The sequence below is a fragment of the Macrotis lagotis genome, chromosome 8 (assembly GCF_037893015.1).
Source record: "Macrotis lagotis isolate mMagLag1 chromosome 8, bilby.v1.9.chrom.fasta, whole genome shotgun sequence".
NCBI classification, from domain to species: Eukaryota; Metazoa; Chordata; class Mammalia; order Peramelemorphia; family Peramelidae; genus Macrotis; species Macrotis lagotis.
The window spans coordinates 111,742,504-111,850,931 of NC_133665.1; the positions used below are offsets into that span (position 1 = coordinate 111,742,504).

Genomic DNA, 108,428 nt, shown 5'->3' on the forward strand with positions numbered 1-108,428 from the left:
TGGATGCTGGAGAAGAGATGTTCAGACTCGGTTTCTGTAAAGCCAGACCAGAAGCCGGGGGGTGGGGGGGGTGGATAAAAAAGCTAGATTTCCATTTTTTTTTTTTTGGAGTAGGGGATCAGGGTACAATGAACATACCAAGAGTTGACCTAGGATCAAGGGAGAACAATTTGGGGTTGCTGGGAGAAAATGAGTTTCTCCCCCCCACCTTCTTCTGGATTATCAGTTGTTAGATTAGAGCTGGGGAGACTGGCTATTATCTACCCTGGCTCCCTCTTTTTATGGAAGAGGAAATTCAGGGAGTAGGGGGTAAAAGTCATCAAATCTCAGGTCACATTTTCATATCCCACCCCTCACTTCAATAAATCCTTGGATGAGATAATGTCCAGTTGCTAAAAGTTGATGCAGAAGATGGTTAGAATCTTTATCCCAGTTCAATCCCTGGATCAGAAGGCAGAATCAAAGAGATCCATAACTACGGACTTCAACCCCATCTTGGGGAGCAGGAAACCAAGACCTAGTGAAGACATGGCCAGGCATACCTCGTGAGGGCAGCAGCAGTTGCAGAGCTCATCTACCAGAAGTCCCCCAGAGAGGACATTTGGAGGATGGTGATGGGTGGCCTAGGTGCATGAATGTGGGGACCCTTTCAAGTCAGAGGTGGTTGACTATCATAACAGATCTGTTCAGAGCTAGGGAAGATCATTTCCTTTTGGTGACCGGTCAGAAGACCCAAGTTTTGCTTATGACTCCTTTAACAAGTCATAGCTTCTCAGGACCCCTGTTCCTTCTCTATAAAATAAGGGGGAGGAACAAGGCAGTCTCTTAGATGGAAGTTCTTGGGCACAGCTTGCTAGGATGCTTGCTAGGTTCTAGTCTCTTCCCTACCTACCTTCCTCCATGGGGAGTAGGGAAGTAAAAGCCATTCGACAACAAGGGGGAGTGAATGAATACAGTTTATTGAGCAGCATTAGTTGAGGGATGCAAGGGTGAAGGGGAGTGGGGGAGAGCTGGCCGGGCAGGGCAGAGGCTACATGGTCAGCTCCTACAAGAAAGGGACAGAAAAGAGACATGAGGGCTGGGAGCTGGAAGGATAGGGAAGCCATAACCCCTCCTTCCCCCACCCCAGAACTAGCCTAGCAGGAACCACAACTAACCAAGGGAGGCTCACTGTCTTCAGTTCTGCTGAGCAGAGAGGGGACCAAGGAGAAAGAGCCAGATCCCCAGATTAAGAGGAAAAATAATCCTCCAAAAAGGACATAATAGGACCCTCAACTTGGCTTCTGGAATCTGCTAGTCAGAGGGGATGGAGGGGCATCATGGGGTCTAATGGGAAGCCTGATGTAAGAGGGAAGAAGCTACCCCGTGGCATGAGCTCTGGTCCTAGCCTCTACTAGACCCATGCTCACCATAATGGCATTGACGATGTCGTTATTGTTATGTCTCAGGGCCCGGACAGCCTTCGCTCGGGACACATTGGCCTGAGCCATCACCAGCTCAATGTCACGCACCTCCAGCCCCGCCTCGTCCACCTGGCAAGAAGCAAAGATCCAGAGATGGTCTGTGACTAGGAGAGGCCGGGGCCCCCCAGCTGGAGGAGGGGGCTACCTCATTCCCCCCACTGAACCCCATGGGCTTTCCTCCCCTGGGTTCAGGAGGGAGCCCTACCATCCAGTACTTGGGTCTCTCACCTCCTCCTCATCACTCTCCTCCTTGACATTGAGGCCCGGGGCTGTCTCTGTGATGATGGGCGAGGGTTCAGCTGGAACCTTAAACTTCTCTGCTGCAGCTTTGTGCACTTGCTGGGATAGGTCCTCAATCTGCAGGGAATGATGGGGTGGGAAGGTGTGCAAGGCAAGAGGTGAGGCAGACACCCCCCTCTCCCCAGTTTAAAAAAAACCCTTCTGCCACCTCCCTGCCTTTTTCAGCTCAGGAACTGAGTTCCAGGGTCTCCACGCTGGGCCCCCTCCCCCAGTTCTGCATGAGGAAGATTCTCCAACAGATGCCCCCCGATCCCCACCCCCAAGTGAATGAGGGACCTGAGCAGGCTGACCTTCGCCTCTCCAAAGACTATGTAGATGTCTGAAGCCGGACTCTTGAAGACATCAGGCTTGGAGATGACAAAGAGAATGTTCTTAGACTTCCGAATGGTGATTCTTGTGACTCCATGGATCTGCCGCAGGCCTAGCTTCGACATGGCCTGGGAAGGGGGAAGGCAGGAAGGGTGAGGATAAGACCTCAGACCTGGCCATCTTAAGGGTGAGTGGACCCCAACCCTCTCTGCCCCTGAGAGAGGGAGGGGACAAGAAGAGTGTTTGACTTGGTCATTAACCAGAAAAGAGAAGCAATTTTCATTCCATTTTGGGGTTCCTGATTTCTATATAACATCAGGTATATGTTGATCATAAAGGAGACACCTGCTTGGTGTAGTAGGATGAGAGCCCTAGACCAGGATGTGGCCAATCTAGCTCTGACCTCTCACAGAGTATCAGTTTCCCCATTTGGCAGAAGAAGTTTCCAAGTTCTCTGGTCTTAGGGCTTAAGGGAATGGCAAACCTGGTGCCACCCTGGGGCCTTCAGAACCTGGAGGCTGCTCACCTTTCTGGCCTTCTTCTCGCTTCGGCTCTGCTTGGCTTTATTGACCATCTCTTCGCCACTTCCTACAGAGTGGGCCAGCTGGGCCTGTGGGTGATACAGAATGCCACAGTGTCAAGGGCTGGCTGGAAGCGAGGCCGTTGTGGGGGGCAGGGAGTCCAAGGCCAGTTCCTTGTCCAGTAATGGCAGCCCCTCCTCCCGAGAATAAAAGGGGGAAGCTTAGGAAAAAGCTTACCTGAATAATGGTTGTTGCCCCCCCCACTTTTTTGTAGGTTTTTGCAAGGCAATGGGGTTAAGTGGCTTGCCCAAGGCCACACAGCTAGGTAATGATTAAGTGTCTGAGACCAGATTTGAACCCAGGTCCTCCTGACTCCAGGGCCAGTGCTTTATCCACTGTGCCACCTAGCCGCCCCTGTTGCCCCATTTTTACCAGACCTCCTGAATTTGTCAACTTAAGCAAGGGCCTCCTATGCTAATTTGGTTGTTTTATTTTTTGTTTTTTTGTGGGATTAGAGTCAGTCCATGTCCAGAAGGAGCTCATAGTCAGAAACTAAGAGTACTTGACTGGAGAGTCAGAAGGCCAGGGTTTGAAGCTTGGTTCTTCTAGTTACAAGGAAGGAAGATCCGAGTTCAAATCCTGCCTCACACATTTCCTCAACCAAGGGTTGTGATGAGATAATAATATATGTTAAGCCCTTTCAAAGCAGCTATTCACTACAATGACTTTAGGCAGATTTCACAACCCCTCCAAACTGAAGTTTTCCTCTTAAGCAAAATGAGGATAATGTCAGAATTATGCATTTCAGGGGCCATTGGAAAGAAAAAGTGCTTTGTAAACTTCAAAGCAATAAAAAGGAATTTAAACTGTTTTAGTTATTCTATTTTACCTAGAGAAGTCCAAGTCATAGACACAGAATGAGGCCATCCTCAAGGTTGGCAACCCCCCCCCCCCCCCCCGAGAATGGTTAGGGTGGAAGAGGGGAGGAGTACCTGAGGTGGTGCAGTCCGTGGTTCAGTACTGTCCGGCTCCTCCAACTCAGGGAGAGACTCCCCATTACTCTCTGAATCATTCCGGGGTGCTAGAGATGGGAAAGAAGTGAGATGAAAGATTAAACAATCAAACAAACAAAAAAGAATCACCATCTAGACCTTGCCTGGAAGAGAAGAACCCTGTCCCCTGCTCTGAGGAAGGATGTTACCTCTTCAACCTCCACGTCTGACCCCACCATCTCTAGTCCCCCAGAGAGGCCTCATAGCTGGTGAGAGGAAGGGTAGGGGTCCCATCTCCAGTCACAGAAAGAACCAGGGCTCCTTTGGAACCCTGAGGCTGGGCACAGGATCACAAGGTAGCCGAAATATGCCCTGGTCTCCCAAGAGATCTCTGTTCTAGTCCTAGCCCTGCCCTGACTCCCTTGGGCAAGCTGGTCTGTGCCTCAGTTTGTTCAACTGTTCAAATAATGGCACTTCCTTACCCTGATGAAGAATGTAAAAGAAAGAGAATCATCACTCAAGTCCATCACCATCCCTTGCCCTGCTTAGGCCCATGGGGCAACTTGAGCCTGAGGTCCAAAGGCACTCACCCCTATGATTGGGGAGCACCCCAGAGGCTGGGCGCAAGGCCATGTTAGCTGCTAGCCGGAGCTCCTCCAGTTCTGCACATCGTGAAAGGGGGTCTGCCTCGCTGGAGGAGCTGGACTGTGACTGTGCCAAGCCCTGAAGAGGTGGTCGCTCGGTACCTGAGCCGTCACGATGCAAGGAAAGGTGGGAGAGGGAATCCAGCATGACATCCTCCATCTGTATACCAGCCCAGCCCCCCATGGCCTCTTCCCATAACCCCTGCCCAACCACCCCCAGTCCCATTACCTTCTCTGCTCAGCCGGGGTCCTGGTGGAGTGGGTACATCTCCAGTGCTGCCCTCCTCCCTCTGAGTGGCAGAAGATCCCGCTCTGGGGAGAGCTGGGGTCCAGAGCCCCGGGCCAGGAGCAGGGCCTGGAGGCACTTGGCTGGGAGTAGGGGGTTTGGGAACCACCTGAGGTACAGGTCCCCCCAGGGGAGCCTGCCCTGCCCAGAGCCCCCTGGAGCATGGGTTTGAGATCACCTCAGGAGACCCTGCTGGGGCCTGGTCTTTGGCATGGGGGACCACTTTAGAGGTTGGTGTTCTAGGGGACACTAGGACTTGACCCCTTGGCGAACGGTGCCGGGGAGAACCTGCTTTCCGTGCTGCTACTGTGCCCAGGTCTGATGGGCACAAGGCCATTGGGGGAATGTTCCCTGAGACAGCCCGGGCTGAGGAAGAGACTGCTCCCTCTACCCTACCCCCCTCTTGTTTCTGGGCCAGAGGAAGTGGGGGGCCCTTATTGCTTGAGGTGTCTGGGCTAGAAGGGGCCTGGGGAGTCACTGGGCTGGACATGAGGATAACAGAGGCAGACGAGCTCTGAGGAGCAGCAGAACAGAGTTGTGATTTCCCTAACTTTGTGTTTGAGCCACCTGCTGAACTTGGTGGCTTCTCCCTGCCCAGGGAGGTCCGAGGCAGGGTCCTCTTCTCTTCAGATGGAACTCTTGGTTCTTCATGGGAACAGTCATTTGAGGACAAAACAGAGGAAGGAACTCTCTCCCCCAGAAGTTTGGGGCCATGAGACTTATCTGTGTCCACAGTGGGCACAGAAGCAACAACCAAAGTTTCTTGGGACTTGGGCGTGAAGGAGGACTCGGGCAGCTCCTCTGGGGAGGAGGTCCTGGGCACCTTTTCTTCTGGCCTGAGGAAGGCCTGTTCAGTGCCCCTCATGCAGTCGGCATTCAACTGGAGATCCTCAGGCAACACTGAAGAACCTTGCCCTGGACTTCCACGGGGCTTCCTCACTCTGAGCACCACCTCAAAGGCTTCACCAGGGTCTGAGATTGCAACATTGGACAAAGGCTTCTGAGCTAGTTCTTTGGGGCAGGGTTCCTCCAGGTTAAATTCAACCTCTCCCCATAATTCCTTTCCCAGGATATCTGTTGGTTCCAGATTAGGTCCAGGGCTGGACCCTAGAGTGTCAAGTTCCTTAGAGGAGGGAACATCTGTTGGTTCCAGATTAGGTCCAGGGCTGGACCCTGGAGTGTCAAGTTTCTTAGAGGATGGATTCGCATCCAGCGACTCTGACCCAAGGTCCATCTTCATGATAGAGGCTGAGCCCTCACTCTCACCAACAGGGCCTTCACTTTCCAGATCCATTCCCTCTTCCAGATGGCATGAGGGCCACTCCAGGAAGACAGGGGGACACTCTTCCCCTCTGACATCCCTTAACAGGGCCTCCTCAAAGCCTTTAGAAATGACTGTATAATTTTCTCCAATCAGAGGGTTCGAGCCTTCACCCTCACCAACTTGCCCCTTCTGCCCCTCCACCTCTTGGTCTTGGTCAGATGCCAGATCCCAAGGCTCTGGCAGAGCTGCTTTCTGAGGAGGCAATGGGCCAACTCCCTCATCTGTATTGAACAGACCCTCCTTTGAGTCCAGCTCTTCAGCTGGAGATGGTTCTGTTTCATCCTGGGGGAACTTTTGCTTCTGTTTCTCTCCCTCTTCCTCCTCCTGCCCCATGGCAGGGTGGGTCTCTGGGGTTAACTGGGTCCTATCAGCTTGAGACATTTCCGTAGCAGTGGGCTCCCAGTCTGATGTAGAGCCCACCTCCTGTGGAATCTGACGGGCCATTACTGTGGCACTGGGTTCTAGACTTCCTTCTTGTAATGTCTGAGATGTCACAGAACAGGGTTCTAGGTCTTCTAAGATCTGAGGAATCACTGCTACAGCAATGGGTTCTAGGTCTATTTCTTTTAGGATAGGAGATGTCCTCATAGCAATGGAATCTAAGCCTGCTGCTTCTTGTAAGATCTGGGGTGTCTTTATGGCAATGGGTTCTAGGTCTATCGTCTCTTGCAGGGTCTGAGATGTCCTCGTGGCAATGGATACAAGGTCTACTGTCTCTTGCAGGGTCTGAGATATCGTCGTGGCAATGGGTTCTAGGTCTACCGTCTCTTGCAGGGTCTGAGATGTCCTCGTGGCAATGGATACAAGGTCTACTGTCTCTTGCAGGGTCTGAGATATCGTCGTGGCAATGGGTTCTAGGTCTACCATCCCTTGCAGGGTCTGAGATGTCATCGTGGCAATGGGTTCTAGGTCTGCCATCTCTTGCAGAGTCTGAGATGTCGTCGTGGCAATGGGTTCTAGGTCTGTTGTTTCTTGTAGGGTCTGAGATGTCTTTGTGGTAATGGGTTCTAGGTCTACTGTTTCTTGTAGGGTCTGGGAAGTTTTCATGGAAATAGATTCTAAGCCTGCTGCTTCTTGGAAGGTCTGACATGTCCTGGCAGTGGGTTCGAGGTCCACTGTCTCTTGCAGGGTCTGAGATGTCAGGACAATGGGTTCAAAGTCCACTGTCTCTGGTAGGGTCTGAGATGTCCTGGCAATGGGTTCAGGGTCCACTGTCTCTGGTAGGGTCTGAGATGTCCTGGCAATGGGTTCAGGGTCCACTGTCTCTGGTAGGGTCTGAGATGTCATGGCAATGGGTTCAAGGTCCACTGTCTCTGGTAGGGTCTGAGATGTCCTCATGACAATAGATTCTAGGTCTAATGTCTCTTGCAGGGTCTGAGATGTTGTCGTGGCAATGGGTTCGAGGTCCACTGTTTCTGGTAGGCTCTGACATGTCATCGTGGCAATGGGTTCAAGGTCCACTGTTTCTGGTAGGGTCTGAGATGTCATCATGGCAATGGGTTCAAGGACCACTGTCTCTGGTAGGCTCTGACATGTCATCGTGGCAATGGGTTCAAGGTCCACTGTTTCTGGTAGGGTCTGAGATGTCATCATGGCAATGGGTTCAAGGACCACTGTCTCTGGTAGGGTCTGACATGTCATCGTGGCAATGGGCTCGAGGTCCACTGTCTCTTTCAGGGTCTGAGATGTCATCGTGGCAATGGGTTCGAGGTCCACTGTTTCTGGTAGGGTCTGAGATGTAGTCCTGGCAATGGGTTCGAGGTCCACTGTCTCTGGTAGGGTCTGAGATATCATCGTGGCAATGGGTTCAAGGTCCACTGTTTCTGGTAGGGTCTGAGATGTAGTCCTGGAAATGGGTTCGAGGTCCACTGTTTCTGGTAGGGTCTGAGATGTCATTGTGGCAATGGGTCTGAGGTCCACTGTCTCTGGTAGGGTCTGAGATATCATCGTGGCAATGGGTTCGAGGTCCACTGTCTCTGGTAGGGTCTGAGATGTAGTCCTGGAAATGGGTTCGAGGTCCACTGTCTCTGGTAGGGTCTGACATGTAGTCATGGCAGTGGATTCGAGGTCCACTGTCTCTTGCAGGGTCTGAGATGTCGTCCTGGCAATGGGTTCGAGGTCCACTGTCTCTTGCAGGGTCTGAGATGTCATCGTGGCAATGGGTTCGAGGTCCTCTGTTCCTGGTAGGGTCTGAGATGACGTTGTGGCAATGGGTTCGAGGTCCTCTGTTCCTGGTAGGGTCTGAGATGACGTTCTGGCAATGGGTTCGAGGTCCTCTGTTCCTGGTAGGGTCTGAGATGACGTCCTGGCAACGGGTTCGAGGACCACTGTCTCTGGTAGGGTCTGAGATGTCCTGGCAATGGGTTTGAGGTCCACTGTTTCTGGTAGGGTCTGACATGTCCTGGCAATGGGTTCGAGAATCACTGTTTCTGATAGGGTCTGAGATGTTGCCATGGCAATGGGTTCTAGATCTACCACTTCTTGTAGGTTTTGCAATGTCATCATGGTAATGGGTTCTAGATTTCCTGCTTCTTGTATGGCCTGAGATGTTTTCATGGAAATGGGTTCTAGCCCTATTGTTTCTTGTAGGTTCTGAGGAGTCACAGACCCAGCAATGGGTTCTAGGTTTGCTTCTTCTTGGATGATCTGAGATGCTGTCACGGCAACAGACCCCAGACCTTCTGTTTCTTGTAGGGACTGAGGGGTCGATGCTGTGGCAGTGGGCTCCACTCCTAAGCTGAACTGCATAGATGCCACCTCATCCTTCTTCTCAGCTGAGCTATCCTCAGATTCTGGGGAGCTGAGCCAGAGAGGGACTGGAGGCTGGGCATGGGGCTCCTCACTGTAGAGACGCTCATCCTCCTCCCCAGCATAGGAAACTGAGTCCGAGTCAGAAGAGGCAGCTGACGTGTCATCACGGAAGGCAAAGGCCTCATCCACACCCTCATTGATGGACGTTTCCGACAGGGACTGCAGAAAGGAGGCCGAGGTGCTGTCATCCTCACCTTCACTATCTCTGCTCTGAGATTCCTCCTGGGGCAACAGAGTGATCTCCACGGCATCGGCTTCAAAGATCAGACTACCTCTGAAAGGTAGCAAGGTGGCTGGGATCATCGGGTCGCTGCCATGGAAGCCAACCTCCAGGAAGGAATCCCCTCTTCTCCCGAGGCTCCAGGAGGAGCCACTGTCCCCAGAGAAGCTTGACTCTGAGGAAAGGACATCCCGCGACTCTGCAGGCAGGAGCTCTGTGTCATCTGAGTCAGAGGTTCCACCAAGGGGACTCTCCTGGTCGCCTTCCTCATTGGGGCAGAGGAGGGAAAAGTCCACCTGCTCAGGAGAATCCAGCCCTTCAGTCTCCATGAGCAGGTTAGGGGAGCAGGAGGGGGATGTGCTAAAGCTGCTGGAAGAGGCCCAGCTGCCCCCCTCTGCAGTGATGTAGGAGCCAGAGGGGGATGTGGGGGGTGAGCCCAGGAGATCAAGCTCAGAGTCACTGAGAGACTGGGTGAACAGGTAGGAACAGGCCACCTTGGTGGGGGTGGAAGGAGCTGTGAAGTAAGGGTCTGGGTCCAGGTGGGGGGAAGGCACAGGGAGGTCACCCTGAGAGAGCAGCTCGGGGGGTGGGCTGGGGCCAGCCCGCCGGCCCTCCAAGTCCCTGAGCTCTGAATCTGTCACTGTCAGGGGTTCAGCTGCCGGGGACTCCTTGGGCAGCTCTGTGGCAGCCTGTTGAGGCCCACTACTGCTTGTTTCTTCACCCATCACGACCCGAGGCTCCAGACTCTCCAGGATGAGGGGTTCCTCAGGGAGTCCTTTTGGGGGTCCCACCACAGGGCCACACTCTCCCAAGGCAGTTCGATTAGAACTGGTGCTGCCCACTCCAACATCCGAGCTGGCCCCCTCTGGCTGTGGCCGGTCGCCGTGTTTGGTGGACAGGAAAGCCGAAGGAATAGCAGCTGGCCCAGGGCTCAGGTCCCCCCTCATGGACAAGTCCTCAGGCGTGGGTGAGTCCCCACTGGGTGTAGAGGCAGCAGCATCACGGGGTTCAACTGCAGGAAAAATAAAAGAGATGTGAGGAATGGAGGGTCCTGTGGAAGGAAGAGCAGGAAAAAGGTCTCATTTAGTGATAGGGGAGACCCGGGGTCCACTGGGTGGACGACCTCAAATAATTCTAGCTCCATCTTCTCCTTGGCAAGATGAGGATGACACAATCAACAATGATTCTTGTTCTGTGGCACATTATCCATGTGTCTTTCTCCAAGGCTATGACAGGTTCCCCACCAAATAACGAACATTTACATATCGTTTTAAGGTTTGCAAAGTGCTTTATATAGGTTTTCCCATTTGATCCTCACCATATCCCTGGCAGAAAGGTGCTATTATCCCCAATTTATAGATGAAGAAACCATAGGAAGCAGAGAGAAGTTATATGACTTACCCAGGGTCTCTCAGATAGTACCTGAGTTTACATTTGAATTCAGCTCTTTCTGACTCTGAGTCTATCATTCTATCCATTTTACGGATGAGGCCGGTGTCAGAGAGTTAACTGACTACTCATAGAAACAGCTGGCCAAGCTGGGGCTCAAACACAGGTTTTGTGGACAGACTGCAAAGTGATTTCCAATAACCCTGTTTTATGTTCCAATAACCTTGCTTTTCCCAGTTATCACTATCACCCTGGGTACAGAAAAAGTGCTGGGAAAGGGATTTTGATTGTGCCGCCCCCCAATGGCAGGTCTTATGGACCTAAACAAGTTCAAGGCCATAGTACCAAGTCAAGGACTCGGACTTAAGATTCTGAAGGTCCTGCTCTCCTTCCCGTTAACTGCCTCTCTTGGCAGTCCATGGGTTGGAGGGTCCAGTCTCGTGGAAAGCCTGCCAGGGGAGCAGTGAAAGAAAAGAGGGAGAGTAGTTCTATTGGCCTAACCATGAGGGACCAGAAAGGACATTGGCTGGTGGAGAGCCTGGGATTCTAATCCTGGTTCTACCACCTGATTGTATGACCTTGGATAAGTCCTTTTCCATCTCTGGGTCTCAGATGCCTCCTTTGTAATCTAAGGCTTTTGGCACTGGATTTTCCAAAGTGTGTCTCTGTCTCTCTCTCTCTCTCTCTCGTTATTTCCTGGGATCCCATTTGAGTGTGAGATCTGAACTGAACAGATGAGCTCTGAGCTCTGACCCCTGAAGACCCAAGGGTTCCCCTGAGGCCAGAAGGGAAGCCTTCATCCTGTCCAGAGCCGCAGCTGTAGCTCCATCCCTTTAAAAAAAAATGCCCAAGCTAGCTAGCATCTCAAATAACAGCCGCAATCTCTCTGCTCTTCCCCTCCCCACCCCCACCCAAGTCAGGCCAGAAAAGGGGTGGGGAAGCATCTTAGTTGGGCTACAGGCCCCCACAACTTTCATCCCATCTTTCTCCCTCCCACTTGCCCAGGCTCCATCTGCCTAGACAAGGACCTGGGGGGAGGGGAGGAAACAGAGACCAGATCTTGGAATGACCCCTACCCTCAGGAAAGGTTATGAACAATAAGAGTCTTCCCCATTGGTCAGACACCAATGGGGAGTGGGGGGAAAAGGTCCAGGGTCTCCTCCTCTTCCTCTTCTACTCCCCTCCCCCATTAAGCATCTGCTTTATTGTAACCTCATTAGTGGACAAAGGACAGAGGCTGGAATCTAAGAGTCTTGTGTTGGAGGCAGGACAGACCTTGGAGACTTAGAGATCATTTGGGCTCACTGGATCCTAAAGGAAGAGCTTTTGGAAAGGGATCTTAGAAGCTATCTAGTTCAGCCCCCTCATTTACAAGATGAGAAAACTGAGGTCTGCCACAACAAGGTGAATTGCCAGTCATAAGAAGCAGGATTTGAACTCGACTCTCCCCTACACCACATGCCTCCCATCTGAAAGGGTGGTGTGTTTGCTATTTTAAAGATGAGGAAACTGAGGCTTAGGGAGAGCAAGGGAGAAGAGGAGAACAAGAAGTTGGCAACTCATCTCTCTTGCTATTGTCCTGGAATCTAGAACATTCCAGTGACTGCACCTGGTCCATCCCTCCCTCAGGAACAGTGGGGGAAAAGAGGGAAATCCCCACCTTAGAGGGAGCATGGGCATTTTAATAAATGTTTATTTAATAGATCAAACTGAGGCCTGAAGGGAATGCTATCTCTGATGGAGACAAGAAGCATCACACCAAGGACCAGTGTGAAGCTGAAGAAGGTGGGAAGGCGGAAGCATCCCAGCATGAGATGGCCAGCCCAGGGCCCTGACTCAGCATTGTGCCTCTGCTGGAAGAAGGCCAGCTCACCCTCTGAGCAGCTCTCCTCTTACCTGCCAAGTCCCCAGGAGACATGCCTCACCTTCCCCAGGGTCAGACTATCTCCCAGAGGGAAGGGAATCCATCAGAGATGAGCTCACCGGAGTGGAGGGGGGGGAGTCAGGGAGACCCTGGCCAGACACCCATGATCAGTTTACTTCCTAGCCCTAGACTCTGGGCCAGGAAGACCTGGGTTAGAAACTCAGGGTATTATTCTTCCCTTTGTTTCCAAGGGCAGCTGTTGAGAGAGAGAATAGAGAAGGACCTCTGATACACAAATAGGTCCAATTCCCCCTTTGGCTAAGTCTGGGTGAGTTAGGCTTTTCTAAATCACTAAAGTACACATAAACACTACAGGATATAGTGGAAAGACCTGGACTGGGAGTTTGGAAAGGTTTCAGTTCGACTATCACCTCAGGTGCTTACTAGCTAGGTAGAACACATCATCCCATTCAACTCTGAACCTCAGTTTCTCCATCTGTAAAAACCAAAAAACATGAAGGAGTTGGACCAGCTCTCATCCTATTATCCTAAGTCATTCAATCTCAGTTTCTCCATCTGTAAAATGGAGATGACACCATTTTTAATACTTAAACCTCATGCTTTTTCCAACTAAATCTAAGGAGCATAAATTTATCTGTTATTCTAGCAACCTTATGGGCATTCCGACCCTACTACAAAGACCCAGGGCATCAATCAGAAGGTTCATAACTTATATTTTTTATAATACTCTCAAATGCAATAGTTTGTTTCATTCTCTCCTTTGGAGCTTGACTATTTATTTTCTAAAATCAATGAAAGAAAAATACAAGTAGAAACAAGCCCTTCCCCTATTCTGAGGAATATGATTTTGGGATGCTAACAGTCCCTGATAAAAACAGAAACCATCAGTTGAAGGAACCATTAAGTTGAAAACAAATTAAAATGCTTTAGCCATGCATTTTAAGGTTTCAGAAGAGAAAATTAGCTCACGTTTCTAGAGCAGGTGATTTACAGGTTCCATTTCCCAACAATCCTAGGGATATAGGTTAAGTAGCATGACCTCCCATTTTAGGAAATGGGTTCAAAGGCCAGAAAGTGGCCAGTCTCCTTTCCCTGTCATCCCCACCCAAGACCATCACTTTTTACCAACCAGGCAAAATTGGGGGCCACCTGCAAAGAAGCGTTGCCCACCTTATCTTGGCTCAGGAGATGGGAACATCAAATCTAGTAGAATTTGGGAGAGCCTGTTTTGAGTGGAAGCTAGGTGATTTTGGGGTGCCTTTTCCCAGGTCATTTGGGGAGGCAGGAATGGGCTAGAGGGGGTCCATAAATGATCAGGACAGCTGCCACAAAGTCCTGATTTGTTCTGTTCTGACTTGAAGACCCCAGAGCTACACCATCACCATAATCCTCACCTTATTTCCACAGACACTTCATTTACCTTCCCCAAGAGGGAAGGGGTAGGGCCCCAAGTCTCCATTCAATGGCTCAGGCCACCACAACAAGGGGTCCTCCCCTTCATCACAACCCCTATCTTTAGGCTACACTGGAGGCAAGAGGGTAGATCCACAGACAGTGCCAGGTAAGAGAGGCGGGAGAAGATGAGAACTCAGGACCAACTTTTGGACCAAGCCAAGGTAAAACTGTTTAGTAGCCTGTTTACTCCTTTATAAAACGAGCAAGTAAGACCAGATGCTCTCTAAGTTTCCTTTAGGTTCTGACAGCTGACAGCCGCAGGAAAAACTCCCACTAAACTTGTCAAAAGACTCTTAAGAGGCAGCTAGGTGGTGCAGCGGCTAGAGCTCCGGCCCTGGAGTCAGGCTGACTGGAGGCCAAATTGGACCTCAGACACTTAATAATTGCCTAGCTGTGTGACCTTGGGCAAGTCACTTAACCCCATCACCTTGCAAAATCTAAGAAAAAAAAGACACTCTGGGTTCAAATCCCAGCAATACGATGACATGACTTGGGATTTACTAGTTGCAGCATAGGGTTAATATTACTTATGGTGATTTCCCAACCAATAATGTGATGATAAAATAAGGCTCAACACATGTCACCTGTGGTATTCTTCCATACCATAGGCTACCCCCAACCTGGGCTGTTCTTGCGGAAGGGAGGGTCAACTCAAAGCAAATCCTCCAATGGGTGGCTAGGAGAGGGAGGGGGAGGTATCCCAGACCCCTACGGATTCCCAAATAAATTAGGTATCCCCTCCAGAGCCCTCTACAGGTTCCCTAGGGGTGAGGGGAAAATCACCCCGGCAGGAAAAGACATCCTTCAGAGAACAAACTCCATTACCTCCAAGGTCCTAAGAACGACAACTCTATAAGGCTGGGGCATAGGTCCACTTCCAGGCCCTTGGGCTGCTACCTGGAAGGCTGTCCCACCCTGAGCCCAGGCTGGGAAACTCACCCATCAGATGCATCTGTTACTGGGGAGTAGCCATCCTGAAAGGAGGTAAAGGGGAGGGGAGAAAGGGTCCTCACCTTGGGGCTAGCCTTAGCTTCCACTTAGAAGAGAAGCTCAGGGGGACCAGAGAAGAATGGAAAGCATTAGATTTCTTATTGTGACTGAGAAAACGGCTGATACTGAGTTTGAGGCAGAGCCTGGAGAGAGAGAGAGAAGGAAAGGGGGGGAGAGAGAGATAGAGAGCTGAAAACTTAGTCCTCGGGGACCTAGGGGTGGGACTAACTCCAAGCACCTGGAAGCCTGCAGCCTTGCTCCAAAGGATCTTGGGAGTGGGTGTGGCTGATGGATGAACTTTATAGAAAGATGGATGGAGGTTCCCAGTCGTAAAGGACCCAGGTCTCCTCTTGCCCAGAGATAGTGTGTTTCTCTCTGTCCCCTGGAGCTGGGCTGGCTGGCCAGGGCTATGAGGCTACAGGGCCAAGATGATGATTTGGGGTATGCCTTGTCCTTTGGGTGAAAGCCTTTCTGCCCAGGACTTTTGTGACTTGAGAAGTGAATAGGGAGAGATCTCATCCCCTGGGAGATGGGAGAGTGATGAATCAGAAGAACTCTAAATTCTGCCGCTTCCTACTTGTGGGACCCCCTCTGAGCCTTCAGCTTCTCATCCTAAAATGAGGATAATATCCACATGACAGCTCTCACAGAGATGTGAATCAAACAAGACAATGGACAGAAAGCATTTTGTAAATGGTGTGAAAGTCAGCTGATATCATTCCGAGGGGTTCTGGGAGGCTGCTGGTGGGAACCAACCTGAAGGCACAAGGGATCTGTGTAATAAGGAGGGGGGAACGGGAAACCAGAGGGGTCTAGAGAAAGGAGGCAGCCTAACTGTGGGGCGGGGGGAGTAAATCTGCTATCACATAGAACTTGAAATTGTTGGTCTCTTGAAGCCCTGGATAGGACTGGCGGTGGGCTCTAGAATCTCCCGACCCAACTACCACCGCCACATTTCAATTTCTCCTTTCTATGGAATTTGGGGAAACAAAGTGGCATATTGACAGAACATAGGGTGTGCACTTAGACCAGAGTTCGGATCCTTCCACACAGCGTATAACTGAGTAAATCGCTTCACCTTTCTCAGACTCAGCTTTCTTGTCAAGTAAGGGTAACAAGAGGGTGGCAGTGAGGACCGAGTGAGATAATTTATATAAAATGCTAACAGAAACGCTAGCTGCCCAGGCCCTCCTGAAAGGCAGCGGATGGAGTAACCAGTGGCCTCCCAAAGCATGCTGACGAGGGTCAGGGTCTGTGGGAATCCCACTTCCCCCAACTAAGAGACAAGGGTTCTAGTAGTCAGGTGCCAGACTGGCCATGCCCACCCAAGAGAGGGCACAGGAGTGGGAGAGAGGAGCATCATCTCCCACTGTACAAGAGGAAGGGGTGTGAGGATGCTGAGGGCAGGTTTTCCCAAGGTGTCCAAAGGCACTTTCCAGTCTCTGTCTTTCTTCTATCAACCAACCAGCAGCACTTTGAGGAAAAACCCGAATTCTGCCAGTTGGCCCGGGGAGCCCAGTGGGGTGGGGCTAGTCCCGGCTGGTCCGGGAGGGCTGACCCCTGGGGAAGCTCCTGTCCCCTGAGGAAGGTCCTGTCCTCGGCTGCCCTCCTCCATCCCTGCCCCACCTCCCCGGGCGTGGAAAACAGTGCAACTTGGCCCCGGGCAGACCTCGGGACCCCCAGACATCTGTTTCGAAGGTTTTTGCAAGGCCACATGGCTGGGTCACTGCTAAGTGTCTGAGGCAGGACTTGAACCCAGGTCGTCCTGACTCCAGGGCCGGCGCTCTCTCCACTGTGCCAAGCCGGCCCCCCACCTGCCCACTCTTCACAAGGATCCTCCAGGGGTTCCCTCCCTTCGGGGGCCCCCAGCCCAGGCCCCCCTCCCGCATCCCGCGGCCTCCGCTCCTCCCTCCCACCCGGGGCCGCGGGACGGCGCCTGTGTACGCGGGCAGAGTCTCCCGTTCTCAGTCCGGGGGCCGAGGGGCCACAACCGGCCCCGCAGGACGGGCATCGGGGCTGGGGTCCTGCTCCCGGGGGGCCCTTAGGCTCAAGGGCAGGCCCAAGGGGACGGGAGGGCGGCGCCCCCGGCCCGGCCCTCCCCCCGCGCCCCCAGGCCCCTCCACCCCCCCACACCTAGCCCGGGGGAGGGGAGGAGGCCGGGCCGGGCCGGGGGTGCGGGGGGCCGCGGGGGCCGGGGGGCGCGGGGGCCGGAACCGGGCCGGGGGGGCCGGGCCGGGGGGGTGCGGGGAGCGCGGGGGCCGGGGGGCGCGAGGGGCCGGAGCCGGGCCGGGGGGCCGGGACGGGGGGGCCGGGACCGGGCAGGCGGTGCGGGGAGCGCGGGGGCCGGGACGGGGGGCCGGAGCCGGGCCGGGCCGGGGGGCCGGAGCCGGGCCGGGGGGCCGGGGGGCTGCGGGGGGGCCGGAGCCGGGCCGGGGGGCCGGGCCGTGCGGGGGGGTGCGGGGGGCCGGGCCGGGGAGCGCGGGGGCCGGAGCCGGGCCGGGCCGGGGGGCCGGGCCGGGGGGCCGGGACCGGGCAGGCGGTGCGGGGGGGTGCGGGGGGCCGGAGCCGGGCCGGGGGGCCGGGACCGGGCAGGCGGTGCTGGGGGCGCGGGGGCCGGAGCCGGGCCGGGGGGCCGGGCCGTGCGGGGGGTGCGGGGGTCCGGGCCGGGGGCCGCGGGGCGCGCTCACCTGTGCGGGGGCCCGGGCCGCCCCCCGCGGGCAGCAGCAGCTCGGCGCCGGCCGCCTCCCCGGGCATGCTGCTGGCTGGGGGCCCGGCGCGCCGGCCTGCGGCCCCTCCCTCCTCCCGCCCTCCGCGCTGCCGGCTGGCTGGGTGAGTGTGAGTGCGAGTGCGAGTGCGTGTGAGTGCGTGTGCGTGTGCGTGTGCGCGCGTGTGTGCGTGTGCGTGTGTGCGCGTGTGCTCGCGGGGGGCCAGGCCGATGATGTCACCGCCTCCTCGGGCCCGCGGCCCCCCCGCCGGGGCGTGCCAGGCACTGCGGAGCCCGGGGCGGGGCCTCACACGTGCGGGCCGGGCCGGCGCGTCGCTCCTGCGGCGCCCCCCCCCCCCCCCCCGGCCAGGGGCTCGGAGCCCGTGGGCCCCGTGGGCCCGGGCACGGCGAGGAGGCTGCGCTGGCCGGGGGGCGCCCAGGGCGGCCACGCTCGGAGCGGCCGCGGGGAGGCTTGGCCGCAGCTCCTCTGGCGGCTGACAACCCGAGGCAAGCCCGGCGGCCCCTCGGACACCGGAGCGCCCCAGACCCCGGCCGTGTGGCCGCGGGCGTGTCCGATGTATGACACCTGCCTCCCGGGGCGATGCCAAGGACAGAACTCTGCGGTGCCTAAGGAAGGTGACGGCTAGGCCTGCCCAGCTGTGGCTTCGCCAGCGCCAGGGCAAAGCTGGGCTTCACCAAATCTCCCAGCCTGGCGGAGCCTAACCCCGAAGGGCCTTTCCTCACCCGCTGCTGAGTTTCTGGGTTCCTGCACCCACTCGGTAGCTCTGCAAAGAAAGCTTGAGACGTGCCGATTGGCGGGGCAGGCCGGCAGGACCTGCCCGCAGGGGTAACAGCAGGCACTCACGGGCTGCGCTCTTGGCACCTTTGGTCCTCCAAGAGGCCTTCGCCTCGCCTCCCCCTGGCCCTAGAAGAGGCTGCCACGAATATGAAGGGACATTAGACACTGCCCATGCCCTCAGTGGGGCCGGAGCAGGGAGACTCTCAAGAGGACAGGAGATGGATGTACAGGGTATACAGAAGGTTTTCTAAAGCATATGGTCCGGATAAGAAACCTGCACCCCCCCCCCCCCCCCCGAAGCCACAATGCCAGGGCCTCACATGGCAAACTAAGGCTTCTCTCCACTCTCCTATATCGGCTCCTCTTTCCATCATGCTATGCCAAAGGGAAAGTGGACCAAAAATAGATTATCGGCATCCCTAGTCCCCTTCCTCCGGTGGAGCTGGGAATAGGGAAGACCTGGGAGTGTGGCGAGGTGGGAAACAATTCTCTGTAACAATTAGTTCCTCTCATCCAACAGCCAAAGCCAAAGGGGTGGAGCTCAGAAAAAACTGGTCCTCCCAGTCATCCAGTAATAGTCGCCATGGAAACCACTTTCCCTGTTGCCTGGTAACTACAGAGGGCTCAGCTGCATCAGCAGCCATTTCCAGAGCAGTGAGAGATCAGGTGAATCTTAGGGCAGAGATCAAAGATCTAAGACTGTAATTAGTCAGATAATTTTCTCTACCCTTTCCCTTCCTATCCAACAAATGAGTAATAGCCCTCTGCTATTGGAAAATGGCCTTTTAATTACTCAGAAGTCAGGTTTGATCTGTCATTTTTGTTTGTAAGGTCTTGGGTAGGTCACTTTACTGTTTTGGGGGAAAGGGGAAAGAGGTAGATTCAGTTTCCCTATCTGTGGAAGTATTTTCCAGTTCTAAATTCTATTATTTTGTAGATAGGTCTAGTTCCACCTGGAAATCCTAAATGCATAAAAAAAAATTATTTAAAAAGCTACTAAAGTACCCTGTAAAAACATTTACAGGCCAATTTGAATATCCCTGCTATTATCCAACCTGATGTCAGCATTAAGAATCTGGTCTGAAACAGTTATGATTCATTCCAATTCTCATGACAAAGTAGATTACAAATGCTGCCCTCCTTCCATTCTAATTCATCAGACCACTTCCAGTTTTTCTCTCTTGGGAGTACACTCCAGACCTAACCCAGTAACCTTCCAAAACCAGTCATCACAAGGCCTTAATTTCTCTGGTATGAAGTCTCCCATTTCTGAATTACCTTAGCCTGCTCTACACATCAAAACACCAAGGGATGAGCAGTTATGCAGGACATCAATATTCTATCTCCGGAGGCCAGAGTTAAGACCAGTGGGTAGTTGTGTAGAAGGGAAGGAGGTGCTCACTGTAGCCAATATAACGATTAGCCAAGTTTCTTTGAGACTTCCCTGGTTTACAAGATGAGACCTAAGTAACTACTTGTCTGGGACATTGTTAGGAAGACTGTTGCTTCCAAGTTTAAGCTGAAATAGCAACCAAGATTCAATAACCAGATTGATGTTCCTGCCATTAGCCTTTCAGAATAAATCATCTCTCCTCCATCCCCCCCAGCTGCAATGCCCCTTTCCTCCACCTCCAAAGCTCAGTCCAAGTCCCACACAAATAACCACCCACAACAAAAACCCAGTCCCCAGTGATGTTTCATTCATTTCAATACCTATATACCCTCACCTAATACAAGCCCATACAAGTCATCTTCAGTGGTCTTTTAAGCAACAAGATGAAGGAGGATAGTTTATTGCATTCAATTTTATAGGGTAACTGGTTTAGGAGAGTTTTAAGGCATCTGATAGATCTAGATTTACATCCCTTGCATATTTTCATGAGTCTCTGAGATTACCAAGGGGATTTTTTTTTAACAGTAACATCACTTCTATCCAGAAGACAATAACCAAACAAGGACAGAGAAGACAAATCAACAATCCCCAGAGAGCCAATTAAAGGCCCAGGTCCTGCACCATGTTCAGTTTTCTCTGACTTCATCCTAGTCAGGTGGACTTTGAAGCCAGGGACTTGAGTACAAGTCTGTTTTTCATTTAAACTGTGAGTTTGTGTTAATCACTTCTTAGTGAGCAGTTTACAAATCCTTACCATGTTATGAGGCAGAGAAACACAGGTAGTTTTATAGAAAAGGGCCATTTAAATACATACTATTTATTACAGGTCAGTTTTTTGCAATCAGTCCCCCAATTTGTTTCCTGGAGGGAAATAGCTCCAATTTTCCTCAATACCTTAAACAGAAAAATTCAAATTTTTTTTTCAAAGCTTTCCTAAGGTGTCTCAGAATATATAAAATCTGTGCAGGAGGTAGACTAAACTAGTAGGCTTCCCTACTAGGTAGGGAAATAAGCTTCTTTGCTGTGGAAAGCATTCATGAAACCTTTTATATCAAAATTGAAAATATTTCATTAACCTAAAATCCTGACAGGTGGGGGGAAAGGGAAGGTTTCCCAGGGGAAAGAGATTAGGCTCTTGCCCCATGAAAATGGTAGCTGCTTCTTTGTCCATCCACCGAGAATGGATTAAAATGTTTTTCTCAAAATAATTTTTATTTACTCCAGGAAACAATGATGAGAGGGATCCAGGAAACTAACATTTTAACACATTTACAACCCTTTTATTATTTGAGATGCCCATATTTCCTATTGTGTTGAGGCAGTCCAAACCAAGGGCATGGAGGGGAGGAGGGTGTAGTCCAATCAAGCCAGAAATGCTTTAATAGGTCAAATTAAATAATCATTTCTGAAATCTGCCTAGTATTTTTTCCTTTTGACAATACTTAGAACCAGGACAAAAATTCAGTCGGGTCTCAGATCTATAAGGGACATCAGGATTTCCAAGTCCAATTTCTCCACTTTTTAGATGGAGGGAAATTATTTTGTGCCTATTAGTTCATCTTAAAATTCTGAATGCTTGTCCTGGATTGAGGTTTCCTCTATCTGGGCCCTAATCTTGCTCCCTCTAGTACCTATTATGGGTCTGAATGGATACAACCAGGGAAGTGCCCACAGAAAGATATGGGTGGAAAACTGCTCCTGCCTTGTGTACTTCATGAAAGGGGTGAGAAGCAACGTTTATTGTAAAGTGCTTACTACATATGAAGGACAATGCACAGCACTTCACAAACTGGGTAGGGCTGGTATTATTATACCTATTTTACAGATGAGTAACTGAGGTCTTATGATTTGTGCCCAAGTTCACAAAGCTATAAAGTATCTGAGACTGCATTTCACTTGAAGTCTTCCTGACTCCAGCACTGCCTAGCTCTTCTAAATGCATCCTTCTGTCAGTGGGAGTAACAACCTTACATCAATGAGTGCACCATGGCAGTCTTCCTTCCTCAATCCCTACAACTCATGGCCCCAGATTCACAGCTCAGAGGGAAACCTTTATTAGGGGAATGCAGGTAAATTACACCCCCCCCCAAGACTGGATTAGCCAATAACCCCAATTCAGTAGCAGCAGGAAGCCAGGACATTAAGGAGAAGGCCTCCAAACCAACCAGCATCTAGGGCCCAGGCATGTCCTTGGCAGGCTTCAGATGCACAAATTCTTTCTTCATTCAACACAAGCTGATCTGCTGCAAAAGGAAGGTCACTTGGCCAAGTCCTCTGCCACAGCCTTTCCCATCTTGTCCTTGAGGTAGGCACCCTTCTGCCATTCAGACTTCAGCTCCAGCCATTCGTAGTATGGGACCTGTGAAGGTCAAACAGAGGTCAGGATGAAGAACAGGTACTCCCTAGCCCCAGCAGCTCTGCCAAGGGAAGAGCTATCTTCTGTAAAGTGACAGCATGAGTATCCATGAGAGCTAGTCAATACTAGTTCTTCAAAGGCCCCTTGTCCAATCTAACTATGACCCTTGTGCTCTAGGTAGAGGAAACATTCAAGCGCAGGTTGGGAATAGAATCAGATTGTCAAAAGGCAAGAGTTCTCCTGTGGAGAGCCTGCTGGTCTCTCAACTCTTCCCTCTGTTCATCTGAACCTCTTTCAGTCCTTCTCTGGCTTCAGAGAATAACCCCATGGTTTTCCTTTTCAAAGTTAACTACTTGATTTGTGCCCTCATGTTGTGGCTCTCACCCTTTCCTGTCCCTAGCAATTATCTTACCAGGCTCCTGTAACATTACAGGAAAGCCTACAAATGCTCAGGCCTCCACTTTGCTAAAAACAAACAAAAAGGCCTTCCGTTGAACAAAGGATCACAAATTTGGACCAAATCTGTCCAGCACTCTAATATGCCAAGACAGCTGTCCACTTACTCCCAAATTTCTAGGGAAAAGTAGCCCCTCCCACCCACACTACAGTAGCTAGATGACACAGGCCTGGAACCAAGAATCTAGCCCTGAAACACTTTCTAACTTTGTGACCCTGTTTGCCTCAGTTTCCTCAATTGTAAAATGAGCTGGAGAAAGAAATGAAAAACCATAATTGTATCTTTGCCAAGGAAACCTCAAATAGGGCCATGGAGTAGGAATTGACAAAATGGCTCTATCAAAATCAGCTACCTCTACACTTCCTCTCTAGTATTCAATTTTCCTCAATGTCACCTATCTAATCTTTACTGCAAATCCTAAAATGGTTCTTTTATGTTGTTGTACTTATCCTTAATGCCCTCTATTTGATTTTGTAGATTACACTTCCTTCTTTGTCTTCCAAATAATCTTGGCACCTAGAAAAGTCACTGACCTAAGGTATTCTGTCCCTGGCATGCTTTTCTTTTTTCTTGTTAACCTCATTACTTAATGGCTTTATCCATGACATCTGTGCTGGTGACTTACAAATCTATTTCCTGGACAAACATACCTCCATATAGATAATTATCACTTCAATCTCAATATACACAATAAACATCCTCTCTTCAAAACTACTTGCTCCTAAATTCTTTATTTTTATGGCACTGTCATTCCAAGTCACCAAGACTTGAAATTCAGAGTTATTTATGATTTTCCAAACCCTCCCTTCTTCACTTCATTCAAGCTTGGTAGCAAATCTCACTGATTTCATTTCTAAAAACACCTCTTAAAAGCTGTGGGTGGTGGTGGTGGTAAAAGGGCACTTTCCCCTCCCCCCCATCAAGGGTCTCAGCAGCAGCACACAGCCTCCCTAAGTAGCCTCCCTGCCTCTAGTTTCTCCTGTTATGCCCAAGTAATCTTCCTAATGTGAAGTTCTGAACCAAGACCTTCCTGTTTAGAGTGCAACAAAAGTTGACCTTAGTCAAATTCTCACGGCAAAACAATTACAACCAGGTGAAGGAAGGTCTGGAAGGAAAACAAGGAGGGGGGAGGGAGAGAGAGAAGAGAAGAGGAGAGAGGGAGGGAGGGGGAGAGAGGGGGAGAGGGAGGGAGAGAGGGAGGGAGAGAGGGAGAGAGAGAGAGAGGGAGAGAGAGAGAGAGAGCGAGCGCGTGCGAGACTGGATTTGAACCCAGGTACTCCTGACTCCAAGGCTGGTGCTTTATCCATTTCGCCACCTAGCTGCCCCCATCTGTTGGTTTTCAAGAGCCAACCTTACTCCTTTATCCATTCCTTTAATTAGAGGCAATCTCTTTCACTTTTTAATTTTTCATAAGGACTTTGTGTGGATCTCATAACATGACAGAACTGGATGAAAAACTGTTTTCCTTTCTGACCACTAGCTGACCTCTAGCTCCACATTTGTTCTTTTTTACTACAGTGGACTAAAAGTAAAGGTCCCTTCAGCTTAGGGTGAAATGAATGACACATCCACCAGGCATACTATAGCTATAGAAACAATACTACTGGAAAAGTAAGAGAGGTATAAAGAAAGCAGAACAGTCAGCTAATTAAAAGAAAATGGCAGGAGAGGGGCCACACCTAGTCCAGCCCAGTGTCTGCAGCAAGGTTTTTATCCCCAAGCCCCAGGAGGAGGGACTTGGGGCCCATGAGCTCCAGTGTTGCTGTGGCAGCTGTTTGGGCCAGCTCTTGCCATAAACAGGGGCAGGTGCTGAATTTGACACAGCTGCAAATCAGAAAGGTAATTTTAGCATGTCTCCCATCCTCTTGTCTCTCCTTCCTCCTCTGGCAGCCCATGGAGGATCCACACGGAGGCTACACCCATATTCAGTACTCACCTCCACCACCAGGAGGCCTGCAGCCCGAAGGTGGCGTCTGGCCATAACAAACCGACCCAGCAGATCCTTGCTCCGGCTGGTGAAATTTGGAAATTCCCAACGCAGAAAAACCAACCTAGAGACAGGTAGGAATAGGAAGATCAAAAGGAAAAAAACAGAAAAGTCCAGAAGGCAGCTGTGTACCAGTATGGGCTCAGCCCTCCCCTTTCCTAGGGTTTGGAAGAACCGTTTACCTCTTGGCCCCAGGGGGCAAAGGCTGAGTTCCAGCCGGCTGAGCCAGGTGAGGTGCCAAGAAGTTCTTCACAGGCAGAGGCTGATTGTCCGCATCAAGAACCAACTCTGCATCTGGATATTAGGAAACAGGGGAGATGAGGATGGGAATAGAAGTGTCAAGAAGCAATATAGTCAGTAAGTTGGGGCTTCATTTGAGATCAAAATCCAGATTCAGGTTATTCTGAATAGTGTTAGGAACACAGAAAATGGCAGCCAGGATGGACTGTGCCTTAGTGATCTGACCAAACTACAGATGAATTAGACAGATTATCTGAAGACAGAGCAAAATGGAAAACAAAAAGAAACTGAGGAAAATGTCTTGACCATTGACTGGACCAGTGTTTGCAGCAAGATTTTATCCCCAAGCCCCAGGAAGAGGGACTTGGGGCCCATGAGCTCCAGTGTTGCTGTGGCAGCTGTTTGGGCCAGCTCTTGCCATGAATGGGCAGGTGCTGAATTTGACGCAACTGCAGAACTAGACAAAGAATCCAGGATTTCAACAGAACCTCTAGGAGTTCTCTGGGGAAGTTCAGATTTGAGTCCAGTACAGGGTGGGGAGGATACTGGGCAGGCTGCTCACCTACTTCCCAGCCATACTGAGTGGTCTCTCCAAAACGGGCCTTGTCCTCGCTCCCCAGCCACCCTTTCAGTATGTCCTGCAGATCTTTCTGCATGGGTGTCATCTTCCTGTTTGCGGACTGTTGGGGGCGGAGGGCCACTGTTGGCAGGAATGGCCCAGTGTACTCGGGATGCTCCAGTAGAGCGCTTGCATTGATGTGGATCAGCTTCTGACAGGTGTTTTGGTTCTGAGGAAACTTGCCACCTGCAAACAGAACAGAGCCACATTCAAAGGAAGGACATTACAGGAAATGTTCACTCAAGAGAGTGCAGCTTATCAGAGGGAAGTCAAGGATGGAGGAAGAGCAAGATGGAAAGCCTGGAGCACAGCTCCTACCCTAGGCCACGTGGGGAGACACATGGCCCAGAAGCAATCCCAGCAAACTCTGAGAACAATGAAGGCAATTTTCCACAGTAAGGATAAGATCATCTGTCAGGATTGAATTTCATCCTGTTCTATGGCAGTTCAAGAGGGAGAATGAAAAGAGAAGAGAGGCCCAAGTTCTATTTCCCTCAACCATTCTTTCTCAGCTCTTCAATCCCTCACCTAGAAACTGGCTGTGAAAGTCCTGGCAAAGAACTTGTTGAAGCTGAGCCTTCTGTACTTGCTGTAGTATACAAAGGGACCACACCACATCAACTTGCACGGAGGGGTTCAATTTGGACAGCTCTGGCTCCAGCTTCCTGTGTACCTGGGGAAGGGAACAGGTGTGAGGTGCTCTCTCTCTCTCTCACTCAGTAGCCAGCTCTCCCAGGGCAGAAAATCCATTACATGACCTAGGAGTCAGCCATTTCTTTCTAAGTCACATACTTTTTTTCATTGTGCACCCTATTTCAAGTTTAGAGAGACCTAAAGCAGTTGAACAGATTACTTGCTCCCTGCTTCTTGGACATTGCCAGTTTCTCAAGAGTATTTCCCCCCAGCACCCACTTTCCCCCTTCTAATGTCCTTTCTACATGTCCACAAGATTTGAGTTTTTAACTGTTTATAAGGGAAATGAAGATAATGGAAGTCTTTCTTCTGTTCAACTCTTCCCCCCTACTCAAAAGTCACCACTGCTCCATTGATCCGTAGTATAAAACTCCATTATGTGCCCACTCCCTGATCCCGTTTTCTAGTGCCCCCTCCAGGAAAGGGAAAAGGGGGGGGGGGGTAGGAAAAAGCCATACCAAACTGAACAACTGATCTTCTTGCTCAGGATGGAAGTTCAGGCGAGCAAATGCCAGGATCATGTTGCTCAGCTGGAGTGGGGTGAAGCTGTCTTCCTTGTTCAGGATGTACTGGGGACCAGAAGAGGGAGGGTAAAGAAGAAAAGATGCTACCCATTTGTTTCCTAGCCCAGTCCAAGCCTCTCATTCCTTACTCCATTATTTTACAACAAGGGTACTTGCCAAGGTAATGGATCTATTCTGTTCTGAGAACACGACTCACTCCCCAAACACCCAAGTCCTATGGCTTTCAGAAGTGACAGCTTCCCAGTGACACAAGAATATATCTATACCACAGTCATTAGATCTTGGGCTCACAATCCCTGCAAGGAGCTGTGTGAATAAGGGGCTGACCTGGGTCTGTTAACAGTTAAGGTTCTAAAGGCCCTGTGACTAATGGCTTTGTATCTGTTTAGAAGAGATATTTCATATAGTTGTACATGAAGAAATCTTTAAAGAACACTTTCTATTCAATCTCTAAACCAGGCTGGCCCACAAACCCTTTCAGGTTTTATATAAATGGCATTATCTGAAATGTACCTACTTAGTCCTGGGGTGGGGGAGCTCTCTAGTCTCTGTGACCCCTGCTTACCTGGGCAAAGGCTTCAAAAAGGGGCAAGTTGAGCCACTTGAGGAAGGCAAAGGACTTAGAGCACTGTGTTATATCACTGGAAGTCATGGCAGACACCTGGGGCAGCAGTTCAGCCGCAAGCTTCTGGAATATCTGAGTTTGGTGGAAGTTTAGTTTTCCTTTAGGACAAAGCAGACTAAAGTGAGCTTAATGCAGGCCCTGAGGGAATAGGGGAAGAAAGGAGCTGGGGATTCCTTAGCATCAGTTAGCCAAGCCACCTCCCAGACCTTGGGAACCTCAGCCTACCCCCCAAACCAGAACTGCCAGTGTCTCTAAGAGTTTCTCCCCATCAAAGGGAGAGGGATATGTGGTGGCCAAGTGCTACAGTGTTTCTGTAGTGCCCTAGGTCAACAGATGTCAGAGAGGTGGGCACAAATACTGACTGGACAAAGAGAAAAGACACAAGGGAATTAGGGATAAATGACAAGGCCCCTAAATTCCTTGCCCTCCTAGTCACTTTCTTTGTCTTACCATAGGCATATGCAAAGTCAATAAGCATTCCTCTTGTCAAGGTAAAAGGTTTCTGAGCCAGATGATAGGAGATGGCCCGAAGTAAGGGCACTGACCGCCGGTTCTGAGAAGCCAGGGTCAGCATCACTTTCCGTAGGTCCTCAGGGCCAAACTGCTCTGCCAGCTCCAGGAACTGTCAACCACAGCCACCCAGGGAGGTCAGCTAGCTGGGCAGCTGCCATTCTCTGCTGCACCAAGATGGGGGGAGGAGCTAGAGAGTTGGTCTCAATCCAGCACCCCAAACACTGATTCCCCCCAACCCCCCACCCCAAAGGAACTGCCCCAAGAGATGGGCTAATCCCTATGGGACAGTTAATGTGCATGAACTGAGTCAGATTCTTACATGCAAGACCCTTCCATCATGAAAAACTAGTGAAGTCTCAGAACACCTAAAGCTGCTGAGGATCTGAAAACCAGATTCTTGAGGGGAAGAATGCTGGTAGAAATTCAGTGTCTGTAGCCAAACTTATCCCCAGGTCCCAGAAAGCAGGACACAGGGCCCATGAACCACAGTGTTTCTGTGGCAGCCTTTTGGGCCAGCTCTTGCCATGGACAGAGGCAGGTGCTGAATTTGACGAGGCTGCAAAGGACAGATCCAAGTACAGGGGACTAGGAATTAAAGAGTCCTAAGTTTAGGAAAGCTTAGCACTGACTCCAACTTTATGGAGGACCTTGGGTATACTATTTCTTCAAACTACTTATTGTCAGCTAAGGGTAGCTTCTTTCCTACTACCTCATTATTAGTGAGATTACCTTAGATACTGGAATGGAAATTGCTTTGAAAAAAAAAATCCTCTAAAAACATAGAAACTTATGAAGGGAAAAAACCCTAACCAGGAGTTGGCTGACCCTCTGCCAGGGATGCAGATTCTTAATCTCCCACTCCCACAGGCAACACAAACCCAAATCTAGCTCAACAGGAAATTATGAATATTAACAGATTCAGAAGTGGAAAGGACTACAGAGGTAATTTAGTCCAAACCCACCATTTCTCAGAATGCTTTGCTGCTTGTATCATAGACTTATGTCATCTGGGAATATGTGCTGAGATGCTAAGGTGAAGAACACTACAGTTTCTGCCACAGAGGGTATGTAACCTGGAGCAAGGAAGGAAGAAAAACACAGCTTGGCAAGCTCTGAACTGCATCTACTTTCCCTAAAGTCCTTATATAAATGAAAGCTGAACAACCTCAGGGAAGGAAAACATGAACTTCAGTACCTTGTCCTCTAGACGGTCCATCAGTGCCTCTGAGAGGTGCCCTGCTTTGGTCATGAGGATCACCACGGTGCGGCAGTCCTCAATCTCTGTCCAGCGTCGCTCCAAGTACATCAATAATTCAGTCAGGAGCTCCTTTGAGGACTGCTCCTGCATGTAGGGGATGCTCCTCTCTGCCAGAAAAACCAGGTTCTTATACTTAACTCGGCGAAGCCGCCACCTAACCTCTTGCTCCACAGATCGAAGGGGCTTGAAATTCTCGGGAAGTTGTAATGTGTACAGGCTCCGGAGCAAGCTCATAAGGGTTCCATGCCATATTGAGGATACCTGGTCCAAGGAAGGAAAAAAATAACTTTCCAGTATGAAATAAAATTAAAAGCAACTGGAAAGCACATTGTAATAGTGAGAAGATCCTATAGCTGTTTGTATTTCTTGAAATCAAATACAACTCCTGTAGGTTTTTAAAATCCTTCACCATCTGATCCTAACTTATCTTCCCAATCTTAGAATAATCACCTCCACCCCACCCTCTAACCCCAGAATGCTATTTACCAGGTCTAACCAAGGTCTTTAAACTGTTAAACACACACACACACACACACACTTTCTCCTTCCCGTTTTCCTAGAAATATACTGGGTCTCTTAATACCTTTAAAAAGACTTCTGCCCAGTTTGTTCTCCCATTGTGTACAATAGTAGTTTCTACCTATCATTTTTTGGTTAAGGTTTTGAATATTACAAGTTTTCCCCTTTCCTCCAAGGCAATTTGATCTATACATTTCCTTGATATGCACTGATCAAAACTGAATGTGTTTAGAGAAAAAACATACCCTTGAGGAAGAAATGAAATATGAGAGACGGCAAAATTATATAATACTAAGACATTTTTTTTTTTAAATTGAAGGTGATCATTTTTGGTCTTTGTTTAAACTCTTAGTTCTTTCTCTGAATACAGATGGTATTCTCCATCACAGACAGCCCAAAATTGTCCCTGATTGTTGCAATGATGAAATAAGTGTGTACATCAAGGTTAATCATTGCCCCCATGTTGCTGTTAAGAGTGTACAATGTTTTTCTGGTTCTGCTCATCTCGCTCAGCATCAGTTCATGCAAATCCCTCCAGGCTTCCCTGAATTCCCATCCCTCCTGATTTCTAATAGAATAATAGCATTCCATCACATACATATAACACAACTTGTTCAGCCATTCCCCAATGGATAGACATCCCCTCAATTTTTAATTCTTTTCTGGTAACTTCTTATCCTCACAATCCATTATCTTTTCTCAACTTCTTGCAATCCAGTTTCCAATCTTCAGTCTATTAAAATTTTTGATCCTAAATTTACTAATGACCTATGAATTGCTCAATTTAATACTTTTTTTCTGGATGCAACTGTATTTAGAATTAGCTTTAGTTAAATTCTTGGATGTTACTTTCCTGTGAAGGTCATTGAACCTCTGCACCTTTTTCTTCTGTTTTAAAGTTAACAGCACTGACTAGAAGATCTATAAAGATCCCTTTTAACCCACATTATTTCATGTCCTCCTTGAATTGCTGCATCTGATACTGTTACCTTACTATGGATACTCTATCCTGTGGCTTCATAAATACCATACTCTCCTGGCTTTACTATCTACCCAAGGATTTATTAATTTGTATTTTTTCTTTTTTCAATATTTTGATTATAGAATTTTAATTGGTTTATTTAATTCTATCTATTGATGCCCCCCAAAATCCCATACTGAGGAGTCCATAAACTTCATCAGATTGCCAAAGGAATCTATGATATGTACTCAATATCCTTTCTCCTAACTCATCCTTTCTTACTATTTACATCTATGTTCTCCTTGAGTCTTCCTTTACTCCTTCCTCTTTTACAGTTAGTTACCAAATCATGTTGCTATGTCCCCATCTTACATCCTTCTACATTCTTACCACCAACACCTTAATAAAGGTCCTCATCACCAATTGCTTGGACTATGCAGTAACTTTTTTTTGGCAAGGCAATGGGGTTAAGTGACTTGCCTAAGGTCATACAGTTGAGTAAGTATGTACCTGAGGTCATATTTGAACTCATGTCCTCCTGACTCTGGGGTCAGTGCTCTATCCACTGCGCCACCTAGCTGCCTCCCTATGCAGTAACGATTAATTGGTCTTCCTATTTCCACTCTTTAAGACCCTACAAATCTTGTGCAAACACTTGGGTTATATCAATGTTCAAAAAATATTTAAGGTAATGTTCAAAAAATATTTATAACTTCTTTTTGAAGTGACAAAGAACTGGAATGTTTATCAATTGTGGAATAGCTGTACAAGTATGGATAATATATGAATATTATGGAGTACTACTGTTCTGTAAAAAAAATCATGAGTAGCCTTGGAAGCACAGAAGGACTTGCATGAACTGATGCTGAATGAAGTGAATAGAACCAAGAGAACACTACACAATAACAACATTGAGAGATGATCAGTAACTATGTTGGATGCAGTTCCTCTCAGCAGTTCAGTGATCAAGGACAATCCTGAGAGACCTGTTAAGGAAAATGCTATCCATATCCAGAGAAAAACTATGGAGGGGTGGCTAGGTGGCGTAGTGGATAAAGCACCGGCTTTGGAGTCAGAAGTACCTAGGTTCAAATCCGGTCTCAGACACTTAATAACTACCTAGCTGTGTGGCCTTGGGCAAGCCACTTAACCCCGTTTGCCTTGCAAAAACCTTAAAAAGAAAACAAAAACCCCCCATGGAGTCTGAATGCATGCCAAGGGGAGAGGTGGTAAAAAAAAAATGTGGAACTCATAATCTTGCAAAAGGATGAATGCTGACAAACTACATTTGCATGTGATTGGGGAAAACAATTAAAAAAATATTTAATCACTTTTCATTGCTGTTGAAATCTTTGCCTAACAGTCCAAACTTGAACCACTCTAAAATTTCCTGCTTTATTTCCTATCACCCTATAGAGGGGGTCAGGTTTCCCAACCCCTGCTCCAATTACATTTTTTTAGGTTGTTTTTTTTTGTTTTTGCAAGGCAATGGGGTTAAGTGGCTGGCCCAAGTCCACAAAGCTAGGTAATTATTAAGTGTCTGAGGCCAAATTTGAACTCAGGTACTCCTGACTCCAGGGCCAGTCTACCCACTGGGCCTCCTACCCAACCCAGCTCTAATTACTCTTAAGTAGTACTATTCTAAAATACTTTGACTTTTCCTACCTCTACTATTCACACTATTTCCTCATGGTGAAAAGTCCTTCTCCCTCTTCTGCTGAATTCTAACAATCCTTTAAAGCTTAATTCAAAGGCTATTTTCATGATGAAGGCTTATCTGATCCCCATATGTCCTCACTCCTGAGGATTTCCTATGCTTTGACCCTCATCTCAGATGACACCTCATGGCCCTCCAGCCTTCACACCTCATATAGCACACTGTATAAGGCTGTACATGCTACTCAAAGAACATTGCATAATATATTTTTTAGATTCTAAGCTCCCCAAGGGCAGATTATTATCCATCTCCCCCCAGTGCTCAGCATATTGCTCTGCACAACATAAGACCCTGATAAACATCTTCTCAAGAATTAATCAATTCAGCATCTAGCAGAATTTTGGCACTGTGGAGAATATAAAGAAGCATGATCAGTTCTTGTCCCACTATTACCCTGACTGACCCTGTTTTTACTTGAACATGCAATCCCAAATACCTAAAGGAGTACTACAGATTAAATATTTTGTCTGATTCACTTTTTTACTAAAGGTCTAAATGCCCTGCCAACCCACCTGGCTGTCAACAGTGCGTAAGAGTTTCTGAACTCGAACATCCTTGGTGAATAAGTCTCTGTCCTGGTGCTTATCAGCCAAGAGGCGAGACAATTTAATCACCATGAGAGCATTATGGTTATGGTGCAGCTTGTGTCGACCATCAAGCAAATCTAGCACTTCCTCGGGAGTGGTGGCCTTCTCAATCTGCCGGTCAACTTCTTGAGGACCTGGGTAGGGGGTGAACACTTGCTCCTTATTTAAGAGGCTATCCAAAGTCGAAGCAGTGGATTCATGCGTGGTGGTCATCAGCTTACAGGGGGCCCTGGCCAGCCTTAGTCTGCCCATTACAGTTAAAGGTGAGGCTGGATGGGCAGCCAAGAGGCAAAGGCAGCGGTGCACCAGGCGAGATGCCATGATGCTCTCTGGGTCTGGGCAGAGACAATGAAGCTGAAGGGGAGTGGAGCACTTTCAATTCAACTCAAGCCACTTCAAGACCTGTTAAAGGAAGAGGGGAGAGGATCTAAATTATGCAAAAAAAGATTAACATTCATTACAGTGCCATTCCTGAAATCTAAGCATTAACAAGGTGAGTTTCAAGGCCATTTTTCATATCTTCTTTCCCCCAAGAAGCCTTTCTTATTACCACCACCAAACAATACCAAGCACACAGAATACTACCTTTATAAACATATTGGAACATGATCATACTCAATCTGGTAATTTAATATTTTGAATATCTATTTCCATAGTTTTATGTCACAAAGTAGACTGTAAATTTGTTGCAGGTAGGAACTGGTTTTTGTTTGTTTTCAATTACTGAAAATGCAGCCATGAACAGGAGCTTCTTGCTTGATCTCAACAGGTTAACTACTTATTTTACCAGGTTTCTCTAAGGATACCCTCTTCTGGACAGTGGCAGAGGCAATGTAGTATAATGGAATTCAATACTGGGCTTAAGAGCAAAGAGACTGTCATATATTTAAGTTTAAGCATGCCCAATGTACAGCTGTTTCCTCATTTCAAATAGGGAAAGTCAAACTAGATTTCTTCTAGCTAGGGTTCCTATTATCCCTATGACATTATGTGTTGGGTCTGATTCAACTTTTATTAAGAGCTATACCTGAGAGAGAGGCCCCTAGGATTTAGACTAAAAAAACCCCAGAACAGCCAAGAGCCTCATGATGCATAGATTATGATCTAGGTCTTTCACTTTAAGCCTCATATAATTTCTGTAAGAGAGCGCCAGATCATCTGATTCCTAATAGCTTTTCCAGCAAAAAAAGATTTTATGAGAACCTTGGGGAGAAAGTGACCACTTCATCTTAGACAAAAGCTAAGATAAAAGATGAAAGGCAAGTCTTTTTTTTTGCATGGGGTTCAGTGGCTTGTCCAAGGCCACACAGCTAGTTATTAAGTGTCTGAGGCCAGATTTGAACTCAGATACTCCTGACTCCAGGGCCAATGCTCTATCCACTGTACCACCTAGCTGCCCCAAGGCAATATCTTAATATATCCACAAAGACAACATGTGGAAGACAGATCAGACTTGTTCTTAGCCACACAGGTCAGAAACTGAGTGTTAAAAGGTTCAAGAGCTGTCAAAATGGGAGTAGTTTAAAAAACTATGGAAAATTTTCCACAAAATACTAGAGGATCACTTGTTACTTATGCTGTAGGAAGGATTCTACTTTCAGGTATGGCTTGAATTATCTGATAGTTTAAGATCCCCTCCAACTCTAAAATTCTAATATTATGATAGTGAGATATGAAAGAAAAGAATAAAAGCTAACCATACTTTTACACAAGGTACTTTCTGAATTGCATGAAATTGCCCTTTCTACAACAAGAGCTGGCTCAAGATTTCTATTAGCTAAGTAATCAACCTGTTGAATCAACAGTCACTTTTTCACCTGTCCTACATATTTCCCTCTTCTCTTCAGCCTTGCTGGAATTTAAACTCATAATAAATAGATACTGTGACCAGTCCTGGCCTAAGAAACCCACAGATGCCCATCACTCAAGATGGATAGCGTCATATCCCAGACTAGAGGAAAAAGCACAGTGTCTAATCTACAACTAAAATGTTTTCCATAAAGCTATTTTAAAATTATGTTAATCCGAATGCAGATCATAATCCTGAAATGAGCTGTTTGAAATAAAAAAAAACCAACAGATGCATATAAGAACAAATAAGTCCCCATTATATACATACAAATAATTGGAATTTGGGTTTTAAAGTTCCCTGATGATAGAGACTGCTCTCAGACTAGTTCTGGGGGAAAAGATAAGGTGGGGGTGCTTACCTTTGTCACTAAAAAGCACGATTATGTGCAAACTAGATTTTCTGAGAAATTTTAGACTCTATTTACATTAACTAACAAGAATGAAAGAGTATTAGATCTGAAACCAATTAAGACTTGAATTCCCGTATAGACCACTTCCTAGGCTTCCCTTTCTGTAAAAGGAGGCTGGGCCAAATGACCTTGGCTTTGTCTCCAGCCTGCACTGAGGCTTCCAGGGCCCCCCCCCGCACCCCCTTCTAGCCTGCTCGCCCTTTCTTCCCTCTGGCACCGGGTCCTCCGGTGGGTGCCCTTGGCACATCCGAGCGGCGCCCATCCCTTTGTAAAACTGAAGCCTCGCCGGGGGCGGGAGAATATTACACACCTTTAAACTTGGCCCTCGGGTACCCTCAGCGGTCACAGGGTCCGGGGAGCCCGAGGGTCCCGCTCAAGGTCACGCGAACACGCGGGGGGGCCGCGGGCGTGGGCTTCGGTCCACGTGGCCCACCATGCAGCTGCCCCACCCCCACCCCGGCACCACGCGGCCGCAGTCCCGGAAGCTGAGGACGCACGCGGGACCGAGAGGCCGGGGCGGGCGGCGGGCCCTCGCTCCGGGGTCGCCCGTGGGCTCGGCCTTTTCCTCCTCGGGCCTCGCCCCCGCGCCCGCAGCCTCCTTGGCCTGGTCCCACCGCTTGCCGGCTCCCTTTCCCCTCACCCCCGGCTCCTTCCTCAGGCCCGCACGCACCCGGCTCTCCAGGGGCAGCGCCCCGAGGCCTTCGCCGCCTCTGACCTCCATACGCGACGTGCGCCGACTAGAGGGAAGAAGGAAATACCGGTCGATCGCGAAGCCGCCGGAAGTGGTGGCGCGCCCGTGACGTCACAGGCCGCGCGACGGCCGGAAGCGACGCTCTTGTACTTCCGGCCTGAACCGTTGCTGGGGCGTCCCGGCCGTTTCTGAGAGGAGTGAGGGGTCCCGATGGGCAAGTGCAGGAGTCATATTACCGATAACTCACACTCCTTCACATGTACGAAACGCTTTAATTTACAGTAACCCCGGGAGGTAGGTCACAATAATTTTTTTTTGGATTTTTGCAAGGCAAATGGGGTTAAGTGGCTTGCCCAAGGCCACACAGCTAGGTAATTATTAAGGTACTCCTGAGTCCAGGGCCGGTGCTTTATGCACGACACCACCTAGCCGCCCCACAATAATTTTTAAAAGGAAATGATAGTGGAGATTTCTTCATCTCCATTTTGCAGGTATGGAAACTGAGGCTCAGGGAACTTAAAATGACTTTGTCAGCCTGAGCTAGACAGACCTCATCACCCTCTTCGAGAAAGAGAAATCCGGACCTCAGAATACCCCTCTGGTTTGTCATCGTATTTTGTGGCCCATTCTCTCTTTTTTAAATTAAAGATTTTATTTATTTTGAGTTTTATAATTTTCCCCCCATTCTCTTCCCCCCCCCGAAGGCAATCTGCCAGTCTTTACATTGTTTCCATGGTATTCATTGATCCAAATTGAGTGTGATGAGACAGATATCATATCCTTAAGGAAGAAACAAAGTAAAAGAGATAACAAGATCAGACAATAAGACACCAGTTTTTTTTTTTTTTCTAAATTAAAGGAAATAGGGGCGGCTAGGTGGCGCAGTGGATAAAGCACCAGCCCTGGAGTCAGGAGTACCTGGCTTCAAATCCAGTCTCAGACACTTAATAACTACCTAGCTGTGTGGCCTTGGGCAAGCCACTTAACCCCATTGCCTTGCAAAATAAACAAACAAATAAATAAATAAAAGGAAATAGTCCATAGACTTTGTTCAAACTCCACAGTTTTTAATCTGGATACAGATGATATTCTTCGTTGCAGACAGCCACAAATTTCCCCTGATGGTTGCACTGATGGAATGAGTGAGTCCATCAAGGTTGATCATCACCCCCATGTTGCTGTTAGGATGTACAGTGTTTTTCTGGTTCTGCTCATCTCCCTCAGCATCAGTTCATGCAGATCCCTCCAGGCTTCCCTGAATTCCTATCCCTCCTGGTTTCTAATAGAGAATAATAGTGTCTCATGACATACATATACCACAGTTTGCTAAGCCATTCCCCAAATGAAGGACATTTACTTGATTTCCAGTTCTTTGAGGCCCATTCTCTTAAGCAGACTTTCTTATGTCTGTAAACAGCATAGACTACCCTGGTTTTAAGTTAGAAACTTGGAAACTCACCTCCCTCCCTCAGGAAGTTAAGCCTTATAAAAATGTTGCCAGATTCTGGCTTTAATAATAATGCTAATTATAATTAATAATAAACTTTTAAAGGTCTCTTATTGCCAGGGTCAGGTTCTGTCTGCTGATATAAGGAGTGGTGAGAGAAAGACTCAGCTGCAGTAGTTAGAACCTGGCTGCTTTTTTTAAAAAAAAAGTTCATTCCTTACAATAATTTATTAATAATTTCCTCTTTTTAAAGTGCAAATACCTTGGGTTAAGCCTGTCAGTGAAACTAAAAGTTTTCCCTTAGTGGAAGGGAGGGAATAGGAGTTTTAACTTGGTTTGAGAGGGAAGTCATCCAGTTGCAGATTAACAATATATAATAAATACAATATATTTAAATATGTAAATATAATAATATATAAATATATATTATATAAACATATATAATACAAATTTAATATGTTTAAATATAAGTACCCCATTATATGCCAAATGCTGGAAATAGGAAGAAAGGCAAGACCCTTTTCTCTAAAAATTCACAATCTGATAGGGAATGAGATAAATACAGGAATAAATTAAGAGCTAATCTCAGCAATAATGCACTAGCAGAACAATGTTAGTTCAAATTTATGTAACATTTTTGTGAGAGAATCGAATACTGATTTTGCAATAAGGGAACAAGGTTGTAGAAGTGACTGAACTGACTCAAGGATACACAGCTTGTAAATGTCAGTGCTAACTTCTTGAACCCATGTTTCTGGAATCTAGTTCCTCAATCCTCATTTATTCTAAATTCCTCTGACATTATTCTACAGTAAGAAGAAGCTGTGCTGAATTTGTAAATAAATAGCTAATGATGGGTATTTTGAAAAGTGCTGGATGTAGATTCAGAGAACTTGTAATAGTAGCTCTTGTCTGTTATTGACTTGGAGCAAATCACTTCACCTATTTAGGTTATTTTATTTTTCTGTAAAATGAGGGGGTTGGGCACAGTGACCTCCTGTATCTTTTAGTTATTGTGTATGTGTATGTGTATGTATATATATATATATATATATATATATATATATATATTTTAACTTTAGTTGAGAGGGAGCAGTCAGGGAGTGAGTTGATATAATTTTGGAATGCAGGTTTTGAAAGCAGATAGGAATGTTAAGCTACTGACTCTAAATAGAATCTGCTCCAGATGTGAGGGCCAAAGTTAGAAATGGACATTCAGAGGTGGATAGGTGGTGCAGTAGATAGAGCACTGGCCTTGAAATCAGGAGCACCTGAGTTCAAATCCAGCCTCAGACACTTAATAATTACCTAGCTGTGTGGCCTTGGGCAAGTCACTTAACCCCATTGCCTTGCAAAAACCTAAAAAAATGGATATTCAATGAGATTGAAGCTACTAAGAATCATCCTCAAAAGGATAAAACCATCCTTCTGTAGAATTCTTTTCTGAAGTAACAACTGTGAACATAGAATTAAAAGATTTCAGTTTTAGTACTGAAGGCATGTTGGAAATCAAGTATTCTTAACCTTTTTTGTGTCTTGAACTTCTTTGGCATTCTGGTGATACCTATGATCACCATTTAGAATTTTTAGAATAACTTTCTTAAATAAATGAAATAGAAAATTTTATTTTTTTTAAAAAAGTCCTCAGTTTAAGAATCCCTGATTTAAATCAACGTATTTTTAACATATTAGGAAAATGAAGTCTGGCTAGGAGAAGCCTTTACCTGAAGTTAACAGTACAATTACACTTATCAGTTACAAAGTTATCAATTACATAATTGGGTCAGAGTGGGGTCTTGAATCCAAATTTAAATCAAGTGCTTTTGCTATGGCTACTAAGGTATAAGAAATGTAGTTTATAAAGCTATAATCCTGGAAATTATTCACAAAAGTTAATGATTATTGAAGAATTTTGAAAAAGAGCTAGAGTATAATAAACATAGCAGTAAATGTAGGAGTGAGGTCTTATCCTGAGTCACTGGAGCATGAGGGGAGTTGAAGTGTGTTTTGCCAGAAGAAATAGTATCTATCCATTGGGAGGTGGAGATAGATCTCCAGCAGAGTGTGGTGTTTCCACCTTACCTACTGTATGCCAGGTCCCATGCCCAAACTGTTTACAAAATATGACTTCATGTGATCTTCACAACAAGCTTCTAATGCTGCTATTATCTCCATTTTAGAGTTGAAACTGAGGCAGAGAGGTTAAAGGACTTGTTTCTAGTGCGCGGCAGAGGCTAGATATGAGCTTTTGTCTTTCTGCTTCCAGGCCTGGCACTCTTAAGTGTAGTACACAGCAAATTCTTAGTACTTATTTAGTTTTTGTATTGAAAAGGAATTTATATACTGATGTACACAGCAGCCTATGTAGGACCTTCTCCCAGGGGTTTCCAAGTGGCAATATATAGGCTTATATAAATTCTGTATTCTGGGCTGAGAGGTAGCATTTATTAAGCTCTTACTCTAGGCTAGGTCCTGTGCTAAGCACTGTGAACACAAAGGACAACTCTCCCTACTTTCAAGGAGCTCAAAGTCAAATGGGAAAGACAACTTGCAAACAACTATACAAATACAAATACAGAAAACAGGACTTTAGCCAAGACTAGTATTATTCCACGACTAGGAAAGAAAGCCAAACAAATTTCATATTTGATCAAATTGGAAGCAAAAGGGAGATACTGGAGTCAATTGAATGGGGAAGTGGGAGGGGGTGACCTGATTAGACTTGGTGTTTTAGGAAAATCAGACATCTGAATGAAGAATGAACTCTAATGGAGAGAGATACAGGGAGAACAAACAGCAGCCTTGATGGATTTGTAATAGGGAAGGGTAGATGAAGATTGTCATAGACTGATGGTAGTCCCTGAAGTTCTTTAATTTTGTAAGAGGGTTCTCTTTGGGGTGGCTAGGTGGTACAATGGATAGAGCATGGTCCTGGAGTCAGGAATACCTGAGTTCAAATCCAGCCTCAGACACTTAATAATTACCTAGCTGCGTGGCCTTGGGCAAGCCACTTAACTCCATTGCCTTGCAAAATAAAAAAAGAGGGTTCTCTTCACTGAAGCAGATTTCAACCTTTCAATAATACTTGCAGGTTGGATCCCCAGTAGGGAAGCTGTTAAGGGTTCTAGGGCATAGCTGTTTGGGCAGTTCTTCCAACATTAGAAAGAGCTCCTTATAAATCTCCTTAGCAATCATCCATTAGATGTAGTTCTTAAGCAAAAATAATTATAAGAATCTATCAAGTAGTAACGATAAAGTATTTCTTCTCCAAACCATAAGTACTATCTCCCTTAAATAGACTCAGAGGCTATGAGGGGAAGCGTGGGCACAAACTAAAAATACAATCACATGTGTAAAGAGTGTACCCAAGGCAATCCAACTACAAATTGTAAGGGCTTGTTATTCTTTCTCCAGAGAATATTCTCTTCTCTTGCTGTAATGGCTAAGTTGCTCTGATGCTTAGTTAGTCTGGATTCTTTCAGGGCAAAATCTCAGCTGGATAAATCTACTACTTGGCTCCTCACTAGGCCTCCAGATCACTGAACCTTTGAGGTCTTCAGGCCTGTGGCTTGTGCTGGACAGGGCATCCTCCAGACTCACTCAGTTCACTGTATGATGGGCTGCTGCAATTTTCCTCTACATTCAACCACTGATTTAGCCAGATGGAACTTCAATCTCTTCAGTTGGAATGTTACGTTGTTCTCTTAGCTAGGACAACAGTCCTTAGCTTGGACCTTGTAGAAGCCTTTCCTCCTGGACACTCTCATGAAGTTCAGCACCTTCAGGGAAGAAGTGGAAGAGATCTGACATCCTGTTCAACAATTCTTTGTAGTTCAAAGCCAATTCCCTCAGTCTAGTATGCCACCTTAGTTTATGATGATCAGTCCCAATTCAATGATTCTAGACTCCTGTTGGGGTCTTAGGCAGATGAGTGGCTAGGGGACAAAGAGAAGATGCAACCAGTGCCGTAGAAAGCAGTTCAATGCCTTTACCAACCCCTTCATATGTAATTGGCTGTTGAAGATTCACTCTGTTTAAAGTGTGAAATGTTATTTAAATTTCTTTTCCTCAGTTTACAACTTACTGCTTTTACTGAAATTTATTGTTGTATATGGAAACACTCTAGAGTTTGTCCTTCACTGGTATTGGCTTTGAGAAGTCAGGATCAGCCATGATGAGGTATTAAAGAAAGGCCTTAAAGGCTTCAACTTCCATTTACTCAAATTCTACATTGATTAAGCAAACTTCTGATATTAATTTGGTTTCCTATGTTGACTTTCCCCCCCTGGGAAGAACTCTGACCAGCTAACCTAGAAATTCCAGTCTGTGTGTGTGTAGGAATGAATGTATATATACATATATACAAATATTCAATGAAAGGATATATATCCATGATACATGTCTACATACATCTACATGCTTTAATATATCCCTTAAGTAGATATACACACATATATGTATACAAACACCTAGCCAACATTATAACCACTTTAATTCATGTCCTTCTCATAAATTTTTTCTTGGACTAGTGTAGTTTCCTGGAATGCACTTCCTCACCCTCATCTCTTGCTTATTAGAAATCTTTTTTTTTTCCCCAAGGCATAGTTCAAGTAACACACACACTCAAGTGTATCCCTCCTCTACCCCAGTAACTGTTTTTATTTGTGTATATTCTCTATTTATCTGTGCACTGTTGTATCCTCCACCACATCCTATTAGAATGTAAGCTCCTTTTGTATTGTCAAAGCATGACCTGGTACATGACCCTGGATAAATATGTGATGATGATTGAGTGATTGGATTGCTCTTCTAACCTTCAGCTGCTCTTTACTGCCCTCTGCTGAGTTTTAGCTGCTATGAGGCTTCTTTCCCTGTAATCTTAAGGGCTATCTTTACTTTATGGTAATATACTACCATATCCACCTACACAGAAACTACTGGATGTTTTTAAGGCTGTACTTTAAATTCCTTTTCTCCTGCTCCTCCTCTTCCATTAAGTCTAAACACTTATTTTAGTTATGGTCCAAAATTTGTCTTAATTTCTGTTATATCTTTGGATCAGAATCCTAGGTTCAAATCATCCAATCATCCCCTATACTCAGCTCCCCAAATTACCAAATATCTGAGTAGAACTGGGGTAAAGATATCCAACCCCTTTAATGCCTCTGATAACCTTAACTGAAAGTAAAAGCAGATATGACTTCTGGAGCTGGCAACTCAGAGTTGGCTTAGGAAACACTAAGTAGGAAAGAGCAAAAGATTTTGTTGAATCACTGTAGGTGTCAAAGTTTTCTATTAGAGTAGCCTGAAAGTTTTTTAGTACAGTAGCAGGTGTTGTGCTTTTTCTTCAGAGACTTATGAGCCATCTATCCTCCAGAGATACTTAAGTTTATCAATATCTCTTCTGGTAGCAGGTGCTAGTCATACTTTGTCCTCCTAGGCCAATGTACCAACATCTTAGTAGCTGTCCTCTAGAGACAGTCAAGCAGTGTCCCTTAAATGCAATAATTAGCCTTTGCATCAAATACACTAATAAAGAATAAGTGAATTAAAAAGCATTTCTTTTTTTTTTTTTTGGCAAGGCAAATGGGGTTAAGTGGCTTGCCTAAGGCCACACAGCTAGGTAATTATTAAGTGTCTAAGACCAGATTTGAACCCAGGTACTCCTGACTCCAAGGCTGGTGCTTTATCCACTGCCCCACCTAGCCACCCAGCATTTCTTTTTCTAAGCACTAGGGATGAAATACTTGGGTACTGCCATTCCAAGGGCTCTTCAGTCCCTGTTAATTGTAGTTACTGGTGGTGGTAGATGGGAGGTCAAACCTCTCTCTCTTGAATAAAGGTTAAGACTTGGTTCACTTTGGGTCATGTGACCAATAAGTTGCTGAATTAGACATTTCCTCTGATCTTCACTGCCTTTTAAACATCAGTGAAGTAAGAATAATGCACAAGAGATAAAAAATAGTTGCAGCCTTCTTCAGAGACTAAGGTACCAAGAATCCCAAGGAAGAACAACAGGACTCAGACTTTTATTCTGGGATCACTCAGCAATTCCATTGCTGCCTTTCTAGTTTCTACTAGCAGGCCTCACCTTGAATCAACATTCTATGGTAGTAAACAATAGAACTCAACTCTGCCCTCTTCCCTAGTGAGAAGGGGAAATAAAATCTTTTTTGGTGGTGACAGCATGTATGCTACTCTGAGAACAAAGGAATGGAGGGAACTCTGAAGCAGAATACCAGCTTTTGTAAAAGGTTCCACAGGGCCTCAAGGAAATGGGCCTGGATGCCATTTTTGACCCTTTAGAAGTCTGGGGCAGAGAATAAGGTGAATGAAATGTGAATTCTATAGTATGGAATGCAACCTAGTTCAGCCCTCTGGTAATCTGATATCAAAGGAATTCAGAAAATAAGGAAAATCAAATATAAGGGAAAAGAAAAAATGACTAACTCTGGAGGAAGAAAATTTAGTTAACAACTTTGAGCACAAGCAGATAAACAACAGGAAGGATAATAGCAGAAGGGAAGATGACCTCCAGGATATTTAAATGAGTCCAAACTTTGAATAAATATTTCAAGACAAAGGAAAAACAAAGCTCTGATGAGGTAGAGTTCACTGAATTCACAAGGAAGCATGAAACTGCAGCAAGGTATTTCCAAATGATTCTAAAGGGAAGTAGGAACAGCAGAATTTATGGCAGAAATAGTTGGCAGAATAGAAAAACATGAATCCATGATGGAAAGTATCTAAAGAATAACTAAATGGGAATACAAAAAGACATAAGTGGACAAATAGACAATCTGAAAGAAGACAGGCTGAAAGAAGAAAAGTAATATTAAAGTATCTCTATAAAGAAAATATTGATCTTGAACATAATATGTAGAAACAACTTTAAAATTATAGATTTCCTTTAAATACACAAGTCAAAAAAAATCTAAATACCATAGTGCTATAATAATAATAAAAAAAAATCGCTCAAAACAAAACACAGTACTGACAAAATAATCCACCTCACAGGGGAAGAGGGCAGAGTTGAGTTCTATTGTTTACTACCATAGAATGTTGATTCAAGGTGAGGCCTGCTAGTGTAGACCAAATATCGAAGTAGCCCAAAATTCAGCCCAAGGTGACCTACCCAGTGAGTCCAGTCATCAATGAAAAAAGACACTTGAAACATCCACTCTCCTCAACCCCCCCAAAAAAAAACCCCATGAGCAGAGTTTTTGCTTTGCAAACGCCTCAGACAAAAAGAAACATAAAGGAAACAAATGATAACCACGGAAAGCAAAAAGTAGCAACCAGGGAAACACAAATAATGAAATAAAGGCAAACTTTTACTATAAATAAAAACTTGATATGCTAAATATATAGAGAATTGACCTAAAAAAATACTAAGAACCATTCTCTGATAAGTGGTCAAAGTATAAGAACAGATTGTGGTTTGAAGGAGAAAAATAGCCAGGAGGCTATTGTAATAGTTTAAACTGATAGTAGTGATGGCCTATATCAAGATTATAAGAGGTCTGATGTGAGAAGACTAAAATCAACAGAAATTTGTAACTGATATTTACATGAAAAGTAATGGAGGGATATGAATAAAAGGCAAACTAAATTTCTAAATGAAGGGTACTAGGTGAATGATGATGCCACAAAAAAGAAATAGCCTTTTAATTTTCTTCCAACTCTTCAGTTCTGTGGTTCTAGTGACATGTGATATAGAGCAGAGGTGTTAAACACATTGTCACAGCTGCAGGCTCCCATGTCATTCTTGTTTCTTGATTTTTTTTGCAAGGCAATGGGGGTTAAGTGACTTGCCCAAGGTCACACAGGTAATTATTAAGCGTTTGATGTCGAATTTGAACTCGGGTCTTCCTGACTCCAGAGCCATTGCTCTATTCACTGTGCCACCTAGCTGCCCCCGTCCCATGTCATTCTTAAGCTAAATTAAAATGTAACTGGAAAATATTTACAGTAAAACTTAACTAATGCTAATATGTAGCTTCCTAAGTCAACATCTGCCTGCAGGGATCCTATGGTCCTTGTTGCAATTTGAGTTTGACATCAATGTAGAGGTTACTAGGTGATACAGTAGATAATGCACTGGACCTGGAGTCAAGAAGACCTGCAGTCAAAAAGACCTGCGTTCAAATTTGACCCGATACTTCCTAGTTGTGTGACCCTAGGCAAGTCACTTAATCTTTCTCTGCCTCAGTAAAACAGGAATAATAACACTTATCTCACAGTGTTGTTGTACACAGGACCAGCCTCATAGGAAGTGCTTAAAAATATGCTTGTTTCCCTCCTAGTGGAAAAAAACTAACCCAACAGGAGCTCTGGTTACTAGATCCAGCTCTGACACTAATTCCCTAGGTAAAAGGGAATTTTCACTTCTTGTTTCCTCAGCTGTCAAATCTGCTTGGCCAGATTCCCAGCAATTAAAGAATAAATGTGCTCAAAAGAAGTCCTGTCATAAAGTGACATTAACAAATGTTTATTGACTGGCTGAAATAACATGGAAAAGTGTTTTGAAAAATTACCTATGGAAATACTAGTTCTTATTTTTTTAATTACTCCTTTCTAAGAATATTATTAGAGATCAATTAATAAACACTTATTAAGTACCTACTATATTCTTTTGCTCTTTGTTAATTGCTATTATAAAAAGAGTGAAAAGACAGTCTGCCCTCATGGAGCTTTAAGTTATTGACATACTAGATCAAGTTAAGATGAGGCTGAAATTTGTTTATCTTTATATATTCTCTGTCTTTTATTACTATAATTACTTTTTAATCCAGTAAATTCAGGGCCCTTTAATCATAAAATTATCTGGGAACCATCTGTTCTTCTTAAGATATACTTCTTTTTTTTGTTTGTTTTTGCAAGGCAAATGGGGTTAAGTGGCTTGCCCAAGGCCACACAGCTAGGTAATTATTAAGTGTTTGAGACCAGATTTGAACCTGGGTACTCTTGACTCCAGGGCTGGTGCTTTATCCACAGTGCCACCTAGCCACCCCTAAGATATACTTCTTAATGAATTAGCCTCAGGAATAAGGTATTGGTTCTTCAGTCTTATCAAGTCCCACCACTGATGAGTCAGCAGTTACTTTGTGTTATCAGAAATTCTGGATATATTAGGTGGGCTGGGACACTGAGTCTTGCCTCAGAGGTGTAGTTCAGAAAAATCCACAGTTAAGAGCAGGGGAGATCTGAGAGGCACTGGCTGTCTGGTCCAACTGTTGGAGTATCATGCTGGAAGGAAATATGGCAACCAGATGGTCCCAGAGAAGTGAGTTTGCTTCTGTCTTTTTTGAAGGTAACTTATTATAGTGAGACCTGGATGAACCATTAAAGGGAGGGAGGGAAGGAGAAACCAGATAGTTGGACTAGCATTGCAGTGGAAGGAGCCCAGTAGGGTAAAGGGATAGGGTGAAAGGCTCTAGAGGAGGAGACCATGTGATCTAGAAAATTTCTTAGACTTCAGTTCCCTCATCTGCTAAATAGGAATAATATCTAAAATACTTATCTGACAGGGTTATTGTGATGATCAAAGAGCTGATACTTTGGAGAGCTCTCTGAAAAGTATAAAATGCTTTAAGTTCAAAGTGTGGTTTTTGGAGGTATCCGAGCTCAGTATGCTAGGGTAGGAGAGGCTGTCTAGGAAACAGTATTTCTCTGTTGATGTGGTAAGGAAACATCCCTGAATTGTGCATCAATCAACAAATACTTACTGAGCAATGACTATATTGTGGAAAAAACAGTAAGGGTGCAAGGCATGGAAACTTATTCTAGTTGGAAAGGGAACACTTTATTTGAAAAATTAAAGAACAAAATTTAAGTAAGAGTTCAAGATAACTATAGCTTATATTTCTGTGGTGTTCTTACCTCATGGGTTCTCTGAGAGCAGAGACTTTGGCTCCTCATTCTTTGTCTCCCCCCATTACCACCTCCCCTTCTCAGAAGGTGGAACTCTTGTCTACACAGCACCCAAGCAGATTGAGGAGTGGTAGCCTTTTTACTTACTGTAGCTGTCTCTCCAGGGAGGTTCATGGAATCCAGAGGCTGAGCCTGGATTCTATGTTCCTGGAATCATAGATGATGAAAAATATTCCTTAATTCTCACTTAAATAACTCACATTTTCATGGTACTTTTACAATTTACAAAAGCTTCCTCATAACAATCTGGTGAGATAGGCAGTGCATCCATTTGACAGATGATAAAAGTTGAAACTATAAGAGGTGAAATATCTCCCTCAAGTTCACTTGAGAGTCAGGATTGAAGACCTGACTCCAAGTCCAATGTTCTTGCTATCATACCTTGCCATTTTTTAAATAGGTTTTTGCAAGGCAATAGGGTTAAGTGGCTTGCCCAAGGCCACACAGCTAGGTAATTATTAAGTGTCTGAGACCAGATTTGAATTCAGGTACTCCTGACTCCAGGACTGGTGCTCTATCCACTGTACCACCTAGCTACCCCTATACTTTGCCATTTATATCTCTCCTTATAAGACTGGGAATTTCCCAAGGACTGGGATGCAGACCTCCTCCTTTTGTGGTGTGATCCCACATGCTCTTGTTAGATAGCTTTGTCAGTGGCATCATAGAAAAGGGAGGCAACCATTTGGGAGGTACTTGATAAGAGCTTCCCCACTTATTAGTTTGCTTGCCCTCTTAGACTACTTTCCTATGCTGCTGTTACCTTGCTCAAATGACTTGGGTTGTTGCTTTCTTATTCCTTCTCCTCATATTTTACCCCTAAACTTAACTCCAATAAAACCACAGAACCATAGGACATTAGAGCTGGAAAGGGCCTTAGAAAACATCTATTGGGGGTGGAGTCTTAGGAGCTCTCTGATAAAACTCATCAGCTAAGGACTCTAACTAAACTTTCGAGAGAAAGAACCCACAAAGGGACCCAGTGAGGCAGTTCTCCTACTCAAGGTAACCTGGAAAAGAGCAGAAAGGCTCTGCTCCCGGGATGGGAGAGGCAGCCTGCCAGAGGGGTGGCCCGCCAGAGCCAAAGAACTTCAGCCTCCCGGAGGCAGCCCCGGGGCGCTGGGGAACCTCAGCTCACAGCAGCGGGGGAGTCTCCAGGGCTGCACCCCGAGGAGCACCGGGCACAAAGTGAGGGAATAGTGGGGGACCTCTGCCAGAGTGAACACATGGAGCCCAGCCCTCGGGGCACACAGGGAGCAGCTTGGTCTTTCTGCAGCCCAGAGCCAGAAACAGAACCAGGTGGAGCCTAAGCAGGAGCCTCCAGGGCATGAGCCCATTGAGCTGAGGGAGGGGAGTGAAGAGAGAGAGACTACCAAGCTCTGTCCTCTGCCTCTGGAACAGGACCCTGGGGCTCTGACCACATTCAGATACTGATCGCAGTCTAGGCCCCCCAATAGAACAGCAGGGACCCCTCCACCTCAGCCCCATGGCAGAGGGGGTCGCTTATGGTCATTCACAGACCAGGAGGGAGGACAGAGCCTCACACACTGAGACCTTTGTTGGAGTGTCCCAAAAGCTCAGGAAGCACCCCCAAACTAGGCCCAGGCTGGGAAAATGAGCAAGCAAAGAAACAAAAAGAAGACTATTGAGAAATATTTTGCAAATGAGCCCAAGAAGGATCAAAGTACTCAGTCTGAAGATGAGGAAGCACAAGCTCCTGCATCTAAAGACTCCAAGAAAAACAGAAATTGGGCTCAGGCTATGACAGAGCTCAAAAAAGACTTTGAAAATCAAATGAGGGAGTTGGAAGAAAAACTGGGAAAAGAAAGGAGAGAGATGCAGGAAAAACATGAAAATGAAGTCAGCAGCTTAGTCAAGGAAATCCAAAAAAATGCTGAAGAAAATAGCATGCTAAAAACCAGCTTAGGTCAAATGGATAAAACAGTTCAAAAAGTTATTGAGGAGAAGAATGCTTTAAAAAGCAAACTTGGCCGAATGGAAAAAGAGATAAGAGAACTCTCTGAGGAGAACAAATCCTTCAGACAAAGAATAGAATTCAGGGAAATTGATGAATTTACCAGAAATCAGGAATCAATACTTCAAAACAAAAGAAATGAAAAATTAGAAGAAAATGTGAAATATCTCATTGAAAAAAACAACTGATATGGAAAACAGACTTAGGAAAGATAATTTAAAAATTATTGGAATACCTGAAAGTCATGATCAGGAAAAGAGCCTTGACATCATTTTCAAAGAATTACTACAGGAAAATTGCCCTGATATTCTAGAAGCAGAGGGCAAACTAGAAATGGAGAGAATACACCAATCCCCCAGATAAAGAGATCCCAAAAAACCAACCCCCAGGAATATTATAGCCAACAGAACTCCCAAGTCAAAGAGAAAATGTTACAAGCAGCCAGAAGGACACAGTTCAAATATCATGGAGCTGCAGTCAGGATCACACAGGACTTGGCAGCAACTATATTGGAAGCTCGTAGGGCTTGGAATACAATATACCGGAAGGCAAAAGAGCTTAGAATGCAGCCAAGAATGAACTACCCAGCAAGGCTGAGTGTCCTCTTCCAGGGAAAAAGATGGACTTTTAATGAACCAGGGGAATTTCAAATGTTCCTTTTGCAATGGCCAGAGCTGAACAGAAGGTTTGATCTTCAGATACAGGACTCAGGTGAAGCATGGAGATTGGAGGAGAGGGGGGAAATAGGGACTTAATGAGGATGAACTGCATGCATTCCTGCATAGAAAAATGACACTGATAATACTCATATGAACCTTCTCAGTTAATAGAGCAGGTAGAGAGAGCTTTTATAATTGAAGCACAGGAAAAAGCTGAATTCGAAGATAAAATATGGTATAAAAATGGAGTCAATAGAAAAAAAGGGAAATGGAATGGTAGAAAGAAAAAGGAGAGGTGGAATAGTCCAAGATATTTCACATAAGATTTTTTTTTATTACAATGACATGGAAGGGGGGAGGCAAGGGGGAATGAGGGAACCTTTGCTCTCATCAGAGATGGCTAGGAGAGGAAACAGCATATATATACTCAATGGGGTATAGACATCTGGAGTAAGAAGGAGGGGGGAGCAGGGGGAAGGGGTGGGGATGTGAATACAGGAGGAGAGGATGGACCATGGGGGGAGAGTGGTCAGATATAACACATTTTCTTTCTTACTTCTTGCAAGGGGCTGGGATTGGAAGGCCTGCCCAGGACCATAGGGCCAAGTGGATTCTGGGCCTAAGGGGTGGTATGGGGGCTCAGGGCTTCTTGGCCCCAGGACCAGGGATCTGTCTGCTGAGCCAGTCAACGACCCTACAGCAGAGTCAGTGAAAGGAGAGAGAAAATAGAGTACATGGTAGTGGAGAAATAAGAAAGGAGGGAGTTGCGATCAGCAATGGCAATGGTGGAAAAATATGGAAGTAACTTGTGATGGACTTATCATAAAGAATGAGATCCACCCATGAAAGAGTTGATGGTGTTGGAACAAAGACTGAAGCACATTTTTTGTTATTATTATTTGGGGGAGGGTGCAGGGCAAGTGGGGCTGGATGGCCTGTCTGGGGCCACAGAGCAGGGTGATCTATGGGTGTCTGGGGACGGATTTGGACCCCCATGCTCCTGGCTCGAGGGCCAATGCTCTGTCTGCCACCCAGCCACCCCTACTATTATTACTATTTTATTTTATTCTGGGTCTTTTTTTTTCTTTTTTTCGGTTTTTGCAGGGCAGTGGGGATTGGGTGGCTTGCATGTCACACGGCTGAGTGATTGTTGGGTTTAGAGGCTGGATATGGGCTCGGGTGCTCGTGGCTCCAGGGGTGGTGCTTCGTCCATTGCGCCACCTGGCCATACCTACAATTAGTACTATTATTTTTTTTAATTTTAACTTTTTTCTCTCCCCTTTACTTTTTTTGCCCAAGCAAGTCTATCTATATTCATGGGGGAGGAGGGGTATTTTGTTTACTTGTAAACAAGAATATTTATTAATGTAAAAAAAATTTGTACAAAATGAGAATAAAAAAAAAAGAAAACATCTATGGAGATATGTATAGCTGTGAGGAACAAAGCCCAAAACAGGGAAATGATTTGTCCAAAGATACAGCTAGTTAACAGTAAACCTGGAACTAGAATTCAGATTATTTGACTCCTAGCACAGTGTTTTTTCCTCTGTGCTGCCTTCCCGATCATATTAAATTCACTAATTCAAAGAACAAGGATAATAAAGAGCTAAGTAACACTCTAAGAATTACTAACAAAAATAATATAAGAAACCAGGGCTTTATTGACAAATGAGTAGCTCAGGCACGAAGTGGTATTAACAGCTTCTTGGAAGACTAGTCTTCGGAAATACCAAACAGATAGGTTTGGATTAGGGTTCATTGGTTGGGGGGGTGGGATCAAGGTAGGCAGAACTGCCTGAAGGGCTTAGAGGAAGGAATGAAGACCTGTTAGAGAGACAACTAATATAAAGTAGAAGTGAACAGTTTTTATGTATTGTAAAACAACCTGAAGGGGAGATTTAGGATAGAGGACTTTGGATGTCAGACCAAAACTTTTGGATCTTAATTTATAAGCCAGTGATTTCCAACCTTTTTTGAATAAACACTTTTTAATTTCTAAAATTTTGAACATGTTAAAAGCTGTATGAACTGATGCAAAATGAAATAAGAAGAGCTGGGAGATTGTTGTACCCCAAAACAGCAAGGTTGTAATGATGATCAACCATGAAAAACTTGGTTCCTCTGATCAGTACAGTGATCTGAGACCAAAGGACCCACCCCCAGAGAGACCTGATGAAATCTGATGCATATTGAAGTATAACTTTCCCTCTTTCCTTATTTTTTATTTTTGCTTTTTTGTGACATGGCTCAAATGGACATATATTTTGTATGACTTCACAGGTATAATAGATATATTGTTTTCCTTCTCAATGGGTGAGGAAGGAGGGGAGGGAATTTGGTATTCAATATCTAAAAATAAAAGTGTTTAAAATAAATTAACAAAACTTTTAAAAAATTTGCAGCATCTATATGATAGTCATTGTTTTATCTTAAAATAATGAAAATGGCCAGCATTTATATAATGCCTTGTGTGCCAGACACTGTGCTATGCACTTAACTATCCTTATTTATATGATCTTCACAACAATCCTAGGAGTTGGGTGCTTTTATTCTCATTTTACAGCTAAGGAAGCTGAGATATAAAGAGATTAAATGACTTGCCTAGAGTAAAGTACCTTAGGCAAGATTCAAACTCAAATCTTCCTGACTTCAAATTATACTATAAATTATACTATAAATGGTATCACTTGACTGCATATATTGATTGAGAAAATTCATGTTAAATATTAATAATACTTTTGAATAAATATCTTATTACCACAGCTTCATATCTAGAATTGGAAAAACAGTCACACCTATATCTATGAGAGTTATTTAATCTGTAGAAGACATGTGTGCTTCTTAATAAATCCTTACTGCAAACTTTTGCTAAAATTATTGCATGTGAATCCCATGTAGTAATTTTACTAATGTCTAGGGTTCCTTAGCCAACAGTTTAAAAACTACCATAAGGGAGATGTTGGAATATTTTTCAATGATAGTAAAAACTTTTTTAAAAATTTGCCTTAAATGGCAAAGGGGTTAAATGACTTGCCCAAGGTCACACAGTGACAGTCTGAGGCCAGATTTGAACTCAGGTCCTCCTGATTCCAGGGTCAGTGCTTCAAGTAAAAACTTTTTATGAAATTATTGGGTAGGATGAATTGGTGTTTTGTGTGTGTGTGTAGACAGGGAATGTTTTTTCAGTCTCCTCATCCATGAAATACTAATTACTATTATTGTACCAGTTAGGAAGCTGTAACAATAGTCCAAATTCATAATCATCTTTTAAAGGAACTTTCCCCCTTGTCCTCCAAGGGAAAAATTATCATTATCTTCACCATCATGATGAATTATTATCATATTTGATGTTCAGACAAATTTTTGAAAACTAGGTGCTCTTAATATCCTCATTTCATAGATGGGAAACTGAGGCACAGAGGTTAGGTGATTCACCCAGTCGCACAAATAGCAAACATCTGAGGTAGATTTGAACTTAGGTCTTCCTAACTCCAGCATTCTATCCAATGTTAAATTGAACATTAAGAGTACTTTTGAAGAAGTTAGATCACTGCACCAGTTAAATTGCACACTAGATAGAGTTCTGTATCTAGATTTCCAATTCCTACTCAAATCTCCACATATCTGATTTTTGAGTTTCCTTCTTGCTGACAAATCTTACAGAGTGTTTGATGAATAAAGAATTTGAATTTCATGAAATGAATGTTAGATGTATGTCTATGCTAATCCCTTTATCCCCAATTAATATAGATCAATTAGCTCTGCATTGATTATAATTCATGTGTGCCACTCCATATTTTTTTTAGTTTTCCCTCTAGATCATTCCTCTTTTTTCCTAAAACCCTAGAGCAGGAGTGAGGAACCTCCAGGCTGGTAGTATTGGTCTGGTGTTACCTAGGCAACCTTAGGTAGGACTTGAAATTCAATAAATCTAGGAGCTTTTTAGGGGTGAATTGATTAAATATTTATGAAATTAATGGTTTTAGTTCAGATTTAGTTTCAGATTTAGTTCAGATTTGCACCTACAGTAAGACACTCCAAAAGGTGGAAAACAAGAAGTAGTTTACAACAAAGCTAAGGTCAAAGGAACTTGCAACAACAATAACTAATGATTCCTAATAGGATTATAAGTATAACAAATGCAGTTAAGATAATGAAAGAGATAGGAAACATTATCAGTGAAAATCAAAGAGATAAAAAGTTTCTTCAAAGATAATCAAATTACCAATCAGACAATTAAACAAGGTGATGAGGGAAGCTTCAACTTAGTGAAAGCCAAACTTCAGGCTGGGGAAACCATGGATTTTCAACAGCCAGTCTTTCACAAGTCCCAATCAGGAGTCCCAGACAAAACGTCCTTTCCATGGGTGAGATTCCAAGGGGTTTGAGCAAGGCTTGTGTATCCTTTCCAAATAAGAGGACTTCTTTTTAATGTTAAAGAAATGTTCAGACTCCTATATAACTAAGTTGTACTATTAATAACTGTTGATTGAGAAATTATGAAGACAATCTACTATGAATGCAGCATAATTTTAAATGAATTTCTGTTCTATTATTTACTTCAACATTTATATACTAAAATTATCAATACATTAGTCAGTTATTATTAAATATTTTAATATTATTCATTTAACATTTAATATTAAAATATAAACCATCCATAATTTCAATTAAGTTTTTTATTATTAATATACAAAAATAAAAATATTTAATATTATTCAATTATATTTAGGAGAAATCAATTTAGGAGACATTCCTCATATACATTTCCTTATTATACTGTCATGCTGACCATTTTGTTCAAACTTAATAAGGATCAAAATGATAATGCTTGGTTTATACATGGTTTAGGGACCTCTTGCAATTACTCTATAGCACATGTATTTCTATGAGTTTTTAGTTCTAACATGAGGAACCATTAAATTAGATGAACTCCAAAGAACTTCCAACTTTAACTCTTGGATCTAAGAATTAGTTATCCCAAAATACAGTAGACTGAATTAGAAGAACCTGTCACATAGGAAATGGTTGATAAAATTCTTGTTGAATAAAAGGTTAGAAGTTCCCTGTTCATGGAGATGTTTAAATGGAGTTGCTTGATGACCTCTTGTTCGGGATATTTTGGAAGTGATTCCTCCTTCAAGGAAAAGTTGGATTAGGTGACTTCTAAGATGTGATTTTATGAAACAAGGGCAAATTAAGTTGATACAAATTAAGTGTGACTTTGACTCCTGGGATTTGTCCTGAATTAGCATTTTTAAAGTAATAGAATGAATTTAGTGGATTTCCCCCTGATTATTCTTGACTTTCTTCTCTATATCAGGAGGACAACATTCTGGCAGATGGTCCTTGTTCTTGCTTTTGGTGTTGCTGACGCTGTTTGGGATTGCTGAAGCTCTTACCCTGATTGAAAAGCCTAGAGGTGAGTTGGTGATGGGATCTCTTAGAAGAAGAAGGATTAGAAGTGACCAGAGGGCAAGCTTTTATATTTTTCAGGGTGACTTGAATGAATATCTGAACTCTGGGAGTAAAAAAGGCAATAGACTTTGGATGGTTCTCCCCAATAACCTGTCCTCCTCCCCTCCCAGGACATATTTAATTTGCTTAGGGGAGGGAGAATGAGTATGCCTCCAGATCCTGGATAGTTAGGATTCTGGGCTTCAGAGGCCTAGCTCTGACCTTGGTTATCATCTTCCTTCCCAGATATTTCTTCTGTACTCGTGAAAGAGACAAAAGTGATCTCAAGAATGGGGGAAAATGTCACTCTTTATTGTAGGGCAAACTTCCAGTTATCATCTCTCAATGTCTTTTGGTACCACATCAACCAGCATGGCCTGCCCACCATGATAGGTAATTACTCTTTTCAATATGGGCCGAAAGAGGAAGATATTACGGAATTCCTGAAAAGTTCCCTCCTCTCCATCAGTCCAGGAGAGGTGAAGCTAAAACTGAAGAACGTGAAGCCACAAGACAGTGGGATGTACAAATGTGTCCTGAAGGATAATCAGCATTCAGTTGAAAGATATGTGATTCTCCAGGTAATAGGTAAATTAGCTGTGACTTCCTTCTCTATCCTGAGTCTCCCTCAGTGTATAAACCATAGCAAAACCTTTCTCAAAACCTTCAAAAGCTCTCCACCACTCTAATTACTTTGACATTTAAAGTCCTCTCTTATTTGATCCTAACTCTTTAGAATTCTAGCCTCATCTCCAGTTTCCTCATCTTCCTGAACCCTTCCACTTTGAGTTTTGCTTATTTCCTAATGAAAATGTCATGGATTCCTGCTGTCATACTTTTGCTTCTCTTTTTCAGTATTTCTCTCTCCTCCTGTCCACAGACCCAACTCTAATCTTTCTTCTCCCCCTTAAGAGATATTTTAACCATCAGTTCTCATGATCCTTTCTGAACTTTTATACTATTTGATATGTAATACCTAGTGATATCTTGTATGAAGTTGTTCTCAAACATTAATTTATCTTATTTTTTAATTAATATTTCCTTTGTGTATTGTATTTCTCCTCTGAAAGTTCAGCATCTTTGGCAGTTCCTATCTCAATGGAGGGCAAATAGCAGACACTTAATAAATATTTGTTGATTGATACTGCTCTGTCAAGAATAGACATGACCTTTGCTGTTAGGGACCTTAGATTCAAGTCCCTAAGATCCATTCTAGATCTGTGTTGTACACTGTGATTACTAATGCTCCCAGAAAAATGAAGAGACCAGTTTTTGCTCTCTCTCCTTTATCTTCTAGAAATAAGAATAATATGTAAAAAGATCAGTTTGAGGAGTTTCACCTCATCATCTAGAGGAAACAGACAGATAGCATTACCAATGGGCATATTCAATTCATTTTAACAAATATTTTTGATAGAACCCAAAGTAAGTGTTGAAGAGAGATTTTAGGAGTACAACTTTTCCAACTTCTACATGGCCAAGAATATCCTTGATCACATCCCAAACAAGTGGTCATTCAGACTTTGTTAGAAGATTTTCAGTAGAAAAGTACCAGCTTATTCCACCTTTAGACAGCTGCAATTGTTATGAAGTTTCTCCTGATATTGATTCTAAAAGTGATTTTCAACAATTTCCAGTTTTTTGTTCCTCATTCTGTTATTTGGGGTCAAATGGCATAAGTTTAATCTTCCATGTGACAACTTTTGATAAACTTGAAGACTGCTATCATGTCCTTGCCTAAGTCTTCTCTTATCCAGGCCAGATATTTTGAGTTTAAGAGCCTCTCCTTTGGGTAGTTTCCTCTTATTTTCTCACACTATTCTAGATATTTTCTTCTCAACATATTTACTAAAATCTGCCCTGTTCTGAAAATACCAAGACATTATATAGGTCCTATTTTCAAGAAGCCTGTAATCCAATGAGAGAAATAGACAAGTATAGATTTCATTTATACATTATTATACAATAGCAGTCTATTAAATATGATTAATTTCTGCAATCAGAAAAAATGCATTACACAGCTGCATTTATTTATTTAGCCTCCTAACTCCAAGATTAGTTATTCATTAAACAAGGTTTTTCTGTTTTAATCAGGCTTTCTAAAATAAAAACATATACTAATTTCACAAGTATTTTTTGAGTTTTCTCAAATCATTTCATATTAGGAAATTACTCATTTAGCAAATTCAGTTGCTAACATAAATCCCTTGCTTAAACAGTTAGCCTTACCAATAAAAAAAATAGAAACAGACTTGAGTCCAGTGTTGCTGTGAGGAAAGTGAAGGGACAATGTGAATTACTATTATTTTTGTAAAGTTGATTGCCATATTCTATTTTTGCAAGAAAGGAGATATTCCCCTCTCATTGTTGCATTTTGATCTGAAAGTCAAAGGAAGAGGGAAAATGAATGATAAGGGAAGAATCTCTAAGGGTCTGTCAGTGATCAGGAGGCAACCCCAATCTATGTCCTGGAGATCACTGAGGAATTATCAGCCTGCCACAATCTTCAAATCCCTGCCTGAAATTCACATTGCAATTTCCTCTAGATGATGGAGTGAAACTCCTCAAACTGATCTTTTTTAAATATTATTCTTATTCCTAGAATATAAGGGAAAGATCAAAAGCTAGTCTCTTCATTTTTCTGGGAGTATTAGTAATCACAGTGTACATCATAGATCTCGAATGGATCTTAGAAACCATCTTATAGTCAAACTCTCTCAATTTTACAGAAGAGAAAACTGATTTTGGCAGGTTAAATCATCTGCCCAAGATGATACAGGTAGTAAAGTGTCACTTTTCAGAGTATTTTTCATACCCAAGATTCAAAAATCCTATGTAAATAGATTAGGTGTTAGTCACATTGATAGATGAAGAAGTAAACAAAACCCAAGAGAGAGGTCAAGGTCATAATGCTTTAGGCTGATGGCACATTGCCTTGCTTGTTTGTAGCAATGCCAGGACTAGACTGCAGGTCTTCTGATGACTCAGGGCCTTATTCAACTGCCCCTGCTGCTTTACTGTGCTTCTGCTTCAGAGATTGTGATGCTGAACAAAACAGTGGTAGTGACTGTACGTTTTCCTTCTGCAGACCCAAAAGGAACCTTGAAAAAGAATGAGGACTTGGTGATTTATTCATTGATAGGATTCATCTCTGCAGGCCTGGTGGTGTGGATGATTTCCCTCGTGGTTTTATGCAAGAGGGGAGACCTGTGGTGCCCCAGGGAACTGGGTCCAGGAAATATGACATGAATATTTTTGTAAATATTGATCATTTTCCTATTTTGGGGATAGAGACTTAATCATGGTATTGCTAAGTCAAAGAATATGCACAATTTTATAGCCCTTTGGGACATAGTTCCAAATTTCTCTCCAGAATGTTTGAATCAGTTCACAATTCCATCAACAGTTATCCCAATTTTTCTACATCCTCTCCAATATTTGTCATTTTCCTTTTCTGTCATGTGATAGGTATGAGTTGGTACCTCAGAGGTGTTTTGATTTGCATTCTTCTTTTTTAAATATAATATTTTATTTTTTCTAATTACAGGTAATGACAAATTTTAGCATTCATTTAAAATTTGGGGGTTCCTTATTTTCTCTCTTCTTCCCTTATCTTAAATAGGTTTCATATATATATATATATATATATATATATTATATATATGAATATATTTTATACCTATGTTTTTATATGCTATCATGTGTAATATATTTCCATATTAGCCATGTTTCAAAAGAAGAAATAGACCATAAGAAAAAAAGTGATAAAAAAATAAAGTGAAAGAGTATGCTTCTATCTGCCTTCAGACTCCATTAGTTTTTTCTCTGGATGTGAATGGCATTTTACTCAGGAGTTCTTGGGTATTGTCTTGAATCATTATATTGTTGGAAATAGCTAAAGTCATTCGCAGTTGATCATAATTGCAATATTGCTGTTACTGTGCACATTGTTCTGATTCTGTTCACTGTTCATTCAACATCAGTTCATGTAAATCTTTCTAGGTTTTTCTGAAAGCATCATGTTCATTATTTCTCATTATTAAATGGTATTCCATCACAATCATGACCCACAACTTGTCAGCCATTCCCCAATTTTGAGGAATTCTCCCAATTTTCAATTATTTGTCATCACAAAAAAAATCTCTTTGGGATATAGAACCAGTAGTAGCATTGCTGGATGAGTCAAAAGTTTTGTACAGCTTTATAGTCCCTTGACTGTAGTTCTAAATTGCTCTCCAGAATGGTCAAACTTGTTCACAGCTCCACCAACAGTGCATTTGTGTCTCAATTTTCTCACATTCAATCCAATATTTGTCATTTTCCTTTTCTGTCATATTAGCCAATCTGATAGGTATAGGTATGAGGTGGTACCTCAATGGGTATTTTAATTTGCATTTCTTTAATCAATAGCATTTTTCATGTGACTATTGGTAGTTTTCATTTCTTCTTCTGAGAACTGCCTGTTCATATCCTTTGATCATTTTAACTATGATTTCATTGTTGTAACATTATAAGAATGACTTATTCTTCTAAATTTGATTCAACACTCTAATAAGGCTTATCTGAAAAACTTTTCTTCAGTTTTCTGCTTTTCTTATTATCTTGACAGCATTAGTTTTGTTTGTGCAAATTTTTAAAAATGTAATACAATTGGACAGCTAGATGGTGCAGTGGGTAGAGCACTGACCCTAGAGTTAGGAGGGCCTAAATTCAATCTGACCTCAAATACTTGATAATTACCTAATTCCACTTTGGGCAAGTCTCTTAACCCCAAAGCCTTGCAAAAATAAAAACAAAAATGTAAAACAATCAGAATTACCCATTTTATATCCCATAATGTTAGAAAACTAACTTTTATTTGGTTATAAATTCTTCCCTTATTCATAGATTTGATAAGTTAAATATTTCATGTTACTAAGGAGATTATTTGTATGGTAAACTCCATGCAATAAAAAGACTTTGACCCCTTTTGAAAGGAATTTTAGATCTGAGGAAAGAAATAAGGAAGATATGTTTTTTTTGTACACTTTAAAAATCATACCACAACAAACAGCTCTAAAGTGACCTCAGAATCCTGAAGTTTAAAAAGATCTTAAAGGTTATCAGGCCCTGATATATTAATTCCCTTAAAAACAGTTGGTTCATACAATTTTGAATATATTCTGTGGTGGGGGAATCTCACTACTTCAAAAGGTTGAATTTGGATAGCACTGTTGGGTACAAAGTTCTTTCTTACACTAAAGCCAAAATCTAGTTCCCTATAACTTCCAGCAATGGATCCTACTTTGACCATCTGGAATTACAAACTGTAGGCCTAATTCTAATTGCACATGACAGATCTCCAAATAGTTGAAGACAGATTTTTTAACTCCCTCAAAACTTTTCTTCTCCAAGCTAAATTTTTATCTCTCCAGATAATTCTCATATAACAATTTCCCGGCCATTCATTATCCTGGTCACCTTCTAGTTTGTCATTAGCTCTTTTAAAATATGGTTCCACACCCAACAAAACAAAACAAAATAACACTGCCCATCAATGGTCATAATATCCATTTGTCTGAACAGGTCAGATTACAAAGGACTTTCATTTTCTTAGATCTGGATACTATACTTACTATACTGTCAAGGTCTAAATTTCTCATTAGCTATTTTTGGTAGCCATGTTTGCCTAATGAAGATTAAGATTAATTCTGTATCATTTTCTTATTGATCTTATTTACAAGTAATTGATTTTATCCTATAACTACTTTTGTCTTTTAATTGCTTAAGTCATGGTTCTTTGTCGCTATACTTAGTTCAGAATTCAGTTGATTTGTAATGTATTAAATTTATTTATTGTTTTTGCAAGGCAATGGGTTTAAGTGGCTTGCCCAAGGTCACGCAGCTAAGTAATTATGAGACTGGATTTGAACTCAGGTCGTCCTGACTCCAGGACCAGTGCTCTATCCACTGCACCACCTAATTGCCTCATAATGCATTAATTTTAGAAATCTTGTTCTTTTGCTAATCACTGACTGTCCTTGCATCAAGGAATTTAGCTGACCTCGGGGGATGTGTATGAACACAAAAGGAGTTGGGCCTACTATCTTTAAACCAATAAACTATCCTTTAAAGATGTCTGCTTTGTTGCCCCAAAGTTTGAAGGAGATCTCATACCTGCACTCAAATATTGAGCACTTTTTAATCTCAGTAGGGAAGAAGAGGGGTTATTTCTAACCACCATCATCAAACTTCCAAATGATCTTGTTGCTGTTCTTTGTACCCAATCATATTGTTCTTAATCCTGTGATGTCCCCAAAACCTTTTATAAAAGGAAACTCTCCTTTGCTTGGGATCTTTGGCATAAAGGGAAGCAAGCTATTGACTATTGATAGGCAGCATGCCTCTGCTAATAAATGTTATCTTGCATGAAGATTTGCTGAAAAACTTATGGAGATTTTTAAAAACTCATGTAAGTATAGATGGGAATTTACGCTTTTGTTATGTTTTTGCTGCACTTTGTGAATTAGGCAACTTTCAGAGAAGGTCCTGACCTTCATTGGTGGAAGGAGTTTTCTCATCTGAGAGTTCCTTATATATAAATCCTATATAAAATCATAGGTCCAGTACCTGTCTCCAATCCCTGCTCAAATTGAACTTTATTTATTTTTTATTTTTTTCATCACAGCTAGGTAATTATTAAGTGTCTGAGGCCGCATTTGAACTCAGGTCCTCCTGACTTCAGGGCTGGTGCTCTGTCCACTGCACCTCCTAGCACCCCTCAAATTGAACTTTAGATTGGATAAAATTACTGTTCCTTCCCTCTCCCTTCCCCCTCATACAAACTGCTATTAAAACCATACCTTTCAACTCCTTCCACCCTTTCCATTCCCGTCTACACTTAAGTTTTTGAAAATCTTTTTTTTTTGTTTTTTAAAGACGTCACCCTGAAACCAAACCAAACTATTACTATATTAGGGACGCTTTTTGGTCTTTATATAATCAATCATTTCTCTACCTTCTCCAGACTGAATCCTCTAAATAACTAAGCAAAAATATGAACTCTATAGGAACCTTGTCTGATAATGCATAAATTGTCACTTATACAGAAGATTTTATAAACAATTAGGAATTTAAGAAACTAGTGTTACTGAAAAGTAACCCTAATAAATGTTATCTCTAAACAAACTCCTCCATTCCTCAAAAATCTTTAAAAAAATTTTTGTTAATCTAGATTCTTCAGAGTGACAATACCAAGCACAAGTGTTTAGCACACAGTAGGTACTTCATGTTTATGGGATTGAATTAGCTTAATAGATAAATTTTAGGACAGAGAGAGAGAGAGAGAGAGAGAGAGAGAGAGAAAGAGATACACCTCCTAAGTGACTTTCTCAGAGTCACAGAATTGTTAATATATGAATACAATTGTGTCATCATAAAAGACTTCTCTGACTCTCTTTTTTTCTTTTTTAATTTATTTTTTATTCTCATTTTGTACAATTTTTTTAACATTAATAAAATATACATGTTTACAAGTAAACAAAATACCCCTCCCCCCATGAATATAGATAGACTTGCTTGGGTGAAAAAGTAAAGGAGAGAGAAAAAAAATTAAAATTAAAAAAATAATAGTAATAATTGTAGGTATGGCCAGGTGGCACAATGGACGAAGCACCAGCCCTGGAGCCACAAGCACCCGAGTCCATATCTAGCCTCATAAACCCAATAATCACCCAGCCATGTGACATGAAAGCCACCCTATCCCCACTGCCCTGCAAAAACCAAAAAGAAGAAGAAAAAAAAAGGACCCAGAATAAAATAAAATAGTAATAATAGTAGGGGTGGCTGGGTGGCAGACAGAGCATTGGCCCTTGAGCCAGGAGCACCTGGGTCCGAATCTGGCCCCAGACACCCAAAGATCACCCTGCTATGTGGCCCCAGGTAGGCCATCCAGCCCCACTTGCCCTGCACCCTCCCCCAAATAATAATAACAAAAAATGTGCTTCAGTCTTTGTTCCAACACCATCAACTCTGTTCTGGGTGGATCACATTCTTTTATGATAAGTCCATCACAAAAGTTACTTCCATATTTTTCCACCATTGCCATTGCTGATCGCAACTCTCTCCTTTCGTATTTCTCCACTACCACGTACTATATTTTCTTTCTCCTTTCACTCTGACTCTGCTGTAGGGTCACTGAGTGTCGCAGCAGACAGATCCCTGGTCCTGGGGCCAAGAAGCCCTGAGCCCCCATACCACCCCTTAGGCCCAGAATCCACCTGGCCCTATGGTCCTAGGCAGGCCATCCAATCCCAGCCCCTTGCAAGAAATAAAAAAGAAAATGTGTTATATCTGACCACTCTCCCCCCATGGTCCATCCTCTCCTCCTTTATTCACATCCCCACCCCTTCCCCCTGTCCTCCACTCCTTCTTATTTCAAGATGCCTATTCCCCATTGAGTATATTTGCTGTTTCCTCTCCTAGCCATCTCTGATGAGAGCAAAGGTTCCCTCATTCCCCCTTGCCTCCCCCCTTCCATATCATTGCAATAGCTCATTGTAATAAAAAAAAATCTTATTATGTGAAATATCTTGGACTATTCCCCCTCTCCTTTTTCTTTCTCCCATTCCATTTCCCTTTTTTTCCTATTGACTCCATTTTTACACCATATTTTATCTTCGAATTCAGCTTTCTCCTGTGCTTCAACTATAAAAGCTCCCTCTACCTGCTCTATTAACTGAGATGGATCATATGAATATTATCAGTATCATTTTTCTATACATGCAGTTCATCCTCATTAAGTCCCTCATATTTCCCCCCTCTCCTCCAATCTCCATGCTTCAGTCCTGTATCTGAAGATCAAACCTTCTGTTCCGCTCTGGCCATTGCAAAAGGAACCTTTGAAATTCCCCTGGTTCATTGAAAGTCCATCTTTTTCCCTGGAAGAGGACACTCAGCCTTGCTGGGTAGTTCATTCTTGGCTGCATTCTAAGCTCTTTTGCCTTCCGGTATATTGTATTCCAAGCCCTACGAGCTTCCAATATAGTTGCTGCCAAGTCCTGTGTGATCCTGACTGCAGCTCCACGATATTTGAACTGTGTCCTGGCTGCTTGTAATATTTTCTCTTTGACTTGGGAGTTCTGGAACTTGGCTATAATATTCCTGGGGTTTGTTATTTTGGGGATCTCTTTCTCAGGGGGATCAGTGGATTCTCTCCATTTCTATTTTGCCCTCTGCTTCTAGAATATCAGGGCAATTTTCCTGTAGTAATTCTTTGAAAATGATGTCAAGGCTCTTTTCCTGATCATGACTTTCAGGTATTCCAATAATTTTTAAATTATCTTTCCTAAGTCTGTTTTCCATATCAGTTGTTTTTTCAATGAGATATTTCACATTTTCTTCTAATTTTTCATTTTTTTGGTTTTGAAGTATTGATTCCTGATTTCTGGTAAATTCATCAATCTCCCTGAATTCTATTCTTTGTCTGAAAGATTTGTTCTCCTCAGAGAGTTTTCTTATCTCTTTTTCCATCTCACAAATTTTGCTTTTTAAAGCATTCTTCTCAATAACTTTTTGAACTGTTTTATCCATTTGACCTAAGCTATTTTTTAGCATGCTATTTTCTTCAGTATTTTTTTAGATTTCCTTGACTAAGCTGCTGACTTCATTTTCATGTTTTTCCTGCATCTCTCTCCTTTCTTTTCCCAGTTTTTCTTCCAACTCCCTCATTTGATTTTCAAAGTCTTTTTTTGAGCTCTATCATAGCCTGAGCCCAATTTCTGTTTTTCTTGGATGCAGGAGCTTGTGCTTCCTCATCTTCCTCATCTTCAGACTGAGTATTTTGATCCTTCTTGGGCTCATTTGCAAAATATTTCTCAATGGTCTTCCTCTTGTTTCTTTGCTTGTTCATTTTCCCAGCCTAAGCCTGTTTTTTTGGGGTGCTTCCTGAGCTTTTGGGACACTCCCACAAGGGTCTCAGTGTGCGAGGTTCTGTCCTCCCTCCTGGTCTGTGAATGACCATAAACACCTCCCTCTGCCACGGGGCTGAGGTGGAGGGGGCTGTGCTGTTCTATGGGGGGCCTAGACTGCAATCAGTATCTGAATGTGTTCAGAGCCCCAGAGTCCTGTTCCAGAGGCAGAGGACAGAGCTCAGCAAGTTCTCTTCACTCCCCTCCCTCAGCTCAGTGGGCTCATGCCCTGGGGGCTCCTGCTTACCTGCTCCGCCTGCTTCTGTTTCTGGCTCTGGGCTGCTGAAAGACCAAGCTGCTCCCTGTGTGCCCTGGGGGCTGGGCTCCACGTGCTCGCTCTGGCAGAGGTCCCCCACTATTCCCCTACTTTGTGCCCGGTGCTCCCCGGGGTGCAGCTCAGGAGACTCCCCTGCTGCTGTGAGCTGAGGCTCCCCAGCACCCTGGGGCTGCCTCCGGGAGGCTGAAGTTCTTTGGCTCTGGCGGGCCACCCCTCTGGCAGGTTGCCTCTCCAATCCCAGGGAGCAGAGCCTTTCTGCTCTTTTCCAGGTTACCTTGAGTAGGAGAACTGCCTCACTGGGTCCCTTTGTGGGTTCTGTCTCTCGAAAGTTTAGTTAGAGTCCTTAGTTTGTGAGTTTTTATCAGAGCTCCTAAGACTGGATCCCTTCATGTTGCCATCTTGGCTCTGCCCCTCTGACTAACTTTCAAACTGGACATCTTCTGTAATTGAAGGCAGCTTAATGATAGTGACCCTCAGCTTCAGTGATTCCAGTGCAATTAATTGTTATCAGGTTCTGAGGGAATGATTAATGCTAGCTAACAAAACTCATAATGCCAGTTTATGGGAAATGGAGTTGCTAGGATAAACTGGGTAAAGTGTGTGGTCTGGAGTCAGGAAGACTCATCTTCCTAAGTTCAAATCTATCCTCAGATGCTTACCAGCTCTGTGACCCTGGGCAAGCCACTTAACCCTGTTTGCTTTAGTTTTTTTTAACTGTGAAATGAGCCAGAGAAGTAACTGGCAAACCATTTCAGAAACTTTGCCGAGAAACCCCATGGACAGCACAGAACACATGGTCACCAAGATTTGGATACAACCGAACAACAGCAACAGGGTTCAGCATTATTTGACTTTTAACTGAGCAGTCCAGTGTGGTGGAAAGAGCTCTAGATTTTGGAGCCTACTCTGATATTTTATCTGTGTGTTCTTTAACACAAGTCATTTGAGGGGCAACTAGGTGACACAGTGGATAGAGAATTGTCCCTGGAGTCAGGAGGACCTGAGTTCAAATTTGACCTCAGACACAATAATTACCCAGCTCTGTGACCTTGAGCAAGGTTAACTCCATTGCCTTGCCAAAAAAAAAAAAGAAACCTAAATTATTTGAATCCTCTCTGGGTCTCAATCTCCTCACTTTCAAAATGAGGGATTTGTACTAGGTGATCTCTAAGGTCTAAGGTCAAAAAATTACTTGTAGCTTGAATCTTGGATTATTTGAAGTGCTTGGAGTAAGAAGTTTCTCTCAACACCCTTGGATCCTTCCAGATGACAGGTATATTGCTTTGGACCCGTGAAGTTTCTTTTTTTAAAATTTAATTTAATTTTTAAAATTTAATTTAATGTTTTTTAATTTATTTTTTATTCTCATTTTGTACAAATGTTTTTTTTACATTAATAAAATATTCTTGTTTACAAGTAAACAAAATACCCCTCCTCCCCCATGAATATAGATAGACTTGCTTGGGCAAAAAAAGTAAAGGGGAGAGAAAAAAATTAAAATTAAAAAAAATAATAGTAATAATTGTAGGTATGGCCAGGTGGCACAATGGACGAAGCACCACCCCTGGAGCCACGAGCACCCGAGCCCACATCTAGCTTCGTAAACCCAACAATCACCCAGCCGTGTGACATGCAAGCCACCCGATCCCCACTGCCCTGCAAAAACCAAAAAGAAAAAAGAAAAAAGAAGAAAAAAGACCCAGAATAAAATAAAATAGTAATAATAGTAGGGGTGGCTGGGTGGCAGACAGAGCATTGGCCCTCGAGCCAGGAGCACCGGGTCCGAATCCAGCCCCAGACACCCAAAGATCACCCTGCTATGTGGCCCCAGGCAGGCCATCCAGCCCCACTTGCCCTGCACCCTCCCCCAAATAATAATAACAAAAAATGTGCTTCAGTCTTTGTTCCAACACCAACAACTCTTTCATGGGTGGATCTCATTCTTTATGATAAGTCCATCACTAAAGTTACTTCCATATTTTTCCACCATTGCCATTGCTGATCGCAACTCCCTCCTTTCTTATTTCTCCACTACCATGTACTCTGTTTTCTCTCTCTTTTCACTCTGACTCTGCTGTAGGGTCGTTGACTGGCTCAGCAGACAGATCCCTGGTCCTGGGGCCAAGAAGCCCTGAGCCCCCATACCACCCCTTAGGCCCAGAATCCACCTGGCCCTGTGGTCCTGGGCAGGCCTTCCAATCCCAGCCCCTTGCAAGAAGTAAGAAAGAAAATGTGTTATATCTGACCACTCTCCCCCCATGGTCCATCCTCTCCTCCTGTATTCACATCCCCACCCCTTCCCCCTGCTCCCCCCTCCTTCTTACTCCAGATGTCTATGCCCCATTGAGTATATATGCTGTTTCCTCTCCTAGCCATCTCTGATGAGAGCAAAGCTTCCCTCATTCCTCCTTGCCTCCCCCCTTCCATATCATTGCAATAGCTCATTGTAATAAAAAAAAAATCTTATTATGTGAAATATCTTGGACTATTCCCCCTCTCCTTTTTCTTTCTCCCATTCCATTCCCCTTTTTTTCTATTGACTCCATTTTTATACCATATTTTATCTTCGAATTCAGCTTTCTCCTGTGCTTCAATTATAAAAGCTCTCTCTACCTGCTCTATTAACTGAGAAGGTTCATATGAGTATTATCAGTGTCATTTTTCTATGCAGGAATGCATGCAGTTCATCCTCATTAAGTCCCTTATATTTCCCCCCTCTCCTCCAATCTCCATGCTTCACCTGAGTCCTGTATCTGAAGATCAAACCTTCTGTTCCGCTCTGGACATTGCAAAAGGAACCTTTAAAATTCCCCTGGTTCATTGAACGTCCATCTTTTTCCCTGGAAGAGGACACTCAGCCTTGCTGGGTAGTTCATTCTTGGCTGCATTCTAAGCTCTTTTGCCTTCCGGTATATTGTATTCCAAGCCCTACGAGCTTCCAATATAGTTGCTGCCAAGTCCTGTGTGATCCTGACTGCAGCTCCACGATATTTGAACTGTGTCCTGGCTGCTTGTAATATTTTCTCTTTGACTTGGGAGTTCTGGAACTTGGCTATAATATTCCTGGGGGTTGGTTTTTTGGGATCTCTTTATCTGGGGGATCGGTGGATTCTCTCCATTTCTATTTTGCCCTCTGCTTCTAGAATATCAGGGCAATTTTCCTGTAGTAATTTTTTGAAAACGATGTCAAGGCTCTTTTCCTGATCATGACTTTCAGGTATTCCAATAATTTTTAAATTATCTTTCCTAAGTCTGTTTTCCATATCAGTTGTTTTTTCAATGAGATATTTCACATTTTCTTCTAATTTTTCATTTTTTTGGTTTTGAAATATTGATTCCTGATTTCTGGTAAATTCATTAATCTCCCTGAATTCTATTCTTTGTCTGAAGGATTTGTTCTCCTCAGAGAGTTTTTCTTATCTCTTTTTCCATCTGGCCAATTTTGCTTTTTAAAGCATTCTTCTCCTCAATAACTTTTTGAACTGTTTTATCCATTTGACCTAAGCTGGTTTTTAGCATGCTATTTTCTTCAGCATTTTTTTGGATTTCCTTGACTAAGCTGCTGACTTCATTTTCATGTTTTTCCTGCATCTCTCTCCTTTATTTTCCCAGTTTTTCTTCCAACTCCCTCATTTCATTTTCAAAGTCTTTTTTGAGCTCTGTCATAGCCTGAGCCCAATTTCTGTTTTTTCTTGGAGTCTTTAGATGCAGGAGCTTGTGCTTCCTCATCTTCAGACTGAGTATTTTGGTCCTTCTTGGGCTCATTTGCAAAATATTTCTCAATAGTCTTCCTTTTGTTTCTCTGCTTGCTCATTTTCCCAGCCTGGGCCTGGTTTGGGGTGTTTCTTGAGCTTTCGGGACACTCCCACAAGGGTCTCAGTGTGTGAGGCTCTGTCCTCCCTCCTGGTCTGTGAATGACCATAAGCACCTCCCTCTGCCATGGGGCTGAGGTGGGGGGGCCCAGCTGTTCTATGTGGGGGGGCCTAGACTGCTATCAGGATCTGAATGTGGTCAGAGCCCCAGAGTCCTGTTCCAGGGGCAGAGGACAGAGCTGGCAGTTTCTCTTCATTCCCCTCCCTCAGCTCAATGGGCTCATGCCCTGGAGGCTCCTGCTTACCGGCTCTGCCCGCTTCTGTTTCCAGCTCTGGGCTGCAGAAAGACCATGTGGCTCCCTGTGTGCCCTGGGGGCTGGGCTCCATGTGCTTGCTCTGGCAGAGGTCCCCCCCACTGTTCCGCCACTTTGTGCCCGGTGCTCCCCGGGGTGCAGCTCAGGAGACTCCCCCGCTGCTGTGAGCTGAGGCTCCCAGCGCCCTGGGGCTGCCTCCAGGAGGCTGAAGTTCTTCGGCTCTGGTGGGCCACCCCTCTGGCAGGCTGCCTCTCTGATCCCGGGAGCAGAGCCTTTCTGCTCTTTTCCAGGTTACCTTGAGTAGGAGAACTGCCTCACTGGGTCCCTTTGTGGGTTCTGTCTCTGGAAAGTTTAGTTAGAGTCCTTAGCTGATGAGTTTTATCAGAGAGCTCCTAAGACTCGATCCCTTCTTGTCGCCATCTTGGTCCCCCCCCCCCGCCCCCCCCCACCGTGAAGTTTCTTCTAGTCTAGATCAACTTTCTCTTTGCTAAAGCAAATACCCCTGTTTTGTTGAGGTTGTAGTTTAAATCTTTAGCAGAAGCACAATTTGAGGCTGAATGACTCTTCTGTAGTGAAAAAGCACTACCTCTGACAACATCCTTTTCAAGTATACCTGAAGACTTATGAACACTAGTTGGCTTCAAGGTCCATTCATATTTGAGCTTAGGGATAATCTTTTCTGAGTTTAAGTTGGCTAGAGCATAGAAGTCTAGCTTGTAATAGTCCTTTCCATCCTCATTATTTCGGCTCTGGTCTTTATTAGCATCTTATGTCTATTGTCTTGGGGGCACTGGTTCTCATAATTAACCTAAGTATGATGTTACATATATTGACATCAGTGGCATTGGGGAATGGCAGCTATCTCAGAATTCTCCTTGGTTTGGATACAAATAAATATACTGAGGAGGACCTTGACAAAAGTTAGTGTTATCTTGGGAGAAGGGGAGGGCCCAAAATCTTTTGTAAAAGTTAAAAGAAAAAACATATTTTTGACAACTAGATTTACAAGGCTACACACAAGAAATTGTACTTCCAAGTATCTTTTAGTGTGCAATCAAAAATGATTAAAGTAAACCATATTTAATAAAAATGGTTTTTAGTCTTTCCAGTTTGCCCTTAAAGTACAGTAAGTAACAGCAATAATAATACAGGCTTGATCTATCACTCAGCCTCGCTCCTGCCAGATAGAAACTCAAACATTAAGAATACCTTGAACCCTGAGGTTTGTCACAGAAGTCAAGTTATAGCACTGGCTGGTGGAGTGGATTTCTTACTTCTTGGCTCACCAGATACTCATCCTACTATCAGGACAAATTATTTTATAAGTGTTAATCTTAAGATTGAATAGATTACAACTTTGTTTGCCATTAGTTACATTCTAGTCATGTTTTCTGAGGAGAAAAGGTATTCAAACAAGCTTTGCCTAAGAAGGTTGGTGTGGGAAAAGGTGTCCTCTCCTAGCCACCTCTGATGAGAGCAAAGGGCAGGCTGACTTAATAGCTATTCTGACAGCAAGAGATGGAAAGGGTAGTAGGCTTCATGGCAGGAAGTTTATAGGCTCAGGTGGTTGGGGGTGGCTAGGAGGAGTCAATTTTCACCAATTATCAAGGACTATGATTCTACTTAACTGTTCCAGCATCAGCCCATGTCTTTCAGTTTTTGCCACATCATGTTGCCGCATATTGCACTGCTCCTTAATCCCATGGATACTATGAGATGATCATGATCCTCTCTCCCAAGCATTCCCAAACCTAAAAAAAAAGACATAGAAAGATGGATATTATTTCAGTACTTTATTTCTCTGACTTAGACATCATCATTCACAAACCTTTTGAGTGTGCCTAACACTGACTTCAAGCAGCATTTTAAAATATACTAGGTTTAGATGCAGAGGATACAAAGATTTAAAACAAAATAATTCTGCCATCTAAGAATTTACTTTTTAATTGGGAGGAAGAGCAACAACTTATATACAAATAAGCATATGGGAAGTAATGTTGATAACAGTGTTGGCTAGTTGTATCAATAGCTGGTTGACCATTTAGAGATCATCCAGGATTCTAATCATTACTCAATGAAAGAAAAGAATAAAGCATTTATTAAGTGCTTATATGCCAGACTCCATGCTAAACATTGGAGATATATGTTCAAAAGATAACCTGTCCTCAAAGAGCTTACATTCTAATGGAAAGACATTTGGGAAGTGGTAATCACGAAAGGATGAAGTCATTGGGATGAGAAGTGGAGCCATAGGGCAATCAGATGACATGGTCTTTCAGACGTAATGGTAAGCTGACTTTTTAAAAAAAATTTATTTATTCTTATTTTGTACAAATAATGTTTTTTTATACATTACTAAAATATTCTTGTTTAAGAGTAAACATAGGGGCGGCTAGGTGAGGCAGTGGATAAAGCACCGGCCCTGGAGTCAGGAGTACCTGGGTTCAAAACTGGTCTCAGACACTTAATAATTACCTAGCTGTGTGGCCTTGGGCAAGACGCTTAACCCCATTTGCCTTGCAAAAACCTAAAAAAAAAAAAAAAAAAAAAAGAGTAAACATAATACCCCCTCCCCCCCAAGAAAATATAGGCCCACATAAGTGATAAAGTAAAGGGGAGAAAAAAATTAAAATTAAAAATAATAATAATAATAATTGTAGGTATGGCCAGGTGACGCAGTGGATCGAGCACCAGCCCTGGAGCCAGGAGCACCCAAGCCCAAATCTGCCCCCAGACACCCAACAATCACCCAGCCATGTGACCCTATGTAAGCCACCCTAACCCAATTGCCCTACAAAAACCAAAAAAAGAAAAAGACCCAAAATAAAATAAAATAGTAATAATAATAATAGGGGTGGCTGGGTGGCAGACAGATTACTGGCCCTTGAGCCAGGAGCACACAGGTCCAAATCCGGCCTCAGGCACCCAACAATCACCCAGCTGTGTGGCCCCAGGCAAGCCACCCAGTCCCATCCGCCTTGCAACACCCCCCCAGAAAATAATAATAATAAAAAATGTGCTTCAGTCTGTTCCAACACCACCAGCTCTGTCGTGGGTGGATCACATTCTTTAGGATAAGTCCATCACAAAAATTATTTCCATATTTTTCCACCGTTGCCATTGCTGATCGCAACTCCCTTCATTCATACTTCTCTACTATCATGAACTATATTTTCTCTCTCCTCTCATCCCCAGCCCTGGGGCCAAGAGGCCCCAGCCCACATACCACCCCTTACCCAGCCTCCACCCAGCCCTATGGTCCTGGCCAGGCCATCCAATCCCAGCCCCTTGCAAGAAGTAAAAAAGAAAATGTGTTATATCTGCTCATTCTCTCCCCATGGTCCATCCTCTCCTCCATAATTCACATTCCCCCCCCTTCCCCCTGTCCCCTTTCTCTCCTCCTTACTACAGATGTCTATACCCCATTGAGTATATGCTGTTTCCTCTCCTCTGATGAGAGCAAAGGGCAGGCTGACTTAATAGCTATTCTGAAGGCAAGAGATGGAAAGGGTAGTAGGCTGCATGGCAGGAAGTTTATAGGCTCAGGTGGTTGGGGTGGCTAGGAGGAGTCAATTTTCACCAATTATCAAGGACTATGACTCAACTGTTGCAGCATCAGCCCATGTCTCTCAGTTTTTGCCACAAGACATAACACAACTATGTCTTGCTGAAATATGTATATCATATTTATGGCATCAAATGGGACCCAAATGACTAAACTGTAAACATGTTTAACACAAATATGTATGTACAATGTTCACTTAATTTTACCATTGAGGGGAGGATGGTGAGAAGGGAGGGTGGAAGGAAATTATTATTTAAAAATAATCATATGCATATGGATGAATGTGAAAAACTTTCATAACAAGTATTTGGAAAAATAAAATATCAATTTGAAAACCCAATTAAAAAATGAGGTTAATTTGGCATAACCTTTTTAAAGAGTCAGTCAACAAGTATTTATTGAGTATTTACTATGTTTCCAGACACTATACTAAGTGCTGCAATTATAGGGAAGGGCAAAAAACATTGTTTCTATCCTTAATGAGCTCACATTCTAATGAGATCCTGCAACAAAAAACCAAAACCTTTACATTATGTATGTATATGTATATGTATATGTATATGTATATGTATATGTATATGTATATGTATATGTATATGTATATGTATATGTATATGTATATGTACAATGTGAACATGAGAGAGGATATTATTATTATTATTTTGAAACAGTCACTATTCCAAAGGGAATCTCCATATGACTCCTATATTTCCTATATTTACTATGTTTCCAGACACTATACTAAGTGCTAGAATTATACGGAAGGGCAAAAACATTGTTTCTATCCTTAATGAGCTCACATTCTAATGAGATCCTGCAGCAAAAAACCAAAACCTTTACATTATGTATGTATGTATGTATGTATGTGTGTATATATATATATATATATATACAATGTGAACATGAGAGAGGGTATTATTATTATTTTGAAACAGTCACTGTTCCAAAGGGAATCTCCATATGACTCCTATATTTCCTATATTTCCTAATCTTGAATGATATCTTTACCTTCTTCCCCATCAAGATGTATTCCCCAGGACTATCTTATTAATGGATCCACACTGGCTCATAGTGTTTTTTTATTAGCTTATACATACTTTTTTTAGTGTATCATATACATAAATGTATATACACATGCATACATGTATAGACATATAAACAGTTATATTTTAAATTTTAAAAATTCAGATGTAGAATTGTGTAGATGTGAACCCTCTTTAAAGTTTCACATAGGTGTCATTTCAGAAATATGTCTCTGTCTGGCCAGAGTATTTGTTTTGCCTGCAAACTTGTCCAAGCACCTATGCTTTATATAGAAAATCAGGTTTTCAGGGAGATTTGAAAACTCTTTTCTGACAATCTTTAGCCATTAAGGGAACTTACAAATTAAATAATTTCTTGAAGTATTTTGTATGTGAATTTGCTTACAAATCTGAAAATGAATTTTTAAATATGCTTGCTTTTTTGACTCTAGTTCACTGAAAGGAAAAACTAATCAATGGGTTGCATAGGTAGTGACCTTACACACAGTTTCAGGCAAGGGCTCTAGTAGGAAAGGTTGACAGAAAAGGAGAAGTTGATGACATCATAACCAGCTAAGGGTGGGGAGTCCGTGCCATAAAGGGCCCAAGCTCCTGATTGGCTCCCTTCTGACCAATTGAAATAGTCAGTGAGTATAAAGGACTCCGCCAGCATGAAAAGTTTCAAAGGCTCTTGGACCAGTTGGGGATGCTAGCAGAGCTCAGGATAGCACCATGTCTGAGAAACGGAGCCACCCAGGACCTTCGCAACCGCGTGCCCGAACCCGATCACGCTCCTCAAGAGCCCAGCTACAGTTCCCTGTGAGCCGCGTGGACCGCTTTCTGCGCCAGGGCCACTATGCCCAGCGGTTGGCTTCTGGGGCCCCCGTTTTCCTGGCTGCTGTGTTGGAGTACCTGACCGCCGAGATCCTGGAGCTGGCCGGCAACGCTGCCCGGGACAACCAGAAGAGCCGCATCGCGCCCCGGCACGTGCAGCTGGCTGTGCGTAATGATGCTGAGCTCAACCAACTCTTTGGAGATGTCACCATCTCGCAGGGTGGAGTCTTGCCCCGCATCCATTCGGAGCTCCTGCAGTCGGTGAACAAGGGTCAGAGTAGCCGCAACCGCGGAGGAAATTCTAATATCCAGGCAGTGAAGACCAAATAAGCCCCAGCTCATGCACCCTTCATGAGCGCCCAGCAAGTCTAGCCACTTCCTTTACTCTGGGTCTTCCATCTCTTCCACCCCCCATCCTATAAACTCTTATTAAAAGAGATTAAAACTCAGAATAACACTGTTCAGTTTCCTTATTCACTCCCCTTGTGCCATACCTGCTTCCCCATCCCAAGAGCAGATTTGGTCATTGATAAGACTACCACTTGGCTTCTAAGCACTAGAAACTGAAGATGAAAATTACCTCTTGGGCGGCTAGGTGGCGCAGTGGATAGAGCACCGGCCCTGGAGTCAGGAGTACCTGGCTTCAAATCTGGCCTCAGACAACTAACAATTTACCTAGCTGTGTGGCCTTGGGCAAGCCACTTAACCCCATTTCCTTGAAAAAAAAATCTAATTAAAAAAAAGAAAATTACCTCTTTTGCTATACTTCAAATCATTCCTCTTCTGTCTTCCAAGGTGACTTGTATAGTCTTTCCCTTAATCTTAGGAACAGCCGAGTTGAGTGCCACAATTCAAATCCAGCCCTAGAAACAGTCCTGGACAAATAACTCAACCCCATTGCCCCCCCCCCAAAGAAAACTCTTAAAAATCCATCTCTTTTTAGTACCATTTTTTTTTCTTGTAACTAGTGAAAAGTCGTTGAAACTGTTCAAAGGGTACCACTACTGGGGGATTTGAGCTGGGGGTAAGGGGGAAGGCAATGAGGATGGATTAGTCATCTTTGAGTCCATGACTACAGGTTCAGGGAGCCAGTTCTCTCTATATTAGACAGCCAGGATTCAGGGGCAATATGAAGGATGAATGGCAATTCACTGTTTTCAATTAGCCTTGTCTAATTCCCACTGACCACTATTCAAGTTCAAGTCCTTATTACCAAATCCAGTACAGCAAGTTTGTCTCCAAAGTTGTGTTGTCTCCTTTTTGTAGTACCTTACATAAAAACACTTTAAGTATGTGGTAGTGGGGAGGTATGAATGGAGGGGCAATGGCAAAGGTGGAAAAATATGGAAGTAGTTTTTGTGATGGACTTATCCTAAAGAATGTGATCCATAAAGAATGTGATCCACCCATGACAGAGTAGGTGGTGTTGGAACACAGACTGAAGCACATTTATTTTTATTTTTAATTTTTATTTTCTCTTTATTGCTCATGAGGGTCTATATTTTTTGGGGGAAGGGGTATTATGTTTACTCTTAAACAAGAATATTTTAGTAATATATAAAAAATACATCATTTGTGCAAAAAGAAAAAGAACACTCAAGACAGGGGCTAGGTAAATCCTAAATTACTGGTTTTATATAAGTAGTAGACCTAGTTTGCATAGGGGAGAGCTAATTGAATTATTAATCAAGGTGTGTATATATATATATATATATATATATATATATATATATATATGTGTGTGTGTGTGTGTATATATATATATAGTTTACTATAATTGCTCTTTGTCTTGAGTCTTGCCTTGTTGCCTTTATAAACTTTGAGAATACTTTCTCACTGCCACTGATGGATTGGTTCTCCCAAGCACCTGGACCTTGAGAAGCATAAATTTTCCCCTCTCAAAGTTCTAGGAATGTCCACTTTTAAAAAATTTCTCTTATGTATTTCTTTGCTATCTCATGGTTTTCTTTCTTTTTTCCTTAATCCTAATTCTGTAAACATCTTAAACACAAATGTGTATGTATATTAATTCACCTGATTGTTCATCGCTGAAGGGAGGTCGAAAGGAAGGAAATTATGTAATTTAAAAATATATATATACATGTGGATGAATGTTGAAAAACTTTCAGAACAAGTAATTGGAAAAATAAAGCATTAATTACAAAAAGCTGTAGGAATATCCCTGAACAGAGTTCTCTAATATTATTCCTGTGTGTTCTCTTAATATCAATCATAAGATAGTATATCTTTCTTATATTTACATCACTGCAGTATCTCCTGTGTCCTAGTAGTATTTAACCAGCTAAGCAGCTAAAATAGATTTTACAAAGTGGGGATATTTGTTATTTGTCCTTTTCCCAAGAGGACCAATGATAATGATTTGAGTGAGGCAGAACTGTGAAAAATTATCAGCCACACTTATTTGGAGATGGACATCAAATGAGAACAAAACTCCTTCCTTACCACCTTCCCTTAAAATATCTCTATTCCTTCAAGCTAAGTTTAAGGTTCATCATCTAGAGCAGACTTTTCTAATTTCCCTAAATGTTAAGTGTCCCCCACATCCAAGTCATCTTTAGCCTCTGTCTATATTTTGCATCTATCTATTCATATACATGTTCATTTCTTCTCATCTCCCCAGAAGAATGGGGGTGTTTGCATCAGCCTTAATTATAGTACCTATCTCCTAATGTTGTGAGGATTAAATGAGATATTTGTAAAAAATTCTTAGCAAATTCTGATATATAAATACTTATTCTCTTTCCTTTCTCTGCCTTCCTCATATAATAAATTAGAGGAACAAGAAAGAAATTACCCTTCAGACCCATTGATAGACGAATTCATGATTAAGCAAGCAAATGAGAGGAATCACATAAGATCAAATGGATAATTTAGGTTAGATAAAATAACTTTTTTACATAGACATTTCTATTTTTGTAAATTGAATTTTCAGAAATGAATTTTGCAAAAACTTTGGCAAATCTGCCTCTTATAGGATTACTTCTTGGACCAGAGTAATTTCATTATGGAATCAGTCATTTCTTTTTCTTTTTCATAGTGGAAGAAGGGAATGTTGTTCAAATAGCTTACCTACATTTTAGCAATGCTTTTAATAAAGTATCTCATACTATTCTTGTGGAGCAACTGAAGAGAGATATGGGTTATTCAGTAATTCTATCAGATAGATTCAGAACTGTCTGAATGATTGTACACAACAATTACTTAATTTCATTTCAACATCAGCAAGGCAGGAGTGCCCACTGCAGTGAAATGCTTAGGTATCTGTGCTTAGCCTTGTACTGTTTAACATTTTTATTAGAGACTTGGATAATTGCATTGATGGTTATGCTCATCAAATTTATATCTGGGAAGATCTGAATCTAATAAGATGAAATTCAGTAAGGATAAATGTGAAGTTTTGTACTTGGGTACAACAAAATCAACTTCATAAGTAAAAGATGTTCCAGAGTTGTTGGACTTTGAGTTCAGTATAGATCAACTAAAAATGCTAATCTGATCTTAGATGGTATTAAAAGGAATATAGCTTCCAATAATAGGGAAGTGATAGTTAAACTCATTGGCTTAGCTCTGTAGACTTTTATTCTCTTAATATCAATCATAAGATAGTAAATCTCTGTAGACTTTTATTCTCTTAATATCAATCATAAGATAGCCTTATATTTACATCACTGCAGTGTCTCCTGTGTCCTAGTAGTATGTGCCTCTCCTGTTTTTCATGAGTTTTCAAATGTCATTGATGATCTTATTTTACTCTATGCAAGAATATTAGTGTTGGGTCAATAAAATTCAAGTGAGGGATGACAAAAACAATAATTATCATTCAATTGTGTTGTTTTTTCAATAATGTTTGACTCTTTGTGACCTCATTTGGGGTTTTCTTAGCAAAGATATTGGAGTGGTTTGTCATTTCCTTCTTCAGCTCATTTTACTGATAAGTTGAGGCAAGTAGGTTTAAATGACTTGCCTAGGTCACATATCTAGTGAGAATCGGAAGTCAGATTTAAACTCAGTAAGTTGGGACTTTAGGCCCAGCATTCTATCCACTATGCCACCTATCCTATCCAGTAAAGGATAGTACATTTATTTATAATAGTGGCAGAGATTCCTTTGACACTGATGATATGTTGAAGCTGGCCACATGTTTTGGAGCCAAGGCAGGCAATCAACAGTGTCATCATAGATCTTCAATGTGTTCTGATATAATGCTTGTTTTGAAAATCTGAGTTTGCTCCAAAATTGATATATTTGGGAACCATTTGAGCATGATATGAATTTTGGATTTGCTTATGTGGAAATGTCCTTGAGAAACACTGAAAATTCAGAATACTGTATTCAACTGAAATGAAATGTTGAGTAGGCAAAAAGGCACACAAAACACATATCTCAAACATCTACCAGTTACTCCATTTCCCCAGGGTATAATCCTACAAGTTTTTATTTTGCTATTTTTTTCTTAATTGTTAACCCCAGCAACTCATTAATTTCTCCAAGTTGAAAGAATCATCTATAGTCAGACTTTGGTAGGCTAAACCAATAGCATATATAAAATTGTGCTACCATTTGTTAGGTTCCTTTTTAATGTGTCACTGATGTTTTTGAGTATTATATATCTCAATCCCATTTTCCTTATAAATTCTGTAGTTTTTATTTTGCAATTTTTGCAGTGCATTAGGATATATAATGCTTTATGACATATATAAGCATATAATGCTTTATGACATAGCTGACTATACCTCTGAAATGGGAAAAATTAATGTGTGGAAATACTTGAATTTCTAAATCTACTGTAATTTCTAGTATGTGAATTTGTATCTACCTAGAGTTTACTCTCAAAAGGTTTAGCATCTCAGAGAAAATGATCTGATTTTTTTGCCTAGTAAGTAGATATTTAGTGAAGTGATTCTACTTCGTCTTTGAGTAGCAAAAAAGAACTAGGGAAACAAACTAGTCAGATTTTTAAAGTAGTCAACCCTTGGTGAGATCTGGACTCTGATGATGCTGAGTATGTCTATGAAAATTTTTTTTCAAACTTCCCCTAAACATACACTCATAAGAGACTACCCCAAGAAGCATTCTTATATCTGACGTAATGAATGATTGGGAATTTAAAAACTCACCTAAGCAATTTCAAGCAAAGATGTAAGTGAACACAACTTTTCTTGACTTGCTCTTTTAAAGACACTGTGTGGATATCCTGTCTCCAAATTTGATGGGTTGAAGAATTCACCAGTCCCATGTGTAGGATGGACCTCATATAATTTTCATTTACATATAACACACTTGAAATAGACGCACCTGAGTTTCAGGTCAAGTCATCTGGGGAGAGTTATTTCAAGTAGTATAAAGCCTAGATCTATCACAGTACCTTGGTATCCTGAAATGGCACAAGCAGTGTCCTGATAACTGTACAGCAACATACTGCCATAGGAATTTAAAAGCAAAAAAAAAAATGATCTGGAATTTCAAAAAAAGAACAACACTAATATTGCATCATAATGCCACCTGTTAACCTTTGTTAGCAACTATCAAACTGGACTAAGGTGAGTTCTTGCCATTATAATTGAGGTCATGGACCTGTGTCCAAAAAAGTTGTCATATTGAAAAACTATGTCATATTGCTGCATAACAGATAAGATTAATTACTCCATATCTCCCTAAGTTTTCTCTTCTACAGGATAAACACCCTCTAATTCCTTCAACCAAACGCTTAATAGCATGGTCTTCAGCTTCTCACCATCATCACCCTCCTCTGAACATGCTCCATGTGGTCAATGTGCTTTCTAAAATATGGAACCTAGATTTGAAGACAATTCTGTTCACAAGTAGTATGGTCAGAGTCAGATTACAGTGAAGTTGTCATTTCTCTTCCCTGAACATTATACATTTCTTAATTTAGCTGGATTAGCTTGTGGTCTTCTATTGAGCTTGTGGTCTTCTAAAAACCATTAATTTTTCACATTAATTATATTTTTATCTGTAGCTCTCCTTTCCTGATTTGAAGCTGATTTCTTCACCCAAAATATATACCTTGATAGGCAGTATGTGGTATAATGGATTGAGCCTTGGACTTTGAGTTAGGAAGATCAACCTGGTTTTGAATCCTTCCTCAAACACTATGACCATGGGTGAATTATTTAATCTCCATGTCTATCATCTTCCCATCTATAAAATGAAAATAATAATAGCATCTGGGGCCAAATGAGATAACGTATATAATATATTTTGTAAACAGTAATGTGTGCTATGCAATGCAATATGTTATTTATTCTTATTAAATTTAAATTTAATTGTTTGACCTTTTTTTTTAGGTTTTTGCAAGGCAAATGAGGTTAAGTGGCTTGCCCAAGGCCACACAGCTAGGTAATTATTAAGTGTCTGAGACCGGATTTGAACCCAGGTACTCCTGACTCCAAGGCTGGTACTTTATCCCCTACACTACCTAGCCGCCCCTAAGTTTGACTTTCTAGACCTTTTTTGAGTGTCTTTAATATCCATTTGTGGGGGAAGACCTGCCGCCCCCCCCCACCTCGGTGAGAAACTGAATAGAGAAAAGACACAGCAGGCAGGCGGGTAATGCAAGAGAGCAATCCATTTATTGTCCAGAGAGTCAGAATATTTAAAGATAAAAACCGTAAAAGGTGTGTAATCAACAATGCAAGCTTGTGAGAATTGTACCCTTTGATCTGGTCACAGACCTCTGTGCGCTATTTTCCCACGTCCTGGGTACAAGATTTGTCTAACTCAGTACTGGTCTCTGAACCTGCATAACTGTGTATAGTACTTTCAGGCACATCTTCTTCCCAAGTTGGATACTCCCTCCATTCTCAGGGTCCTTATCTAGCATTGCATAGGTCTTCAGGGTTCATGGAGAAATGTAATGAAGCACTCTTAGAGCATGTACCACAAATAGGGATCCCAGCTAATACCAGGCCCAGATTATGGATTGCACACTTCGCTGTAGTCCTCTACATCCATTAGAATTATGGGATGAGAACTAAGTGTTAAAAGGTTGAGAAGTGAGTGACTATTAAGGAAGCAAAGCCATTAAGGATAGACCTCTCTAGTTATTCAGTATTGGAAGGCAGGAAAATTATAGGACAATAGCTTGAGGGGAAACAGGATTAAGAGAAAGTATTTTTTTTAGGATAGAGACTTGTGGTTGAAGGGAAAGACATTATAGAGAGGGAAAGACTGAAGATACATGAAAGAGGGGAATAACTGTTGGAGAAAGTTCATGAGTCAGAGGAATAGGATAAGATAGAGAGTACAAGTTGGAAGGGGTTAGCTTTGTCAAAAAGAAGGGAGGAGGGACATGATAGGTGAAAAATTTGGCTTCTGTTTGCCCCAGTTTCTTCATCTGTAAAATGGGAGTGCCAGTCTCCTAGAATTGTTGTGAGAATCAATGAGGTAATAATTGTGAAGTGATCAGTACAGTGTCCAGTACATAGTAAAAGTTATATAAATAGTTGCTTTTATTATTGTTGGAGAAGAAAATGGCAAACTACTCCAGTATTTTTGACAAGAAAATCCCAAACAGGGTCAAGAAAGAATCAGACATATCAGAAAACTATTATTATTATTATTATTATTATTATTATTATATTATTATTATTATAGTTGAGAAAATTCATATCAGAAAAGCCTCAGCCTTCTCAGTAATGTAATGGATGGAAATTGGGGAGGAAGTTGGCAACTCTATTTTAGTCTTTTTTTAAATGTTATTTTATTTTTTCAAATACATGAAAAGTTAGTTTTCAGCATAAATCTTTTTGTAAGTTTTTGAGTTCCATGTTTTTCTACTTATCTCCCTTCCCTACTCCTTCCCCATGATAGCAAGTAATCTGATATAGGTTATTTATGTACAATTATTTTGACACATTCCCATATTAATCATGTGACCCTATAGTCTTGGGAATGTACTAAGGTAGGAAAAAAGGAAAAAAGGGAGGGGGGAAAGTGGAAGGAGAAGGGAAGAGGTAGGGAGATGTTTAAAACTTTGAAAAGGCTACCTAAATATATGGAGGGATTTATGTGTTGGAAGACATTGGCCCAATACAAGTGTACTTTTACATGGATTTGTAAAAGGAGAGTTACAGGAGTCAATATACTCATATTGGGGAATTTTTGTTCACCCACAGAAATAAACATTTGTCTAATGTCTTGTTAATTATCAAAACCAGAAATTATTTAATTTGGAGCCCTGCAACTCTGATGGATCAGCAGCTCTGATGATAGTAAGAGCTGTGTTGTTTCTTTAGCAGCACTAGAAGGTTCACAAAGCAATTATTTCACTCTCAGTAAAGTATATAGTGTATTATCATTCCCATTTTACAAAGTAACGGGCTGTTGGAGGTGACCTCATCCATAGTTATATTGTAGTTAGAAAGCTTAAGTAGAAATCCCAGTCAAGATGGTTTGGAGTTATCTCCCATCAGCTTATAAGCACTTGAAAATAGAAGCAGAGTCAGCAGATTTGTAGGAGATGTCCAGGTGTGAAGGGTTGACAGGAAAGGGTTGTTGTTTGTCCTTCATTCTCAAAGAGGACCATGACATCAGGGTAAGAAATTGAAGGCAAGAGGTTCACAATTGGAACCTCTAGGTGTTCTTTTTATATACCTGCAAATTTCCACCAGGGGCAGGATGAGACTTGAACCCAGGATAAGTTTAGGAGAATAAGGAGGAACAAAGGGACTACATCATATGATGAGCTCAACAAACAAATATGGAAAGAGTAGGAGAAGTAGAATAGATAGGCCATTGTAGTCAAAGAGAATATGAGATAATACATTTGGATTAAATTTCAAGTAATGGCTAAAGTATAACCATCTTGGCTGAGAAGCTAGACATAGATAGGTAATAGGTATTGGAAAGTTTAGAACTGTTAGATCAATGAATTAGAAGGGTCTTCAATGTGAAAGATATACATACATCCACCCACTCACATCCACCCAACACCAAAATAATTCAGTTTCACAAGGCTTCAATTTAGTTTGATATCACTAAAAATAGTCCATTTTCATACCATTCCATTTGTGGTTATTACAGCTTTATCTAATTAATAACCTTTAATTAGTTAATAACAAGCTTCCTTCCCACCCTTTAAGAATATTTCAGCTTATTTCTACCTTATTTCTCTAATTATCTCAAGACATCCTTACATTATGTAAAAGAAAAGACCAGTATAGTCTGTAAAACTACATTCAGTTGATAAATTCAATATAACTGAAATTCTATACTATTGGCAGCTCATTTCAAAGGGGAAAATGTAGACTATTCCTTTGAGTCTTTTATCTTTCAACCTTACCATTCATTCTTCCACAAGCCATCATAGAACAATACAACTTAGTTAATGTGAAAAAACCTTCACATTATTTTAGCTTAATTTGATTAAAATTATATATCTTACATGTCCCTTTTAATTTCATTATCAAGTTGCACAAACTTGTATATACAGATTAAAAAATTATTTTGTGAAATAGAATTAAAATATATTTGAAACAGTTAAGTGAACAAGCATTTTAATCATTAGTTATTATTGAAATCTATTGAGTAAGGAGGGTTAAGATGGTCAGACTTGTGCTTTAGGATACTTTGTTCAATGGCTGACTGGAGGATGGTTTGGAATGGGAAGAGACTTGGGGCAGGTAGACCCATAGCATCTATTTCAGTAGTCCAGGTGTGAGTTGATTAGGTCCTACACTAGAATGATGACAGTGTCAGAGGAAAGAAGGGCATATATTTGAGAGATGTTGCAAAGGCAAAATCTACAGGCCTTGGCAACATTTTGAATATGGGGCATAAACTAGTGAGGAGTTCAGGATAAGCCTGAGGGACTGGGAGGATGGTTTTATCTTCTATAGTAACAGGAAGGTAGGAAGGGGAAATATAATGAGCTCTGTTTTGGATATGTTTAGTTTAAGATGTTAACTGGATATATCACCTAGCTTGAGATGTCTGAAAGGTAGCTAGAGATTCAAGACCGGAAATCAGAAAAGATGATTTGAAAATCATCAGTATAGAGATGGTAATTTAATCTATGAGAGCTTATGAGATCACTAAGTGAAATAGTATAAAGGGAAAAGAGAAGGACCCAGGATAGATATGGGGGATATCTGTAGTTAGAGGGTATGATCTGGATGAAAATTCAACAAAGGGGATAGAGAAAGACAGTTGAGATTGGTAGGAGAACATTATCCCAAACATCTAGAGAGAAGAGAGTCAAGGTGAGGGCAATCACCACTGTCAAAGGTAGTAGAAAGATCTTTATTTTTGGCAATTAAGAGATCATTGGTAACTTTGGAAAGAACAGTTCTAGTGGAATGATGAGATCAGAACCTGAAAAAGTAAGGGGTTAAAAAGAGAGAGGACAGAGAAAGTGGAGACATATTTTATTTTTTTCCCTGTTATTTTTATTTCTTTAATATTTATTCTCTTTTTGTACAAATAATTTTTTATACATTAATAAAATATTCTTGTTTAAGAGTAAACAGAATACCCCTCACCCCCACAAAATATAGACTCGCTTGAGCGATAAAGTAAAGGGGAGAAAAAAAAATTAAAATTAAAAAAAATAATAGTAATAATTGTAGGTATGGCCAGGTGGCGCAATGGATGGAGTCCCATCCCTGGAGCCAGGAACACCCGAGCCCATATCCAGCCCCATACACCCAACAATCACCCAGCCGTGTGACATGCAAGCTACCTCAACCCCACTGCCCTGCAAAAAACAAAAAAAGGAAAAAAAGACCCAAAATAAAATAAAATAAAATAGTAATAATAGTAGGGGTGGCTGGGTGGTGGACAGATCATTGGCCCTTGAGCCAGGAGCACTGGGGTCCAAATCTGGCCTCAGACACCCAAAGATCACCCTGCTATGTGGCTCCAGGCAGGCCACCCAGCCCCATTTGCCCTGTACCCCCCAAAATAATAATAATAATAAAAATGTGCTTCAGTCTTTGTTCCAACACCAACAACTCTGTTGTGCATGGATCACATTCTTTATGATAAGTCCATGGCAAAAGTTGCTTCCATATTTTTCCACCCTTGCCTTTGCTGATCACAACTCCCTCCTTTCATATTTCTCCACTACCATGTACTATATTTTCTCTCTCCTTTCACTCTGACTCTGCTGTAGGGTAGCTGAGTGGTGCAGCAGACAGATCCCTGGCCCTGGGGCCAAGAGGCCCTGAGCCCCCATACTACCCCTTAGGCCCAGCATCCACCTGGCCCTATGGTCCTGGACAGGCTATCCAATCCCAGCCCCTTGCAAGAAGTAAAAAGGAAAATGTGTTATATCTGATCACTCTCCCCCCATGGTCCATCCTCCCTTCCATCACTCACATCCCCCCCTTCCCCCATCCCACCCCTCCTTCTTACTCCAGATACCTATACCCCATTGAGTATATATGCTGTTTCCTCTCCTAGCCACCTCTGATGAGAGCAAAGGTTCCCTCATTCCCCCTTGCCTCCCCCCTTCCATATCATTGTAATAAAAAAAATCTTATGTGAAATATCTTGGACTATTCCACCTCTCCTTTTTCTTTCTACCATTCCATTTCCCTTTTTTTCTATTGACTTCATTTTTACACCATATTTTATCTTCGAATTCAGCTTTCTCCCGTGCTTCAATTATAAAAGCTCCCTCTACCTGCTCTATTAACTGAGAAGGTTCATATGAGTATTATCAGTGTCATTTTTCTATATAGGAATACATCATCATCAAGTCCCTCATATTTTCCCCTTCTCCTCCAATCTCCATGCTTCACCTGAGTCCTGTATCTGAAGATTAAACCTTCTGTTCAGCTCTGGCCATTCCAAAAGGAACATTTGAAATTCCCCTGGTTCATTGAAAGTCCATCTTTTTCCCTGGAAGAGGACATTCAGCCTTGCTGGGTAGTTGATTCTCAGTTGCATTCTAAGCTCTTTTGCCTTCCAGTATATTTTATTCCAAGCCCTATGAGCTTTTAATGTAGTTGCTGCTAAGTCCTGTGTGATCCTGACTGCAGCTCCACGATATTTGAACTGTGTCCTTCTGGCTGCTTGTAATATTTTCTCTTTGATTTGGGAGTTCTGGAACTTGGCTATAATATTCGAGGGGTTGTTTTTTTTGGGATCTCTTTCTCAGGGGGATTGGTGGATTCTTTCCATTTCTATTTTTCCCTCTGCTTCTAGAATATCAGGGAAATTTTCCTGTAGTAATTCTTTGAAAATGATATCAAGGCTCTTTTCCTGATCATGACTTTCAGGTATTCCAATAATTTTCAAATTATCTTTCCTAAGTCTGTTTTCCATATCAGTTGTTTTTTCAATGAGATGTTTCATATTTTCTTCTAATTTTTCATTTTTTTGGTTTTGAAGTAATGAATCCTGGTTTCTTGTAAATTCATCAATCTCCCTGTGTTCTATTCTTTGTCTGAAGGATTTGTTCTCCTCAGAGAGTTTTCTGATCTCTTTTTCCATCTGGCCAATTTTGCTTTTTAAAGCATTCTTCTCCTCAATAACTTTTTGAACTGTTTTATCCATTTGACCTAAGCTGGTTTTTAGCATGCTATTTTCTTCAGCATTTTTTTGGATTTCCTTGACTAAGCTGCTGACTTCATTTTCATGTTTTTCCTGCATCTCTCTCCTTTCTTTTCCCAGTTTTTCTTCCAACTCCCTCATTTGATTTTCAAAGTCTTTTTTGAGCTCTGTCATAACCTGAGCCCAATTTCTGTTTTTCTTGGAGTCTTTAGATGCAGGAGCTTGTGCTTCCTCATCTTCAGACTGAGTATTTTGATCTTTGGGCTCATATGCAAAATATTTCTCAATGGTGTTCCTCTTATTTCTCTGCTTGCTCACTTTCCCAGCCTAAGCCTATTTTGGGGGTGCTTCTTGACCTTTTGGGACACTCCCACAAGGGTCTCAGTGTGCAAGGCTCTGTCTTCCCTCCTGGTCTGTGAATGACCATATGCACCCGCCTCTGCCATGGGGCTGAGGTGGGGGGGCCCCTGCTGTTCTATGGGGGGGCCTAGACTGCTATCAGGATCTGAATGTGGTCAGAGCCCCAGAGTCCTGTTCCAGGGGCAGAGGACAGAGCTCTGCAGTCTCTCTTCACTCCCCTCCCTCAGTTCAATGGGCTCATGCCCTGGGGGATCCTGCTTACCTGCTCTGCCTGTTTCTGTTCCTGGATCTGGGCTGCTGAAAGACCATGTTGTTCGCTGTGTGCCCTGAGGGCTGGGCTCCATGTGCTCACTCTGGCAGAGGTCCCCTGCTGTTCCCCCACTTTGTGCCTGGTGCTTCCCGGGGCATAGGTCAGGAGACTCCCCTGCTGCTGTGAGCCATGGCTTCCAGCTCCTGCGGGCTGCCTCCAGGAGGGTCACCTTGCTCTGGCGGGTCACCCCTCTGGCCAGCCACCCCTCCGACCCTGGGAAGCAGAGCCTTTCTGCTCTTTTCCAGGTTACCTTGAGTAGGAGAACTGCCTCACTGGGTTCCTCTGTGGGCTCTGTCTCTCGAAAAGTTAGAGTCCTTAGTATTGAAGTTTTATGAGAGAGCTTCTAAGAGATGTTGCTCTCTTGTTACCATCTTGGCTCCGCCCCCAAGACATATTTTAAATGACCTTTTCAAGTTTAACAAAAAGTAGAAGAGATATAGGATCATAGTTAGCAGGGAAAGAAAATTTCAAATTTTTTGAGGATGTGGGGAGACATGAGTATATTTGGAGATAGTAGGGGATGAACCAGTAGAAATGGTGAGATTGAAAATTGTCGCCAGAGAAGGGATAAAAGAGGGGATGACAACTTGTTGTTTTTTTTTTTTGCTGTTTTCTTTATTATTTTTTTCCATATTACTACAATTGTAAAGGAAAACATAATCCTCCCCCCAAAAGTTAGAGAAACCTCAAGAAAAATAAAGAGAAGGAAAAAAGTATGCTTCAGTCTGCATTCAGATGCCATCAGTTCTTTCTTTGTGATGGATCACATTCTTTATCGTAAGTTTATCAGAGAAATTGCTTCAATATTTTTCCCACAGTTGCCTGCTAGCTGTATTTCCCTCTATCCTATTCCTCCCCACTTCCATTTATTCTATTCTCTCTCTCCTTTCTCCCTGTCTTTCCTCAAAAATGTGTTATATTTGACTACCCTCTACCTTCTTTTCTATCACCTACATCCCTCTCCCCTCGCTCTGTCCCTTTTCTCCCATCCCTTTCCTCAACTTTTTTTGCCCCTAGAGTAAGATCTATTCCCTATTGAGTGTGTTTTGTTATTTCCTCTCTGAGCCACTTCTGATGAGAATGAAGGCTCACTCACTCCCCCTCACTTTCCCCACCTTCCACTCCATTGCAAAAACTTTATTTTGCCTCTTTCGTGAAATAATTTAGCCCATTCTGCCTCTCCTTTCCCTTTCTCCCAGTACATTCCTTTCTTTTCCATTAGGTCTGTCTTTTTAATATACCTTCAAATTCAACTCCCTCCTATGCTTTGTCTATATATACTCTCCTTCTAACCGCCCTAATAAATGAGTAGGTATATATGAGTTATCAGTATCATCTTCCCGTGCAGGAATACAAGCAATTCATCATTAAGTCCCTCATAATTTGCCCTTCCTGTCCACCCTCTCTAAGCTTCACTGAGTCCTGTACTTGGAGATCAAGCTTTCTGTTCATCTCTGGTCAGTTCAACGGGAAAGTCTGAAAGTCCCCTATTAAATCAAGTGTCCATTTCCCCCCCCTGAAAGAACATGTTTAGTTTTGCTGAGTAGTTGATTCTCAGTTGTAATCCAAGCTCTCTTGCCTTCTGAAATATATTCCAAGCCCTATAAGCCTTTAATGTAGATGCTGCTCAATGCTGTGTAATTCTGACTGTTGCATCATATTTGAATTGGTTTTTTTGGTTGCTTGTAATATTTTCTACTTTTCTTGGGAGTTCTGGAATTTGACTATAATGTTCCTGGATGCTTTTATTTGGGGATCTCTTTCAGGAGGTAATCAGTGTATTCCCTCAATTTCTATTTTACTCTCTGTTTCTAGGATATGAGGGCAATTTTCCTGGATAATTTCATGAAAAATGAAGTCTAGGTTCTTTTTCTGGTCATGACTTTCAGGTAGCCCAATAATTTTTAAATTGTGTCTTCTGGATCTGTTTTCCAGGTCAATTGTTTTTCCAATGAGATATTTCACATTTTCTTCTAGTTTTTAATTCTTTTGATGTTGTTTTATCGTTTCTTGTTTTCTCATAAAGCTTCCTTTAACTCCATTCTACATTTGAAGGATTTATCTTCTTCAGAGAATTTTTTAAATCTCCTTTTCTATCTGCCCAATTCTGCTTTTTTAAGGCATTTTCTTCTCATCAACATTTTGGACTGTTTTTTCCATTTGACCTAAATTGATTTTTTGGGGTTTTTTTTTGCAAGGCAATAGGGGGTTAAGTGACTTGTCCAAGGTCACACAGCTAGGTAATTATTAAATATCTGAGACTGGATTTGAACCCAGGTCCTCCTGTCTGCAGGACTGTGCTCTATCCATTGTGCCACCTAGCTTCCCTTAAACTGATGTTTAGGATATTATTTTCTTCAGTGTTTTTTTGGCATTATCCTTCACCAAACTACTGACTTGGTTTTCATGATTTTTCTTCATTGCTTTCATTTCTCTGCCCAAATTTTCCTCTACTTCATTTACTTGATTTTCAAAATCTTTTTTGAGGGGTGGCTAGGTGACACAGTGGATAGAGCATCAGCCCTGGAGTCAGGAGTACCTGGGTTCAAATCCAGTCTCAGACACTTAATAATTACCTAGCTGTGTGGCCTTGGGCAAGCCACTTAACCCCATCTGCCTTGCAAAAAAAAATCCTTTCAAAATCTTTTTTGAGCTCTTCCATACCTTGAGCCAAATTCATATTTTTCTTGGAAGCTTTGGATACAGAATTTTGTCATATTCAGGGTGTATATTTTGATCCTCCATGGAACCAAAGTAATTGCCTATGTTCATATTTTTTTCCTTCTGTTGTTTTCTCATTTCCTCAACATCTGACTTGATTTCAACTCTTTGCTTCCAGGGTGGAGGATGCCCTATACCAAGCTTTTGAGGATTTTTGAAGCTGTACCCCATTCTCCCTCCCTAGGACCTTATGAGAGGTTTTGTCTACTCTCCTGGCTTGTGCTCTGGTTTTTGAATGACCACAAGCACCCCCCGCCGCCCTGGAGCTATGAGGAGGGTCCCTGCTCTGCTATGGCAGTAAAGCTCCCCTTTCTGAGACTGGGATCTGAGTATGGGCAAAGCAACAGAGTCCTGCCTCAGAAACAGATAACAGAGAGGCCTCTGCAGCCTCCCCTGACTTGTCTGTGGGCTAAGTGCTCTAGAAGTAGCTGGTAGGTGGTTCCGCAGGTGTGCTTCCAGTTCCTGGGCCTAGGGTTGCATTGAGGTCTGACCTGCACTAGATTGGGCTCCATGCTCACTCTTGTGTGGCAATTTTCCCACTGACCTTCCAAGTTGTCCTTGGCAATCCCTGTGCTGAGAGGTCTGGAAACTACTCCTGCTCCCACAGACCCAGGCATCCCCAGGGACCCAGGCATCCTGGGGATTGTACTTAGATGACTGGAGCTGATTCACTCTAGTGAATGGTCATTACTGAGCCACAGCACTGTGGCTCTTTCTAATACTGGTGTAAAAGACCTTTCCCAAGGATCTTTCAAGCTGTCCTGGGCTGGACACTCAGTCTTACCAGAATTTGGTTACAGTCATTATTTAAAGAACATAAAGAGTCATTTGGAATGGTTTGGGGGAGAGCTAGAATTTCCTGCCTCTTGGCTCTGCCCCCTCAGGATGACAATGTTAGAAGAACAATAGAATTACTCAAGCAGATTATAGACTAGACAGGGGTGAAAAAGGAGATAGTAGCAGAAAGCATATGAGAAATATAAGCAAGGAGAAGGAATTAGCCTCAATTTCTTTTGTACAATGTGGGTCAAGGTTCTCAGTTGAGAGTTGAGGAGAGGGGGATGAAAAGGAAGATATAATGAGTTTATGAGGGAGGTCTTGTAGGATTACCTAGCAGTCCTGAGGATCCATTTGAGGTTGTATAACTTAAATTTATAGTGGATCTAATCAGAATTATTAGTAATTTTCTCTACCTTCATTCAGCAAAATATGTGAAGGGAAGGAAGTGGATGGAGAGTAATCCAAGGCTGAGACTTGATAGTGAAATGCTGAAGGGGACAGTGTAGAGTTGAACTGTTACACCAAGGAATCAAGATTGGGGAAAAGAGGAGAGTGGATAATGCAGGGGAGTTGGGTTGGGAGGGAATTGAGGAGTCAAGGGGTTGCCAGTCATAGTGTGGAAAAGAATAGGGTTTGATCAGCGAAGGCAGTGGGATAGGTGGTTGGATAAGGGGACTTTAGAATTCTTGAACACAAAGGTGGTGCATTTGTGGGTGATGTCAAAATAAGGGTATGATACCAACCTTGGGTATGACTGAGGTTGAGTTAGAGAAGTAGATCATAAGGAGTGAGTAGATTGAGAAACTGAATGGTTGAATTTGTATATATATTTTTATATATGTATATCCCCTAATATGAGGGCAGGGGTTGGTCAGGAGAGGAAAAAAAATGTGAGTTCTGTATTAAACTTGTTTTATAGAATTAAGAAGTGGAGTTTTACATGTGATTATATGTAGTATTATATATGGCGATGTTTAAAGTTTCCAATACTTTCTTTCGCTTTTTGTGGGGCAATGGGGTTAAGTGACTTGCTCAAGGTCACACAACAAATAAGTATCAAGTGTCTGAGATTGGATTTGAACTTAGGTCCATCCTCCTTACTCCAGATCTGTTGCTCTATTATGCTGACTAGCTTCCCCGCAATACAGTTAAAAATATTAATTTTGCCATAAAATGTGAATTTTGCCATTAAAATAGCAATCAGTTTTTCAAATGCTTACTGTAAACAAGGGCTAAGATTTCATTTGCTTAGATATTTGGAATACAGTCTTATGAACTAGACAAAAAAATCAGAATGATAGTAACAAGTTTCAGTGCTGAATATGGTGATAGGATTGCAGCAGTTAACTCATGTTTGAAACAAGGTGGGGGAGCAAGAATATAATTTTAGTTCAAAACAACTAAGTACTCAGGTTCAAAATAAATTAAGACATCTTAAAAACAGATGATCACAATTCATTCTCAAGTCTATTGATTTCCTCTAGCAACCCACAGAATAAGCACATGTTCTGTTCAGCTTGAAAGAATCAGACATTTTGCAACATTGACATCATAGGACAGTTGCTTATAACTAGATCTCTGATGCCAAACTTTATCTTCCACCTCTCACAAACCATCATCATCATCATATAATTGTCTAAGCAATTTAATTTCTGCTCATACTATTTTTGTCAGTGTTGGGTCCAAGACTATCTCTGGAGTTTCAAAAGTAGGGATTGGTGGTAACAAACTCCAAATTAGGTAAAAGGGTTTTTTTGGCGAAGTCAAAAAATGGGTTTCTCAGAGTTATAGTTAACTTTTAACTGAAATGTCATGCTAGGATTTTTTCCAGTGGAAGACAATGTATTTCTCCTTGATTTCTATTTTTATTGTCCACTTTGTTGCCACTCAACATTTCGATATAACTTCACATGCTCTTGTACCTGATCTCTAGCTGGTAAGTAGCTCTCTACTTAAACATGTAAACTCTACTTAACCATTAAACATGTACACTGAGTTTGAATGCAATAACTTTCTCAGATCATCAAATTCCTCTCATGGCCAAATGTGTCATTTATGTTGAATTTGATAGGACCTCTGTTAATAAGGAACACAATGGGATGGACCTTAACACCCAAGATGGCTTTGTACTTTTTAAATGCACCATCAAATGGTTTTTACCAATATGATATTTCTAGTATCATTACCAATTAATACAAGTTTGATCTAAACTCAGGGTTCTCCTTTGGGGACCATATGATGAAGGAAGTTTCTTCAGACCTGCCTGACAGAACAATGGAAAGATGACAGAAGCACAATTTCCATCAATGTTAATTTTAAAGTCACTAAGAAGGAAAGGGAGAAAGACTATCAGTCATGGGAAAAAAAAGATAGGAAAATGCCAAGGGTTTGGTTGTTCAGGAGGGAGTAGTACATTTGAATTGCATTACTGCAAGCATAAAGAGCATGGTCTTTCTTGGCTTCTTATGGCTCCATGAAATAAGAATGGGAAAACAGGTGACCTAGCAGGCTGCTAGGTATGCAGCATCATTGAGGTAAAAGAAAGCCAGGTTTCTGGAAATGAAGTTGGAATTTTCCATTTTCCATTTTTGTTGCAGTTTTTTACATTTAGTAGGATTCTAATTCTTGTTGACAGAAACCTTTGTTGCCTAGCAGTAAAAACACAAAAAAGGAAGACTGACAAATTTGAAAAAGCACAAATTACTATATGCTATATACATATAATGCAACAAATGGAAAATGGGGCAGCTAAATGGCATAGTGGTTAAGAGTGCTGGCCCTGATGTCAGGAAGACTCATCTGAGTTCAAATCTGGCCTCAGGTGTTTCCTAGCCCTGTGATCCTGATCAAGTCAGTTAAACTTGTTTGGCTCAGTTCCTCCTCTTTAAAATAAGCGAGAGAAGGAAATGGCAAATTACTCCTGTAACTTTGGCAAGAAAACCACAAATGGATCATAGAGTCATACATGACAAAAATGACTGATGAACCACATCGGTAGATGGAACAGGGACTGGATCTTTCAGGGATCAGAAAGGAATGATATTGAGAGATCTGGACTCTGCTCCCATATTCATCCCTCTAAATTAAATCCTACATTTAAAGATGCACAGTTCTCTCCTACCATAATATAACACAGTTCAACTTGATTTCATTCTAAGTAGGGCTGAGGATTCCTGTAGGTGAATGGTAGGAGATGAAATTAGGGAAGATGATCTTGGGCCTTGCAGGCTTGGTCAAGGATAGCCCTTAAAGAACCAAGAGATCAGCTCTTACTCCATGAAACATGACCACAGTATGAAAGATAAATGACACACGACCACAGCTCTAGAAGTGGGATTTACAAAGGGAATGAGTCTGAAATATGTTGCCTTGGACTTTTAATATCTTTAATAAGTTTACATGATGAAATTGGGAGGACCCAGATAACAGAAATGGCTACAAGACTCTGGGCTCTCTCCAAATTGACTCACTTGGCCTTCACAGGACTCTGGTAGTTGTGGGCCTTTGATGGCTGTAGCCGTGAATGGAGTTGAGGAAAGACTCCATCTTGTGAAATGGTGACTTGGCCAAAGAGCCGGTTGAGCTCTGCATCATTGAGTATAGCCAGTTGCAAATGGCAAGGAGCGATGCGGCTTTTTTTGTTGTCACTGGCAGCATTGCCAGCCAGCACCAGGATCTCGGCAGTCAGGTACTCCAGGACTGCAGCTAGGAAAACAGGAGCCTCTGGGGATAGTCTCTGAGCATAGTGGCCCTGGCGCAGAAAGCGTTCCACACGGCTCACAGGGAAATGTAGTTGAGCTCTTAAGGAACGTGATCGGCTTCGGCCTCGGGGAAGTGATGGTCCTTGCTGATACCGCTTATCTGGCATAATGTTATCCTAAGATCTTCTGGCATCCCCAACTAGTCCTAGCACCTATGTTAGGTTCCCCGAACAGGGACCCTTTTATATTCTCAGACTCACTATTTCAATTGGCCAGTAGTTAACCAATGGGGAGCCAGGGACCCATTGTGAGATGAGACACTCATCCTGGCTAGTTGTGATATCATTACCTTCTACTTTCCTGCCAATTTGTTCCACCTGGGCTCCTTTCCTTAGACTCTTCTTTTCCCATCATGGGATTACAATTTCCTATGAGGAGGCAGAACCATTAAGTTCTTCATCCTTCACAGAAGCTAGCTTTTCCATAATCTAGACCCTAACTCATCACTAGTTATTCAGGGAATATATTGTCTTATTGCTAGCACATCTCTTTCCCAAATATTACTTCTAATCAAAATGCTGTGTTCAATGGTCTCATAATGTGTGCTTTGTTGTATCACCTCCCCTTCCATGTCCTCTTTCATTTTCTTCAATCCCACCCACCCTTCAGTGCCCAATTTTATTCTCTTCTCAATGAAGCAAGCCTTTCTTGAACACCATGGCCTATTGTGATCTCTCACCTCACTTATTGGTTTTTGTCATTTATGTATTATTCCTATACTCTTGGTTTGTTATACTGAGCAATTTATCTCTTCTACTGATATTTAAACACATATTAATGTCTTTTCCCAAGATCAGGGCAACAGAATGGTCAATAGATAACTAGGACTCTTAAAAACCTATGATTATGAGGTATATGACTGTACAAAAAGGAATCAAAAAAGGAAAAGAGAAGTCAGAGGGAAGAGACATCATCCATCATTCAGAGTTAATGCCTTTATTAACCTGTATGGATTGGAGCCCCAAGAAAAAAAGATAGCTGGACTTCCAGGAGTAGACTATTGGAGTTGTTTGTTGTCTTGGTTCAGTCCTTAGAAAGGTAGGATGGTGCCTTCCTCTTGGTAAAAGCTTCTGGTTACTGCTTCTTGCTCCTCTGGAAAGGGAACAAAGGAACCACTCAGACTCATGAAAGGGAATGGTTACAGAACTCGAGTCAGGGAAGTGGAATGACAAGGGAAGAAGCTTGAGGTGAGGGAGATTCAAGCAAGAGGATGTTCTCTAGCTTGACAGAAGGGGTCAGAATGGAAGGAGAGCTTTCAAGGCTAGGGCCTGAATAGGTCCTAGAAAAAAAGTGCCAGGGAGGGCCTGGGGAGGCATGAGGTAGATGGTAGAAGAGAAAATGCACTGGATTGAAAGTCAGAACTACATTGGGCAAGTTGATAGACTTCTTTTTTTTTTAAACAACACATTTTATTTGATTTTTTTATAGTTTTTTTTTTTTTTGCAAGGCAATGGGGTTAAATGGCTTGCCCAAGGCCATACAGCTAGGTAATTATTAAGTGTCTGAGACCGGATTTGAACTCAGGTCCTCCTGACTCCAGGGCTGGTGCTCTATTCACTGTGCCACCTAGCCGCCCCAAGTTGATAGATTTCTGTGGAACTTAATAACTTCAGGTCTAACTCCTATAATCCTATAACCTGGGTCTGTGACCCCACTCCATCACTAACTTGTAAGACTTCAAGCAAACTACCTAATGTCATTGAACCAATTTCCTCACCTGAGAAATGGTCATAGTTGTCCTTTCTCTGCTTTTACCCCAATGATATTGATGGGACTAGGAGAAAGTGATTTGTTTCATGAATATAAAGTTGTATTATTGGTAGTGATGATGAAAAGGAAAAAGTGTTACCATAAAAGGTACCTATCCTGGTACCGCTCCAGGACCAGAAGACAGGAAGGAAGGAGGTATTGTCTTTGATGGTTCCAATCCAGGAAACATCAGCCTGAAAGGCTAAAAGGTGAGTTGGTGTGTATGTGTGTATGAATTGGTATGTGCTGGTGATGGTGATAATAGGTATAAGGTAATAGGTATAAGAGGAAAGAACTGATGATTCTCTTTCTTATCCAATCTGGCCTTATAGCTTTCAAAGATTCCCAAGTCCTATGCCTCCATTCTCTATTCCTGGACACTTTATTTTCCTAAAATATTCAGCCTTTACATATACACTCAAAGTCTTTGAATCTAATCTAATAGTCTAATCTAATAATCTAATCTAATACAAAGAAGATTCAGTTCTGGTCTCTATCCTCTAGGAAAGGAGAAAAATCTTACTTAGGAATCAGTGGACCAGAGTTTACATGTTAACTCTGATATTCCTCAATTTCCTCATCTGTTTAAAAAAAGAGGGGCTTGGGGGCAGCTAGGTGGCACAGTGGATAGAGCACCGGCTCTGGAGTCAGGAGGACCTGAGTTCAAATCCAAACTCAGACATTTAATTACCTAGCTGTGTGGCCTTAGGCAAGTCACTTAACCCCATTTGCCTTGCAAAAAAAAAAGAGGGGCTTGATCTAGACCACCTCTAGGGAACACCCTTCTAGGTCTAGCTTTATATTCTTACAAACCTTCCCATACATTGTGCTTGGGGTCTTATACTAGCCTTCCTGACTCTTTCCCATCTAACCCATCAGATTAATCTATACCATTGCTCTCTTCATTTAAGGCTGATTCCAAATACAGACTTTTCAGCTAGACCCACTGAAGAATGAACAATGATTTTTATGTTTCCACTAATGGTGGTTAATTCTTACCTGGGAAAGGTTCCAGACACCTCTGACCACAGCCAGTGGAACAACACTTTTGCTCTCCTTTACAATGAGAATCTTGGAGACAGGGCCTACTAATGGGGCAAATCTCAGTCTCAGGGCATCGACCAGCCTTAACTGTGAGGGGATTAGGGAGGGAGAGAGGGTGGATTAGAGGACTCAGACTTGAGCTTTGTTATCAGAATGGGCTAGAGAGGACCTGCCTAGAAGCAGCCTTGCAGGGGCAGTAGCATTTGAAAGGGTTTCATTGGTCCAAAATTACCAGACACAAGACTATAGTTGAGTGATGAATTTGGAATCAAAAGACTTGGGTTCAAGTCCAAACTCTGCTTCTTATTGCTTGCATGATCTCAGGCAAATGATTTATTCTTTCAAGGCCTTGGTTTCCTCATCTATAAAACGAGGGAATTAGAGGACAGTTATCCCTTCCACATTGTATCATTGCCCATTGTGGTTTCACTATATCATGGGAATTTGGGTTGAGTTTTGCAAAAGCTACAGACAACACTTGAAGGCCCACAGATGACCCCAGAGCCCATGACCAAAAGTTTAATCCAAATTTGACAATGAGATGCTGTAAATATCTCATAAAAAAAGAAAAAAATTCAGACTTCTACTCTGGTATGAAGGGAAGGCCAAAAAATTTTACTCAGATTGAGGGGGAATGCTGTATCCCTAACTCCCCTGATGTGGAAGGGATTAATGCAGATTACAGAAAGGCCTTACTTAGTCTGAAACAATTTTTATACTTTGATATTTCTGTCCTAAATCTCAGGTTAGATTCACTAGGGTTAAGATTGTTTGTCCAATTTGATCAAAGGAAGAAGTCAATCATAGATACCTAGAGTGGGAAGAGACAGGAGAAATCACTTCAGACAGACTATGAGACAGGAAGGACTTCACTCATCCCCTGTCTCTCCCCAACACACATACTTTAATTCCTAGTTAATTTATTATCCTGAATAAGTTTTCCTAGAGAAAACTTGTGTGTCTGTAGGTTGTGATATCAGCTAAGGTCTTTCAAAAGATGTAATTTTTTTAATCACAGTATTAATGAATATCAAAACAGATTTTTTTTCTTCAGGTTGCTTTCATCTCCAATACCTTTTTGGTCTCTTCTGACTTGGAGGAGTCACTAAAAGATTCTCTCTACATTACAAATCCTCTGTTTCCCTCCCAGCACCTGGCATCAATTCTCCTTGGATCTGAGCTTTTCTATTTAGCACAGGGAAAAGAATTAAGACCTTCCTGAGGACTTTGGTGTGATCTAGTCCTATCTCTTCACTTTACAGAGGAGATAAGATATGATGTACCCAAGGCCAAACAAGTAAAATGTGGCAGAGCAGAGATTGGAGAAGACATGGAAATACTCTGGAGGACAGGAACAGCATTTTAGTGACAAACTCACACTACAGCCTTCAGAATGGAAATACCAGGACAGAAACAATAGATTTAAGGGTTAGGGAAGGATGCTCCTTTCTTTTCCTTTTCACCTCTATCCCCACACCAGCCTCACTTGGTCCACTTGCTTCCAGGCTCTTCCCAAACAAATCCTCATCAACTTCACTTACATAAAACATTGTCTTCATCATACTGTACAGATTTGTGCACAAGCTCCTTAGGTGGGCATTTAAGCACCTTGAAAGGGTGAATACCCTAGTCTCAGAGAAGGGGAGGACCCAGAGCAGCTCTGATTTATTGCTTAGTCAGGCCTGTGAGTCCATATGTATAATCACTTTACTCCTACCTCTCCCCTCCCCTGTTGTGCCTGCAAGTGGGCTCACTCTTGGGCTCCTGGGCTCACTCTCCACTTAGAACTCCCATGAGAGAGAGAGAGAGGCTTGATTGTTTTCATTTGGAAACAAGCCCAGTGAATTCATTTGTGAGAGCTGCTGGGCAAGGAAGGTCTTCCCATTACTATTTGAGAGCTACTTCCTCCCTTGATTGAGATTGATGTTTGTCCTGAAGAAGACCATGACACCATGCAAGTGAGTTAGATTTGAGGCGGGATGGGGCTGTGCAAAGTAACCAGCCTCATTTTCTTCTCCAAAGCCATTTAGGTCCAGTGACTAAATATGGATCAGGATGACTGGAGATGGTTCTGAGGTCCACATTTTATTTCCTGCTGCCCTTGGAGAGTGCAAGAAAGTAGTTAACCCCTCCCATCTGGGTAGAGAAAATTTAATTTCTCTCAAACCATAGGTCATGAGTTCTAATTTCAACTCTTCTACTTGGAAAAGTCATTTACTCCTGTGGACTTCAGTTTCCTCATCTGTAAAATGAGGAGATGGGGTGGGTTTGATAACTACTAGGAGCCTTATTACTCTACATCTATGAGCCTGGTCTGGCTCCCAACCTACCACTTCACTAATTCTCTGACCCTCATGTTCCCACCAATAAAATGGAGGTAAATGGTACTTGAATTTCATATCTTGCAGGTTATTTATATAAGACTTTAAGGTTTTAAAAGCACTTTAAAATATTTGATCTACACATACCTGTGAGGAAAGTACTATTATTCTTCCTATCTTGCAGATGGGGAAGGCTGAGAAACATTAATTGACTTGTCTAAGGTCACACAACTGGTAAGTGTCAGAGGCAAGATTTGAACTCAGGTTTTTCAAACTAAAGGCCCAGCAGGTTCTCTCTGCTACTCGGCAGCCTTAAAGGCAAGCACCTTTGAAACCGTAAACTTGCTTTAGAAACATATAGGAAATCATTATTACCTTTGATAGGCATGACACAAGTTCGACCACAAAAGCTAGCACAACACTTAGCCCTTCCATCACAGTCCTGGTCAGTATTGCAATTCTTATTGCAAAGTTGATTGAGCTGGTACTCCTCCAAGGAGGAGGAAGAAGAAGTTGCCAGAGGGCACATACCATCCGTCTCTGGAAGAGAACAGAACCAGTGGTTGTGGTGGGATAGGTGGTTTCCTTCTTCTCCTATACTGACCTATCTATCCTAGCTCTATTTCTACTTGCTCAGGGGTCTTAGGTAGGGTGGAGTTATGTCTTTTCCAGGTAGTCCTCCCTGATCTGGAGGAGTTAGGGTGAGCTGAAGTACACAGAGCACTGTCTTCACTTCTAATTCTCTATCTACTACCCATCCCCATAACTATTTAGCAAGACAACTTGAGGGGGGAATCACAGGGTCTTAGCCTCCATGGGCCCAGAGGCAGAGATCATTTCCATACCAAAGCAAATTTTCTTACCTTGGGTGGTGTTTATACACAACCAGTTGCAGCCCTGTTGGCAGCATTTCAGGTTTTGGGGGCAGCTGGTATCATTGTTGCACATCTTTTTACAACCAGTTATGTCTGGCAAGACCTGGTGGAAGTCTGGGCAGGACCCAGCCTTCTCTGCAATGAACAGGATCTATGAGTGCTGTCAACTTCTCTACTCTGGAAGGTAAGTCCTGCTGCTTCTCTCCTGACACCTTAACACTCCCCAACTTTTGTTCTGTCCCCTCCACTTCTATTTCCTCTTTCTACCCCTCCTCCCTCTCATCCTGACACCTTTCATGAAGATAGGTTCCAAAGGTCCCCTCCAGGTCTCAATCCTTTTCTCCCATGACAAGCCATTCTCCATCTCTCTACCTATTGAATCATTCTCATCAAGTTTAGATGCCACCTCCTCCTTGAACATTTCCCTGATATATTCTCCTAAGGGTTCTCTTCTATAACAGATCTCCTTTTTGCTTGGCATACTTTAAAATATGTGTTTTCCCTATCCTTTCCCCCTTCCTCTTCTTAGATTGCCAGCTCTAGTTCTTCATCTTTGAAGTCCTGATGTGTACTGCCAAACAGTAGTTGTTGAATATCAGTTTGTTGAATTGGATCCCTTTTATCCCCCTCTCTCCTTTCCGATTTATCTCCTTCCATCTTCTTCCTTTTCCTCCTCTTCTCTCCCCAATCTTTTGTTACTCTTGTCAGGAAGTTACTTTGGTGTAAAGAGGTGGAAAGAAAAGCAAAGTTTTTCCCAGGGACTGAGCAGATCAGGGAGACATGAGAAGACAGGGAGGTCCTAGGACTGGAAGAAATTAAAATTTTGGGGAATGGGAACTGGAAATAAAATGTGGGGGTGAGGAGAGAAGAGAAAGGGGTAGGGAGATGGATTGGTGGATCATGAGAGTACTGCTCTAATAAAACTGAAAGTTGGAATGTGAACTAGAAAATACCCACTTCCATCCAACCTCCTCATCTCATGGGTAAAGAAAGAGAAATACAGAGAGACATAGGGACCTCCTGGAAGTCACAAAACTAGAGGGTGTTAGAAAGCCAGTATTGGAACTCTTGTTTCCTGGATAACACCCCATAAATACTAGGGATCCTTGGGGTCAAGAATGGTTGGTAACCAATGGAGCCATTATCTGTCTTGGACTAATCTTCATCCCTCTGCCCTCCCAGTGCATCTCCCTTCCACCTTCTCTTCACATTCTAGATGGACAAACTATGACTATAGGGCATAGGAGCTAGGGACCAAGGGATGGCCCAGGGCAAAGGGTGGAGGTAGGGTTAAGAAGGAAGAGGAGACAACCAAGGAGGGGAACATCTCCAGCAATTTCAGATCTCCTACCTATTGAATTCTGAGCTGCCCGTGCTCCTAGGGCCAGTAGGACCAAGGTCAAAATCTGCACTGACTGCATCTTGAGGCAATGGCTCTATAGTGCTGGGCTCTGGTAGTGGTTGAATGGTCATCCTAGCTGCTCCAGCAGAATTTAAAAGAGAGCTAGATTCAAGGGTTGGGAGGGAGGGGCCAGGAAAGGTGGAGCAAAAAGTAGAGAAGAGGGAAGGGGAGAAGCAGGACAGCTGGTTCTCCTGGAAGTTCCTGGTTTGGGGGAGGAGAGGAGAGTAAGAACCCTAAACTGGGAGCCAGAAGACTTCCCCTTCCCCAATTTTTAAGCCAATTAGTTGTATGACTATGGACTTCATGGATCAGAGCCTCAGTTTCTTCATGTATTAAATGGGGCTTCATAGGGTAAAATACGAAATAGCTCAGTCCTACAAGGATCTGTGTTGCTCAATAATGCAGACTAAATTTCTTCCATTCTTTTTAATCATTAGTCTCATGTGACCCCCCTCACCACTCCTCAGAAATCTATCTTCTGGTAGATAGTCTCTCCTATGACAGATGTACACAATTCAACTTTGGTGTTGCAATCCAAAGCCTTTCCAGTTTGACAGGACTTGCCATTGAGTCTTTTATCCTTTAAAAACCTGGCACAATATGTTATAGAAAGCTTAGGGAAAAAATGTATATAGTTTTAAAGATTGCAAAGCATCTTACATATATTCTCATATGAATCCTCACAATCTTGAGAGATGTTAATAAATTTTTTAATATTATTTTATCCCCATTTTACAGATAAGATTGAAGGAAGTTAAGTGATGAGACTTGCCCAGAGTCACACAGCTAGTAATTAGTCTGAGGTTGGATTTAAATTCAGGTTTTCCTGAATTCATCATCTAGTACTTCACTCACTACTTCCAATGATTATTACTGGGGGTTATTCAAGAACACAATAGCCTGCAAAGAGTTAAAGGCAATGGAAAGGCAAGTGGTAGGTATAAGCAGACTGCATCATAACTCTAGTAACATAACAATAGATAAATTTACAATGAAAAATGAAGACAAACTGGACACTTAGCCATTGGCATTCTCAGAAACTCAGAAATTGAGAAAGGGCCCCGATATTCTGGACAGATCTTCTGGGTCAGACTTATGGGAGAATTGGCGGGGATGTGGGAAAAGTGGAACAGTAATGTATTGTTGGTGGAATTATGAATTGTTGATCTGACTATTGTAGAGAGTAATTTGAAACTATGCCCACAGGATTATAAATCTGGAGATTTAAAAAAAAAAGAAAAAAAGAACCATTTGTAGAAAAATATTTATAGCAGCTCTTTTTGTGGTGACAATTGGAAATGGATACTCATCAACTGGGGAAAGACTGAATAAGTTGTGAATATGATTGTGCTATAAGTGGTTTTGAATAGGATGCTTTCAGAAAAACCTGGAAAGGTTTACATGGATTGATGCAAATGAACAGAACCAGGAGAACATTGTACACAGTAACAAGATTGTACTTTGATCAATTTTGAATGGCTTTGCTATTCTCAACAATACAAAGATCCAAGACAATTCCAAAGGACTTATGATGAAAAATGCTATCCTTTTTCATAGAAAGAACTGATGGAGTCTGAATATTGAAGCAATTTTTTTTTACTTTCATTTTTCTTGGTGTTTTTTTGGGGGGCTGTACTTTCACATCTAATATGGAAATATCTTTTGCATGACTCCATATGTATAACCGATACCAAATTGCTTGCCTTCTCAATGAATGAGAGAGAGGGAGAGAAAAAATTTGGAATTTGAAACTAAAAAAAGGATGCCAAAATTGTTTTTACAAGTAATTGGGAAAAAAAAGTTAGCCTTTTCACAGATTCCTAACTCTGTGATATGAAAGGGATAACTACTCAAAATAAAAAAAAAAAGACATGGGAGGATATGGACAGTGATTTTACAGTATGGGCAGGCACAGATGGGTTATGATCTACAAATTTCTCAATGCGTTTCTGACCTAACCTCAAGAATAAAGCTATACAAACCCTAACTCTGCCATTTACATGTGTGACCCTTCTTTAGATTTTTAGCTTCCACATAGGTTTGGACTGAATGATCTCTAAGTCCCCTTGTTCCAACTTCAAATCCTGATTCCTTGCCTCCTTTTAACCCCTCTACTCCATCTCCCCACCCCCACTATATAAAGGGAGGTTATGTCTTGTTTAGAGCTGTAAAGGCTCAAGGATATAGGGAAGCTGGGGGAGGGAAATTAGAATTGGAGGAAACAATATTTCCCTTCTCCAAAGCACCAGAGTTTGCTTTTTATTCTATTTAGCTTTCTACTTTATTTGTTTAATTAAATTTAAATTGCCAATGAATCTAAACCCTTAGACACATTTTCATGTTCTGGGCACCAAAGTCCAACCTTTTCTTGAGCACTTCACCTATGCCCATACTTTATTATCATCCTGCATGTTGCTGATCCTAGGAGAAAAGCTAACTTAGCAAGAAGACAAAGAGATAGCATAAGGAAACCACTTTCCCAAGAAGTCTCCTGGCCTCTGCCAATGAAGCTGAATCCAACTAGAACTGGAGACTGAAAACCGCCTGGGGCTAAGGGTAGGTTCCTTCTTAGCAGAGGGTGGTAGGTGGAGCCCCCTCTTCTCAGAAAGACCCAGGAATATTTTCTCTATTCAAATTTTCTGAACCCATTTGCCCTCAGGTTGGGTTAGTGAATTGTGGTCCTAGAGAGGAGTGAGATAGGATAATTTAAATCAAGACCCACAACAGGTCAATCTGGTATAAGGAGAATTCTGCCTTATAGTCAGAAATTCAATGTCTGACTGTTACTAATGTCATCCTCTCTGGTCTCAGTTTTCTTGTCTATAAAGTGAGAGGATTGGGTTAAATCTCTAATAATATTAACTGACATTTTGGTAATACCTTATGGTTTACAAAAGCACTTTGCTCACATTGTCTCATTTACTCTTTCCTAAGAGGGCTAAGAACTGTAGGGTTAATCCTGTATTACATTTGAGGAATAGATTCGAAATTTAGCATCTGGGCTACAGTCACACAGCCAGTAAGAGTCAGAAGTGACATTCAAACCCAACTCACTCCTGATTCAAATCCCTTCCTCTAATGTCCTTTCCATTTCTGTCTTAAGAGCCTATGAACAAATTGCTGATCACCATGTGCTGGTAGACATCAAGTCATTGACTGCTCTACAATCTCACTTCTCCATTATCTATCTGTCAGCGACAATAGCCCCACTTTGCAAGTCTTTGGAGGAGTTAAAAATAGATTTTTTAAAGAATTGAACTGAGTACCCTTTGTCTAGATTGATGTATCCAGAACCCTTGCTCTCTCTAGAATCCCACTCTAAATATCCTTAACAAAAAAAAAATGCTTTATTGGTTTGTTTTGTTGTGACAATCCAATCATTTCCAGATATATGTCCCACTGGACACTGGAATCATTGGAATGAAGAAACACAGTTAAGAAAAATCACATCACATAAGGCCACATTGGTCAGCACATGCAATATTCCACACTGTAAATCTCCCTTTCCTCCCCCCAGCTCTTCACCTCTAAGAGGAAGTAGGGATATTTTATTATCTATTCTATAGGACCAAGAAGAATTATTACAGTTACTCAGAGTTAAACTACCTCTTAGAGTTCTTTTAATTAACTTATTTAATATTTAATTATTTAATTACGCATCATCACTATAATTTATTGTTCCTCTAGTTCTGTTTTCTTCTGCATCAGTCCATTTGAGATTTCCCATGTTTCTCTGAATTCTCCAAATTCATCATTTCTCAATATATAACAACCTTCCCATTTGAGATTTCCCATGTTTCTCTGAATTCTCCAAATTCATCGTTTCTCAATATATAACAACCTTCCCATTACGTTCATATGCCACAGTTTGTTCAGTCATTGTTCTGTTGATAAGCACTCACTTTGTTTCCAGTTTTTTGCTTCCGCAAAAGAAGTTCTATAACTTTTGTTAAATATGAAGTCTTCCTTTTTGTCCTTGATCCCCTCAAGATGCTCCAGTAGTGGGAAAACTTGATTAATAGTTCCTTCTTTTCTTGCTTGATTCTAAATTATTTTCCAGTATAGCTAGACTGATTCACAGTTCCCCCAACAATAATAGTAGTGTTTGCCTTTCTGCAGTCCCTTCAACATGCTCTATTTTTTAGTGTGAATGAAATGTCAAGGTTGTTTTAAATGACAGTTTCTCTTTTTATTAGTGATTGGGGTATTTTTTCATATGGTTATTATTATACAGTTCTTCTTTTAAAAACTATTCATATCTTTTGATCATATGTCTATTGGGGAATTACTCCTGGTTTTGTTAAGGTCCGAGAAAAATCCCCAATCTCTGAACAGAGACACTCGACACGATGGAGATGCAATAGCAAGGGTTTATTAAACTAGCTTGAGCTAGGGTTCCGTCCTAGGACAGGGCTAGGATCCTGGAACCCCGAGTAAAGTGAGGAGAGACCTTATATATGGTTCAGTAGGGGATTTCCAAGCATCTGCCTGCTGGTTGTCTTGAGATGGTGCAGCATGTTCTTATTGGATGCAGGTCCTTGGGGAAGCCCCCCTGTTGCATGGTCCGAGAGCTGACCAGGCAGAGACTTAGGAGCAGAATTTAGGCAAAAGTTCATAGGTTTCAACATTCAGGGTCTTACAGGCATTCAGGCAAAAGTTTATAGGTTTCGACACTTCAGGGTCTTACAATTTGCTATATCATTGTCAATTTTTTTAATTTAAATTTTGTTTTTTCCAATTACATGTAAAGATAAATTTTCAATGTTCATTTTTTTGTAAGAATTTGGGTTTCACATTTGTCTCCCTCCCACCCCCTTTCCCTCCCCCCCACCCTCTTGACAAGAAAGCTGATAGAGGTTATACAAGAACAACCAAAATTGTTGGGGGGGGGTGTTTTTTATGGACAATAGGATTAAGTGATTGGCCCAGATCACACGGTATCAAGTGTCTGAGGTCAAATTTGAACTCAGGTCCTCCTGACTCCAGGACTGGTCCTCTATCTACTGACCCATCCAGCTGCCCCAAGAATGGTCATGTTAAATATATTTTCATATTAATCATGTTGATAGCACTGTCAATTTCCCAAGTATCTTGGATGTCTGACTTTTAGCAGAAATATTTTTTTTACAGTTTTTTCTTTATTTTTTTAATTTTTATTAAAGATATTATTTGAGTTTTACAATTTTCCCCCATCTTACTTCCCTCCCCCACCCCCTCACAGAAGCAATCTGTCAGTCCTTACTTTGTTTCCATGTTGTACCTTGATCCAAATTGGGTGTGATGAGAGAGAAATCATATCCTTAGAGAAGAGACAAGAAGTCTAAGAGGTAACAAGATCAGACAATAAGATATCTGTGTTTTTCTTAATTAAAGGAAATAGTCCTTGAACTTTGTTCAAACTCCACAGCTCCTTATCTGAATACAGACGGCACTCTACTTTGCAGACAGCCCAAAATTGCTCCCAATTGTTGCACTGATGGAATGAGTGAGTCCTTCAAGGTTGAACATCACTCCCATGTTGCTGTTAGGATGTACAGTGTTTTTCTGGTTCTGCTCATCTCACTCAGCATCAGTTCATGCAAATCCTTCCAGGCTTCCCTGAAATCCTATCCCTCCTGGTTTCTAATAGAACAATAGTGTTCCATGACATATATATGCCACAGTTTAGCAGAAATATTTGATGCAAAGATTTTTCCTTTATTCAATATTTTTTTCATTCTAGCTACAATTTTTTGTTCATTTAAAAGCCTTTTAATTTAATCACATTTGTCTATTTTGGGAGATACTCTCTAATACTATTTAAGAATGTCCAGCTTCCCTACCCCCCCCC

The 108,428-nt window shown here is 42.5% G+C and overlaps 6 protein-coding genes and 3 non-coding genes across 13 annotated transcripts; 2 read left to right on the forward strand and 7 right to left on the reverse strand.

Moving 5' to 3' along the window:
- Window positions 1-830: 830 nt before the first annotated feature.
- Window positions 831-17,417, reverse strand: LOC141496092 (uncharacterized). Its single transcript, XM_074198221.1, has 9 exons — window positions 17,277-17,417; window positions 4,459-9,882; window positions 4,176-4,331; window positions 3,586-3,674; window positions 2,599-2,682; window positions 2,054-2,200; window positions 1,692-1,820; window positions 1,410-1,532; window positions 831-1,045 (listed from the first exon to the last, which is right to left on the reverse strand). Exons 1-9 carry the CDS (start codon window positions 17,341-17,343, stop codon window positions 1,031-1,033), a joined length of 6,234 nt encoding a protein of 2,077 aa, XP_074054322.1. The 5' UTR covers window positions 17,344-17,417; the 3' UTR covers window positions 831-1,030.
- Window positions 17,418-19,732: 2,315 nt separating this feature from the next.
- On the reverse strand, window positions 19,733-35,576 carry TBRG4 (transforming growth factor beta regulator 4). Of its 2 annotated transcripts, none has more exons than XM_074198224.1 (11): window positions 35,113-35,216; window positions 32,467-32,943; window positions 28,695-29,018; window positions 27,437-27,608; window positions 26,927-27,084; window positions 26,296-26,406; window positions 25,673-25,817; window positions 25,088-25,330; window positions 24,468-24,579; window positions 24,235-24,349; window positions 19,733-21,844 (listed from the first exon to the last, which is right to left on the reverse strand). In XM_074198224.1, the coding sequence occupies exons 2-11, from the start codon at window positions 32,860-32,862 to the stop codon at window positions 21,743-21,745; spliced, it is 1,878 nt and encodes a 625-aa protein (XP_074054325.1). In that variant the 5' UTR covers window positions 32,863-32,943; window positions 35,113-35,216; the 3' UTR covers window positions 19,733-21,742. The 2 variants fall into 2 exon arrangements, with proteins under 2 accessions (XP_074054325.1, XP_074054324.1); XM_074198223.1 differs by lacking the exon at window positions 35,113-35,216 and adding an exon at window positions 35,473-35,576 and having other exon boundaries at window positions 19,734-21,844.
- LOC141496726 (small nucleolar RNA SNORA5) lies at window positions 23,989-24,127 on the reverse strand. The gene has a single exon (XR_012471128.1). It is a non-coding gene; the product is annotated as a small nucleolar RNA SNORA5 (small nucleolar RNA).
- Window positions 24,844-24,979, reverse strand: LOC141496727 (small nucleolar RNA SNORA5). Its single transcript, XR_012471129.1, has one exon. It is a non-coding gene; the product is annotated as a small nucleolar RNA SNORA5 (small nucleolar RNA).
- On the reverse strand, window positions 27,924-28,060 carry LOC141496725 (small nucleolar RNA SNORA5). Its single transcript, XR_012471127.1, has one exon. It is a non-coding gene; the product is annotated as a small nucleolar RNA SNORA5 (small nucleolar RNA).
- A 52-nt stretch (window positions 35,577-35,628) lies between the features above and the next one.
- Window positions 35,629-62,331, forward strand: LOC141496094 (uncharacterized). 4 transcript variants are annotated; one of them, XR_012470931.1, is made up of 4 exons: window positions 35,629-35,787; window positions 54,831-54,929; window positions 55,211-55,552; window positions 58,053-62,330. XR_012470931.1 is itself a non-coding variant. In XM_074198227.1 (4 exons), exons 1-4 carry the CDS (start codon window positions 46,187-46,189, stop codon window positions 58,068-58,070), a joined length of 519 nt encoding a protein of 172 aa, XP_074054328.1. In that variant the 5' UTR covers window positions 46,078-46,186; the 3' UTR covers window positions 58,071-62,331. The 4 variants fall into 4 exon arrangements, 3 of the variants coding, with proteins under 3 accessions (XP_074054328.1, XP_074054326.1, XP_074054327.1); XM_074198227.1 differs by lacking the exon at window positions 35,629-35,787 and adding an exon at window positions 46,078-46,253 and having other exon boundaries at window positions 55,211-55,545; window positions 58,053-62,331; XM_074198225.1 differs by lacking the exon at window positions 35,629-35,787 and adding an exon at window positions 46,079-46,253 and having other exon boundaries at window positions 58,053-62,329.
- Window positions 62,332-74,543: 12,212 nt separating this feature from the next.
- LOC141496095 (histone H2A-like) lies at window positions 74,544-75,190 on the forward strand. The gene has a single exon (XM_074198228.1). The coding sequence runs from the start codon at window positions 74,634-74,636 to the stop codon at window positions 75,063-75,065; it is 432 nt and encodes a 143-aa protein (XP_074054329.1). The 5' UTR covers window positions 74,544-74,633; the 3' UTR covers window positions 75,066-75,190.
- Window positions 75,191-94,806: 19,616 nt separating this feature from the next.
- LOC141496096 (uncharacterized) lies at window positions 94,807-95,378 on the reverse strand. The gene has a single exon (XM_074198229.1). It carries the CDS (start codon window positions 95,312-95,314, stop codon window positions 94,913-94,915), a length of 402 nt encoding a protein of 133 aa, XP_074054330.1. The 5' UTR covers window positions 95,315-95,378; the 3' UTR covers window positions 94,807-94,912.
- Window positions 95,379-96,145: 767 nt separating this feature from the next.
- On the reverse strand, window positions 96,146-102,645 carry LOC141496097 (whey acidic protein-like). The gene is made up of 5 exons (XM_074198231.1): window positions 102,548-102,645; window positions 101,185-101,331; window positions 100,697-100,861; window positions 97,956-98,087; window positions 96,146-96,299 (listed from the first exon to the last, which is right to left on the reverse strand). Exons 1-5 carry the CDS (start codon window positions 102,615-102,617, stop codon window positions 96,238-96,240), a joined length of 576 nt encoding a protein of 191 aa, XP_074054332.1. The 5' UTR covers window positions 102,618-102,645; the 3' UTR covers window positions 96,146-96,237.
- Window positions 102,646-108,428: the final 5,783 nt, after the last annotated feature.

Excerpts from the sequence above, each read along its gene's own strand:
- LOC141496092 (XM_074198221.1), bottom strand. The coding sequence starts at position 17,343 with ATGCCCGGGGAGGCGGCCGGCGCCGAGCTGCTGCTGCCCGCGGGGGGC. Across the intron at positions 4,332-4,458 it reads ACCCCGGCTGAGCAGAGAAG|GTACCGAGCGACCACCTCTT; the intron begins GTAATGGGACTG and ends GTGACGGCTCAG. Across the intron at positions 2,201-2,598 it reads GCGAGAAGAAGGCCAGAAAG|GCCATGTCGAAGCTAGGCCT; the intron begins GTGAGCAGCCTC and ends CCCCCTTCCCAG.
- TBRG4 (XM_074198224.1), bottom strand. The coding sequence starts at position 32,862 with ATGGCATCTCGCCTGGTGCACCGCTGCCTTTGCCTCTTGGCTGCCCAT. Across the intron at positions 27,609-28,694 it reads TGGACCGTCTAGAGGACAAG|TTCCTGGAGCTGGCAGAGCA; the intron begins GTACTGAAGTTC and ends TGTGGTTGACAG. Across the intron at positions 21,845-24,234 it reads CAGGCCTCCTGGTGGTGGAG|GTCCCATACTACGAATGGCT; the intron begins GTGAGTACTGAA and ends TGACCTTCACAG.
- LOC141496094 (XM_074198225.1), top strand. The coding sequence starts at position 46,187 with ATGCTGGAAGGAAATATGGCAACCAGATGGTCCCAGAGAAGTGAGTTT. Across the intron at positions 46,254-54,830 it reads TGCTTCTGTCTTTTTTGAAG|GAGGACAACATTCTGGCAGA; the intron begins GTAACTTATTAT and ends TCTCTATATCAG. Across the intron at positions 55,553-58,052 it reads TGTGATTCTCCAGGTAATAG|ACCCAAAAGGAACCTTGAAA; the intron begins GTAAATTAGCTG and ends TTCCTTCTGCAG.
- LOC141496095 (XM_074198228.1), top strand. The coding sequence starts at position 74,634 with ATGTCTGAGAAACGGAGCCACCCAGGACCTTCGCAACCGCGTGCCCGA.
- LOC141496096 (XM_074198229.1), bottom strand. The coding sequence starts at position 95,314 with ATGCCAGATAAGCGGTATCAGCAAGGACCATCACTTCCCCGAGGCCGA.
- LOC141496097 (XM_074198231.1), bottom strand. The coding sequence starts at position 102,617 with ATGCAGTCAGTGCAGATTTTGACCTTGGTCCTACTGGCCCTAGGAGCA. Across the intron at positions 98,088-100,696 it reads TTGTGTCATGCCTATCAAAG|TTAAGGCTGGTCGATGCCCT; the intron begins GTAATAATGATT and ends ATCCCCTCACAG. Across the intron at positions 96,300-97,955 it reads GTGTCTGGAACCTTTCCCAG|AGGAGCAAGAAGCAGTAACC; the intron begins GTAAGAATTAAC and ends TTCCCTTTCCAG.